The 144179-nt window shown below is 36.9% G+C and overlaps 1 long non-coding RNA gene across 2 annotated transcripts; it reads right to left on the bottom strand.

The window, feature by feature from the left end:
- Positions 1-32711: 32711 nt before the first annotated feature.
- LOC111925006 (uncharacterized) lies at positions 32712-112775 on the bottom strand. 2 transcript variants are annotated; one of them, XR_015288217.1, is made up of 4 exons: positions 112560-112775; positions 110259-110358; positions 35635-41261; positions 32712-35044 (listed from the first exon to the last, which is right to left on the bottom strand). It is a non-coding gene; the product is annotated as an uncharacterized LOC111925006 (long non-coding RNA). The 2 variants fall into 2 exon arrangements; XR_002861991.2 differs by lacking the exon at positions 32712-35044 and having other exon boundaries at positions 35065-41261.
- Positions 112776-144179: the final 31404 nt, after the last annotated feature.

The following is a 144179-nucleotide window of genomic DNA, read 5'->3' as shown; positions in this document are numbered from 1 at the left end:
ACACGTGGAGTAGAGTATAAATTTCCAAAACATATGCAAAACTTCAAGATAATATGTTTCTAATACTTGTGCTTATCAGTCCTCCCATTCACAGCTATGCATAATTCCCAAGGACAATAAAGGGTACTGGATGTGTTTTTACCAAAGGGATATAAAGTAATGCCCAACTACTCTATTGAGCTTTAAAAAATTAAGTCTTGAGTCTTCTGCTCCTGTAAAGCTTAATATACAAATTGAGTTTCAGTACAAAGCAAAAAACATGAGGCTATCATTGGCATATGGCTACTATACACAACCATGGCAATGTGAAAAAAACCACACCACAAGTAAAAATTGTATTATATTTTTTAACTTTAATTTCTCAAGCAAGTTGAAATGTTTTAAATAAATATGATAATTACACTGACAGCTTAACAGACCTATAAATCTACAAGTAGTCACACTTCAGTATCACTTGGATCTTACCTGGCAAGTATCAAACATTGCACTTGGGATACTCTGGGAAGCTGTGCTGAATGCCAAGAAATCAGAGCAAAACATTAAGTGCCAGAAGAAAAATCAACATGCTGCTAATACAACAAGAATTTGGCCTTCTTTACTGTTAATTCCCAGGTTGTTTCATCTTTCCATTTACCTATGAAGTTTAGCATAGATTTACTCCAGTGTATAATTGATATATTTATTACATTAAAAAGTAGTGGCTGCTGTTATAGTTAAAATGGTCTACTCTACTGCAATAATCACAACCCAGTGACAAATACAGAGTATGTAAATGTGCCCATCTTCTGCTCCTTACTTGAGTGGGAAGGGACATGAATGCAATAAAGAAGCATTCATCTATTTTTGGCATAATTCTTTAACATTTCAGAGAGCTGAGAAACCAGGACATACAATGATCTACAGCTCATGGTCAGAGCCAAGACTTGTTGGCCAAAATTGAAATTGAATACAGAAAAGATTAAAAATAACTGGTAACTGCAAAATATTCTTTATTGCTGTATTAATTGGCTTAAGCCAAGGAGCCTGTGTGTTGCAGCAATCTGTCACAGAGAAAAAAACATTACTATATTAGAGAACTTCTTTCTAGTTGAGCCATTGGTGAAACTGTCTACCAACCACAAGCAGGGTAAATATTATGGGACAGTTCAGTCCCAGAAAGCAGAGAAGTTATCCTCATTCTCCATTCCTATCACCCTTAACTACCAGTCTGCCAGGCTTGTGCTGCCCCTGTGAAGACAAGCACCATCACCTCTGCACCTCCTCTTCCAGAGGAACCAGCTGCAGTCAGATGAAGCCTGGAAAGGCACTTGGAGCAGAACTGGAAAGGAAACAAAAGCAATGACTTTCAGACACAAAATTGTAGAAAAATACCAAGCTGAAATGTCTTACCATAAAGAGCATAATTGTCCTTGTGGGACATTTTTTTTTAATAAACTTCCAATGAATTTTTAAAGCTGATCAGTTGTTGGAAGGAATTTGATACAGATATCACTGCTCATAATTAAAGATATTTAATAATAGTAGGTTTTATTTACTTAACAGGTGAACTTACACATGTATGAATTTGCATCTTCTGTTTCCCAAACACAGTTGTCTGTGGCTTCAATCATACACACCTTTTTTATTAATTATGTCTTTTTTCTCAATCAGTAGGTTTTTGTAATATGTGCCAGCCCACAACCAGAGTTAATGAGGATGTTTTTTCTGGGATGAGACTCAAACTGAGTGGATCCTCCTATAAAAACAGAGCATTATATTATATTTGCAGTCTGGAATACACTGATCAAGGACCAATATTCTTCAGGAAACTCCTGCGCAGGTACAAGGTACAGGTAGGGATAAGCTCTTCAAAAGGCTGCAGCAAATATGATAACAAAATTATTACATATTCTTCTTCAACCTTTACAGGAGTAATAATATAATTACACATAATACAATATGTAAAAATATAATTACACTTATGTAATAATATAATTACACATAAATACATTATGAAAATATTATGAAAAAGTAATTCAACTGAGTTAACAGAATTAACATAAAAGAAGAAAACTTCACCCTCTCAGAGAAACTAGGTATTTTATTAATACATTTTTATATTGCATTAAATACATTATACCAAAAGTCTTGTCAATCCAAATAGGTTTAACAATTAAATAAACATGTCCCAGTAATATCTCTAACCTATTATTAATAAGATAGAGACTGCAAATTATTACTTCTTTCTTAGTCTTCTCTCTGGGATCACACCATACACTATAAGTTGTGCATAAAGTTAGTCTTTTACTTATTTTTAGATATCTGCTCTTTCTTTACTTATGAAAACCTCTAAACCTAAAATTATTCTCCTTATCTGGCAAAGAGAACTGAAATATACATTTAACCCACCAAAAAACTAAGTTTTAACAAAGCTTTCAGCATCTGTGGGGTGTCGGAGATAAGGAAAGGAGCTGAGCAAGTGAGTCTAACACTCCTTAGATAAAATGTCATGTCTTTCCACTGATGCAGTGTGAGAGGCACGCTCCCTTCCATCTTCCATCAGGAAGCTAGACAGATGCATAAGTCTAGCAAACCCACAGCAAGTTATAGTAGCAATCATGCACATCCAAGAGCATCTGCTGGATTTTAGCTTTTCCAAGCAAGGCCCTTCCCATCACTTAAGGCTTGCTACAACCCAGTTCCACATTACCTTGTTAAACAAGCTCAATTTTGCCATGGACTAGACCTGGGGTGTACTGAACAAATATGTCACTATACAATACCCTTAAAACTCCCACAAGTGTTTTATTAACCACAAATGCTATTATCAGTCCTATACAATATATTCTATACATTTCTGCTGTGGAGAGAAGTCCCTGAAGATTAAATTTTTTTAAGTATTTTGGCATTTAAGTTACTTTTCAAACATTAAACTATTTCTGAGTTGTCCAGAGACCTTAGTGTTTGCACCCTAATGCAGGTCCTGATGGGAAAACAGCAGTTTGAAAGATGGCACCCAATCAACATTGCTTTTCCTCCAAAAAGGATTCATAATTCCTAGTTCTGCCATTTTCCTAACCTTTGGTGTGTGTATGTGTATGCTTTCAAAATTCTCCTCTACTGCATTTGTTTTTTCAAAAACATGCCTTCACAGGGTATTTCATTGTGATTGTGATTGTGATTATTGTTGCATAATAATAACTTTTGGCTTAAAAATTGCTTCCTTGGGTCAACTCAATAGTGCCAGGCCCAGAGCATATCTGGTGTGTGGGTAGAAACAAATAACCAATAGCATAAGACAGTGAGTACGCACAGAGCGACCCTTAAGATTTCAATGCATTGCCCTGGGAAATTCAAGTTTTGAGACTTTCAGAGTGACAAGTTTCATGTGAAGCTTTCTTCTCAGTGCCCCTCCATACCCATCTCTTTCATGATCTCTCTGACCTCTTTTTGCACCATCCTCTGGTAATGGGTTCTGGGGCTTAATCACACGTACTGTGGAATAGCACTTTTCTCTGGTTTACAGCAGCTGGCTGATCTTTTCATTTTCTACTCTTGCATACTTGTATTGTGAGAAGAAAAAGAATGAGGAGTGATTATTCACTCTTCTATATTGTTCATATTAATGAGGGTATTTATATGAATGTGCATAAAAATAAATGTTAACCATGCCTTCCCATTTTTCACAAACTGAAGAATATTAATCTATTCAATCTCTCCTTTTGTAGAAGCAGCATCACTCCCAGTATCAAGGACCTTTATTCAGTTATGATTTCATTCTCATTGTACTCTTTACTGTATGATTTAACAGTGTATACTCAGTTACAGTTTTACTAGATTCTGGGTGAGCTGGAGAAAAGTATGAATTAGAACGCATGCAGTGTCAAAAACAAAAATGTAACATGGATTAGTTCAATGACACAAGTTTTATTGTTAGTTTTTGTATTTTATTCTCTTTCTTCATATCCCTCCATTTTGCCAATAAAAAGCACATTTTGCTTGTTCAAAAGAAAATGCCTCCTCGTGCAACATACAGGCTTAGGTCCGTCTAAAAAACTCACCAGAAAAATGAGGATAAACTTTATTGCCTCTTTCTCTTCCTTTCTGAGAGGGCTACTTACCTCTCAAGAAAAAAAATCACAAAAATAAAAACAAAATCAAATGAACCAAGCAATTTTCTGCTGATTCCAGGTATAAATTTAACACAGCATGAGGAACTGTATTGATCACAATTTGTTCACAATAGATTCCTTTCATTCAATTATACATAGGTGATGGGTGGAGAAAAATATTTTACCAATAGGAAAGTGTGCATGATTTTCCTCTTGCAAGTTATGTGCCAGCTTGTCATCTGCTAGCTTTCATTACAGAAGAAAATGTGGTTGATCTGAATAAAAGTTCAAAATCTTTTCTGAGTATATCCAGTTACTTTTCCTGACATTAACCTATCTTTGAATTCATCCTCCTCAGAGACTTTCCATAAATTTATATATCACTTCTTCCTTGGTTTCTCTTGCAGAATTTTTCTAAACAAAACACTTAATATTTCAAATGACCATAGCTATGCTGATTTGAGGGTTCCTCTTCAGTATCAAGATACTTGTGTTCTTATAACAGAATATTCCATTTTCTACAAGTAGAGAAACATTTAGAGAAGCTAGGGCCTCTGATCCATGACTTTATGCCTTTGCATATGTGGCACTGAATATATTGGCTTTTATTGCCAGCATGTCACATTGCACCGCATGTCTAATATGTTGCTCTCAGAAGCTCTTCCAATGTTACTGCTTCTGTGGATTTTACCTCATTGATTCACACTGCTCTAGATTGAATGTATTAGTATGCTTTTTGTGAGTAGTGGCTTGCTTTGTTTTATCCTGACACATTTCTCCTAGGGCCTTTGCATTATGTTTCTGTCCTCACTAGTATTTGTGACTCCTCCTAATTCAGTATTCGTGCATTTCATTAACATGCTGTTTATTCTTCCTTCCAGATTGCTAATGAAGATGTTAAATAGGAACAATCCTGAATCTGCACCCTTCATTACCCTACTAGATATTTTTCCCCTAGTCACTCTCATAATCTTTTGTTTATAGTCTTTCAGCCAGTTTTAACCCACATGCTCCTATAAAATCCACTGCAATTCATTCTCCACTTATGACTGTAAAAAACCACTGCAGGGAAAATTTCAAGAACATGTGGATACAACCTTGATCCTCTGAAAGTCATAAGAATTGCTGAAAAAAAAATTCATAGGTAACCAAGGATTTCCTTTATATCACTTATATGTCAAGGAAGAGAAGATTTAAAGAATAAAAATAAGGGTGGTGTTTGGGACTATGTGTATTGATTCTGCTGTATTCCTCCTGTATGTACAGCTATACTCAAAGTTATTATTGATATATTTTCTGACCTGTATGACAAAAGTTCCATCTTTAGTGCAATAGATTTCTTACATATTCACATGCAAAGACATAAAATTAATATTTTCTATTTAAATTTTAGTTATTATCACATACAGTAAGTCAATAGCTAGATATCCATTTGTCAAAAATAGCATTTAGCTTTATTATTGCATAGAAAAATAATGTATTAAAAATTATCTTGTTTGTTTTTTAGCTAATACTTTGCCATTTGGAACCATGTAAGCTAGGTGAGAGAAACAGATGTAGTGTGATTTGAAGCTCTGTGAAGATTTTCATGCAGACTCAGTTCACATCCCAGAGTGAAACAAACTTAATTGTGCTCACTGGGGCAAATTGTTCCATACTTTACAGTGCAGTGACCTCATTGATTTCAAGCTCAATATAACAGCTACATTTAGGCTTGTGTACAAAGCTGGGATGCATATGATCCTTTATGAAAATAGAGTACCTCAAATTTATAAGACATTGATGTTGGACTTGAAAAGGAATGGTTTTGGTGTTTTGATTTTTTTTAATACAGTCTTTTAGCTTTACATGATTGCTTCTGTACAATTAAGCAGTCCATCTTAAAAAAAAAAAAAAAAAAGTCAAGCTTATAATAGCTTTTTTTTGGCACTTCAAAAGGTCATATGTTAAAGAGCTAATTGTTACAGCTTTTAGATGTCAATTGGCTTTTTTTGCTATATTGATTTCTTTTTTTCTTCTGAATATAAGAGAATAATGCTCTTTATTCTGTTACAGTTTTTTTCTGATAGCACCCATTCAGTTGACATAGACAACACTTCACTTAATCTTAGGTGTGAAAGACTTTCCTCAAGACTTTAACTGGTATTTCTTCACATTATTACTTTTCTCTTAGATTGTCATTTAGCCCTTAGAGTCTCTCTGCTGAAGTCACTGTGGCAGATGTGTCACATTAGCAGCTCAGCTACAAATCTAGCTTTGAACTGCAGACAGAGTCAGCAAGAGGAGTGAAATCAGACTTTGCTGATGTCCATGCTGACATGGCTAACCAGTCAGGAGTGAGTACTCAACACAGCTAGCACAGAGGCCCTGAATTTCTGTAAAGCATTTTACAGTCACAGAGGTGCTGAATCCCAGAGAGGAAATCAGGTTTCTGCAGTTGTCAGCCATGTTGCTAAATCATCTGGTGCATCCTAATTTGATTCCTAACTTGGCATTTTACATCCTTGGGCAACTCATGGAAACACAGATAATCATGTATTGTGACATAGTTCTTACTGCTTTCAGGGCTAGAGAGCTTCCTGCATAACTGGACACATATTTCTGTGTCTTTCCAGGTTGCAATCTAAACTCCACAGACACTAGGAAATCCCAAATTTGTGGCAGAGGCGCTGTTTCTCATGCACAATATGAAAGCCTCCTTCTCCAGTCTTGATTCTTACCCCTGCTCAGACTACAAACTGTTCAGTGCAAGGATTGTACTCTGTGTTGCAGCGACTGTTCTCTGTTCTCAGATCTCTTGCCCTTACCATGACACAAATAAATAAGAATACCAAAATACCTTGGTGATCCTTCTTATCAGGTCATCACATGTGAGTGGTAGACTCATCGGAACAATGTCAGAAAAATGAGATATTGTCACCCCAGGAAAGACCATAAATTAATTATCTGTATGTGTTATCAATTTTTTTGTTATTATTACTATTGAGTTTTTTAACAGAGAATTTTACAGAGGCAGCATATTTCTCACACCTGATTCCAAAATAATCCATTTTTGCTCTGATTTCATTTTTTGCACAGACTTTTTCACTCCAAATACTCCAGTTCCCTAGAGAATGCTGGCTCTCCCTCTGATTGTTATCTTCTGTGGAATACAGCAGGACGTACCGCAGTGTCTCATCTCTGTGCTTCCCCCCAGCTGGCAGCTGCAGTGAATTCACAGTGTCTGAAGTTGTCCTCCCGCTGAAGTCCATGGTGCACACCATCCTGTTCTTCACTGCAGGGGTAAGAAGGAAAGCAGCTAGCTGTGCTCTACTGTGCAGTGGGGAACGGGCTGCCTTGTGTTCATTGCCCATCCTTTTTCCACACCAGCTGTTTCCAGCCGGTTCTAGAGGAAGGACGTGCTGCAGTCTTCCAGCAGGTACTGTCACTGTTGCATATGGCCCTTTGTGCCTTTGGAGGCTGAATCCCTTTGGGACTTGCCACAGATGTAAATCCCTTCTGCACCATCTCTTTCGATGTATCGGTTGACACTAAAATGTTACAGTCTAGCTCCAAGTGCAGAAGGCCATGAGGACATACATCTTGGGGAAATACATCTCCAAGTTCATACCAAATACCTTTGCAGAGGAACTTATTTTAATAATATTCTAAATAGATTGTTTTGGGGATTTTTTCAAACACAGAGATTTATTTAAGTCTCAAGAGGGGAACAATGGACTAACCTGGCAATACTCTATCATAGTGGAATGGCTAATTCTACGCTATTATGCGTAGGTGCACATGCAAAGACATGTTATGTATCTATTCACACACCTGCATGTATTTGTGTGTGCATATGTGTATGCAAAATTTGTGATTTAGGTCTCTGCTAGCCCGGGAATCTCCCTGATACATTCCATCTCACAATGCATCCATGAACTATAGAGTCATTCTCTGAAATAATCTGCCTTGGATGCACTACTTCCAGCAATAATTGCCAGGCAGATGGTGGTGGTAAATTAGGCAATAGTATTGGTAATAAAAGTTAGAAGCTTCAGATTTTCTGAATGGCATATTCATGTAAAGACTTTCTGAAACAACATCTTTAATGATCATCCAATTTCATCTTTCCTCCATTTTCTGGAACATTTCACTAGTATTTGTTCTATCTTGTTCTGTCTTTTTCTAGTCATTGCTGTGGTTGTGTTGTTTTTAAATACTACCTACTTCCCAATAACTACTCTGTTTACTTATCACCACCAGCTCTCTCATCAATTGCTATCAATACCTATGCTTTAGAAAGGGAAAGCACATAAAGTTCCAGACTTTAACACAACATAATATAAAAACATTTGCAAAATAATGTAGGCAGAAATGCTTCTGGTTGCTATTACTTCCACTGCAAATAATGCCATCTGCTTATCATTATGCCCCAGTGCATGCTATCTTACATGTGGACAGAACTTGTAATGTGTTTCTGTCTCTGTAGGAAACAGCTTGAAAACTACGCCCTGGAATAATGTCGTGAAGAATACCCTCTTGGCTCTTTCCAATTAATTTCTCAGCAACAATTTACAATAGAAAGCTGTAGTTAAAAGGCAACAAATACTGACTTGACCTTTTAAATTGAAATTCCCATGTTTTAGTTTTTCTGTGAGGAAGAAAGAGAGTTTTCACACAAATAAAGCATGAGCAGTGGCCAGCAATATACCCAGTAGTTTCTTAAAAAAACAGGAAATCTATGGGAAAATGCTAACAAGTTTGCACATTTGATGTTAGTATGAATGCCAGGTCACAAATCTGCAAAAGCGTCGCACATTTAGATGTTGCTTTGTCTGTTAATTGTTCTTTAACTTTACACTGTGAATTAAGTCTCACAAGATTTTGTGTTTCCATGCTTAGGAATATTTCATTCAATTTGTTATTCCAGTTCAATTATTTTTGTATTGTGTAGTATTCAAAATACCTTAAGATACTGTGTGTGTTTTATGTCTCAACAGTCTATAAATTTGGTATGTTTATGGACTTTTGTATCTGTCCTTTCATGTGTTGTGTTCTGGCATTTTAACAGCAGAGCTGTGACTCGTGTATGAAATTCCTATTGCAAAATAGTCAAGAAAAGAGGTTGCATTAAAACATTTTCAGGAGACAGAATGCCTTTAAAATAAATGAAGAGTTAATGGGGTGGTTATGGGGTGGGTTTTTCTCAGTTTTTCATGGGAAAAAAGAAACAGGGTTGAATAAAAAGAAGGGAATAAGAAAAATGACAGTGGACAACTTTCTTAACAATTCACTGTCCTTGTTTCCCAACAATTATATTTCCACGTTTACAGACTCATTGTAAATGAGTCTGTCAGTGGCCATTTCTCATGAAACTGTGAAAAAAAATTACTTTATCTGCTCAGGCAAGATGAAAGGTGTACAAGGAACTTAGATAAAGTACTGAACTCCACAGGTCTGTTTTTGGTTTCTCTGGGAAATTTCTAATTTGATTCCACTTGAGATGAGGGAATGGTCAATGATTCCTGGTGAACATTCATCACTGGCTTCAGAATGATTCAAACATTTCTCATATGGTGTATTTTATATATTTATAACATCAGAAAACAGTCTGGAAGATTTTCTGCAGGCGACAATCAGCCTGCTCTGTATCTCTCTAATTTAGAATCCAAAATATTTGATTTTTATAAGCTCAGTAGTTTCAATATGATGAAAATATGTAAATTGTTTCTTCTTCAATAAAAAAAGCTTCTTCAGTATTGCAGAGTTTCTGACCTATATTGTCTGTTTGCATCTGATGTGCTTTAAACAGTGCAATGGCTTTTTCATGTCTTAACTAGGCACTTAGAAGTGATTTTTTTATTAAACAGTATGATGAGTTTTTTGTCTAGCAGTAAATGCAATGATTCATTACCCCATATTCCTTTCACTCACAATAATTGGGTTTTACTAAATAAAATATTTTTGAATATGTAAATTATCTATTTCTATCAAAATTAAATGAAATTAAAACTGAGCTTAATTAGCTCATATTCTAGAATGTAACAAAATACCTTTTCATTATGTGAAAAAACTCTGAAGGACTCAAATATTTTTATTTTCAAAAATGGGCAGGTTGTAGACAGAATTCATGTCACATCTGGACTAGCTGTTCACACCACAGCTCTACTCACTCAAAATCACCAGGACACCAAATTTAAGTCAGACTTCTCTCTGCGAAGGAACTTCTGCTGTGTTCATTTCTAATACAGTGGACTGCTAAACCATGCCTGTAACTCCTGCTTGCATTCTTTAAAAAGAAAACCCACAAGGATGCAAGCAGCTCTCTCTAACTGATTTGATTTAGGCAAACTAGAATATTTCTCTGCTATCTGAGCTGAGCAGGGTACTGTGGACAGCAACAAAAGGAAAAAATTATCAAATATTTGCAAGTATTTGCACCTGCAGTCTTCCACTGGTCATTCAGTTACTCAAGGGGTGTCTACAGAGACAAGTCAAGAGGTGTGCCTGAGCTGCTCATGCTTGTGGCTGGCTGGAGAGGGCCCAGCTCAGCCTGGAAGCCTCAGAGGTGGTGCAGGACACTGGTTAATGTGACAGAGTAACCTCAGCAGAGGTCATTTCCTAGCTCAGAGCTCTGAGCAACATGCTACCAGCTACAGCTTCCAGGCCACACGTGTCTCACATCCAGTGAGCTCTGAGCAGGGCCATGCTGGACGCCCAGCTGCCCATACCCATCCACTTATGCCACAGGAAGAAGGCACAGACTTCTTGACAATGTAATAAAACGGTGTCATTGTGGGATTAGCCTCTGTCTGTCTTTGAAAATAAGCTCCCTTGACTTTGCTTTCATATTAACACAGCAGCAGGGAGCCATTGCACTGTCACAGGGTTGATAAGCACAATTGCATGCCACAGGCATGACCTACTTACTAAATGGACAATACACAAACACAGGCACTCCCACTTCATTTGCACTTTGTGAAAGCAATTAAGGCAATGTATACAAACGCAGGCTCCAGATTTAGTTACCCTAAATACATAATAAGGATCTGTAACAACCAATACCTTTGAAAAGAAGTGAGGCTCTGCAAAGAATTGATAATATTTTTCAGGGGTCTAAATATATATTAAGGAAACTTACTTTGATGGTACACAGTCATTATCTTTACTTAGCTCTCATTACAAGCAATAAAAGCAGTGCTGAGAAACGAAAGAGAAGTTATTCTCCTCTCCTTTGAGACTGACTGGAAGTTTGGCACAGTGACTGGAAGGGATAAGTCAGAGCCATGTCCCCATCTCCTTCCTACACAGAGCGTAAGCCATGTCTACATGGTTTCCAATGCACCAGAGCCATTATTATTAATCATCTGAAGCATATTAAAGACATGAATACTTCCTAAAGATTTACAGTCCTGAGATGCCTTTCTCATTGACTGATCAAACATCAAAAAAACTGAACATCAAAACAATTTTGAATCTGGAAATACATCATAAGCTTCTTGTAAGAACACAAAAAATGGTATTAATAAAGCCTATTGCAGTGAAGGGCATTAATAAATGCTATAATATGGAAAGAAGCAGTCTGCATTCCACTTCAAAAGTATGTGTCATATGTAGGATAAAATGCAAAGCCAAAAAAATATTTATTTACAAAAACTGTTATATTTCTTTGGTTGAAATGTAAATATCAGAAACAAGAAAAAATTGCCTCTAGCATAATATAGAAGCTTTTCTGATCATGGTCAAGACTATCAAACAGGGTTAGCTCACCCAGCAGAAATAATAAAGATAAATAGGCAGAGTCCATCAAAATGAGAAAATCACTCCTTGTTGTTGTAACAGGAGGCTTTTAGTGATATGGTTGAAAGTGCACTCAGAATAGAAGCTCTCAAATAAAGAAACAGAATTTATGAAGTTTTCAGTGAGAATTTGTCTCATAGGCCTTGTGAGACAGGTCTCTCAAAGGTCTTGTGCATTGCTATTGATTTTGGTGGATTTGAGCTATTATATCATCTGGGGCTTGCTTCAAATAATTTACTTCATCCTACCTGCTTGCCAAATTTCCTATTTCACCTTGTCTTTCAGAACACAAACCAAATGAAACAGGTCCTGTCACATTAATATATTTGTTTAGTACATACTTCCCAAGGGTCCTTTACTGAAAGTCATGTAAACAGCAGTGCTAGGTATGATTTGCATTGCATTTTCCTACACTCACATCTAAGACTATTTCCTAGCAAAGCTGGAACTAAATCACTAAGGCTGCAGAGAAACAATGTATTAATACCTATCCAAACCACAAAAATAAAGAAAAATCATGAATCTGTTGGAGTAAAGGAACTCTGCTTTTCACAAGAAGCACTCTCTCTTAGAGCAAACTGTATTTACCAAGAAAAAAACCCATTGAAGCATTTTCAATGGCAAAATCAACATGAACAAGCTCCAAAAATCCTTAATCTTAATAGAAAATCTGAAGTCCTTAGGCAAAAGTAGTTAAAAAGTTCCTTTGGATAGTGGTGTGCAGGCCTTTAGGGAGCCACTCAGACATAGAGGAAGGTATTTCCAAAACGAACTTTTGCCTAGGGTGGCCACTGTGTTTCCATGGACTCCATCTGCTGCCAACAGAGAAGAGAGAGATGCCCTCAAAATGGCAAACCAGAGCCAGGGCCAGATTTAACCTCTCTGAATTACTCTCCAGGGGGATTTTTTCTCTTCTCAGTGATGATAGAGCTTTTAGAGGCATATTATTAATCTTGGGTAAAGGGAGAATACTCAACTCAACAAGAAGCAATGGGTAATCCCCACCCATTCAGGCAATAAACTTGGAGTTTTGTTTCCCTAATTTGACACCTGTGTTAATTCTGTTAAATAACTTGAGCAGCAAACAAGAGGAGTATCTGCAGTAGATTTTTAATTTTCCATTCTAAAACATGTTCTACTTTCCTCAACCTGTAAAAATTTATTTTTTTTTACATCTGTTGTGGAAATCAGAATTTTAAATATGCCTTTACTTCTTTTGGTATATCAAAATGAATAAGATGATATGATAAAAAAGTATTTAAAAGAATACGACTCTGTACTAGACCCTTAAAACATTAAATGATCTCTTCAAATTTTTTAGCTCATTTCTAGTTCATGAAACAAATCCTAATTTCCTGCAAGTAGCAGCCCAACATGACAAAGTAGACACTGCTTCAGGAATTCCTCTTTTATTTAAGGCACCAGATAGATTAGTCAATTGCAGCTCAGTTTTCCTGACTGAGAAGCCAGACTCACATAAACCAGACTGCCTAAAAAATTTCTGATACACTTTGCAGAGAACAGCAAACAGTAGATATTTTGAACAGCAGATATTTTTTCAGTGTATCTGAGAAAGAACCTCTCAATGAGAATTGTCATTCTGTAGCAAGAAAGCCATTTCTGACCAAACCATTCTTCTTTGCTCTAATAGAATGGCTTAGATTTCCTACATACAAGTTATACTTTAATTATTGATATGCATGGATTCATATGGATAATTCCTAATAAAACTAATGGAAGTTAAATGAGTCAGTCCTTAAGTATTGCTATTAGAACACACCTGACTTGTACCCATGATTAGCATTAACATTGGACTTGCTTCATTGTCCTCAGCAGTCAACTGTTAGTAATTTTAAGTGTCAATAATCATTATTCACCTTCTCTAAAATACAGCTGTTCGGAGACAGGGAGTTTTCATTCCTCAGCAAATCATAAAACAGAGCTAGTCCTGAACACTGTCTCTGCTACAGCTCTTCGAAACATGGGATGTTGTAAGGTTGATGACCAGTTTATCAGAACTATGTGAGCATTTCCAGGGCAATTGGAGGTGGGACTGGAATGTGTGCATCTGATTTGTGGGAAAATTTTCATGGATTAGTAAGAGAAGAGTGTCCAGAAACTTTAAGTTCTTATTAACATTTTAGAAGTGACTAATATTGTGATTTATCTGTTCTCCAGTTAATCACATTGTGTCAATAAATTAATAAGCTGCTTCAAACCTGATTTGATTTAAACTTGTATGACTTGAGAAGGGTTTTTTCTGTAACCATAAATAGTGGATAAATGTACCAAAGTCAATCACAGACTAAGTTAACACCCAGGTCAAATCGCATTGATGCCTGTGAGTACTCAGTTTGTGGTTCATTCTAAGGAAAAAGTGTGTTCAACCTGAGTGAATGTTAACACTGAGAGATAATTTCAGGTCAGAGGTTTCACCACCACATACCCAAAACCTCTCCTTTTCCCCTGCAATTAGGGGGTGCAAATATGACCTCAACAAAGCACCCACTGCTTTTGAAAATGGCCATTTCTTTGAGTCATTAGCCTTTAACATTTCAGTCTCTCACATCTTTCTCGACCTCCTGGCCACACTCTTATGAACCTCAGGATACCATTGGCTCTACTGGCCACAAGGTCACACTTCCAGCTCATGGTCAACTGGTCATCCCTCAAAATGCAGAGCTGCTCTCCAGAAGCTCAGCCCCAGCCTGTGCTGGTACTTGGGGTTATTCCTCCTGCACAGGGCCTTGCTGAACCTCATTAGGTTTCTTCCTGCCCAAAGCTTCAGTGTCTGTTCAATTGTAAAATTTTTTTGCTTCCTTAGAAATTCAAGTATGTGCATCACCTGCTTCTGAGATTTTGCAAAGCATATGACTTCTTTAAAGAAACAAAAACAACTGTGATTAAAAAGGACTTTTTTCTTTAAATAAAATTTGTTAGAAGTTACAAAAGGAAAACTTCATTTTTTATTATTTTTCAGCTGTAGCCCAGAGACAGATTTTTCTCTTCACAAAGTAGAAAATTGAATTATTCTGAGTGCTTTCTCTTTCCTTCTCTTATCCTCTCAACTTTCTACAAGTATTGGAGGAATCATTAAAAAAACATGGAGTCTACAAAGACAAAAAAAAAAGATGTTGTGTAAAGCTAAGAGGAAGATTTAATAAAAACATTGCCTCTACCTTTTCCTTTTCTCTTTTTTTTTTTTTTTCTTTCAATCCAGAGACACTCATCCAGTAATAGAATCTGGAAACAGAACATAAATCCCATCCAAGAGGCAGAAAATGTAATGATGTTAAAGTCTGATGCTTATGACACCTCTCAGTTAGTGAATGGCAGCAGTGGCAACTATACAGCAACAAATATCATTCCAGAAACTATTTTTTAGTGAAGGGCTGCTACAGTGTGTGATTAATAAATATAAATATAAAAAATAAATATAAATAATATATAAATCTAAATAGCCCTCATTTGCAATAAACATTTAAACATTCTATTAAAAAGAAAAAAATAAAAAGAAAAATAAAAGAAACACAAATTGAGGTCCTGTTACCATGATTCGTTTTTTAATAAACTATTATATATCATTAAGCTGGAAAACTGCAAAACTAAGAAAATGTTGCTGGGGCAATTCTGTCCTCTTCTGCTTTTTCTTCTTCTGCTTTTCTATGTAGCAGTGCTTTTTACCAATTGACATTTTCTGTCAGCTGTGATTCTTAGCAAATACATACATAATCCCATGTGAAAAAAGGCATATTAATGCGTAAGAAGCCAGTGATAGAGGGGTGAAATTCTCTATTGTTTAAATCCTCATAACTTAATTTATTTCCACAGAGTTACTTCACTTTGCCCCTGATGAAAATCTGGTCTCACAGTTTTAATAAAGTAGAGGCAGAGCAAAAATTTTCTGAGAAAGGATAAAAAAGTTGTAACAGAGTTCTCCATGTTTGTAGCCTCACCAATAGTTACCTTAACCTTAAACAAAAATTAACTTAATTCTTTCACTTATTGGAAGCTGGAAGTGAGGGAAGAAGGGAGGGGAAGAGAGACAAGGAATGTGCTTTCTGTGTCTATAGGAAGAGTAGTTCAGTGTACAGGCTGACACTGTTATTTCCACAGTACTGGATTCAGCTCTGCTTTGTGCTGCAGAAATGCAGCCTAGTGAGTAAATTTGTGGATCACAGCTAAAATTTAGACTAAATTTACCTCTAGTCTTAGTCACCTACTCCTCTTCTGTCCCTTTGTGTGGGATCTAGCCCCATTCTCTGGCACCCAGCTTCCCTGTGCAGCAGCTGGGCAGAGACAGGATGGCCACCCGAAGCTGCCAAGACAACAACACAACAGCAAACTTGTTCTGGTCTTCTTCTCTGGCCTCCAAAGTCATGCTATTCTGAGCTGTGATCAGAGCATTCAACCCTTCCTAAGCCAGATTTCCTTTTTCCTTATTCTTTTATTTTAAAATGCAGGTAGCAGAAGCAAAATACAACCCCAGCTCCCACAACACACTCACATGAAAGAAATATTTAGTGCATTTCTTTGCATGTCCTGAAACTGAGAGTTTATTTCATTGTATTTGTATTTGTATTTGTATTTGCATTTGTATTTGTATTTGTATTTTTTCTTACCAGTAGATTCAGATATCTATTTTTGAAGATGCAACAGGGCAACAAATCAGAGCTCATGCCCTACAGTTCTTCAGATAAGGATGTGCTAAAGTGCAGAAAGAAAACCTAGTGAGTCACCAGTCTAGAAAATAGAAATAGTGTGAAGAAATAAGTGAAGGAGGACATCAGGATCACAAGATGGGATGTGTTTTTTATCCACTGAGTGTCTAGAGTCATGTAAAATTTGTGCCACCTACAGATACTACAACATATTTTTGACCATTTTGTCAAGTTATCTGCCCTGATAGCTAAATTCTGAGCATTTTTGCACACAACTTTTAAATGAGCCTAAATCAGTTTAAGTGAAAAGACTGAAGAGCTTTTGATCAGTTTGGTATATAAGTTGCAAAGATGACATTAGACTCCTTCCTTCAAAGCCTTAATTTGATATGTTACAGGTACCACAGAGAAATCAGCAATTAAAACCAAGGCTGATACCTTCAATATGAGAGGGGGAGAAACCTAAATACCATCTGAACTGCACTGTTTTTTTGAAAAATTAAAAATAAGACACTATAGGTTTGCTTTCTTTGCTCTTTGATGTTGTGTGCCTTCTTCAAAAAAATTAGAAAAACTCCCATTATCCTCTGAACAAAATTGAGGGCTAGCCTCAAACCCACTTTATTTTCCTGAGAGCAGATATGATTATATGGATAAATCCAGTTGTAAACTTAATAAGGTTTGGCAGAAAAGAGACTGAAGGAAGGTGAGCAATAGAACAAGCCAAGAAAAATACCCAAATTAACCTTCAACCCTTTCAGTGACATCTAAAGATGCTAAAGGAAAGTTTGTGAGTTAATTACACAAGGAAGTAGCTTTCCACTGGTGTAAGCAACAAGTGGGAAATTACAAACTAATATAAAACATATTGTGGAGAGAACATTTTGGGCATTTCAGAGAAGCTCTTTTTGACCTCTCTTTAAGCCGTAGTTTGTAGCTCAGCTTTTTTGTTTGTTATCTACTCAAAGAAGCATATGTTCTGTGGAGGGCATCCCACTGGACTGAAATAAGCAGAGCAAAGTGGGAATCAGCTTGTCCATTCCAAAAAATAATTTTAAGGGGATGTTATTGTGAAAAAATTTGACCTAACCATGTTAACATTCACATTCCTGGAACATTGAGGGACAAAGCCCAAAAGAAGTATATGGTGGAAAACAGGAGAGAAACTAAAATTGCTGCAATTAAAGATTGTATGGCAATGGCATCAAGAAAAATGCAGTCTTTGCTGTGCTTCTCAGAGAAGACTTAATGCCCAGAAATAACTCTGTGGGCCACTGCTGTTCTAATAATAATGCATGTTCTCACTTATAGGATAATCTCATCTATTTTTTCTGATTGAAACTGTAATTAAAAGAGAGATAACCTAAGGTACCTAATTACTTGGTGATACTGCCTATCTCCAATTAGACATGCTCATGTTTGGAAATAGACACTACCATTTACCAGCAGCAATTTGGGGGATATGCATTATAATGTTTCTCACATATACTGTATGAAATCATAGTTAAAATATCCAGGAGAAAAAATATACATTAACTTGGTGAAATAAAATAATAAAAAATAGTGTATTCTGTCTGCTTGCCACCTGCTTTTTTTTGCCAGTGGTACTTGTTTTGAATGCTATAAACAAAATCATCTCACTACTGCAGATAAAAGGATGGAGAAGGCAGAGATCAATGTCATCAGAGCTTACAGTAGGTTTTCCTTTTATGACAACAATAAGTTGGGGAATCACACTTTATCTGAGTAGGTTTAGGGCAAAGGTTTGGGGAAATATCCAGCCATATTGGAAAGCTGTATGTTCAGTATATTCACCTGGAGATAATTCACATTCCCACTAGCAAACCTAGTGGGAGAACTAGAAGATAAAAAACAGGTGAGAAACAAACAACCCTTAAGCAAGTTGCAAAACCTGGGATTGCCATTGCCTGAGGTGCCTGTGCAGGGTGGTTCTGCCCAGCAAGGTTATTCTGCCTCTTTTTGGATTTATGAGTTTGCATGGTTACCTCCTGGTGCAAGGATCAAAGGAGCCCTGGCAGCCTGGGAGCATCACAAGGGAAGAAGAGGAGGAAATAACCAATTCTAGGGATTTACTGTTTTCATTATTCTGAGATGGTAGGGACTGAGGGCATCACCTCTCCAGCCTTTTAGTCAGCAGAGGCTAACATCAGATCTGCCAGACCTGCCATGGAAATCCATGCCATGCATCCAACAGTTCTGGACCACTGGGACACACCGTGCAGTGGAAATCAGATTGTAGAGAATAAGTAGTTTTTAGGCTTTGTTTTCCTTCTCAGGTTTGTGCCAGGCTGCCATGTATGCCAGGTCCCAAACTATTGCAATAATAGACAGGAACTTTGTGAGGATGGCTGAGGTGAAGGTGCAATTGTCCTTTTCCCACAATTCATCCACCTCTATCGGTACTGACTTCTATCCTCTTCCAATGAGCATCTGCAGTGTCAGCAGGTACCTCTGTGATAATGGGCTCCGTTTCCAGTGGCTGTGCCTTTGAACTGCTTGCCTTCTTCTGTGTTAAGGTGATTATTGTTGCCATAGCTACCACAGACTGCTATGAAACCTTTGAAGAAGGTAACCATATGAAGCCAAGGTGTTCCCATCACATCCTCAATATATACAGAGATTCAAGGGGTGTTCCCACAGGGTTTTACTAGCCAGGTTTCTTCCCCAGGGAAGCATAACCCTGGTAAACAAGGGATATATGAGCATGGAGAGAGCTGAGTGTGTGCTTTTCCAAAAATCGTTGGAGTTTCCCCTGCTTCCTTTCTCACAATGTGTGCCAAGGACACATCTGGAGATCCTACAGAAATCTGCATCAGCTGGGTGGTGGACCTGGATTTTCCAGGCATTTACAAGATGTATTCTACTTTTACTAAGCAGTTTGCTTGTGCTGCAATAAATCCTGAGCTTAGGGCCATGTTTTCTCCTTTCTGTTGCAGCTTTGCACCTATCTTCGTTGAGGCTTCTTGGGCGACAGTGACAACAGAACCTTCTTGGAACACTTGATTTGTCAGTGTGTTGAACATTTTGCTCTAATGCCATTGCTGTGTTGTGTGACATGGGCACACAACAAAGAAACAGAGAGGGTTGTAAGTAAATGATCAGTCTGTCCTTGTCCCAGAAAGAAGCAAATAACTCTCAACAAACCGAGTAAAAAACAATCCCTCATGTTATCATCTCTGTCTCTATTACTCATTTGATCCAAATCAGTACCTCTCCAGGGGTTTTACCATATGCTTACAAATGTACTGGAATTTTGTACTAAAAGCTATCATTCTCTATTGACAAAACCATGTAGTAACACAACAAGAAGCTCATGAATTTGTGAAGCTCAGAAATCATCACAACATAAGACACTACTGCATCAATATTTATAAGCACTCAAACCACTCTTGCAAGTATGCTTCCACTCTTACTTGCACCACCTCTTCCCTGGAGCAAGGCAGCTCTTCATTTCTTGCATCAATTTCACAAGCTGTAAATAATGGGAATTACATTCCTTCCCCATCTCTGTAAAGGTCTTAAAGAGCTACAGAGGAAAAAATTTGTATTAATGGAAGCTGTTACTACCATATAAAAATATTAAAAGAAATTGCTTCTTATTTATGTTGGTTCCATTTCTTGTCAAAATCCTAAATATTTGCATCCCACACAATATTGGAAATTATATCTTTCATATTATGTATTTTCCACTGCAGAAGCCATAAACCCTAATTGATTCCTGGCTCCTGTGAATAACATCAGGTTGGGTAAGTGTAGGAAACAATAAGAGTGTAATGTAGGTGAGATCAATACAGCTTGCTTCTGAGCTTCACAACCAACCTCTCTGCTACATACACTGATAAATAGACAGCACTGCCCCTCAGCTACATACCATTAGCTGTGCTTTTCCTCAAAGTGTCAGAAAGTAAGTGGTATACCTAGCATTAGATCAAAAACAACAAGAAGGTTTTGTCATTCTGCTGGGGACACTTGGCTGGCATTTACATTAGCTGCAAATGCTATTAGTAGCTCATTTATCTTGATTATTATTCTTCACACAAGTCAGCAGTGGCTTTGCAAGTATTTGTAAAAGCAGCAACAAGATGAATTTTAAATTTCAAATGTTCCACTCTCAAAAAATAAAACAGCTTGAAAAGAAAATGGGTTTACTGCAAACAAAATAAATATACTAAAGTAACAGCACTGAGCTGAAAGTATTGTAGTATGACATCAAAATCCTGAACTGTGCTTTCAAAAACCTGGTAAAGTATATTTTCAGATGTTAATCTTTTAAAACTACATTGGCATTTTTCCCACCAAAAAAAAAAAAAAGGTGTGAGTGAAATAACCAAGTTACATATACTGTGTTCTTTTTTTAGGTTTGCAAAATCTTCTCAAGGCATCTAAGGCATAGTCATTAGTTTCACAATAAGATAACTGAAAAGAAATTCAGTTCACCTTCATAAAATAAGAAAAAGGGTTCAAAGATCAGAAATGTAATGGCAAGTCCTTCAAAGGACGCATATACAAGGCTGTATATACCAATAGCTTACTAGAAACTCGGCTTCCCCTCCTTTTCCCATTCCCTCTTTGATCTCAAGCTAAACATCAGAACCCAGCTTTTAAAAAGACTTCAAGTGCCTTTCATTTTCTCTCAGCTGCCTGAGGAGCAACAACTCCTGCATCTTACATGAAAGAATTTATTTCTCCCTAAAAATAACTTTAGTTTCAAATGCCCCCCGCAAAGAGGTTGAAATAATTTATCCTCAACTCTGTGAAGACAAAAGAAGGAAATTGCATGGGTAAGCCTTTACCTACAGCAGGGGAAAAGGCAGAGAAGTCATTACAGATCTAGCCGGAGCTGTAATGGAATATTTCCCGCTTGTCACTTCTGTAAGAAGGAAGCACAGTTCAGATGTGGCAACCTTTGGGCCCCTTGCACACAGATCATTAACATCAGCCATGCTGGCTGAGTTGTTATTAGGTATAATCTAGAAATTCTTACCCTTCAGGTGTTTCCTGGGTTTCCCCCTCCCTTGCTTCCTATAAATGCTGAGCGCTCTGGGACTTTTTGCTCATTTAAACTATTAATTTTCTTTGCTTCTTGGCTAACATTGCTCTGGGTCAGATACATAGCATAAGCTTTTGCTTTCAATATTAATATAACAGGCAAGGTCTGGAGGTTCCACTGCTCACAGACAAACTTTTCTTTGCTCATTTTTTTTGTGTCATGTCACAAGTCAGGATAGGGAACACCTACAGGTGATGAACAAACCTCCAAGCCCAAATTCAGATCAATTATCCAGACAAGGTTCATATCCTCATGTGCAATAGAGCTGCTTTTTGGATTTCAGGACTGTAGATGATGAGAGATTTCACCATTGATACTTGGCCCAGGATACTCATATATTCCATTACATCAGCATGTCTGGTGACAAACCCATCAAAAGTGCTAACATCCAAAACATTACGGAGTTTTCAATTCCAGTTTCAGAGGTTTTGGTACGTTTTTCTTCAAAAGATCATTTAGAAATCAATAGGTTTTTGTGCAGAGGCCTGAGTGTCTTGTTGTGAAATTTCTTGCTTACTAGCAAACAATAAGACAGAACCCATGAACAGTTATATGATGAAATTTTAAAATATTTAAAACTGAGGGAGATCCAGATTTTGTCATGATTGATGCAGCAAATATGAGGATATGCAAAATGTTTTGACATTTCTCGCTTAAGCCCCATTACACATCCCGTGTGCTTTCTCTCAGAGGTGCATTTTGGCATGAAAGGTTCTCTTCCCAGCCAGGAACCAGATGGACCACTCCATGAGCCTTCACACTGTAAATAAAGTTTGGCCCTGAAAAGACTAATGATTGTAATGCAGAAACAGATAATATAAAAAGAAAATATAAATGTTTGTTTTAAGCTGTGATTTTATTAGAGGCTTAGGCTGTCCTTTTACTTGCACATGAAAAAAATTTTACATAAACAGGTAATATGGTTTACATGTTCCAGGACCAGATTCTATGTCTGGGGACTTGTTAAACCCTTGTCTGTGTAGCAACACAGAGAGCAGGTTCACATGTGAGAAAAACTCACTTGGAAACTTGCACTAGCTGGCCCTGGCTTGATCTTGGCCTTCTTGTTGCATGAGCCTGAAACATCTGCACTGGCAAAGGAAGCACAAGCTCCAGCACGAGGCACATCCCAGGGTGGAAAGGAAGTGAAACCTTTTAGGCTCTAGATTTTGTGCCAACTGACCTACCTGGCACAGTTTTGAATGTTAACAGTAGACTATGACTGCTTGTCTAAGACTGAGGAGCAGAACAGGTTGGTACCACAGAGAAGTGGGGAGATTAGGAGGACCTCAAGCAACCTTTAAGTAGCATGATCTTGACTGTGATCCATTTACCTACAGGGATCCCACCAGGAGACAGAGGACTATAATTTTCTTCCTTCTACCTCAAATTAAGGACAGTGACTCCAACCCAATCTTAAAAACTCACTTGAGCCTAACAAGAAAGCTGGCACAAATACAGAGTGTTTTCGTTTATCTGTAGCATTTAAGATTCTCAGATTTTATTACTTTCATCTGTAACAGATATATAGAGAGGACAATGGTAAAACTACTACACAATGTAATTTATCCTAAGTAGCTTACTGTTAACATATAGCCTTGATAGAAAAAAAAAAATCAATATTCTTATCATTTATTTTAACCTTTCTGAGGAATTTTTAGGCATGCAGGTCCCACATAAAGAAAAATATAATTTATAATAACTTTTCTTGAGTATAGGGAGACAATCTTTAACAACAAATGTTCCTAATTCACACTTATTACAACTTCACTATTTATCTAGTAATTTTTTTGCAATGTGACCATAAAAGATGACTGTTTGCCATGCTTTCAATAGAAGCATTCTTCATCACCAGACAGGAACTTGCTCGAGAAGGTCTTCATTAGTTACAATTAGTTACATGCAATATGTTTATGATGAATTCCATGTAGCATGGGCATATGCACAGTAGCAAATTGTCTTGATACTTGTTCCTTTGGCAATCATTTTAGCAACATCAGAAAACTCTTTAGAGTACTCAAATGCTGGTTGGTTTTGTTTTTTGGTTTTTTTTCTTTTAATTACTTGAGCTTCCCATTTCTTCCAAAAACAATGGACATTTAAAGCATAAACATAGATGTTTTGATAAGCAGATAACAGACGTCAGTAGCTGATTTGCCCAGGTCCTCCACAAAGGAGGTGAGGAAGAAGAAGAGAAAGGGAGGAAATCTCAGCTCAGGCTGAGCAGCAGCAGGCTGCAGTGAGCACAGTCCTTGCTGCGTTTGATCCTTTTTTCCAAACCCTCTCTAAGCTATAACCTAGAACTGAACACAGAGGCTATGGCCCCTGCAGAGTCCCAGAACTCCAGCCTTTTGGTGTTTGCCAGCTGGTGGACTGTGAGCATTCTGGAGAGTCACAGGGGTTGCTGGAAGGGCCAAACTATGGTCTACTCAGGAAGAATAAGCATCTGCTTTCCTACAGGTCCCTCCCCTGTGCCCTTGCCATCCCCATGTCGTTATGGTACCAAAAACATGTGAGGAGAGAATTTCAAGTCACTGGCGACAATATCATGCCAAACTTGAATACCTGAATAATAAACTCTTCTATTAAGGATTCTGTATTCAATATCACAAGGGTGTTTTCTTCATAGCAACTCCTGGATTTTGAAGAGAGAATTTTCCTGAGTGATTACTTCTGTGTTTGTCATTGGCACCTGAATGAAGCAACATCCAATTTTGTAGAGATGAGGTAGCAGTTTCTTCTGAAGCATCATCTTGTATAGGTAATGATCAATTGAACCTAAGGACTGGTTTCAAACCAATTTCTGACGTATAAAAAGGATGCACAAATCATTTTAGGAGGAGTGGAATGAAAACCAAACTACTTCTCAGGTATCTAGAGGTGCAGTCTAGTGGAGACTTCAAGTGCCAAAGTGACTAAGGCTGCAAACAACATGTCTCAGGAAAAGAAAGGTCTGTTGGAGTGATGAAAGCAAACCTAGAACATTAAATAATTCTGGAAGTAGACCAAAGAAAATACTCTGACCTAGAAAACACTGAAAGAACTGCATTTATTTCTCATTGTAGGATTGGACAGAACCCATTTTTTTTCTGTCATTTTGAAGTGGGAGGGGGAAAATTGCATAGCAGAAAAAAGAAAAAAAAAAAAAAGGCTCTTCCCTATTCATATTTGAAGTTAATTCTGAGAGACAATACTTTCAACTGAAAAAAAAAAAATGTAGCTGGGGGCCTGGTAGATACAATTACTACCTTTCCTGGTAGTTGAATCTTTCTAAGTGGAATAAACATTCTCTTTTGAGGACTGAAAGTTTGCAAACACCAGTGGTATATGTATAAATCCTGCTTCCAGGCTGCACGGGAGCTGTATGTGTTCCAGACACTATTAGCACACATGGTGTGACAAGTTTGTTCTCAAACATGCCCATATATCCATGAATACATGGTGGGTACTAGGAGTAGTGATGTAAACACAAAGAGAAGTCTCTTGTTTTATTGCTTGTTATGGCACAAATCATGTAACACATAATATTTTGTCTTCAGTTCCCCTTCTTCCCATCCCTTTCTTCAAACAACTGCAAGGAATTTAGTATTTCATAAACAAACTCAGCAGTTTTCAAGCTACAACTTCATCTTTATCCTGAAGACATTGCATGTTACATTAACAGCCTTAGCAAACTTTCTTCATGACAGGAAAATTTCAGGAGCTCCTCTGCATACTACATATAGATCAGCTGTCTCTCATTTCTCGGGTAACAAGTAATAGTGACTTAAAGTGGGAGAGGTGGTAACAGCCTCTTTGGGAGCTACTGTGATGTAGTTTTAAGTAATTTTTGTCTCTCTAGTAGTCTGTCTTGAGGACTTTGATAATGCTCTACTTTCTCCTTCTCCTCTTTTAATCTGCCAAGAGAATAATTAGATGGAGCAACTACTTAGGTGTTGGATCACCTTCTTGGATACTTAAGGGGGGAGGAATCCCTTACCAAAAAATTAACCCTACTAGCTGAATTTTGATAAAGCTTTCACTGCTCCCAAAAAAATAACAGCTTTTTCTGTCTGAAGAGATTTAGAATTTTGATGTGCTCTAGCAGTGAAAGACCTTGATTACTGGCATAATTGATCTGGTTTCCACCACCTTTCCCTATGAAATTAGTCTTTGTACAATGTGGGATCCTTGGATAATGTGGGTGAAATATCTGCTCCTAGAACTACAAATTAAATATGTGCTGGTACCAATTGCTAGACAAGGTACAAATACACCTGTTTTTTTATTGAGGGTAGTGCCTTGTAATCATTTTTCAATGTCTGATCTACAAGTGGTTCTTAACTGAGTATTGTCAGCACTATAACATGGTAGTGAATTTGGAATTTTTTTCTCTAGCCACTTAGGAGGATTCCATTGCTTAGTTAAAAGCCTTACATTGCTACAAGGAGGAAAGTATGGTGAGATAAGAGTAGAAGTGCCTCTGGACAAATCTATCACAACTCAGTGACAAGAAGGGGCATAACAGGATATTAAATCCTGTAAAGCAAGGCTGCTGGGATGTTGGCTTTCCAGTTCAGATGATCAACCTTTAAAGTGGAAAAGCAAGTTTCAAGCTGGTAAGGTCCATCCCAAAACCATGCCCAGACCAAATTATTCAACATATCTGAGCAAGAGGATAAACACCACTTGAGGAAGTGACACCTTCCAAGAGCACATTCTTCGCAGGGGACTTTGATTGCTGATCCATCCAAATGATGGACTGCCTAATACAGTAAATTTATTACTGTCCCCAAAACCAACAAGTTCAACTTATTTATTTGCTCTGCATTTCCCTTACATAAGGAGAGTTCCAGGGCATGGATAGTCAATATGTGTATGTATAAAGCAAAGCAAATAATACTATTACGCAAATGCTAGAGCAGCTTCCTGGGCCACAACACCCTATGGCCTTCGGTAGCTGACTGCAGGCAAAAACAGCAAGAAAATTCCAAACATAAGACTGAAATTCTCCAAGAACATAATACCTTGAAAAATTCTAGCCTCATAAATTTATTTTGCGTGAAATTCAGAGGGGTAGGTACAAGAGATTATTTGAAGCCTGCATTGTGAGCTGCATGACTTGTAGTTATGATGAATCATCTCTCTGTGTCATGGCATTTATAAATATACTGTTTCTGTCACTTTCAAACTAATACTAATATTTAATAATTGTTTCTGTGCTTGTAGCCCACAGCAAACATTAAGGAGTTTGTTTAACCCTCTTTTGTTAGAGCCGTGTAAATCTCATTATCTTGTGTATGCCTTGAACGAAAATAAGTACAGGCAGTTAACACCATGGCACAGTCAACATGCAATAGAACTGTGATAGCATGACACTTTGTTTCAGTTCTTCTAGATTAATTGTTTGGAATAAATTGTTGTAAAATGTACTGAAGATCTCTCCAATGAAATAAAATGAAAAAAAGAGAAAATTTCTACTCAGAAAATCACAGAGACAGAAAAAAAGGTATCCTGTTTTTACCAAAAAAATGCAATACTTTGCATATAATCAGCACTAGGAGCTGGTACCTCTTGGAACTTGTGGCTTTGAGCCCCAGGTTGAATTTGAGACAAATGACTGTGCTCACTAAACAGTCACTATACCTAGGTGAACGTCTGCATCCAGTGTGTGCTTGTCCTACTTAAAACTGTCAGTTATAAAGAAGATGGATGATTAGCCTACCCTGTTTATATTTCACCATTAAAGGCACAAAAGGAATACGCATTAATCACTGACCTGATACAAAGTCTGGCATTGCATCCTGAAAGAGAAAATCATTATTTTAATTGGAACTAATGGCTTGTAGCCATGATAACTCATGGCAAGGCACAATATTAATGTCACTTTGTCTGGTGGAAGAATATCTTATGCCCACTTACAGTCTGCCACAGTGTCAGCTCAAGTGTCTGTCTTCAGGCCAGATGCACAAAAAGGCTTTGCTGCTTTTTATCCCTGAAAGAGCAATTTGAAGTTTTTTACCTACTGTCACCTGAAAGTGACAAACCTAAGTACATGCCAGGATTACTCTTGTCAGTGCTTAATCAGGAGTGGTAATTACCTCCATGCATTTATTCCTCTTTTGTATTTTGTTCCAAGTGTGTTAGTAACAAGAATAAGTAGATAGATGGATGTTTCACCCAAGAAAATGTGCCACAAAGAACAAAAAGGGAGGAAGAGATTTTTACTCCTGCCACTGAGTTAAGTGTAATGGGTGGTGTTCTCTAATAAATAACACTAGCATACCCGAAGAGACAAAATACTGATTATACTCAGAGAAAGGCAATCTTCTGAAAAATTTGGAAGTTGTTAGTGTTTATGGATTGGTTTCTCATTGTTTTCAGAACTTACAGAGTTCCAAACCAGAAATTTTTATAACCCTTACCAATTATAATTGTTTATTATACTAAGAACTAGAATCTGAACTGACATCTGATCTGGAATCCTTATTGTCAGCTCCTTGAGACAGGAGAGGGTGATGAATGTGGTAAGTGTTTATCTTCCAGTCTTGAGGGAAGAACTGAGGGTGTGAGGACTAATGCATTGATGGCATAGAAAAAAGTCCATTAATAGTGACGTTGGGTTTGACCTAGTGTCCTTCAGAGCCATGACTTTAAATTCCTCCTACATCAGTTCAGCTGTCATGATGAGAGCACCCAAATCATAATAGTACAGTGCCACATAGCAGTAGTGTATGGGTGAGTCTTCTCCCTAGTGCTGCTTCAACTCCTTCAAGCTCCCTTTTTTCTTATTTTTTTTAAACAAATCAGAGAGCCATATCATAGGCCTAAGATTAAGCAATTGATTTAAAATCCAGTGTTCTACAGGACCCTTTTGTAATTAGTTTCAATTCTCAAAAATTGCACAATTAGTGTATTTATTGTAAAACATAAAATTTTTCTTCAGTTTCTTATCTAAACAATTGCAAAATGTGGAGTTATGCCTGAAAAGATATAAAAAAAATCACAAGATTTCTGAATTGTATCACAATGTAAATATTTTTCCACTAGTGAAAGAAAAGTTTAATCTTAAAGGTAGCACCTCATAAACTTTATCAGCTTTTATTGATAACAGAATTAAAAAAGGATATTTCACATCACAAAATGCTCCTTGATATCACATTCTAAACCAACATTAATATCTCATCATAATCCCAGCAATGTCTCACTTTTTTCTTCAGACTTTTCTATTGATACTTTGAAGTAAATGATCTGTATCTCATCATAATTTACCATATCATATTCTCCTGCATTCACCCTGATCAATGTCAAATAAATCATTACAATTGGCTTTGATTCAAATTTTTCTTTTTTTATTTCAAAATACAATGGCAGTATTTCTCTTGTGCTTTGGAAACAAAATTTCCATGCCCTCTATCCGGGCTGATTTCCAAATGAAATCAGTTTTTCTTCCTTCCTGTCTTGTGAAATCAAATCCAAATATGCATGTTGTATTTGAAACACACATGGCCAATTATTCTAATGGGAACTGAGAATTATATTTAAGATAATGTGAAATAATGTTAAATTTCTGTAATCCTATTCCCAAGTGGTGCTGGGGTTTTTTTTGTTTTGTTTTTTGTGGGCTTTTTTTAGTCTTAAAAATGAAAGGTCCGTCCTAAATTTATTTTCTGGTAGTGAACCAGGACATACAAAATGTGGTCTCTAGCTCAAAGGACACACTGACTTCAGTGAGGCGTGAGTTCTTATTTAAAGATTATCCTCTCTAGAAACTCCTTAGGCTCTAAACGTTCCCAAGGAATACCTTTTCATAGTAGATGTCCAGCTTATTATTCTTAGTACTTCCTGTTCCCAGGTGTCCAACAAAGAATGTACTTCTGAAACTGGATCTCCTTGATCTTATACCATTAGTGTCTTGAACAGCCATATATGACCCAGAAGTATGACCAGGGGCAGTGGAAGAAATTCTGTATATCAAATTCACACAGTAGTGTGAAAAATGACTCCGTAGACTGCTTGCAGCAGAAATTACAATAGATCTTGTAAATATTTCTCTAGTGTATAATTCTCTGCTTAGGCAAGTTTTCACTGTGGATCGAATTGTGGTCCATGAGAGGGCATTATTACTAAACAAAAAATAAACCTTAAGGAGTTATGATGCTTTGTGAAATAGTAGAGACATGGGGGAAGTTATTGACTATTCTAAAATGAATGCAGGAACAGTCTGTGCTATATTCATTCACCTTCCCAGAGATCATTGTTGGATGACAGCTTTGCTAACAGGGCATTTCTAGGCAGAGGCATGGTCTGCCCTAATAGAGCCATTATGAAAATAAATGGTTCTCTTTATCCCCTCTCAACTGAAATAAGAGCTTATGAAGCTGTATTTTGAGATAGTCTGCAGTGGTGCATATGGTCTTCTTCTTGATTTGTTTCAAAGACAAATAACTCTGAGAAGTTCCATTTAAAAAGTAATAAAGATCATACTAGCCTTAAATCTAGTGTATGTTAAGCTAACTGTTTTAAAGAAAAATTATGAGGAAAGTTGGGAGGTTTTTTTTCTGTCCTCTTTTTATAGTTAAATAAATTACAGTGAAGTCTGATTTTTTTAAAAAGCTTGAAAATATTATGTTCCTTAGAAGTCTCATTCATTTTCTTAGTAATGTGAAAGGCAAATACTAGACTCTGAAAGATGTGATAGTCCAGTAATGTTTAATTTCGACAACTGTTTAAAAAACGTAGAATTGGAGAGATTATTCCTATGGAAAAGCTAAATTCAAGAACACATGTCCTTTTTCTCTACTTTATACACTATAATTCATGTATGTGTACATTTCTGTTTGTGCTGTCTGGCAAAAATAGCTGTATCTTCTGGGACTCAAAAACACAGTCTTTAAAATTATGGAAATGTTTAAGAAAAGCCTATAATAAATATTGAGATCACTTAGCCCTAAAGCAGTCAATTGTTTCCTAGCTGCCTGTCATCCAGACGTGACCCTTGTCCTGTAGGTGCATGGTCTGTTCATCCTGCAGTTGCTTTTCAGCTTCAAACTAAGAGAGCTGGACAATATTATTCATTAACATGGCAGAAATGTATATTCCTTGTTTCAGAGAAAGGGCAGCTGCAGTGGGCCAGTCTAAAAATGCATGCTGTTGTAAGTAAGATGTGTATTACTACTCTGCCTTTTAAACTTGTTCTGCTGAACATTGGAGGAATAATAGAGCATAAGTACAGGGGGACAATCCTAATGGAAAAGATTATTTAAATAGCCAAAATATGGGAAGGAGTATCAAGCAAGATTACACAAACCTATCACTATGAGTCACGGTTTGGCACTAGCCCAAGGCCAGATGCCCACAAGAGTCTGCCACGGCTGGGCAGAGAAGGGAAAAGGGAAAAAGTTAACAAAGGGTTCCTGAGTTCAGATAAAGACTGGAAGTAAACACTTTGAGGGCAAAACAGGCTCTGCTTTGGGTTGCAAAGTGAAATTTTTTACTATCAGAATCAAAGAATAATGAAAAGTAAAATAAGTCCTTAAAATACTTTTTCCCCCTAGCCCCTTTCTCATTCCCACCGTCAGCTCAGGGAGATTTGGTGAGTTCGTCACTGAGATTTTCTTACATGGCTCTGGGAGAAGAGTCCTTCCCCTGTGAGGCCATGGGATCCCTGTTCTCCAAGAACTTCCCCAGCACAGCTCCACTCTCACGAGCAGCAGCCAAACTGCACCTGCTGCAAAGTGAACTCCCCCCATGGGCACAAAAATCCTCCAAAACTGCTGTGGTGTGGGTCTCTCTTCCCACTGGGTGCAGCCCTCCATGGACAGGCTGCTCCAGCCTGGAAGCAGGGCCCTCTCTCTCCATTGGGTCTTCCACTGGATCACAGCCTCCTCCAGGCATCCACCTGCTCTGGCATGGGCACTTCCCTCAGGGCTGTGGGTGGATCTCTGCATCCCCCATGGATCCCCACAGGCTGTGGGTGGATCTCTGCATCCCCCATGGATCCCCACAGGCTGGGCATGGATCTCTGCATCCCCCATGGATCCCCACAGGCTGTGGGTGGATCTCTGCATCCCCCATGGATCCCCACAGGCTGTGGGTAGATCTCTGCATCCCCCATGGATCCCCACGGGCTGGGCATGGATCTCTGCATCCCCCATGGATCCCCACAGGCTGGGTATGGATCTCTGCATCCCCCATGGATCCCCACAGGCTGTGGGTGGATCTCTGCATCCCCCATGGATCCCCACAGGCTGTGGGTAGATCTCTGCATCCCCCATGGATCCCCACGGGCTGGGCATGGATCTCTGCATCCCCCATGGATCCCCACAGGCTGGGTATGGATCTCTGCATCCCCCATGGATCCCCACAGGCTGTGGGTGGATCTCTGCATTCCCCATGGATCCCCACAGGCTGTGGGTGGATCTCTGCATCCCCCATGGATCCCCACAGGCTGTGGGTGGATCTCTGCATCCCCCATGGATCCCCACAGGCTGTGGGTGGATCTCTGCATTCTCCATGGATCCCCATGGGCTGTGGGTGGATCTCTGCATCCCCCATGGATCCCCAAGGGCTGTGGGTGGATCTCTGCATCCCCCATGGATCCCCAGGGGCTGTGGGTGGATCTCTGCATCCCCCATGGATCCCCACAGGCTGTGGGTGGATCTCTGCATTCCCCATGGGTCCCCAGGGGCTGCAGGGCACAGCTGCTGCACCACAGCCTCACCACGGCCTGCAGGGTAATCTCGGCTCCAGCACCTGGAGCAGCTCCTGCCCCTCCTTCTCCAGGGACCTTGGTGTCTCCATGTTGTTTCCCTCACATGTTCTCACCTCCTACTCTTCTCAGGCTAGAAGCAAAAACTGTATGATTTTATTTTGATTTTCTTCTTAAATACATCACCAACCTCTCTCATTAGCCCAGCTTTGGCCAGCAGCATGTCCACCTTCAGAGCCATCAGGGGTTGGCTCTGCTGGACGTGGTGGAAGCTTCCAGCAGCTTTTCACAGGAGCCAACTTTGTGGCACCCCTGCTACGAAAAAACAGGCCATGCAAAACCAATACACTATGAAATATTATATATTTCATTATTAAACATGACTTAGATAACTATTTAATTTACTATTTAATGGAGGGCGGTCCTTACTGTCAGGAACATTGATGAGGTGATGACATCAGGATGAAAGGATGCCAGTGAATTTTGGGGGAAAATGTACTGTCACAGATTTGACCAGTACAGTTATGTCAATTTAGAGAAGACTTTACAAGTGACAATTTCACATTTGGTGCAGTTCAGTCACTGGCTAAGCATCTTGACAGGATATGAAATGAGAGACAGTGCTATGCTATTTTGAGAGTATTGTATGGTAAAATGGTCATACCAGCTAGACTGTCATTTGAAAAGCTTGTAAAGAGAAGATATGGGTAGGTCAGAAACAAAACTGATAGTGCCCTAACCTGCTGATTCCCAAATTAAAAATATCCTAGATGCAAAAAGGCAGCTTTAGGACACTGAAACTGCTCTCTCCAATATGATGCTCTCATAAAACAAAGTAATCTTTGAGATCTTAAACTTCTAATTTCATCTATGTTCTGATGATCTGTAGGGTAGACATTAACAGACTTTGCCATTATTATCCCAGATCTCTAAACTGTCTTAATGATTTGGCATCCTAATCAAGACACCAATCCACAGGATTATTGGTTCCTGCTCTTCTAATTCACTAACTTATATACAAAGAAAGGGTACCACATAAACAGAGAAGACAAGTAACTAATTCCTATATAACAGTGTCACAATTTTAAGACCAATGAGGGTGCAATGAGGAAAATAAAAATCTGATTGGTCATATATATGGAAGGTAATTCAAAACTTAGATAATTCCTATTTTGTTTATCTGTTTTTCTTTAATCAATGTGGGGGTTTTTTGGTTTTGTTTTTTTTGGTTTTGTTTTTTTGTTTTGTTTTATGTGAGGGAGAGCAAAGCAGATGAAGACCATAAATACATGCAGTTACCAGGATGAGTTTTCTTTGACAGTTGTTTATAGCAGTTCTGCTACTCCTGGTAACAGAACAATGTTTTCATTTTGGTTCCTCATTTCCTCATTCCAAACAGTTTTGTTTGTTGAGATTTAATGCTACTGATCATTAAACCACCTCTTTATTTTTATAACTGGAATGATTATAGTTAACTCAGATTCTGCCCCCTTCTTTGTTGGAATTAAATTCTTTCATTCAGTCAATTGAACCATATGGTAACAACTGCAAGATGCTGTGACTCTTCTTAGAAGGAGGTTTAGTCTCTTTGGGCCTGGAACCCACAGCAATATTCCAGTAATCTTACTGGGCTACAACCCCAGCAATACAGATTAGGTGCAATAACTTTCCATGAACAAATACTGAGGGAAATGGGAAGTGAACAACATGGATTCACTTACAAATGTTCTCAGCACGTCACAGTAGTGAAGGTAGGCCATTCTGGATACATGTAGCCTGCAAGATCACTCTCTGTTGTATAACAGTGCACTAGCACCCTGTTTGTCACTTGGAACATCTTGATTATTGAACAGAATAATTCATTACAACATGTGGAATGGAAATCACAAATGTCCCAAAATAAGAATATGAAATAGAAGAAAAATTAGATGAAAACATTTTGGAGATGCCTATGAGAAGCCAGAGCAAAGTGTCCGAAATTCAAAAAAATGCAAACCAGAATTACAGGATTGTCATATTAATATCATATTTTGAACTGTAACAAAGTATGCAGCTTGGAGAAATGTAACTGAATTTATTTTGGGCTGTTTAGACATAGTTTAGCTGCTCACTGTGTTTTCTGACTATGAGGAGAAAAAGGGAAGGAGGGAGGGAGAGTGCCCATTATCGATGCCCATTTAAAACTTCCTCAGTAGATAAAATTTAATGCTCTGGGCTGTAAAAGCTGCCTATAGGATAATAAAAGATTAGCTATGGAAATGCAGGAAAACATAGAATTTTCTCTGCATGGTAAACTACTTTTTACTGAATCAAGGGGTTGGATAAAGGATTTCTGATATTGAGAGGAAAATAATGTAAATCATTAATCTGTCTGTTCACAGCTAATCTTAATTAAAAGTTGAACATTTCTTTTATCAATTTCTTATTTCTTTCTCCCACATCTTCAAGTAATGTTATTCTTGGGCTTAGAGTAAAATTTGAAAGTTTCATATAATGTCAAAGACTTTGCCATCACCAAAGATAATGGTTTGTTTGCCTAAGGGGAGAAATGGAATGAACTGCAAGTAATACAAAACATTCTTTCTAATTTCTTTTTTCCCTGCTCTATGGCATTTATTTAACTGTAATCAGATGTAGTTTTAGCCCTATGGGGCTGCAGTTTAACCCCCAGATGCCCCTTCAAAGGTCCTCTTTTGCAGAAACCTTCTCTATATTTGATGTGTTCCTCACAGCTTTCAGCTTCATTTAAACCCTGTGGAAGGGAAGAAAAAAAAAAAATAGCCAAGCTTGTGGCTGGTGCTTCCAAAATTTCTGTTTGACCATGCCAGGATTATCAATATCCATCAGTGAGAGTGGAGATTTATTTTTTTTTAATGACTTTCAAAAGTACTCTTATTTGCTCAAAATAAAACATACATTTCACATAAAATTTAAAAGTTAGAATGCCAGAAAAAATATCATTAATAAAACAACACAGGAAATTAAACAATTATGTCATAAAATACAAACAAGTCTCCAGTTCAAATACTGCTCTTCTAATACTTCATGGCAATTTAGGTTTTTTTTAATATAAGAAAATTAAACAGCCTCCCATAAGACATTTTGTAGTTTAAAAGAATTCTCATTCTTTGCCAGATTTTTGAAGAAGGAGAACAAAGAGTTTGCCATGTCACTGAATGTATATAAGCCTTCTTGCCAGAAATAGAGGAGTGCTAAAGTTTTCAATACCAGCACATGAAATACCATTGAAAAGAGTAGGTTGCTTTTCCAACTCTTATGCTTTCTAAATCTTGCCCCTTTATTTTTCCTCATTACAAAATTATCTAATGTAAATCCGCTGACCTGTTTCATCATTTCAGGCCCATGGATGTTTATTTAGAAGGTTCTAAAGAATAGTGACTGGGGGGAAACCTGTGGAAAAAGAAAATAGATCTCAGCTTATAGACATGTCAGAATCTGCAACCATCAAAACCTTTTCAGGGAACAGGTGGCATCTCCAAAATCACTTTTTTCATAGAAGAACACCAAGACCTTCCACAACTGTCTGTATAGAAAGGCCTGTCTATTTGTTAGGGCCTGTTGCAATAGGACAAAGGATAATGGTTTTAAACTAAGAGAGGGTTGATTCAGGCTAGATATAAGGAAGAAATATTTTTGCATTGAGGTTGATGGAACACTGGAATAGGTTGCTCAAATAAATGAGAAATGCCCAGTTCCTGAAAACATTCAAGGTCAGAGTTCATGTGGCTCTGAGCAACCCAATCCAGTTGAAGAAGTCCCTGCCCACGGCAGGAGGATTGGACCAGATGAATTTTTAAGGTCCCCTCCAACACAAACTATTCTGTGTTTCTGTGATATCAGCTAGAAAAAGAAACAATGCCACAGTTCTAGAGTCCCAGATTTATGAGACAAGCATAAGGCCATGGAAAATGTTAGCTCTTGTTGGTGGCCAGTGAATCCATTGGGGTTTTGCCTTTGGAAGATGTAAGCAAGGCAGAAGAGGAATGAGGAGCGGGGGGCTAGGGGGTGGGTTTCAAGTGAATCAGAGCACAGCTTAATTACTGCTTTTCTATCTTTCTCAAACAGCAGAGTACAAGTTCCTCTTTAGCTTTGAAGATCAACACAGGCTTTGGATATTTAACTTGTTCTCTCGAAAAAATGGGGGTGATTTAATGAGGGTGAGAGATTTGGGAAGCCAGGGATTGAACTCTTGTACTCTTAAGCTGTCAGTTTCACTGAAGAAAACTGAGGAAATATCAGTACTGCCTCAGCAAACCAATTAAGACCCTGAAGTGGGTTGACAAAAGTCCTCAACATATGCAGCCCTTTTAATACACTGTGCATTCATCAATATATGGGGAAGGATGGAGGAAATGGCAGCAAAATGTCAGCCATAGTAACACCTACTAGAGCTCTCACTTCTTGGAACAGCTAAAAATGGAGGAGTCTGGGAAACAGCAATAGTGATGAAAAGGCTTTGAGTGAAAACTTCTAACATACTGTAACATTTTAATGCAACTATAAGCAGAAAATAACATTTTTCTCACTCACCAAAGTAACACCTCTCTTTGTCAATGGAATAGTTGATACATCAGTTAAAATAAAATGTAAATTGAATTTTCCATCTGGCCACTCTTACACCCAATAATTCAAGCCAAATAATGTGTTGCCTTTAAGGAAATCATTCTACTAAACAAAACTGTACAACCTAACTATTTTTTATTTTTCTCATAGCTCAGCTTAAAGCTCAAGATAATGATTAACCTTCTAGAACAAAACTTAAGGCAACTCTGTTTGTAACCACACATTTCCTACATTTGTTTTAGACTCCCTGTGAACATATATGGTTATTTTCTTCTCAGTCTAGGCAGTGATTGGAAATTAAATCAAATAAATATAAATGTGGCTTTTTAGATAAAGTCATTATTCTTTCATTTATAAAAAAATATTGTTATCAAATTCTAAAATTATTCTCAAATAAATTTATGCAAACTTAAAATTGTCTTTAACCAGCTTTTTTCCTGTTTTTCTTGTTTGGTTGGTTTGTGTGTTTTTTCTTTTTCTTTAGTGGTTTGTCGATTTTTTTGTTAGGTTTTTGTGGGTTTTTGGTAAGCAGCTGTTTTTAAATTTGATAAATTCCACATCAACTTTCCTGTATATTTGTGACTCTTACCTGGGTAGTCAGTGAAATTTTCTCCTACTATATTTTGATGGACAAGGCAATCCACTTTGTTGTCTAACCCTGATATCAAAGTGACAGAAGATTCTGCAGTTTAACACCTGAAGAAATTTTCATTACTTCTACAAGATTTAGATAACACTTCCACTAACAATGCTTAGATCAATGTTTCAAAACATACAGTTCTAAAACTTGCCTTTGGCTCCTATGTGTATTTTTAAAGACAAGCATTTCAGATGAATAAATGTAATGTGAACAAGAGCTCACATTTTAGAGAAGGCACTTTTGATGTCTAAACAAGAAATCTGTTAATGATGCAGGAATAACAATTTTCATGTTGTTCATTATACAGAACGTATTTATTTTGTACTCAGGTGATCTGAACAAAAATGTCCTTCCCACCCAGACAAACAAACCTACACAGATGAAATATCATCTTAATGCTAAAAAAATGCAGAAATTCTTTTTGCAGCTTCACTTCAAAAGTGATTGGTAAAGTGTTTTGTCATTTTTAAAAGGCATAGCTAGAAAATAAATTGTATTTTAAATATAATGTGACATACCTTGCTGAGGTGCCAAAATCGAGAAAAATAAACTGAGATTAAATATTTGAGCCTGTCCTAGTGGACTTCAAGTTTTCTCTGAACTGTGGGTATTGTTACAGGAAAAGAGAGAGGGATTGGAGTTTCTGATTTTCAAGAATGCAACACTCCCAAAGGAGACAAAAGAGTTAAAACAAAACACAATCTTATATTTGCTTACCTACCACTCTTCTTAGTGCTCTTTTGTAGCAATCCTCAACATATGACACTAGGGAAGAATACAGCAATACACAGTCTTCCACTGGATTATATGTCTCTATTACTATAAATTTATTACAGAATGGACATTACTGTAAATCTGACTTGGGGAAGAAGGTGTGAAGAGAGAAATGTACAAGGTACCAGTCATCCATCTATTCCCCTTTCAGAAAAATGTGCTAACTGTAATGTGCTACGATGCCTGAGGTTTTTTTCATTATGTGTGGGTGTAATGAGTCTTCATATGCTCAATAAAATGTTTATCTGTCCTGAGCAGAGAATTGATAAACACTCCAACTAAGCCCACCTAGTTTTATTTATTGTTTTATTATAGAACAGAATACACTGTTGCAGAAAAAATCAGATGGTAGACATATTCAGTGATTTAACAAATTTTGCCCTAGGCCATCATACCTAATATTCTGATAAAGTGATTATAACTCTTTTATGTAATAATCTGGGTTGCTAAACTTTCAGTGTGAGGAGAGAAGGAAAGGTTAACTGACACAGTTACATCAGTCTGCTCCAGATAAGTGTAGTGGTGAAAAGCATCCAATTGTGTAACTATTGTTGCAAATGATAAGTAATTAGGCTGATTCTGCTCAGTTCCCAGGTGAGAAGATCTGGAATCTCAAGTCCAAAAATCACTGCTTATACTGACTTCCAGTACTAGCAGTATTAGCAGACAGATGAAAACTCCGTGTCTGATATGAAATCAGCACCTAACATCTGCTATTCAAAGGAGTAGCTTGTTCACGGGAAATATTCCATTATTCCTCAGCTCACCCCTGGTTGACACAGGGATGAAGACAGCAGTCAAACATGAAAGTTTAGCATAATTTTAAGTTTTGCACCTTTCAGCACCAACTGAGTACAAGTAAACCATGAATTTCAGCAATGTCTTCCTAACATGAAACATCTCTAGTAAGTCACAGTATTGAAATTTACTGAAAATTGAATATGACATGAGTCACCAAAAGGCCCTTGATTTTCCATACTTGAATACCAACTAGCACACAGCAGCTTTTGAGCTGAAAATATGGATTGTTAGAGTGCAACCTTGGAACAAAAGGACTGCACAACAGCCTGGACAGAATATTGTTGCATGGTGGGACTCTGCCTTCACTTGATTCAGCAAGTCTAAGCCGTACAGAACTGGTTGAATATTGCTTCAGGGCTTTTCCCCTACCTCAGAAGTTGCTTTCCATTTTCTCATGGGAAAATTCTGTCTTTCTGCCTCTGAGGGCTACCTACCAACCTTCCCCCTGCTCCTTCCTGAAGCCCTTCAGTTTATTTGTATCACAGTGTCTACCTTTAAGTCTTTCTCGTTCTCTTTAGAGAGCAGAATAAAGTTAGTAGAAATCAGGTTTCTGTTTCAGCATGTTTGGTTGTTTTTGTGAGGGGACCTACTTTCTCCCTGGGAGAGTTCCTCCTGGCTCCTGCAGCAAACAGAGCGAGGCAAAAAGGCAATCCTTTCACAGCTCTGTCCTCTCACCGGGCACACGGTACCCACCCATCACCCCGCAGACTGGTGTGGTATCATTTTTATTCACCATTTAATCTTTGCAATTTAAATACATGCCCTTTTCTTGTATCATCTTACTCTCTAGCTGAAAACTTTTCTGTCACACAGAAACATCGGGAATATTTTACCTTCAATCCTTGAGAAGAGAGACAGGATTTAATTTAAAAATTAGTATATGTTGCCCTTTGAGCAGGTTGCAGCAGGAGTAGGTTGAGGCTGCAGGTACATGAGTAATTCAGAAACTTTCAGGTTTGGTACCCACTCTCACAGGGAAACAGTAAGCTATTCTCTTTAGCCATCATCTGTGGGACTTCCCCACTGGTAAATTTAATATAAATAAATGTATACCATATCTCAAATATTAGGCCTTTCTTGTGGGGACGGAAAAGCCTGCCTACAAAACGTAACTCTAAAGTAGACAGTAGGAAGCATCACCACCTTTGATTTTGTTCTGTAATCTAATACCATACAACTAAACAGGTTATGTAGTGCATTGTAAAAGGAGCTAATACTGCCTTAGAATCCCTTGAGTATTTTTTAAGGAACATCAAGTAAAATAATGCTGCTGCAAAGCCCCAGGCATACTATATCATGAGTCTGACACTACTTTAATAATGTATAATACAAACATGGGTTTGGTCCAGGAGGATCAATTGGGGGAGGTATTTTATTAAGTGAGAAAAAGAAGATCTAGAGGAAAGCCAGACTGAGGAAGAAAAGCTATTGAAAAATTCTCATTTTCTAAATTAGGATATGTCCTAACTTTTGTGCTTTATACAATGATTTTGGCTTCACTGTCTTAAAAAGAAAATAAAAATAATAACTTCTGATTATTTTCTTTAAGAAAAATCGGGGAACTTTATTAATTATTGAAATCTGGTAAAGGCTGGATTCTCTGCACTCAGTTATCCTTGAAAATGCTGCCTTTTACTTCAGATACAATATGTCAGTAACCATTGTAAAGAATCAGTTTTAAAAGACCACATATAACCTGCAACAAAAGGATATATAATTTACCTCTTCTTTATGGTATACTTCACTGGTACAGAGGTGCTTTGTAACTAATTAATATCATTTATCTTTCCAACTGAAGACTTAAAATCCTTGATCCCAAAGTTAATATGGCTGCCTTTGCCCTCTGAAACATGACGCAGTATAAGAATCCTACACCAGTTTTCTTCTAGAATTGCTTAAGCATTTCCATTTTAAGATCCTACTCTTTTGGGTTGCCATTGTGGAGGAGATTACTTATGAACAAATCTGTTATAAACAGTGTTTTAAAACTGTTTGTGGAGCTGAGCCCAAGTTCCATCATTGTTGTGACAGAAGTGCGCTGAAGTCAGTGCTGTGTCACTTCCACCTGCTGCAGACACACTCTGAAGTTGACAAGTTCCGTATCTTCGAGCTGAATTTATGCACTATGTATGTCAGATGCAGTGCACTTTAACTTCTTTCAGAAACAAAGCTGCAGGAAAGAGAAATGGTGATGCTTATTTCAAAAGAGTGATCATCCAAGAGAAAGAGAAAGAGAAGAAACAGAGATATACAAGATTCAAATATACTTTGGGCCTTTTAAAGTAAAAAGAAAAAAATTAATTTCACTTATCTATCACTAGCCTCATGTACTATATGGTCAAACACACAAGCTGGATGTGGTAAAATAAAGAGATGGGGGAGTTCTTTTCGAATTTGAGCTTGATATGCTCTCTCAAACCTTCAAACTCTGAAGATTTTGCAAACGTGAGACAGGTCTCTTCGTGGTCCAGTAATGCCATTCCATAAAAACAACACAAAAAATTATCTGCCACTTCATTAATTTGCTTCACTAGCTTCCCTGGAAATCACTTAGCAACAGAACTCCTGAAACACACACATGCATGTCATTAAATAAAGAGAAATGGCTTTCAGCTCTAAGAAGGTCATCAAAATCGTAATTAAAGTAAAATGCATTACTATGTTGAGCTCATTTGTAATTAAAAAACAGATTTATGAAAGATGTAGCTATTCACCTCAAACGTATTTTTTTATAACTCTCATCCCATTTTCATTTATCTCAAAGAAGAGTTGGAAACAAAGAAGCATTAAAGAGTAAAGTAAGCAACTATGAGGAAAACTGCTACATGGAAAAATACAGTTATTAAAATTGTTTCATTCAAAGAAATAACAACAAAAACATACAGTGACATCAATTATATACTGCAAGTTAATAAGGAACATTTCTAATTCTACATTTGAAAGATGCCAGTCTCAAAAGGAGCTTTCACTCATTTACATAACAATGAAAAAACGGCAAGAACTCTATTTGGGAAAAAACTCCAGATTAATAAATATAAAATGTATTATGAATTTGGGGAAGTTGGCTTGGTTTTACTGCCTCCATTCTCCCAATTCTACCTGTGAACACATTATCCAACTTATGCAATTTCAAGTCTCCCATCCAGCAAGACAGAAATAGGGTTTTATCACTGTGTTTCAATACTTTCAATTTTATTCCAACCACTGAAACAGTGCTTTTTCTTATCAATGTTGATTATACTGAAAGTTTAAAAGAAGAAAGCTGACATTTGTCTTTTGAACTTTTGATAATCTAATCATTTGTTTTATATTCAGGAAACACAAGTACAGTTCTGTTTCCTTTCCGTTTTACCTCATGGAATGCATGAGCTGAGCCAGATCCCATCAGATGAAAGTCAGAGTTAAATTTCTGTTCACTGTGGTGATAGGTCTAGCCAAGTGAATATGATTTTCTGCTATTCCTGGTAGAAAGCCACAGGTCTCAGGTCTCATCCAGGCTGGCACAGCCTCAGCTGGGTTTAGCTTGTTACAATTGTGCGGTGCTATCGCTCCAGATGTGGTACCTTAAAAGTATCGTGTGCAGCAATAGTCCCACAGGCCTAGGGAATCAATGCTTGGAAAACAGCAGCTCTTTCTGTCAGAAATAATTTGGGATCAATGGAAAGGAAAATATTCTGGGAAAGTTTTCACAAACAAACAAACCTGAGACAGAAAGGGAAGAAATTCCACCACAAACATTTTGTTCCTTCCTCCAAAATCCTCAGGTTGCTGATGACTTATTATCACTACCAGCCCTGTGGCAGCTGAGAAAAGCTCATCTTGTGACCGTAGGACTCAGCAGGACATCAGAAAGGTGAACATTGCAACTGAGAAATGGGTGGGATAGAAGTTGTTTGTAAAGAAATTTTAACTATTATTAATTACACTTTTCTGTACTGTTTTAGATTATTAGACTGTAAAAACATCATTGTAGCTAAAAATAAATTCTTAGTTCCCTATTTGATACATACTTTCTTGCCCAGAGCAAGATTTAGAGTTAGATCATTATTATCTACTGAATTCTACATAACTTTATTTTGGCTGTATGTATAAAATCATGAAAAGTTTCAGCTCAGATCTATGCAAAAGGGCTTAGAAGCATTCAGGTATTCTTACAAAGAAAATTCTTTTACTTTATTGCAATTAAGTCATAGTATATTTCCCAAATGCATTTTTTTTTCCCTCTGTCAAAGGTATTTCCATCTGTCAGCACTGCTGTACCTGATAAGGACACACAGACTAGTTCAGGAAAACCAAAGAGATGAGTAGTTACTATCTCTTTTGATGAAACACTTGGAGTCATGTAAACCTTCTCTCAACTTCAAAATCAAACTATGGCTTCAGTTAACTGGTTCACTAAGGTAATCTGATTAAACTGGTGAAATCGAATTGTCTCTCTGTGGTGATGTATCTGCATTTTAAGTAAATGTTCTGGAAGTGTGACCTTCATTTTTTCTTAGAAAACTACTTGCTTTGCTCCTTCTATTTACAAATTCATGGTTTTACTTAATTTGGATTAACTGCTTGACAAGTAGCTGTGACTTATTAATTGGAAAATCTTGATCATTAATATTTGCTGTGATGTATCACTCCAGTTTTTCTGAGATCCTCAGCCAAGCAGTTTGTATTTAAGGCATCACTCTGAAACAGTAGGATTTGTACAAAAAAACATTTTTTTTTTGTAGCAAGAAGGAACTGAATTAATGCAGAAGCCACATTATCATAGATTTTTTTTTTTAAAATATTTTTTTTTCATTTAGAAACTACCAGGTAATGTTGTAGTGAGATCAGCAAGTTTGGGCTTCTTTGAATTTTTGCAACTTCCATTATGTAGTCCAAGCTGTTTATTACCTGCACTACAGTCTCTACACTGTAGAAAAAAATCTGATGTCTCTCTTGGACACTTGTTCACCTTCTTTGTGTATTTGAAAGCATTTTATAAGATGTAAGGCCATTAATATACATAGTTTCAGAAAAACATTTTGGACACTTAAAATTAGAATTATCTGAAGTAGATACGAACTGAAGAACTGTAATACTTTTGTAACTGCAGAATAGTAATGCTTATAATGCTCTTGGCTGACAAATATAGATGTGCATGATGACATCTACTCCATAGTATTTTGTATTAATGTCATAATTAATCAACAACCCAAGTAAACTACACCAATATTAAGGAATTGCTCTAATACTAATTTAATCAGATCTTGCTTACTTTCTAATTATTATGAATTCTTATTAGCATGGATAATGCATAAAGGATAATTTAATTATGGCACTTTCAATTGCCCATTTTTTTCCAAAGTACTGAATTTGGGAAGAGATCTTGTCCAAATTATATCATCCAAAAAAGCAGAAGTATTTCTGTACCTACTTACCACACTTTAAAATATTTCTATCACTTATTGTATGATTTAAAAAATAAACAGTTGTTTTATTTAGAGTTTTCTATTATTACTGTAATTTCCCTAACATCATTGTGCAGATTTCTGTTTCATTTTAGCTGAAACCTGCACTTTTTCTATAAGGGTTATGATTCAAAACATCCATTGTGTGATAAATATTACTGTTTTCACAAATAATTTCTGAATTCTCATTCCCATTATGTGGAACACAAGAAGGGAAAACAATCAAGCATTTACTTAAAGAAAAGTTTTACATACCAGTTTTTATAGAAAAATGTGAACTAGCACCTTCTATTCCTAAATGCAGAGTAGAAGTATTAAAGTTCATGTATTTTGTGCAACTTCAATTGCATTGCATTTAGTACACAGTGTTCTGTGTACTAAAAATAAAAGGATTCATTTTTGGAACCTATTAAAATTACAGTTCTAGTCTATAAAGGAACTAACAAAAATAGCATCAGAGGAATACATTTTAGAAGTGTCTAGTAAATCTGAGCTGGAAATCAAAGTTTAAAAGAGTGAGAAGGGGAAGAATCTGATCAATTGACAGACATATTTGTCTCCAGAAATGAATTTATGTGCTCGGTAAAGTATCAGATGTTGTTTACATTTTTTATTTTCATTTCCAAGGACTATTATCCACTCTCTCAACTGACAGTCATCACCTGCCATCCTTTAAATGATCTCTTTTCTTTCAAAGAGACTCGCAGCTTCAGAGCAGCCACATGAATGCACAGTGCCTGGCACAAAGTCTATCTACCATCAAACTACCATCATCAGTTGCTTTCAGCTCAGACAATCCATCTTGTTGCTAGCCACCCAAACTCCATTTTTAGCTGTGATATGTGTCAAGAAGACATAAATGAAGGCATCAGAAGTCAAAAAATGGAAATGTTTTATATATAAGCCTAGGATTTTATATGGTGTTGCTCAAAGTCAGTCAAATTAATCCTTTGTGTTTCATAAAACCTTTTCTCATAATACACACAAACACAGATACACATTTACCTCCACTGGTCTTGACTTTGGCTTTGTTTAATCTCAGTTATGCCTTCTTTAAGTTCAACACAAAGACTGGGAAGTTATAATCTGTTGAAAGTCTTCAAGTTTGACATGGATATCACATTTCTAGGAAGCTTTTTATATATATAAATCTATCAGCCATTTTGATGATACAGCCATGTGCCTTTTATTAGGACTGAGAGATTGATGCACTTGCAGCATGTCTTACTAAACACAAGAAGCTTACAAAATTAAGAGTTCTTTGAGCAGAAATAACTAACAGTGTGTCTGTAATTACATACAGATTTTCAATCTTCCTGAATTTATCTTGATGAGGAATATCTCTAAAGACAATTTTTAATTTCTTTGGGGGAAAAAAGGACTCACCTGAAAAACAAGTGTTAAGTTGTTCCTCTTGAAAATATTGTCCTCAAGTGCTTATACTGCACCTTGGTAATGTTTTCCAATAAAATGTTCTCCTAAATACATTAAACTTCTCTGAAACATCTTCATATCCAATTACACCTCTCTTAGCTCTCCTGATTGGGCATGAGAAACTTTCTGTTGAAAGAAAATGGCCTTTTCAAGCAGGCAAATGACACCTAAAAATCAACTTCAGGTAGTGCTGGAATGACATTTATTTGTATGCAGTGTTTCAGGTTGTTTCTTCTCCTGCCCCCATGGTTTCTAGAGCCCAGCATTCAGAATAACAAAAAAACTTACGTCAATGTTTCTCAACTGAGGACTGTTGACAAGTATGAAAATAGCTGTTCAGTTAGTGCCCCAGTTTTCTTCAGGGAACACAGCTGATAAACCCTGCTGGAACATAATGATTTCTTCAAGGGGCCTCATGGACTGTGGGTAACTAATCTACAGTGGAAGCAGTAATTATAAGCTATTAGATTTCACATAGGAAATTATTGAAGAAGAAGTAAAGTTAAAGGCAGAGTTAGGAGAGGGGCTGCTCAGGTAGTGTCCTCAGGGACCTGAAGATTGTTAAATCCAAATTGCCATGACCACTTCAGAGGAGAAAAATATCTTTGTCTAACAGGGTAGTATCCAATTGCACCTTCCACATCAGTGAATTTGAGAGAAACACAAAATCACTGCTTCTTGGAATTAGATAATGTTAAAGGCAGAGATGATGATGGAAAGACTGAGAGAGCTCTGACTGTTCAGCCTAGAGAAGAGAAGACCCTGTGGGGATTTTATCAATGTACCTGAAGGGAGAGTGGAAGGATGGTGCCAGGGTCTTTTCAGTGGTGCCACCAAAAATTATCTACCTTCTTGTGTAAATAATAGCTCATAAATAATCCACAAAAATTCCATTAGTATCCTTCTGGATGCCCAAGTGAAAATAGACTTTGTACCTACTGCTAGGTTCAGTTGAAAATCATAATTTCATATGATTACACAAGACAAATGAAGGAATGTCTAAATAAAGTATTATCCTTCATAGCAAAATGAGCTCTTAAACACGATGAGATTTTGTTCACCTTCATGCTTCCCACCTATATCCTACTCTTTCTAAAAATGTAACTGATGTTTAGATCCTCGCATGCAAAGTTCTGGTTGCTTCTTTCAGCCTTTTTATTAGGATAACGTGGAAAATAAGTACTATTAGTTTATAAAGAATGTTAGCAGAAAACTATAATTGTATAGTCACATGTATATGGTGATATAAGACAATAATAACATTGCAAAAGAGAGCTCAAAGATAGAAACAATCTGTTAGAGCATTTGATATCATCTCATGAAATTTTCTGCGGCAGATTAAGCCAACTGCCTGTGGATAGAAACACTATCTGAACTGAAAGCTGCATGAAACAGTGATGATTCATTAACAGTGGTGATTAATTAACAGTTGACTGAGTTAGGAGGGCCAGAGGCCTTCAAGCTGCCAGTGAGGTTTGATAAATAAGCTGAAATGCAGGGCAAAGTTCCTGACTATGGACTTGTTTTGGGCTATGAAATTATTAAAATCTTAGATAGTGAATGCAAATATAAAGTAGGAAAAAATTAATTATCTGAAAAATATCATCCAGCTGCCAGTTCCATTACTGTTACTTCTTCGTTTGCGCTCCAGAATAAACTCACATTTTATATAAATTTGGAGTTAAGGTACTAAACAATTTAAAAAATATAACAACTAAATGGACAGCCTGAAGCAAAAAGGAAGATAGAACAGCCTTTTTTGCACAAAGGATTCATCAAGGAATGTAGCAAGGTGGCTAAGGGCAGAGTGGTTGCCACCTGGACTACTTCACCAGGTGAGGATAAGACAGTCTTCACTGTCATTTGCCTGCATAAACAAGTGCAGCTTTAGCAACAAATCAACAACTTTTTCTGTCTGCAGAATGTGACTCCCAGTGTCATTCATACACTGCAGCACTGAAATAGACCACACATGAAGTGTCTGTGACGCAGATTTTTTTTTTTTAATTGTCTTTTATGTCTGGTGACAGGACTACAATTTTCAAATTATTCTTTGGCTTTAGTGCTTTCTTTCCAGGTCACTGTCTTTTGAGATAGCACTTTAAAAATACCATATTATGTTGTATTTCTGTATGCCTGATACTAGTTCATTGTGTTTCTTGACCAAACCCCCCTTTCTTACGTTTAACATGCATTAAACATAATAAAAAATCAGGTGTCAGATTCAAGGAGTTGTTACAGCAGCACTTATACTTGAACTTGTTATGTGTGATACATACCAAGTGCAGGGAGAACAGACTTGCTGCATAGTAATTTTTAGATGATTCCTTGAAAAAATCTTGTTCATGTGGCCCAAATACACTCATGATAAAATAGATGTCTTAGAACACATTAGCAGAGTGTCAGGATATTACATTTAAAATGTCATTGTCTTCAATCACTTTAAAAAAATGTTTAGGCATTCTAAATAACAGGCCTGACTAATGACAGCATCAAAAGAGGTTTCTGCATTTTCTGCTCAGAGTGCTGACTTCTTACAAGACTGCCAGCTAAAATGTGTTTCAAAAAAAGCAATGGTCCCAACTGCACACCATAGAGGAAAGTTTTATTATGGGTGCTCGAGACTTTCTGTGATTGTTAACTTGCTTTTGCTTGGTAGAAGGGTAGAATTCGTAAGAACTAAGGTGGAGACAGAGAGTTTTGTGAATAATTCATAGGTGAAGTGGATATTTGGCCTTTTTTATTTAAAGGCTAGTAACTGCACATTCCTTTTCAACAAGAGTAGAGCTCCAGTTGATCACAAATTTTTATTACAAAACTTTCCAGAGTTTTAGACTCTACCATCCCTGATCCTTCAACACCTTTTCCCAAGGTGGACTGGAAACTAATGAAACCACCCAAGGGCTATCAGGCTTTGGATTTTAAATAAGATATTTTCTATTGCTGTCCTTTGCCAACATTGCACTGGGAGGAGAAATTCATTACGAAGTGACAATTTTAGTTTTTCTCTTAGCAACAAATTTTGTGTAAGATGACAGTCTATGGCATTCAAAATCCAAGTCTTCAGTTGCATCTCTTGAAATTCAACCAGATTATGTCACTGCAGGGTCCTTGCCTTCATTCTGACATATAAGGATTCCTATAAGTGTTCTTAGTATATTTAGTAATCCTTAGCAACTTTTACTCCAAATGTTTTTATTGCATAGTTTAAATTTTAATTTGTTCCTCTTTATGATCATACCTATTTCCCTCAGCAGACTTTACTTCCTGTTTGCTCTGTTTCAAAGAGGAATATCTGTAAAGAGGAGTATCTGTAAAAGCTTTTTGTTCTGCTGATTAGTGATTATGGCTTTTTCTGGTCCTGGTAAAGCCTGTTACTATAGTTGACATGAATATTCTCTGGCTTTCAAAGATGGGATCTTGAAGCCATCTCCACACTTCTAGATTTAGGCAAAGCATTTCAGGATCACCTCAGGATATTGAATCATTGACAGTAAAATGTCTACTGAAATTCGATGGATACTGAGATGATAATATTTGATGTCACAAGATGTTATGGCTATCTGATGCACAAATAGAGTCAAAAGGAAAGTATATTGATTTATAGAACAGACCCATAGGAAAGGTCAATACTTACCAGTTTTAACCTTCATGCATTTCTAATTGCACTCCTGCTTTCTTTCCACTGAGTATTGTTACAATTCTTTGAAATAGCTGAAGTGAAATAAGGTGTCTATATAAACTATTTAAATGAAGAGGACCTGGAAAAATATCACTTGTACTTCATATCATTAGACTGTCAACCATGTCAGGTTTCCTGAATTAGTCATGTAACAAATGTGATTGTGTGTACCATACCATACAGTTTTATTATTCTTTGGCTCTTGTTGGCAATATTTTTTTCCAGCAGTTGCAACAGAGGTCAGGAGAGTGACAAAGAGGACAGTGGAAATCTGCACATAAATGGACTAAGACTTTACAAGGATCCTTCAAGCATGAAATAGCATTTGAGAGAGAAAAATAAATATTTCCTGCAGGGGATATGTTCCTTCATACTGAAGTAGAAACTGTCATGACATGAAATAAAGTCTATAAATATGCCCTTTTTTGCATATTTTCAGTGTGGAAAATAAGTTCCAGGACAATCCCTCCTGTGATTTCTTCTTATGTGTTGCTAGTAGGCAGAGTGAAATACTTGACTGCTGGGTTGCATATGTACCATAAAATTGTCATGTTGTCAGATAATGAGTTACAGACATTCAAGTCTTAGTCTATGCTTTTTGTATTATAATATAATTATACTTGAACACAGGAAGTTTGTATGTCAATTGAAGATAAGAAGATAAAAAGAGTTAAGTATAAAAAGTTTGTATTAATTCACAGAAAGGTATGTACAAGTGCAGTAAGTACAGAACAGTTATAAAGAAGTCTTATTTCTCTGTATGGTGTAAGTTCTATAATCTAAATCAATATTATGAGGTCAAGTTTTGCAGCAGCACCAAAGAACTCAATATTGGAACATGAATATTTGCCAGCATTTGATACTAACTTGGTAGGAATTGTTCCTGTGTTAGTTAATATATCCAAGTTAGGGAGCACTGAACCTCTAACACAACCACCATGAATTATACAAAGATATAAAAATGAAAAAATAATGTGCTTTGCCCCATTCAATACTAATGCCTATTTAAAGTTCCTTAAGGACTCAGAAACATTAAGGAGTTTTTAGCCAGGCTAGTTACAGAAAAAAATCACCAGAGACATCAATATCACACAACAAAACTATGTAGTTTATTTAGTCCTAAACACAGAGTAAGACTCATAACAATCCAATCAGATCTACATTTGTGTAAGCATCCTAAGCTGCCCTTCCTCAGAAATTTGCTGCAGTCTTTGAGCTACACCATTCACCTGTCCAAACATATGTTCATTGCATGGGGTAGGGGGGGAAGAGGTGTGGAATAATAGGAAAAAGCTGAAAAGGTATGAGGATTGAAGTTTCAGAAGCTTTTCTTGAAGAAGACCAGTGTATACTGGTGTGTTAATATGAGAAAGTTTTGTCTTGCTGGAATAACTCTGACGCTAATGGAAAAAAAAATCAGCCTCTGATAGAATAAAGGTACCATCTTTCCCAAGTACTTGCATCAAGGCAAATAAAAAAAACCAAACAAACAAGCAAACAACCAGTACAACAGAGGCAGCAGACCACATCTAAAAGAACTGGAATAAAATCTTGGTTGTGTGGAAGCCAAAGTTGAAGATCCTACTGTCTTCATTGGAACCACCATTTAATCCATGGAGTATTTCAGAACATTCTCTTTTGCTACACTAGAGTTATCGCTCACAGGGTCCTGACACCATCCAAAGATGTGCACATATAATTTGCATCATCTTAAGAAAGAACAGTGTGGATATCTGAGATGTCAGTGCAGGTCTCTATGTGTGGGATTAAAAAGAAAAGCTTAGGTTACAACCCTGAGCCTGAGAGATTTTCTTTGATTTGCTTTCACATTCATGAGCTGATCAAATCTACCACAGCTAACATGGGAAATTTCATGAGCTTCTTTGCAGGAAAAATGTATTTTTCTATATTTAATGTCATTTCCAGCTGCAACATAAAATTGGTGATATGCAGCCAGGAAAGAGAACTCAGTAAAGGTAACCATGGACTTCTTTTTTTGGAGACTGCTCTCTTATGTCTTTCCCATAAAAAAGAATTCTCAGTTCATTATTGGAGGAGGAAAAATAATATGATAGTTATGTGATATATAGTGAGTGTTTATTTGGTTAATTTATTTTTTAAATAAAATTAATAATTTACAACCTGTAGATACTCATTTTTCCTAAACTTGTGTAAATAATCAGGAGGTAATTTAAAAAGAGTGTGCTCTTTGATGATGCACACAGTTATATGTACAAGACTTGTCATTTTAGTTTGAAAATGATAAATTATTCAAATATTTTCTCACTGAGGTCATGTAGTTGTTTTATGTGTCAGTGAGACATTAATTTTTGACTGTATCTCTAAAAGAAGGGTGAGCCTAAAAAATTCAATACATTCAATTTGTGTTATTCATCCTCAGCTCCGGAAAGAGGAGGAAACAAACCCAAAAAATTATAAGGAAAAAGTACTAATCATGTCCTCCTGAAACAAATATACAAAAGACTCCTGGAACTGTAATGCTGATGTTTGTTTTTCAGGTAAGTTATGAGTTTGAGGGAATTTCCCTTTGTATATGACAGGCAATATAAAGTTTATAATACAGTCACAGCTAACTATTATCTCTACTCTCCCTTTTAGATAAAGAAGAAAATGAAAAATCAGTTGTTCTGTAAAAAGTCTGTTATCAGGTTATTAGGCAGTCACAACCTGGTAGCTGATTGATAAAGGTAACTATTGAACTATTTTGATCCCAGCTACTTCAGTGGAAAAATGAGTTGCAGTTCATTTATTTGCATATGTGATAATTTAGGATAATGAGTCCTTACACATGAAATTAGTTACTATAAGGAAAGAGATGCATGTTTGAAAAATTGCAGGGACATATTTATACTTGGAAGAGCTAAAATCTGAATGATGGTTGACTTCATGTCCCTATCTTGCATTTTTTAATAAAGACTGTGCTTTTGGAGGTTTTGGGTAGAATATATATATTATATATATATATGTGTGTCTGTGTATGTGTGTGTATTATTTATATATAGAATATATAATATATCTATTCTATATAAAAATAATACATATATTATATGTATTATTTATATATATTATATATATTATATATATGTAATAATATGTATTATATTAATACATATATTTTTGTGTGTATATGCATGTATCTCGCTCTTTCTCTCTGTGTTAACATCTGATTCTCTGTATACCAATCTTTGAGTGGCATTTGCTGAGCTGGCATTGAAGCTTGTTTGAAAGTTGTAACATTTTATTTACTTTTAAACAGAGGAAATACCTTTTTTCCCCCCCAACAACTAGAGTACCTCCCATTCTGAGTACCTCGCCAGCCACTTCTTACCTTTTCCTGGAACTTGGGAACACTATCAGTTCTCTAAACTTTTCTCTTGTGGCACATTCACTCCATCCTACCTATGTTATGTGCCTTGCCTGCACAGAGGAAACCTTGATGGAACTGCAACATAATAAATTGTACACTATAACAGGAGGACCTTTGGGTACTGTAGTTTATACAGGTTCATGAAATAAAGCAAACTAAACCACCAAGAGCATGTTTAGAATTGTGTAACTATTACCAGAGAAAAACAGCCTGTAGAACAACCAGAACTGCCCTGCCAATTTTTCTTTTTTTTTTTTTTTTTTACTATGTTTGCACATCATACAATGAAATGTTGCAATTTTTTTAGAAAGCATATGGAAATTTCTATGTTATTTATCCAGGAATTCAGTGGCATATCAACTTATGGTACATTAGGTGCAAAGACAGTAAGTTAAATGCTTGTGGGCTATTGATGAAGCAAAGTTTGAATTAGGTGTAGCTAAGGAACTGTTTTTTCCAGTCTTTTACTCTACCTGATACAATCAATAATTTACAGTTTAAGCATCACAGTTCTCAAAGTATATAGTTTCAGAAAAAAGAAAAAAGGAAATAACATATGAGTTTTGGGGAAAGATGAGTGAAAATCAGTACACAAAACAAACAAAAAACATACTTTCAGTTTGCCTTAGCTTAATTTTATTTCCCCTTGATTTAATTTTTTTAAAGATTGAATTTTAAAGCAAAAAGTTTTGCTTTTATTCATTATTTTCCACTTCAGGGCATGGAATATGTAGACTCAATTGTCCTGTTCTTCACAAATGAAGAACTTGAAGTTCAGGTAAAATGTTTTGTATTCAGGGTTAAAGAAAGAGTTTGCAGGAAGCCTCTCAAAGTATAACATATGGAATAAGGTGGGCACTTTGAATGCACAATATTTAGGTTTCTTTACATGTTTCAGTACAAGCAGAAGAAGGATAGCATAATCCATGAAGCAGCTACTGTGCAGCTCAGATATTTACCAAAGTCCAATTAATGAGTGCAGAGAACTGAATACACAAATGCACACTGGAAATGCAGCCTTAAGCACAAACCCCATCATCAGACCATCAGCCCTATTTAGCATTCATGTCCTATAAAGTTTACATAGGGCCATATCCTAAAGTCTCAATCTGGCAAAATTCTCATTGCCGACAAGCCAACAAGAGTTTTTCCAACTTCTTCAGTAGGGAATGATTTCTTTGGCAGGTTTGAAGTGTATCTACCTACATTCTGCAGACAATCCATAAAGATGCTTCATTAAAAAAGATGTTCCTTTTTTCCATGTATTTTTCTTTGTGGACTATATTTATCTCTGATAAATGCTGTATTTTCCTTTGCTGCCATGTGCTATGCATGAAGCATGAAAAAAAGAAGCAACCCAAACCTGAAAGCAGGATATACAAAGGTAAAGAAACCTCTGTTCCGTAACCTAGTTGCATTAAGCCAAAAGAAAACTTGATGTGAAGGATTTCTTCAATTCTCAAAAGATCAACTCAGCGTACCTATTTCAGTCTAAACCAGGAATGTCAGAGAGGTAAGACTTTAAACAGTGATTTATTCTTGCCTTTGACAGATGAAGTACAAGACTATATATTGGGAAATAAAAAAAACTTATGACATTCTGAGGGTTGCACTGATACTTTGTTTACAGGGAGCTGGAGAGAGCACAAGTTTTCCAGGCTCTAGATTTGATGGAAAGCTTTTAAAAATGAAATTACTTTTTTCTGACTCGTTTTCTGTATGTTTTTGATTATACTTGGATTTCTTGCTGATTTATACACATTAGTGCTATATCTTTACTGTACTGGCTGTTGGAGAGTTTCTTTAAGCATCTGCTTGTTTAAAATTTGTATCTGTTAAATGAAACCTTTAAACACATGTTGAAAGGGCCTGTAGTCTCACAGGTTCTACACATCTTTTGAGTTTGTACCCTCCTAATTATTTTTCCATATTTACTGAGGGCCTGTAAGCAAGACCAAAATTAATATACAACCTGCTCTATATCCTAGTCTCCTCTCCTAGCATGTTCAGTGACATTACAGAAAAAGGTAACTTGATGAATGTATAAATCCAAAATGTGGGAAAGGTATTTAACCTAGATAACATATGGAACTGATATTTAAAAGGCAGCTTATGAGTTTCCTAATTTAAGTACAGACTGGCACTTTGAAGTTGAAGACACTGTCAATCTGTCTTCTACAAACTTGGGATTCTGTGGCTGCCCTTATGAAGTATTTCTCATTTGTACTACTGAAAATCCAGGTTGATTTCCTGGATGGTTGGAGAGCCAAGGAACTGCATCTCTGCTTAGGCTCAATGATTTATGGATGATATGCTAGCTCTTTTTCTGCCCACCAACCTAACGTCACAGCAGCTTACAAGCTGCAGTGTCACTAAGACAGTTGTTATTACTCTTTTTTAAGCCCAGCAGTTGCACTTGCTCCCGATTCTTTATAACAGTCAATTGTGACAGTAACTATGATGTATACTTTTCCTTTGTACAGGAGACAGAATTCTGCAGCACTGTTCATCTATCTGGTTCCCTTGTAGGCTTTTCACCTACTGCTGTAATTTATTTTTCAGAAGAATACCTCTTGAGAGTAAACACGGATATAGGAATATTGTATTGTATATGTGCACTTCTGTGTGTGCCCAGTTTTCTTTTTATACAACTTTGCTCCATGCCGGAGGCTTTTTCTTCTATTTATTGCATATATCTGCTCTGTTCCATCACACTTCATTCTATAGGTTAGCCTAAACCAGACACTTCTTAATGACACTCCATTATGACACTTTACAGCACTGCATCGATTGCCAAATCAAAAGGTTAAGATTTCAAAGATCCTTATTATCAAGGAAATCATGTGATATTATCTGATTTTTCCAATCTTTCTTACTCTTTGAACTCTAAGTATATATGAGTTTAAGATGTTTAAACTCTAAGTGTATATATATGAGTTAAAATATTTATCTTCTAGACCCTTCAGCTTTGTTATGGCATTTTTTTTATTGTGACAGCTTGTGAAGAGTGAAAATTTTCAGGGTCATAATTTTGACTCTTTTTGTATTTTTATGAACTGGAAACTTTTGTGTGTAACATTACCAGAAACCAGTAATGGAGAATAAAGATTGATCTAAATAAGATCACAATTATTCAATTTGCATTTAAATGTTTATATATTTCTCTGCTGCCTGATACAGCAAAACTTTTATGGTTACATATTAAGGTGTTGAACAGAAGAAAAAACTGATTAGCACAGTTTGAAAGTATCCAGGGAAAAAAATAGGCTGTTTCCTCTATTCACCTTATCCTGGAGAGCAGGAAGGCATTGCCGATGGAAAGGCAGAAGACCCCTCCCCTCTCTTCTGCTCCAAGTTAATTGCAGGCCTTAGGTAGCAGGACTGCCAACAGGACTGCCAATTGCTCAGTAAGTCAGGGTGGAAGTGAAAAGTCCTGCATTTCTGTGGGAAATTCTGTCTTGAACTTCTCTGGGAATGTTTAGATACTATTTCTCTCTCATTGTGAATTTTAGGTTCAATTTTCTCATTTAGTTTTCCAAATTCATGGTGGTTAGCCTTGGCTAACAGGCCAACTCCCGCCAAGCTTCTCACTCACTCCCTTTCCATGGCAAGACAAAATGAGAAAAAGAAAGCTCATGGGTCAAGACAGGAGGAGCACTTGTTAATTGCTACTGTGAGTGAAACAGACTTGATGTAAGGAAAATTACCATTCATTTATATTCAATTAAACCAGATGCAGATAGTGAGAAATGAAGACAAACATTAATGTCTCTCCTCCTGCTTCCCCCAGGCTCAAGTGCATTATTTCATTCCTGTATCCTTGCCAGCAGTACAGGGAGGATGGGGGGAAGGAGGCTCTGGGGTCAGCACATAATGGTTTCTGCTCTCTCTGCTCCTTCTTCCTTCCATACTTTCCCTCATCTTCAGCATGACTTCCTCAAGGATTGCAGTTCTTCAGGGAAAGCCCATCTTGTCTGGAATGACCCTGTCCAAGGGCCGCAACATCTGCTGTGGAACCTGGAGCACCTCCTCCTCCTCCTCCTCCTCCTCCTCCTCCTCCTCCTCCTCCTCCTCCTCCGACCTTCAGGCTCACACCGCTGTTTCTCTCTGGTTTCACCCCTTCTCCTCAGTGTCAGTGGCATCCTTTGCCTTTCCTCAGGTAAATTTTCTCCAAATCACTTCCACCTTGGCTGCAATGCCCAGCAGTGCCCTGCACTGGGTCTTTTGGACACAGCTGCAGTTGATCATGTTCAGCACAGAGCAGCTCTGGTCTCTCCTCTCAGAACACCCTGCACCTCCCTGGACAGCACCTGGGCAGATGCAGTCTGTGCAGACTCCTCTGCTCTCCTAGAATACCTTCATAATGTGTTTGATATGCAAGCACGCTGCATAAATCAAATAGTAGAAAGCCTACACAAAAACAATTTAAATCCAAAAATAGAAACACTGAGTTTTCCTTATGGAAGCAATAATTCATGTCTGTAACGTAAGTGCCAGGCTGTATGTAGATCCCAACCCCACCCCAGTCCCTGCTGCAAACTAGGGGGACACCAGTTGCTTTGCACCCAAGCTGTGAATTGGTTGATTTGGGATGGAAACTGAAAGAGCTGGGGTGCACTCTGTCCAGGCCCTCTTACCAGGTGATGTGGGAGAGAAGTTCAGTGTGCACAGGCCCGTGCTCCCCATCCTCTCACAAGACAGAGTATCTTTCTTTCAACAGCAGGCAGCAGCTACGTAAGTATCTTAGGATTTCCAGCACTGAAGAAGAATATATTTTGACATGTCAGACTTAAGTTCAACTTCTGAAAGGGATATTTTTTTACTTCTGATTCATGGCATTTTTTAACTTTTCACCTATTTATCTAGAACAGCTTATAGTTCTTGAGCCAGTGGGAAAATTAAGGAGCAGAGTAAAATGGTGAGATAACACAAAGGGAAGAGAAGATAAGAATGCAGTACATGACAGGTCGCCTCACCCTGTTGGAAGTCTACACAGAAACCTAGCCCTTCTCAGTGTCTGGAAAGTCTGCTAGGTAGACTTCTCTGCTCTCCACAGAAGACATCTCCCTTCTCTCTCTGCCGTCCTTCCTGTGCCCCATGAGCCCTGCTCCAAATTACAAAGCCATCCTTCATCTTTTCCACTGATGTCCTTCATCCCAATACTTACCGTGTTCTTCTTAAATGTTAGCTGTACTAAAAAGTTCATTCTGCCCACAAATGGTTTCTTCACAGGATACAATTTGGCAAAGAAAACATCAGGACATGCCTATCATTTAAGAAGTGCTCTTACCTAGCTTACAAAATGTATAGACTTTGAACCTCCTAACAGCTTTCAATTTATAAACTTATTTTTAGAGATGATGTGGAAAATTTCAGCTTTATCACAATTGTATATAGCAACAAATACATGTTTTTTCCAATAACTTCTCTTTCAGAATGTTGCTTTTTTCTTATTTTATATCACAGTGCCCTGAATATTTTTGCTGAAAGCATTTGTGAGACACAGCTGAGTTTCAGTCAGCCTTGCAGCTTTTTCATTTTGGTCATGACAAAGTATTAGTTTCCAGTGGAACTGACTCTGGTACTCTCAGGTTTCTTTGTATCCTTCAAAGTGAAAAACCCAACTTTTTCGCATTTGTTTTGGGTGCTTTTACCTCACAAGCAATTCTTTCTTTTTGAAGTAATGAATGTTTAGTTGCTGCTTTAGGTTTTACCCCCATTCTCAGCAGTTTTCTCATAGCATAAAGTTCTGCATTACGGTAAGGCACTGACTTTGTTTATAACTCTGTGTTAAGCTGTATGTTATTCTCATAGGGAAAACTTTTCTTAGCTTTCCAACAAAATATCACAGAAACATTAATTCATTTGGTTTATACGGAGTTTTTCAGCTTGTCAACCCCTAAAAAAATAATTTGGGTGTTTGTAAAGACAGTGTGATTCACAGAGAATGGCTTTTAAAGTCCATGAAATTCTTTAAATAGCTCAAAGACCTCCTGCAGTTCTTGTTTTATTTGTGAACTGTATGATACATTATGTTCACTTCAACCAAATTTATGTTTGTTTTAGTCAGCAGACACACAGGGCATAAAAACTGATAGCAATTTTTTCTAATATGCTTTACATGAAGACATTGCTTTAAATGTTCTACATGTACTTTATTATGATCTGAGCTTTTTAATTCATGGTGGAATTGCAAATAAAACCAGCAGGAATCATAAACAGGAAAAAAATACCTGTTTTGTGTATTTGTGAAAATAAAAGCTTTTTCTGAGAGTGAAATTGTTTTAGAGCTATGTGCATTTCATTGTAGCTATTCTAATTTCTTTCTTCTATCACTTTTTTTTGTTATTATAATCTTCTCTGTGCAATGTTTGACTTGTAAATCTCCTTTTTGTTTGATTTTTTTCATGCCTTAATCTTGCTTTAAACATTCTACCATCCCTAGCTGGTGTAAAAGGGCCAAAGAAGCAAAGCTATATCTGTGCCACCTGAGAACCTCCTCAGGTATTGTTTTTATTGTTGTACAATTGTGAAATCCTAGATTTTTTATCTTTTCTCTTTTTATCATAGGTAGCTTCCTTTCCTGCTACATGAATTTAGCACATTTTTTAATATTTTGTACCCTATTCTCAATAAATTTTATATTCTCCAAATTGTACCTTTTTAAAATCCAATATTTTTGTTCTCATAGCCTTATGAATATTCTCTTGACTCCCTAAATTTTGATGCTGTTTCTCTACAATCACATGAATCAAATCTTCAACAACTTTTGTCTCATTAATCACATATATTTATTTTCTTGGGGATACATCCAAATACATGTCTGGCCTGCTTGATTGCTCAGCAGATTTGAAAAGAAATAGCTCTATTTTACCTCCAGAAATAACTTTCCATGGTCATTTCACAATTTCTATTCTCATCTATGCCAGGGTAATTGAAGTCTTCATGATTAATGATGTGCCTCTTTAAGAGAAACTGTTATGGATACAAACTTCTCCTGACATGTCTCTTTTCACACTGGTTTGCACATTTTTATCTATTTCCTTATAAAATAGTTTGTACCTTCTCTATCATACATTTCCATCCAGACTGCTCTCATTCTGCTAAGCCATTCTGCATGCAGAATATAACTTCTCTGATCTTAAAGATACATTGTCCTTTACAGCATATACTCTTCTGTTACTATGGTGTTTTCATAACTTTTTCGATTTCTGAGCCAGCTCTCAGTTAACCTACAGTAATTAAGTTATTTTTGTCTAAACACATATGGTTTCAACTTTGCAATCTTCTGTCTTTATATAATCCCAAAGAATTCATGTAAAACAAAGGATTTCTTGGTTTACTTTTTTGAAGAAAGTCTTCTTATCACTTTTGCTTCACTATTTTCAACAGTCTGCACTATGTTACCTTCATTGTGACCTTCCAGAATAATTTGTTTTCCTTTTATTGTAACTGTGAGAAATGAAGTTGTTAGCTCGAGGATGTGCATGCATAGGTTGGGATCATTGTAGCTTCAAGGGACTCACCAGCTTGAAAATCTTACAGAGCGAGGGATTGACAGATGATTAGCATGATCCTTGACTAGAGAGGAGGCATTCAGTATCTGGGAGAGAATTCAAGGAACACAGTCTATATAGAAAACCAAAACATACTGCTGTGGGAAAGACTAATGTTAAATCTTTTTATAGAATAATCATCCAGAGTCAATAGTAGCTTTAGATGATCAGAATCATAAAACAGAATCATTGAATGAGATGGAGGGGACCTTAAAGATCATCTAGATCCAAGTACACCCTACTGTGGATGGGAATACTTTCCATTAGACCAGGTTGCCCAGAGCCCCATACAACCTAGGTTTCCCCTTCCAGGATGGTGAATAATAATTAGAAACCTTAAAACAAAGTGTATTTCAAGTAAAAGGCTTGGGAATTATTTGTTGTTCTTGTTTTGTTCTCTAGCTGATGATTGTGTCCTACTCCCACTCTCACCCCCCTACACCTTCCCCATTCCTTTAGCCTTCTCTTCTTTCAGACAAAAGAAATGAAAGAAGAAAAAAAAGAGTACAAAATGCCTTTTGTTTTTATCTCATTTTTTTCATCACTCACATTTCTTTTTACAGTTCTTAGCAAAAGTCAGGAATAAAAGTGACATTTCTTACACCAAAAAATAAAATGGTGTGATGTCATGCAGACATTAAGGGCATGAGAAGATGACAAGGAGGATAATAGGTAGAGAGAGAGGGACCAAGTTCAAAACCCATGCGTAGCCTCCTGAGGCTGTTATTTTTAATTGCCTGAGCTTTCGGAGTAATCAGTTGCTAATAAGATCTAGTATTTCATCACTAAACCTTGCCTTTAATTTGCAATTAATCTGTGAGTACCTTTGCCCTTTCTTCAGTAACTGTAGAAAATAGTGGTGAAAACATCATTAAAGTCTGTAGGATTTTTCCCACTCTGAATAACTCTTTACAGCTCCAAACTTCCTCTGCCTTGTGCTATAAATAAATTTGCATACACTTGCCTTGAAGGCTTCTAGCCTCAGCCCATAAGTAAATAAATAAATAAACCACTATCCTATTGCCCATGCCCTTTCAACAGAACACACTGTCTATTAAGATGAGCTATTCCTATATCGCTGAATGGCCATATTCACCAGTCCATGAATTTGTAATTTAGCGTGTTTACTGCAGTCTTGGGATGTGTGCTGCTTAAAATGTTCACTGGGGACTTTGTCATTTAGCTGTGTCATATTATTATACTGTGTAATGAAACATAACCACATAATGCATGTAAATAACAAAGTGTCAGCTCCCTGCCAAAATATAAAGGGAATATAAAATGTGCCTTCTATCACAATCCCAGATAAAACAGCACAGCAATCTTCTAGAGAAATGAAAAAGTTGAATTGGTGAAATTATTGCTCTTCCTTTTCAGTTAAATACAAGCAAAAGGAGTAGGCGCTTCATTTTGTAATACTTCTCAATCTTTGTTCCCTGCTATGTTTCTAATTCATGATTTTTATTTTTAATATGTCCTGGCATAACTCTTTCAGCTGTAAAGTACACACTCCTATACATATCCATCTTCTTCCTGGCTTCTTCCCTGTGGCTGTCCTCTTTCTGTCTCCCTTTGCTGCAATCTTGACAACAAATATTCAGTATTTTCTTTCTTTTCTACTTGCCCTTAGCTTGTACTTAGTACTTAGAATGAGGTAGGCTAAAGAAGAAAATCTGCCCCAGATATAGGCATGTGCACTGTAGCAATTCATTTCCTGATGAAATTTCATTTCTCAAAATTCTGAGTTTAAGGAATCCTTCACATTCATTTATCCCCACTTGTTTAGTTACATTTCTTTCTCTCTCTCTCTTTTGTAGGTTGCCTCGTATCACACATGGAAGCTCTCTCCAGTGCTCCTAAATGAACATATACAAAACTGCTGTAAAGCATCATTTCATACACACAAAAATTACAATAATTAAGAGGCAGAATAAAGGTCTATCACATAATCACTTGGACAAACATGCTTAAAAGCCAATATAGAAAACCAAAGCACATGGCAAATATACTGAAAGAAAGTAGAGCAGAACACAAACATGCTTGAAGTGATATTAGACACATTAGAAACAGCAGTAAACACAGTTTTTGAGATAGGGCAGACGAGAAGCACTCTCTAACAAGAAGTTCCAGAAGAACTCTAAGCATTAGGAGAATGCTAATTAAAAAAACTTGAAATGAGAAAAGAGAGAAAAGATAAGCTAATTTCCTGTTATCAAGATTTTTGGGGGAAAAAATAAAAAGGAATAGCATGGTTCTTTCGACTGAAAATGATACTTTTTAAAAATCCATTTTTGTCTTAAGTTTCTTAATGCTTCAAGCACAGGAGAATGAATGCCATATGATATGTTCTGATGCTGGCTCAAATTAAAAAAAGCCATTTTCTTCCTCTTTGTTTATTCCTTTTGTGATTGCCAAGAAAATCTGCATGTCTCTGCTTAAGCTGAGAACAATTTTTTTATGAAATATTCACATCAGAGTGGTCATAAACTGTGCATATTATTTTCCACATTGGGGCATCCTCTTTCCAGGCCTCTCTAGTCTGAAAACCTAAAATAATGGGGTTGTGAGAAAAACAGAGGTTTGACTTTTCCTACTACACATTTAGATTTTGCAGGTGTTAAAAAAAAAATAAGTCTGAAGCCTAAAACCCAGCCATAAAATCCTGCACTGACTGGTTTTAGAAATGATGTGCCATGTAAAATCCTTGCTGTCCAGGCAGAGGATAACTATTTGAATAACAATTTCCGTTCTTTGGTCTCCTCAGTCTGTTCATAAAGGAAACTAAAGCAAAAAAAGTCAAACCCAGATTTCATACATGGAAAAACTGCAACCAGTAGAGGTCCAACTTCACTCAGGTGTGAAATATTCATGTTTTCCTCACAGCATGATCCCTTTAGAAGAGGGCAAAAAAGAGAGAGAAAAAAACCCAGCTCTGAGTAAAATTAAGCAGATAAATTTAAGAATCTTTCCATAGAAAATTGTTGATTTGTTGATTGTCTCCAAAGAGACTAAACTCATTGATAATAATCTGCTCAGGTCTCATCAGAATGACAGTACATCTTTTATGAATTGAATGAATTGTTTAATATGATTAAGTGCCTCAAAAACATTCTGAACAACTGAATAATATTAGTCTGGATGTTTAGTCTAGATGCTGCCCATTTTCTTCTTTCCTGCTTTATCTACTTATAGTCAAGAAAATTCAATCTTTCCAGTAATATAATCTGCTCAATAATCTATCCAATGAATCAAATATTTCTATTTTTATAGCCAGACATATATATTTATATATATTCATATATATTTTACTTTTCTTTCCCTAAAACATACTCCTGATCCCTAAAAACATTTAATAAGTAGTCTGATTAAGTTAGGGATGCAACCCAACATTTAATTATTATTTAGGCTGATAGCAAACAGTACATGTCCCAGCACAGGATTTCAGAGCATAGGAAATACCATTTAACAGCAACCCTGACATTGCAACAGCTACCCAGTCACTGTTCAGTCTGGTGGAATCACCTAAGTCAAATGGAGAGAACTCAGAACTAAATATGGACTATGTTGTATTTTTCATAGATTTTCATACATTTATCATCTACTTTTGCAGCCCTAGCTGGTTCAGCCTTTCACTGGAAGAAATTTGAAAGCTGACCTTTGCCTTTGAGCTGTTTGTGAAAATTGTAACTGAAGTACAACACTGAAGTGTTGCCTCAGAAGCTTTCAGGCAGGAGCAGCTCGGCACACGGATGGTTCTCAGGTGTAGCTGCCTCCTGTGGTCATGAACTCCAGTTATTCCAGCATGCAGCAGGTCACCTGCAAAATGTAGGTCTCTTCCCCCCCCTTTCTCCTTATCAGTCACTGAGTCTGAAGGAGGGAGAGACTTCATTTCTGTCTGGGAAGAGATTGAACTGCTGGGAGAGAACTAGCCAGAAGGATTCTGGGCACTGGCATTCTCACTTTTTCCAAACTGGATGAACAAATACAGCACTGCTCATCCGTGATGGCACCAGCATTTTACAAGGGACCTACACGAATATCGCCCTTGTAGCAGCAAGCACGAGTTCCTCTCACTGTTGTCTGTCCTAAGTACTCTGCTCAGGCTGAAAGACAAATGGCTTCATGCACTTACTTCAGCAGCTGGCTGTTGCAGTTCAGTGGAGTGAAGAAATAAAGACCACAAACACAACACTAGGCCAACCAGCAGATGCTCAGTGTGCCCTTGGTAAACTTTAAAAGTCACTAGGGGATCTTAAAGGAGGTATGCCCTGAGGAATCAGGGTGGAGTAGTTCCTACTGGGGACTCAGATATGATATTTCTTTTTTTCTGCCTTTATTTTCAGATGATTACACAGTATTAACTAACAGATTCTCATCGTTTTGGGGCTCTGAAGACGCCAGAGTGTGGATGTCCACAAATAAACAGGTTTTCTTTTAGAGAGGGTCTAAATGAGGGAAAAATAATTGGGTAACAGGAGTGACAGGGTGGAGCCCAAAAGCCAACACTTTTCTGGCAGGATAAAAGGGGTGGATTTCAGGGACTGGAACTGGAGAGACCCTTGGGAGACCCTCTGGAGCACCTAAGGAAGGGTAGGGTTAGTCCAGGCAGAAACAAGGCGTAGTCGCTGTGTCTGCAGACAGGCAGGCATCCCACTGTGCTCAGGATAGAGATTTGACAATTTTCAATAGAAGAATATGCTACCATCTTCCTCACCAAATTATTTCACTTAGTTTATCCTTCTGTGAGGTCTGCCACAGGCTTGGAGAACATTAGTCTTGATAATACTTGTGACCTGGTTACCCACAGTTGATCTAATCTATTATGGGGCAAAGGCAATTTCAGTTGCTTTGTAATTACAGTTTCAAATTATTTCTTTCTATATGTCCAATATTCACTTTTTCACCTGAAGAGCATTTCTTCCATCAGAGGAGTCCACAATTCCTATTCAAGCCAAATTCTTTTCCAGATAAGTGGAAAAATAAATCTGAGAAATTTCAAAAGATTCTGTAATTGAGATTAAAATTCTGTTTAATAAGCTAAGTTTTGATCAATACTTCCAGTCACTCTGTAAAAATGAAAGTGAACATAAAAAGGGTCATGGATTCATCTGAATTGATTTACATACAGGTAGATGCATATTGACATTAAAAATATTTACAGTACATATCCAGATTTCTGCATTTGTGGGGCTGTAGCAGAACAGATTTATTTACATCACAAAAAATAAAATGCCTTTGCATGGAACACGTATCCCAGTGACTGAAGTGTTCAAAGTTGTGGCAAATGAAGCTTCAAAACCATGTTGTAAAAAAATATGTCTTAAAATACAGTACTGACAAAAATAATCTAAAGCAAAGTCTGATAGCCTGCCACTTCACTTCAAACTGTCCTCATAATGAGCTTTGAAATATAATCAATAGTATTGATTTGGAGGTGATTTTCATAGGCATAAGGGCCAGTTAAATAAAAGTTGGAGGAAAAAAAACTGGTTTTGATTTTCCAGTTCGTTTTGCTAAGAACCTGTTCATATTTTCTAGCTTCAATCTAATAAAAAATTCCTAACTTAGACCATTATTTGCTGGTTGAAAGTAATAGGCCAGAAAAAAATAATAGTTAATAATAATTTTTCTACCCTTCTATAGTCCACAACCTGTGTTAAAACTCCTCACAGTCTGATATTTGCAATAAAGTTCTGAATAAGCATTTTCAGCCCTCAAAGAAATATAGACTGAATTAGGTTCAAGACAAATAATGAGTAAAAGCATAGTTTTGCTTTATCTAAGCCAGGTTTAGCTGTTCTGGTGCCTGAACTCTATTTTTCACTGGGGGATAGATTGTCACAGCCCTTTTTATTATCTCCTGCAGGGTATAACTGCCTGGATGCAATCTGAAGGAAGAAAGTGCACTGCAGAAAGGAAGAGTTTCCCAGATGCACTGGAAATTCCACCCTCAGGCTCAGGGCTAAAATGTCAACTACTGATCTGTTGCCTCTGAAGCATTTTTTCCTGTAATTATCCCACCTATTTCTGATTAAAATAATCCAGGCCACAATCCATACAACGCATAAAAAATATTGCAACTGCAGGTCTAGGAAAAAATTTGAAGAGCAGCTTCTATCTGCTGAACTAGAAAACTGAAGAGTGAGGTGAGCTCTGTTCTCATTTCTTCTAGATCCACTTCAGGCTTGTGTGGATAAGGGTGGAAGGATAATTAAAATGTACCAGCATGGATGGCAAGAAGGCAGGAAGCACAGGTGAGCTACAGCTGCCTCCTGCACTGGTGATGGGACACTGCCACAGTACACGTTCCTTGTAGGGAAAATTATAAATTAATAACTCCTTCTTCGGGGATCCAGTAAAACTATTTGATATTTCCTTCTTTCACTGTCTCTCTAAGCAAACATATAGTGGCTGATAAAAGCAAAATTCTCTGCTTTGCTCTAGTTTCTAATCATGCAGGAAGAGACCTCAGACTGACAGAAACCTTAGTTTGCAGGTGACTTCTTTTTCTGTGGCTCCAGGAAAAAAAAAACAAAAAAAAAAAAAAAAACAAAAAAAAAATCCTTACAATTCCAATTACCTTATATTCTATTTCTGTAAAGAAACCGTGATAAGGGAAACAGAGTTATCAAAAGGCTACATCTAGAGAAGTCCTCCACTTGCAATGGATGCCTACATCTGCTAGTTTTTGTAAACAAAAATAAAAATAGTTGCTTTGGAAACCCAGTTATGAAAACACTTCTGTTCTCTGTCATCTATTTTGGCTTGTCTGGGATTTGTTTTGTTTTTAATTCAGTAGATCCTGACTACATATCCCCACCTGTAGTTCTAATCAGTGGTTACAAATATTGCAATTAGCTGCTGTGGAAATGATTATGTTGTCACAAACAGAGGATTAGAACTTCATATGAGAAAAAAAATCATCAAGAACAGATGAATGCCTGAGAAAAAAAAATTAAGATCTGGGTCTCATGCTAAGATTCTTAATAACAAAATAGAAAACGAATAGTAACAAAGAGGAAACGAGGAAAGTATAACTACTTGCCTTTAATGCAATTTCCCCCCAAAGGTTATTAAAATCCATTGATTGTGAAATGTCTGTTCTCAGGCAAAGATTTAAACTGATTAAAATGCACAGTGTATTGGGGATTAGACCTTTATCCCATGACAAAGTTCCTCTCAATGGAAACATAAATGACTGGATTCTGAAATTCTAAGAAAAGGATTTATGTTGCAAAGTAAAACTGTTTAATTTTATCTACACAAATGCAAGAAATAAATAAGGGGCCAGTCCCGCTCTCACTTATAGTTCTTGGCCAGAAACAATGTAAAAATTTCTCTTCTCCAAAAGCAGTGCTTTCCATATTTTTCTAGATTCAAACCCTGACAGACCTACTTATGGGTGCAAATGGATTCATCCTGTCACGTTCTCAGGATGCAGCAACAGCCTAACTCTGGTGTCATGAGCACTACCTGCTCTATCAATTCTGAAGAAAAAAACAAAAAACATTTTCTTGTCAAAGATAATTTTCAGGGACTCCTAAAAAGAATTGTAATATTATTTTCAGTTAGAAATCATTCTGATTATATGAAATACATTTTCTGAAAGTATTCATTTTCAAGACGGCCCGTTGTTTTATTTGGGTCAATGAAATTCCATTAACACAATAGCAAAATTACAAGAAATTCAGTTGGTTCTGTTATTTAATGCATGCCAGAGAGGCAAAGGTGATTGTTATCCCTGGCAGACACTTAACAGCGAAATAGCTGGTTCAATATAGCATTCTGCATTCTGAGATGTGAAGATGATATTGTGTGAGGCATGGTTTGATAATAGTTCTCATCATTTCCTTTAAGGCCCCCCATTTGTTGTTAATTCTGGACCTCAGTGTACACATATTTGTCTCAGATCAGAAAAGGTACTCTTATCAGATCACAGACAATAGGTGCTTCTACTCTCTTGAGCTATTAAATTTTTGGCAAATGCAGTATAAAAGACCTCTGCTCCTTTGGAAAGCATGCTCATCCAATGCTGATGATCCTTAGAGTACAAAGCTTGCAATATATTTAAAATAAATTCAGACATTTCCTTGAAAAAGGCAAAGTCCCCCAATGTATTGGAGCACAGTGGCATTCTATATTTCTTAGAATAAAGGCAACAGTTTTCACTATGTTGTATCAGTGAAAACTGAGGAGATTCTCATCTACATTTTTTTATTACTTTATTGAGTTTCAGCTCTCTTCTACCAGGTCTTTCAGATTATTTTGACTCAGTGTCTGCTGCCTCATACCTTTGAGACTCTGGGTGGGCATGCTTTTAATTAAAGAGCATATTAATTTCTCTTGATATTAGCATGTTATTTGAATGTGTATCTAATTTACACGTGCATTTAATAACACAACAAACAAACAGAAAATTAATTTGTTTAATCATACCTGTGCTTTTCTCCTGCCAGTCCTGATTGGATGAGTCTAGCAGCACTTTTTTTACTGCCTGCTAATGTTCAGCTTAGAATGAATGAATGCTTCATTGCAACCTTTTCATCTTTTGTGGAAACATTGCCCATTCTGCTATATGAGCTCATCTCACCTCATTCCACTAGGTCTTTGGGTACATTGCACATAATCTGTCACTGCTTAAATATGCCTTTCACCATATCTTAGCACCACTTCCCACTGTTTCAGATTGCAAAACTGGTTTTTCAGCCTCAGTTCTGCACTCAAGGCTTGTATTTTCCTGTATTGGTAAAAAAAAAATAAAAAAAAATGAGAGAGATAAGCCTTCTCATCCATTTAATGTTCGCATAGAATACAGGAAACTTCAAATATTCCTAGCAGTTTTACAGTCAATCTATTCTGCATGAGTTAAGTGGAAGCTATTAAACACATCAAGAGCTTCAGAGCTAGCTATTGTTAGAAAGAAGACTACTTTCTGAAACTGTGCCTTTTCCTGACATCCTTGCTAGCAAAGGCAGAGTGAAGTGCTGTTTAAAACTCTTCTATTTCCAGGGAGTTTCAACTCTCATGCAGCTTTTAACTGCCTGTTTTTCCACTGCAGGTCCCTTCTTTGTTGCTCCTTTTCCTCTGTTATCAGGCAATATCTATTGATCATTCAATGCTCCAGTGCTGTCTTGCACCATAGGTGCTTTTACTGCCTGTGTTCAAAGCAGCCTGGTAAGCCTGGGCAACCCAGGTAGAACCTAAGATGTGAGTTCTTTCCAATTGCATGTCAAAACCATAAGAGTCATCTTTGGTCTGACCAGGTCCTCTAAGCACTGTGTCCATCTCTCAGAGAGAACAAAAGGAAGTTTCTGACAAGAGTATAAGAACAGAGTTACCATATACTTCTCCTTGAAATATCCCCTTTGCCTCCAAACTTTTTTGCAGCTCAAGTAATTCATGATCGTATGTATATATATTTTAGAAGTCTCACAAGGATTTTTTTTCAGTGACTTTTGCCAGCTTTCTCTGTAGTCTTTGTAAGCTTGAATAATTGCAGCAAATTCTAACAACTAAACTATTGCAGACTGTTCAACTCACATATACCTGGGCCACTTTTGACCTTTTCTTCTTTTCGTGTCCAGTCAAGAAAGGTGCAGAAAACAATAATTTCCCATCCCTAACTACCCAAATCTGCTTATACCATGCCTACTCATTTCTTTTTCAAATTCAAACAGAAGGCTTCTCTTTTAATTACTTGTCTTTCACATGGATGTTGATCTTTCATATTCTTTGTTGTCTTTCCTCATACTATTTTCAACTATATGCTCTCTGAGATGGGGAGGACCAGCCCTGCACAACTATTACTGTATGACCAGTGACTGTTCCACTGGGTCACTCCTTGAATTTCTGTTTCCACTTAGGCTGGACAATACTCCCAAGGCACCCAATTCTGACTCTGTCAGAACTGGCCAGCTCATATAGGCACAGTCCCAAAAAACACAATATTGTGCACTCGGTGTCAGTGTTAGATTAGCACCACAATTCTGCTGCCTAAAACCTGTACAAGAAATTTCAGGGAAAAGATAAACAAAGCAAAGAGATTTTTAAATTTGGGGTGTTAAAAGCATTGCCCTACACCTTGCGAGTGTTCTGCTTTTTGTGAGCTTGAACATGCAGAGTTGTAGTTGTAGAAGCCTTCATGCCTGGATAGAAAAAAGGAAAGCACTAGCAACATTCAAAGGGGAGACACTACAACCTCCATCAGTAATATGTACTTGCTCTGAGTCAAGGTTTGGATACTGTACTAATGTGCTGAGATCACCCAAAAGTACAGTGCCTTTTCAGTGGCAGTTCCAGTCTTCTGCCTTTGCCTCTCTCTTTTTTTTTGTGTTTTCACTTGTTTTCTTTTTGCACCTCAAGTATTTTTTGCTGCTTCTTGAAAAATTATTAATGCTTCTGCAAGGCTCAATAAGTTTTGGGATTGTGGGGACCTTTTTCTGACAAGGGAGAATGATAACACTGGACTCCATGATGGACTCAATAATCTCTCTACTGTTATATTTATAATAATAAATATTTATATGCTTTATTAACCTCCTTTTAGAAAGCCCTTGCAAAGAGCAAATATTCCTTTGTGAATAAGACTATTTGAATGCTATCAGCCATTCAAAGATAAATAGTCAATATTTATTGGAATGTTTAGCAGCAACACTAAACTATAACTAGAGCTATAACATGACATGGGAAGCCATCTGAAGCTATTGTTATAGCTATTGTTATAGGGGAATAGAAAATTATTGTTATTACTGTCCACTTTGTTTTAAAATATCAATTTTATTTAGCAAGTTGGCATGACCTCCTTCTATTGATGGCTATATGATGTTAAAATTAAGTTAATTTTCCTGATTTTCATTTTGCGTTTTTCTTTAAAAAAAGTCAACAACCCTATCACTTCACTATTAACAGATAATTCCAAAATTAATCTGCTAGTTTTGGCTGAAGTAGGGCTAATTTTCTTCAGAGTGGATAGTGTAGGGTTATGTTTTGGATTTGTGCTGATACAGAGTTGATAATACAGAGGTGGTTTTTTGTTGCTGCTGAGCAGAGCTTACACAGAGCCAAGACCTTTTCTGCTTTCCATACTGCCAGGCTGGTGAGGAAGCTGAGGGTGTGTGGGAGGCTGGGAGGCGACACAGCCAGGACAGGCGACCCAAACTGACCAAAGGGATATTCCAGACCCTGTGACATCCTGAATTTTGAGGATGTTTTGTGTGACAAGGCAAACCCTTTGGTCTGACTTTCCAAGTCACCATTACATGTGATGGGGCCGTGCTGTCCCAGAGATGGCTGAACACCTGCCTGCCCATGGGAAGTGATGAATTAATTCCTTGCTTTGCTTTGCTTGTGTGTTCAGCTTTTGTTTTCTCTATTAAACTGTCTCTATCTCAACCCATGGGTTTTCCAGCTTTTACCCTTCCAATTCCATCTCTGACACCCCTGGTGGAGAAGTGAGCAAGTGGCTGCATGGGGCTTGGCTGCTGGCTGGGGTTTAGCCACAACAATTTGTATCATTCTTTTAGAGTCATAACACTTCAAGCATGCATCAGGAGGATATGCTTTTGTAAATCCCTTGAATTTCTTTTAGGCTCTGTTGAGGCATCATCTTCCTCATCTGCAGGTTGCCCCAGGATTTCTTTTGACAAAGACTTTTAATTGTGATTTATCCATTGTAATTATATATGCTCTCTCTCTTACCTCTTTTCTGCCATGGCCTGACCTTGCATATCTGAAACTACCCCTAGAAGCACATTCTATAGCACCTTTCTCAGAGATTCCAAAATATTTTGTAAATATTAAATCATAAGCTATTTCCAGACACTTGAAGAAACTGAAGTGTATTTGTGAGCAATTATGTCTCCCAAACTCCACTGCATAAATCAGAAAACCAATATGATGCAGCAGACACCACATGAGAAGAACTTCAAACAGGGACTAAAGCATTCTGCCTCTGAATATAGCTGCAGGAAGAATGTAAATCAACAGTACATTAAAACTTGTATTTTCCCTGATGTATGGTCCTTATGAGACCTTGGGTGATTAAGCAACTTGACTTGAAGCCTTTATTCCAGAAGTCAGTGCTTGTTACAGATATATCAGGTGACAGGCTCAGCGTTGAACAAAGACAGTGGTAACTGCACAGCAGCCAGCGCAGTCACTAGCAGTATTTTGGGTTTCCTTGGAGTTTGCCAGTCAAGCACTCAACCTGCCTACCAGAGCATGTAAAATCTAGAGAGATCAGAGCATGAGATGGTATTGCTGGAGGCTATAAAAAGCAGGCTGTATTTTTGTCATGTCTTTGAAAGGTTTCTCAAGATGCACGTTTGTCACAAACATTGTCCTGCAGGCTGTGGCTATCAAATACAAAATCTGAAAATACAGCTGGGATTGCAGATTTCTATCGTCAAACTATTGATTTCTTTCTTGTATTTTAAAAAAAGCTCACATAAAGGTTCAACATGTGGACCTCTTATCATTCCCATTTCTGTATTATTTTTTAAATTCCTTATAACTCTGGATTTGAATTTAAGGAGAAAAAAGGGTATATAGAAGGCTACTAACAGCCCACTGTCAGGGTCACTATCACACGTTAAGTCCTTTTGGTTGTGTACTATTCCTAGTGGCAGGGCCCACACATGATCTTTCTTTCCTGCCATTAATTAATGCTATTAATACCCTCCTTCCCTGCTGCAGCAGCAGTGGCAGGCTGTGAGACCAAGACACACTTTACTGCCTCCGACCTTTCCTCTTTCTTTAGAGGTTTATCATATTAGAAAAAACAGATTGACAGATGAAGAGCTTAATGGGTCAAACTTCCTTAAGCCCACTACAAGGAAATAGGGGGTTTTTTTGCCATTAAAAATGAAAAAATAGCAACTGTGCTCCTTTGATACCATTCTACCTTCCATCTGATCACCATGCCATGGGAGACAGAGAAGCTAAACACTGCATGAACCTGTCTGCAGTTCACTCCTCTCTGGGCATTCTCAAACTTACTCCAAGGTATCTTTTGGTCAGATTTTGAAAAACAAGAAATACTGTACTGATTTTGATTCAAACATCAAACATCAAACAGAATAAAGGGACCAAAAGCCTGTTTATTGTATAAATAACAAGCCTTTTTGTACAATCTTAATTTATTTTGAAGAAATAACAGACAGCTATGAAAATGGTTGTGTTATAAAAAGCAGAATAGCCACTGAACAACAGCCTGAGAAATTTATGGTTTATTAAGAAAGCATTTGAAACAGCTTTCATTTACATGAAGATCTTCTTACCCTTCCTATATGTGATGGAGAGTTAGGTTTGATACAGTTTCTGTCCTGCCACATGATGCTGAAATCATCACATGCTCACTGCCACTGTCTCTTAATGACAAGGAACAGTTTCAATATGTCACAATAAGTGTGTAAAAATTGAGGTGGCTGCCCAAAATACTTAATTTCTTTAATGTTCCGACTAGCCAAGTAATTTTGACAAAATGGATTTTCTCCCAAAGCTTCTTTCATTTCTTAACTAAGTCTAATTGGAAAGTGGTGTGAAGTCCTCATTGTTTTATTATATACATGCCCACTTCTTTATATAAAGGAGTTATGAGATGCTTAAATAAAATCAAATACAGAGTGCAGTAGAGAATAATCATATGTTACAGGGGTAAAGATGAAAAAGTAGTGATGCTTTATCCTGAAGGAAGTGCTCAGGATGATAGAAATAAGCATTTACTATTTTGATGAAACATTAAGGAAATTATTACGAAAGTCTATGCACCTGGTAAAAAAAGTGTCACTCTAAATTCATGACACAGAGCATAAACAAATAAAAAGGCCGCCTGAGGTTTTCTGTATCATACCTTAACTGAGAGTTGCGAGGTTTAGGATTTTTAAATTTTTCTTTCATTTTTTTTACATTTTTTAATATAGCAGATGAGTCTTGGCCTTCAATACTCCCATTACCTCACTCACATGCAGATAGACCATACTTGTATAATCATGTATACTTTATATGTAGGCCACCTGCACATTTCTCTTCCTCCCGAGACTAATAGGTGAACAGCAGGGTCTGTTTCTCCAAGCAAGTGTAGGGCGAGGTAGGGTTGTTCATTGAAGTTTAAATCTCTACCTGCATTCCCAGACTGCTACATCTCCAGCATTTGGGGATTTTTCAGCTTCACTAGCAGTAATTTGTAGCAGCTCAGTGTATAAACTCTTTCTTTCCTCGATCTATTTTAAAGTGTCCTTTTGCTTCTTTTCCTCTATTCTTCTTGCCCATGGTAGCATGAAAGTATTTGAAGATGATGAAGTGAAATGTTTGATCTTTTTTGCAATGTTTCTGCCTGGACCCAGTGCATTATCTTGTGTGTCACTAGATAATACCTGGGGGGAAGAAAGGCCCTGAAAATATAAAAATAATCATATATGAAAAAGATTTCATTTTCTCCATCGCTTCTGAACAAATTTAAACAGCTGCTGACAGCTCAAGAAAACTTTGAAAAATGTTCTTTTTAGGAACTATTGTAATATATCACATTTTCTGTATATTTCACTTCTCTTATTCTCTCTTTCTCAAGACATTTGCATGAGAATGTGATCCTTCTTTCCAGTATTTTGCTGACTGGCTGCAGTCGTACAGATTTGGTTCAGGCTGTCTGGCAGTGCTTGTGTCTTTTCAACAGTAGCAAAACTTCTGGATAGTCAAAGAGGTCAGGGAGAAGGAAGTTTATGTCTTGTTCTTGCAGTCAGGGAAGTACAGAGCCCATTGCAGTTCCCAGAAGTAGAATAACACTTATGAACTGGACCTGGCTATCTGGACTCCTCTCAGTTTGATGGAGGCAAGCTCCTCCCAAGTCCTTGTGGGGTTCGCTTCTGTAAAGAGCAGCCCCTAAGCCCCCAGGCTAATGCAGCATAGCACTTACTCTCCTAGTTAATTCCTAGTATGCTGATTAGCTCTTGTAGATCTGGGACAAACACACTCTGTTCTCATGCAAGACTGAGCACTGCCTGTAAATAAAATAAAACAAAGTGAATTTTCCGCTGTCAAGTGCTGAAATATCTGATATGCATGGAAAGTTCTACCTTACCTTCATTTGTTTGTGCCTCTCTGTACTTACTGGTTGGTAAGCAAAAGGCCTGAGAAACCTTAAGAAAGGCTGCTCCCTTGTGGTTTTTCTAGCTAGGCAGGAATGAGAACTTCTCATAAAATCTGATACTTTGTAAATTCTTAATTCAAGTCTTTAATCCCAGAAAAAGCATTGAGGATAAATGCATTAGGGAAGTCAGTAGCATTCACATGCTCCCAGGTATTCAAATATTTTAGCAGTTCTCCAAGGATTAAAACTTCGAACAAATGATTAAGTTATCTAAACTTCACAGCATCTGCTCGAGCAAAAAGGAACTTCTGAACCTTCTCACATTTTCCATGTCCAGGGACAAACTTCCCTGTGATTCAGGGGAAGATTCTTAGAAAGCAGCTGCTGCACCCTGGGCCCACAGTCCAGGCCACAGGAAGGGTAAATTCACACAGCTTCCATATTGCTGGCAAAGCCCTCTCCAAAGGCATGCCAGGGCTCCCAGGAACAAGCTGGAGCCTCAAGCTTTATGTGGCTGGGAAGAGAGTCAGGCTGGATAGCACAGCAAAAATGAGGGCAAAAGCATCCACGTAAGGATAGAGATTTGAGCAGAGAGGGACCTGATCAAGTATGACAAAGGGAAGTTTCAGGGTCCTAGAGAGAAATAATCCAGTACACACCAGTACAGATTAGGGGCTGATCTGCTGGAAAGCAGCTCTGCAGTGAAGAATCTGGGGGTCCTGGTGGACAACAAGCTGTCCATGAGCCAGAAGTGGCCGTCGTGGCCAAGAAGGCCAGTGGTATCCTGGGCTGCACAGAGAAGAGCACTGCTAGCACATCACAGGAGGTGATCTGACACCTTCACTTAGCCCTGGTGAAGACAAATCTGGAGTGCTGTGTCCAGTTCTGGGCTCCACAGTACATTAAAGACATGTAGAAAGTCCAGTGGAGGGCTTAAAAGATGATCAGGGAGCTGGGTTAACTCTATTATGAAGAGAGACTGAGGGAGCTGGGGCTGTTTGGCCTGAAGAGATGGTTTATCAATGCACAAGGTGGATATTATCAGTGCATACAGACCTCTTAAGAGCAGGTGTCAAGAGGATGGGGATGGGCTCTTTTCAGTTCAAACCAGCAACAGAACAAAGGGAAATGGGCAAAAACTGAATCACATGGAATTACATGTGATCACATGGAATACAAAGTGAACACTTTGAGGGTGACACAGGATGGGAACAGGCAACCCAGAGGTTGTGGAGTCTCTTGCTCTGGACATATTCATAACCCACCTGGATGTGAACCTGCTCTAGTTGAACCTGCTTTAGAAAAGGTGTGGACTAAATTATATCCAAAGGTCCTTTCCAGCCCCAAGCATTCTGTGATTCTGTGCAACTCTTCCAGAGGTGGAGAATTGAAGCCCCAAGTCTGAACACAAGGAACAACAAAAAGAGGAAAGAAATTGAATGCTCTGAAATTACTACCATTTTTGATTAATGTCCTAGGCCCACGCAAATTAATTCAGAAAAATATGCTTTCCACATGCATTAACAAGTCAATGGCATTTATCCATGCAGATCTACAAACTAAGTTGTGTAGATTGTGTGAATATGTTTAAACGAATAAGCGTACCTGAATTAAATGAACAGTTGGAAACTGCAGGCTTGGGGACTTTGTTATACCATATGGAGTCTTTCAGATGTAAATTACCAGCTGAAATTCAGCCTGGGTCAGTAAAAATCCAAATTGTTGCATTCTAATAATTGTTCAGTGGTCTATATGAAATTAGTTGATTGACATGTCTACAAATTACAAACACAGTTGCCGCTAATAGAGCCTCTCAGAGAGACTGGAAATTTCATGGGCATGGAGAATGAACTGGCAATTCATCCTCAAGGTGAACTCTTCGAGTCAGGAAGAGGCACCTGGGGGAGCTGTTTAGTGCTACTTTTCATGCTCAGACTGTTCTGATTAATTATTATCATTTATTATTTGTACAGTCCTCTATTGCAGTATCACCTTTAAGCGGAAATCTTAGATCATCCACTTTACCAGGAATGACAAACACACAGTTCCAGCTTCAAATCATTTGCACTTAAAAGTCCATCTATAAACTACTCTGAAAATTTAGCTAGATCTCTTAGTACAATGTAAGAGGGCATGACTATAAGATACAGGAAATGAGACTGAGAACTGTCTAAATTTTACAACAAGGTCATATCAAGGAATTAATTTTCTACTGTGGCAGCCTTTTACTTTTCCAGAGCTCTAGTATGCATGCCAGTAAAGTGTAAGATACACTTTATATTACACCTGTGACTTTCAGAAGCTACTTTCTAGTATGGCAAAATTATTTTGGGAAATTTCAGATTTCTAATCTCACATTGGTCTGTAGGAAGGTTTCAAGAAAGTAAGTCCTGTGAGGAACAGCTGAGGGATCTGGGGTTGGTTATCCTGGAGAAGAGGAGGCTCAGGAGTGATCTTTTCACTCTCTACAGCTGCCTGAAATGAGGTTTTAGCAAGGTAGGGGCCTCTTGTCCCAGGTAATAAGTAACAGGACAAAAGGACATGGCTTCAAGCCGTGCCAGGAAAGGTTCAGGCTGGACATCAGCATCAATTTCTTCATAGAAAGAGCTGTGAAGAAAGTATTGGAAGGGACTGCCCAGGGACATGGTGGGGTCACCATTCCTGAAGATGTTTAAGGGAAGAAGGATTGGATGTGGTGCATAGTGGTCCAGTTGATGTGGTGATTGATCAAAAATTGGACTCAATGATCGTGAAGGTCTTTTCCAACTTAATTGATTCTGTCATTCTGAGAAAAACAGCGAAAGAGATTCTCAGTGTGTATGATCACAAATGTACACATTTAGAAAACTTTTGCATATCGGTACACTGAATAACTTATGCTTAAATTGGATTGTGTCAAGAATTTTATTGACATAGTAGATGTGATGGTTTTTAATAGAGATTAAAACATTGCATCAATTATTTCTTTTTCTTTTTTCTCAATTCTGTTGGGGTTTTTTTCCATATTTAACACAAGATTCAAACACTGCTAAGAAATTACTTTTTTCTATAACTCTGTTTTACATATTCTTGGGGACAAAAAAAAGCATCCTGTATTGGCTTCATTCTTATATTGTCATGGCCCTTATAAATCTGCTAAAATATTCACAAACATAACTTAATCCAGTGGGTGATGCAGGGCCAGGATCAGCATCATGGGACAGATGTTACCTCCCTCACTGCAAAACAGTGTGCTTATTGCTTCATCCCAAGCTCTAGCTCCCTCAGCTCTTTTGTCAGATCCACCCCAGGGACCATAGTCATAATGGTACAAAGCAAATCAAGGAAAGAGAAAGAGAGGTTGGTATATAATTTTTTCCTCAGAAATATCACCTCGGTGAGATGCTGTTGAAACACAAATTAGCTTCAGTCTGACAGAGCACTGGGCATTTCTGCAACATTAGATCTACCCGCCTCTTAAGAATACCTTAGGCATCTGACAGAGATGGAAACACTTAGATGAGTGGAAGACAAATGCCCACACTGGGGCTGGCAGCATATGAAAGCCTCTCTTCCCAAGAATTGATGGCATTAACTAAAAGAGAGTCGGGACTCAAGCTTTTCCTCTCAGTGGAGAGACATTGCTTAAACGACGGTGAAATATTGCTGGTCAAAGGAGGCATGATGCCTGCCAAAGCACTCATCTCATATTCTGCTTCACATCAAAGCATAAAGCCCAACCTATTTCCTCTCTGTCTATACCAGGCAGGGTTATTAAATCACTTAAAAGCTTGCAACTCCTTCAAATGCACGTGGCTTCTTTATTGAACACTGCCTTATTTAATAACATTGTGATTTGCTCCAAATATTCCCTTATTTTGTTCACATATGTTTCTGACCAGTCAGCTTTCAATCTTTCATACAGCTTGGAAAAGAGTTACTCCATCGCATGGCTTTAGCAGGTTAATTTAAAGTCTTCATTTCTACTGTCTTGTTTTTTCTTTACTAGCAATTTAACTAGCCTTCTATGTCAAGTTATATAAATTAGAATTTCTTTTGTCAAGGCCCACTATTTGCCAATATATTATATTTATCTGGAATTTAATCACAGTTTAGCTTAAAAAAATTTTAAAACCTCCCCATATACTATTCTAAAATGATCCTATCATTTATGTTTCTAACAGAATTGCTAGGAAAAAATTATAATTAGTGACAAAAAAGATATGTTACTCTGGAGGTATGCTAATCATCCTGAATTTCTGCTGAAAGTAGCACAAACAGAAAAGTAAATGCTGGCTCTAAGACCAAAAAATAACATCTTACATTTATAAAAAACAAAACCAGAAAAATATTCAATACTTTGGCTTATATATGGTGGACTGGGGAGAGATGCCAAAGCCAGGAGCATCAATAAAAGTTGAATGGGTTTTATTCTCGCCATTTCCATAAAACAATATTTAGAGGAAGCAAAACTATTTTTGTCTTTTTAAAAATGGTCACAGACAATGCATTTTTCAATAGGTACTATCTGTCTTATGGCATACGAATGCTTTTAATCGCATTATTCCAAATGCACATTGCACATTTTGCAATAGAAAACTTATCATGAGAGGTATCTATTTAAAAGGACAAATTTGGCTGGGATATGTATGTCCCCATACAGAAAGGTGCACTAGCATACATTGTCAAAGACACTTGTTTAAAGATAGATATAGATATAGATAGATAGATAGATAGATAGATAGATAGATAGATAGATAGATATATATATATATATGCATGTATATATATGTATGTGTGTGTGTGTGTGCATATATATTATATATACATATCTATGATGGTCAATCAAGTCTTGATTTTAGCCCAAGTCTTGATTTTCTGGGTAGTAATTTTAAAAGGTTTTCAATCTGTATCAGGGATTTCCCCAAAAAGTAATATTTCTGGGAAAAATAGGTAGCAAAGGAGTACTGAGATCTAACTCACTACATCCAGTCCATGTTTCCCGTAATGCTTTAAAATAGCATTTCCAAATACAAGTTTTGTGGAAGAAGGTCTGTTACATTCTCTATGGTTTTCTGTGCTCTGGCTTTGAATGCACTGAACTGAACTTAAAGGGCACGTATGGAAGGCACTTTTCTCTAGCTGTACTGAAAAGGAATTTTACCCTCAATAAAATAATGTCAATAATGAAAGTCTTCACAATGACAATAAAGGAATGAATAAATAAATAAATAAATAAATAAAACCCCTCACTTATTTTTCCCCTTTCATTTTCTTTTCTTTTAGATGCCTCCTACCAAAGGCAATTCTTATTAGGTTTCCCTCTGACAAGAGAAAAATATAACATAAAACTGGAAATTTCAGGTTTGATTTTATTATACTCTTATAACTTAGGGCTTCTGCCACATAAGAAGCTGCAATTTTCTATTTATTCCATAAAAGAAATGTATTTGCTTTAAGATGTGTTCTCATATTTTACATTTCCTGGCTCATAAGCCACCTCAAATTCTTGAAGATGAAAACATAAACTGAAGTACTGAACAAGGTCACTCCTCTAGCAGTCTTACCAAATCCAGATCATGTGGAAAAATTATTATATCAAGAGGCATAAAACAATTTTTTAAAAAGTAAATTTTTGCCAATCTTTTCTTAGTAATCTCTCACTTGATTTGTTTCACTGCAATAAGGGCAATGTTGCTTTGGAAATGGAAAAAGACTTCTGGAAAAACGGGTCTGAATTTCACAAAAAAAAATCAAAGCTAATATGATTTGGGGTTTGGGGGTCAGGGGGTGCATTATTATTTTAGGCTCCATTCTTTGCTCTGCTGCTGTTCTATAAAAGTACATTTTGAGGGTGGACCCAGCAAAACTGTGTATTCAGGTTTCTTTATTGTTCCAACTGGCTGGTCTGTACTGATTTGCAGAAATGTTCAGATCAAACACTCTTCTCCATGCAGTGCTACCAAACCAGCCCACGTCTGATGTCAGGAAAGATGTTCAAGCTTTCTTCAGCAAGTAGCCATGGTAAGAGACATTCCTAGGGATGCTTTCAGCTGCAGCAGGAACAGTCTGATTGGAGAGTTTCAAAAGCATGTAAGCTCTTTCATTGATAGATTCCTCTGCCAAAACAGCTTGGAAGGTAAACCTCGTTTGGGTGTTCTGGTGACAACAGCAATAACTTCAGGAAATGGTGGTGAAAACCAGTTCCCTGCTTGGCCTTTAGGACGATGATTAGATCAGAAAGACCCTGATCCTCACAGGGTTGTGAGTGGCTAGCTTTCACTTAAATAGTCATATGTTTCATACTCCTTTGTGGAGCTAAGTCTTTTTATTTTCACGTCTCTAGGTGTGTCTACAACACGGGTTAGAATTAAGACCACTCCAATTAAATTCAATTTAATTTAATTTAATCACTTCCAATTAAAAGGAGCCAAAGCATGTAAGAAACCTGGACACTTCACACCAAACCATATGATGGGTGACAGGATAACTTTCTGGCTCTGCAACTCAAAGTACCTGCACTAGAACCAACCAATTAACTCCACATGGTGTTTCTTGTTAGAGTACAATTAAATCAGCACTAACTTAAGAGTCTTGGAACATGGTCCATATGTATTGTGTTTGTGCGCTTTCCCATCCTTAATATAGATCCAGATTGTCTGTTTCACAAGGCCATTGTGAGGATGAGGTATACTGATAATAGTGAGGCACTGGATGGCTATGATTTTAAGATAAAACTAGTAACTTTCATCAATTTAAAAATTATTATAAATTGAAAGTATTTGACAAGCCCTTCAAAATGAGGTTGTGAAGCTGAATGGTGACAATACTGGCTGACAAAAGAGCTTCAAGATAAGCTTGCTAAAAGGAGAAAATACATCTTTAGAGAAAGTCCTGGTAACTCATTATAATTTTGTTAGATTTATTCCCTTTGCAGACTGTCTCTATTTAGCAGGTTCACCAAGGAGAATACAAAAAATGAAGCTTTCTTTAAATTTACATGGCAGGATGAAAAACCCAGTGCAATAGTCACCCATATCTCCTCTAGGTTTGCTTCTTAGATTAAGTTCTTCAGTCATAAAATCCAAAAGGTAAAATTTGATTAGGACTACTTCCAAACGTATTTGTTGTTTTTGGTACTAAGGCTTTTGCCTTATCCTGGTAAGGGTTTTTGTTTGTTTGTTTGTTTTATTTTTTGGATTTTTTTAAATTAATGTGGAGAGGAATTTGTTTCAAAAGCAGAAATTCTGAATTAATTCAGGAGTGACAGACACTGTGCAATTGGTAGTGTTTAAGGAAGCATGCTGCTGGGCTGAACTCAGGCCTTGACATAGTGCATGCAACAAAGATAATGTAATAATACGCAGGGATTTTCCTCTAAGGATCACAGAGCTTTAATAGAAGTGTCTAAGTTGGTAATAAGATTTCTGGTTTACAGAAGAGGAAATTGGGCCCAAGATATTTGACCTTTTTTTTGTTCACACAGAGCATGGTTTCCTGCAGCTGTTGCCAGAGTCCACTACCTACTGCTCTGAAGTAGACCAGAGCATTGCCTGGAGCTAGAAAATCCATCCTAATGACGAATAACATGTTTCTGACTTTGTTTGAGAAAGTAGAACGTCTTTAGCTTCTGCAACAGACACTATACAAGGATACCCTGGGTTTAAGTTGGGTTTCATGTCAGCTGTATGGCAAGTGGTTTGGGAGCTAATGATTTTCAAAACTGTCACAAATCATGGAAAATCCCTGGCAACCAGTCCCCACTGTCAGTGTGGTGAGTCCCTGGGTGCCAGCTAACTCCTACCCCTGTACTACTCCTACAAGCTGTAGGTTTGTAGTTTTGTGCCTCCACTGTAGAACATAACACTCCCTGGGAATCCTACCTCTAATGTCTTGAAAGAGCACTGAATCTAAATGTCAAGGACATCTTGAGTTCAAGTAACAGGTATTCTACAGCATAACCTTTTTGTAAATTTTCATGTAGTTTTATATCTTTTTTCTCACCCTGACAAATGTTGATCAAAATAACTTAGCACATACATGGATGCTCATAAAATCAATTTGCCAGAAGGATAAGGAAAAGTCTCAATTGAAACCTGAAAGATAGGCACACTGGTTATACCTGCTGACTTCTCCCAAAGATTTGCTGATTCGTTCAGTCTTTATCAAAGAATCAGCCAAGTGTTTTTAAAATGTTTGATTAGCAAGTGCTCTTAGTGTGGAGACAATTAGACACTGCTCTATCTGTTAAAATAATGAGACGTGATGAGAAAAGTTAAGATAATTCTACCACAGCAGAGGGCTATAACAATTACTTTTTGAAGAGATAAGATTATTTCAGGAGAGGGTTGTCTGAATTTTATGGAAGATACACAAAAGGGAGACTTATGCGGTAAGTTTCATTCTGCACTAAAGATATTTTCCAAGGAAAATTATTGTGGAAAAAAGCAGCTTCACTTTCTGACTGCAATTTATGCCTTGCAAAGTCTGTGAACCACTTAAACCAATTCCTGGGATTAAGTAAAATGCTTTATAAAGCCTGTATATAATTATGAGAAGCTCCTGACATATCTGTATTCTTTATATATTCTGCATGCTGCTAAGATCCCAGGCTGGGATTTTCTAGGCAGTCTAAAGGAATTATACTCCACACTGTTTTAATAATCCTAGCATCAGGTGAATGTACTAAAATTGCCTATTCATTCTACTGGCAAATATACAACATTGTAAAATAGCTCAGTTCTGTTGCAATATGAATTATTTCTATGGTCTTTTGGCAAACTAAAGAAAATTACAAAGGAACCAAACAAAAGTGTCTGTGAGCAGTGTGTAACCGTAATGAAAAGAACATTGCCTGACAACTTTGAAAGATGACAGAGGTTTAAGTGACTTGTATTTACACCTCTGCCATCAGACTGCAAAGGGCCATCAAGTCCCTGTAGAACTGGACAAAAAAGGAAAATAGAGTGCCTCTGCAACCCCTGTGATAAAAGGGAGAAAGAAAGATTGGCTTTTAAATCCTCTTTCATTGTTCCCTTATAATATAGGAAATCCTTGCTGATACACAGAGTCAACTTTGTTTTCTAGTTTCGTTGCATTATATGTTCAGACAAGGAAATAGCAATAATATTTCTATCCTGAGCAGTCTTTTCTTTAGACTTGTTCCTGTCTATCAGAACTTTGTCTCTACCTGATTAAACAGGATCAGGACCTGCAGTTCACATCTTCTTTTTACACAGAGTTCTCCTGTCTGCTTTACTTTCCCCATTTTTCTGAAAGAGAATCATTATAATTCTCTACTTAACAAAGATTATTTCTTGTATAAAAGGAAGGTAATATTTTACCTTATCTACCTATTTGCAGCTTTTGATAATTCAAGGAGATGATCTCAGGTTTAGAGTATATCACACCAGAGACTGAAAAATTTCTATTGTATGGGGAATAAACTCCTTAAGAATTAGTTTAATGTTTGAGATGTGTGCTTTGGCACAGCAATGCTGTCACAAAATTGATCTGTAAAGCACAGACACAAAAATCGCTATTGTGGACTCTACCTCAGTAACCAACATTCTGTTATTTAACCAGCCTGCAATAACATGTTCACTCAGACAACACCAATTCCTAATTTATCACAGATTTAGGACTAGAGATTACATTTCAATCCCCAAACTCCAACTGCAAGCAGTTTTTCTTCTTGCTGTTTCCTCTACACAGAGTTTCAAAGCAAAGGCAGAATATCAACAGCTGGCAGCAGTTTCCTGCCTCATCCTGCTGGAAGTGATGAACAAGCAATTAGATTGTCCAGCTCACAAATGATGTACAGCACTAAGCTACATGCAATGGTACATTGAATCCCCTTCCTGTAAATTGCATGTCACAAAATGTATCAGTCTCTAAACTATATTGCCCACACATATACACACTTGAGAACACAAACTCATTTTGAATATAGAAATCCCTTTGAAGTACACCTCGAGTCATTTTAAATGTGATTGTTTAGCAAAATAAATCCTGTGGTAAGTTAAAGTTTCTATATTTCTGAGTTTTCTTTAGTATGACATAGCCTTATAGCTTAAAATATATATACCAAACACATGTTGTATGCTGGTAGCAATCAGATTTCTGTCACACATGGGCACCCATACAGCTTCTTCCCTGTTTGTATAGTCACAATATTTAAAGGCACCTTTTGATTAGAAATAAGGAATATCTTGTTAACAGTCAGCTTTCCCTGTGACATTTCTCAGAAGCTGAAGTGCAGTTTACAGCATCATTCTTTGCAGGGCATGGAAGAAAAATCAAATGCTCATACATTGGCTGCATGACAAATTTACCATGTTTTAATATTTGTAAAAGATATCACCTACACAAATATTTAGCACCTTTAGAAATGTTACAACTCCTTCTGTATATGCATAAAAAATGGTCAGTTTAGACATGATGGGATTGATTTAAGAAGAAAGAATGTGTTGGCTTTTCTTGTGCATAGTGCGTACGAAGTGGCTGATGGAGGGTTTTATCAAGATGCTCCACCATGCTCATAACCCAGACTGGTAACAAAGGCCTCTCTTGTACGAGACAGTATAGCCTTAGAAATATAATAATGTGCTGAAATAGCTACTGCTTGGTTGTCCAAATAATATAGCCTTCCTTTCAGAGATTTGTGAGTCAGAGCAAGCAAAAAACCTTTGGCTGGAGTCAAAGATATGTCAAAATTATGGACCTGATACTCTGGCCTCAACAGAGCCTTGTGTAATCAACAGAAACAGTAAACAAAGTGTCACAAAAGCACTTGCAGCAGCACAGACACAGATCAGCAACACCCACATGACAAATTAATCTCGATCATCAGATGGACAACTTGATTCAATTTCTTTGTATGATGGACACACCAGACCATGGGTGTGCATTGTGTAACCTAGCTCTCTGGATAGGGGCAAAAATAGTGTTAATAGTTGAGTTTAAAATAGATGCATACAATGAACTGCCAAAACTATTTTGATGAAGAAAGCTAACTATAAATAGCACTCAATCTGAAATAAATTAAGGCATCATATTTTTTTCCATTTTCACCAACTTTTGATTCCCTCAAAGGTGTTTCCATAGATGGGTATTATAGTGTGCCTTGATTTAGGAATGGCATTCCCCAATTTACCGTTCCCACTGGAACACACCCGCCTGTGTGCTGCTCTCTCATTTCCTCCCCACACCCCTTCCCTTGCAGCGAGCTGGAGAGAAGAACTGGAGGCACAAAATAGATCGTGGGTTGTGATAGGAACAATTTACTAGAAACAGGAATGAAATAAGAAAATGAGCAGTAACAACAGTATTAATAACAGAGTGTAAAAGGCAGACAAAGAACTCACACACAAATGCTCCTCATGGGGAACATGTCACCATAGAACCACACACTTTGCCACCAGCCCACACTGGAAGGGACACAACCCTTCTCTGCCCATTCTGCATGGCATGAAGAGGTACAGAATAACCACAGGGTCCTGGCCATGCCCCTCCTGACTGCTGCAAAAATCAACCCTGTCCTGGCCAGAACAAGGACATAGTACCTGCTGATGATTTACCACTATTCAAATATGCTTCATCTAGTGCACCTGATGCTCTGAGAATATTGAGGGAGGGGAAATATCTAGGAGTTGCATTAACTTTCCTTAAAAAAGGGGAATAGGCAAATACAAGCTATGCAGAGTTCAAACTGTATTTTATGTAGTTTTGCAGCATCTTTCAGATGTATTTCTCTGCACTTGTGTCTTAACTTGTTCTCTGACTTGTTTTCTGCTCTCTTCCCCTTCATTTGGTTCCTAATTCAACCTTGTCTGCTATCTACTGGTAGATACTAGATGTTTAGCTTTTGATAATCTTGGAGTTGCTAGATATTTGACTTTTGCTTATCTCTTGTCAGCTACTCAATTGGACAGCACTCTTCATCTTTGTTTCTCTGAGGCAGGAGGATGATTTTAGGTCATCAAACTCTTTCTTGTCTTTAATATAATTTCTGCCACCTAAAGAAGGGAAATTTCATTCCCATTGTAATGCAGTTATAGAATTGCAGATAAAAGTATATTAATAACTTTTATTTTTGCAGAGTCTGAAAATTATGTAATATGGAATTAGACACTGCTGTTGTTGAATATAAATATGTTTTTAATTGATATAGATACAGATTTATTGATTGATATAGATATGTTGATGAGAACAATGTTGCTTCCTGTTTCTACTTGATGTTAAGGAAGGTGTTCTTGCATTAACTATGATTACAACCCTGGAAAAATACTGAACTTCACCAGACAGATGCTGAACACAGAAGATTGCTTTCATGTGCTCTACAGAACATTCTAGAACAAAAAACAATGGGCCCAGTTACTCTTAACTGCCCTTTTGGAAAGGGAAGCAAAAAGTCTGTGCCAAACAAGGCAAGCAGAACATAAACAAAGGTTAGCTTCTGGTTGCTGCTTGCTTACCACTCTCATGAAAGGATCACAAGGGCTGGTGAGTCTTGACTTCTTACAACCATGTTTTACCATGAGAGTCTGTCAGGACATCTGTTGGAAATGGCAAAGAGGAATCTAAATCTTTTTTCTTTTATTTTGTGGAACTTCAGTAATTATTCAGAACAGAATTTTGATAAAATAAAGACTACTGGGGCAAATTCTTTTCTAACTTTGGAGGAGATGGGAGTATTTTATCACTTTACTTTCACTTTATTTTCCTGCAGAGGGAGAAACATTCCTGAGAAACAGCTAAACATGTGAAATTATGTTTGAAATTATCAATCATAACAAGTATGAGATTGAACTGAAAAGCAGCTGGGATAGTCAATGAATGATCTTTAATGTCAAAGATATGATAAATGCATAGCCATATGTTCTTACTAGTTTTCAAATACAGCCTTTGTTTTTCTTTTTCCACAGACATATACTTCTTCAGAGAAACTAAGGTGCATACACATGGTATTCAGTCATACTTTCAAAATCTTGTTCTCTGCAAAAAAAGGCCATAACTTAAAAGTTATGTATATAAATATATATATTTATATATTTAATATATATATTTTAAAAATTTAAAAGCCATAACTTATATGCAGAGTCAAAATGTATTATTAGTTTAACTGAAGTCTTAGCAGCCTAATCAAACACAATAAACAGTTATTATTCCAGTTGTAATTAAACTAAAAGTCATAGTCTGAATGACCTAATTAATACTGGAAAAAGTCCTTTATCATACTGCTATACATTTTGAACATGTAAGTACCTTTCCTCCGTGTTCACTTTCTGGTGCCCCACTGGCTTACTCCAAAAGAGTCAGGGAGAGACCTGCCATGATTCTGCAGCATGGCAACCTCTGACAGGATGATTGTGGAAACAATCCACAATTATGGATTTGGTTTACCTCTGTTGTCAATTTTACATCCACTTCTCACTAAGTTCTTTCCATTATCTACTAGAATGCGCTCTGTCTCACTTTCTTCCTTGGTTCTGAATTCCCCACTATACTTGCTCTCCTGCCCTTTTTGCTAACTCTAGGACTGATTTACCTGTCTCTCAGGGTTGCATCCCTTTAATAAGCAGTGACTGAATGTGAGGATTTGTGGGTTTTCACAGTCTAAAACCTCTGTATCCTGCCTATGCTGCCTTACAGCCCGTTTTTATTCCAGGGTCATAAAGAATTCAGTCTGCGTAGAATTACTAGTTATATACTACTCTCTATTAAATCACATTATGCACTGTGCTGTGCAAAAGTAAAAAAAATAAGCTAAGGCAACTTTAGGCAGTAGGCACCTGACTGGTAGACAATTGCTTTGATACCTAAAGCAAGCTGAAAATAAGCTCAGGCTAAAGGAAGCCCCAACAAGTCCTGAAGCACTGCACTATTAGGTCAGTACAAAACTTGTGTCCTCTTACAGGTAATGCCACAAGTGTATTTGTTGGGCTGCAGCACTGAGCTAGAGACAAATTGTCAAATCATCTACCTTTCCTTTAAACCCCCAGGCCAGAGAACTCAAAAGTCTTTATGTGTCTGACATTATAGATCCTTGCAAAACCTGAACCTGTGGCTGAGAGGAAGTTTATAAAACTTCTGTTGGCCTGGAAAAATTATTTCTATCTCAGTCAGTACCTTTGTGCTGCTCTGCCATGGTATTTAAAAGTAATTGCAAGTAAGAAACAAAGATGATTTTTGCTATTTCTTATTCTTGCTTTCATTTTACGTATTTAAACATTGAAGCTGATGAGGAACTGCATTGAATGCAGCAGTAGCGTTTATGGCGAGGTTTGGTAAAGACACAAAGTAGCTGCAAAAATGGCTTCATGGGATGGGGATGGACAGGACAGGTGGTATTTTCTGTGAACTACAAGTTTCCCAAGGTGAAGATTTTCTATTAAAACTCTGAAAGCTATGTTTTCCAGACATGACTTTCTTGACTACTTTTGGCCTCTTGACAATGTAACATTATCCTGGGATTCATTTCTGTCTTAACAACCTTGGTGAAAGTCATTTATCTATATTTGTTACATATCTGTATGACCTACATTTATTAAGTATAGAATTCCAAGAGATCATGCAGACAATCTGAAGGGAGAAAGATTTTTTTTAATCTATTAATTTGTAGCTATAGATAATGAATGATCCTTTTTTTTTTAATAGTCCTGAATCAAAGATTTTAATCAGTTTCAAAGGCTCAAAAAAGCAGTGCAGTTGTTTCCTGAGACAAAATTTGTCTTTCAGGTTCCTCTGTATGGACAAGCCTGCAGAGCTGGCTCCACAAAACAATAATCCCTTCCTTCTGTATGGCAAGATGCCCTGGTCTGCAGCCCTCTAATTTATTGTTAGATGAAAAGTGCAATCAGACTGCTCCTCTGATGTTCCTTTGGTGATGCCCTCTGATCCCATTCCCTAGTCAGATACTGCTAACACCTCTGGTGTTATTGTGGCCATCTGACACACTGGCCTAATCAATAACCAAGATGTAGAAAAAAGGGAGAGCTCTATGGTGAGTCTCTGCAGCCTCCTTTGTGAGGAAACATCTAATTATAAGTGACACTGCCCACACTGCCCTCTTGAAACACTGGCCTGAGGCATGTGAAAAAAAAATTGTTCAATTTTCTAGCGTAGCTACGTCTCACCTTCATGGGCGTACACCAAAGAGGAGCAGAAAATACACAGCACGTAATTTTGCATTTTTATTATAAGGTTGAAACTAAACACTAGGAAACCTTGTCAGTGCCTGCTAAGCCGATTCCAATTAAAGCTTCTGGCAGAGTTCCAGCTGTTTTACTACCTCAAATAGCATTGAACATAACAGGGTTTATGAAGCATTCAAAAGTCAAATACCCTATTAACATAAACATGTAGTGAAATCAACTCTTCTACAATTTTCAGCTTGCTTTCTTTCTTTCATTTACGTTGGACTAATCTAAGATGATGTCTGTTTTCTTTGTTGCATCTCCCTTTTTTTCTGCTTGCTGGAATGCAAAACAAGATTTATTATTTGAATGGTGCCTGATTTGCCTTGAGAACTTACTCCCTTTGGCAATTTTATTACAACATTTTCAATCCCACTCTCTTTTGTTAGAAACATGCTGAAGGTTTGTTTCCTAGTCTGGTTTTAACTCCAAAATAGCAAGTGGTATATTCTGTTCTGGACTGTTTGGGAAGGTTTCTGAAAACCTGGATTCTAATGCCAACACTTAAAGGATATCAAAATTATAAAGGATATCAAATTGCTTGGTTCAATTCACTTAAAATTAATAAGCATGAATAAAAATAAAGTATTTGAGTATTATGCTACTCAAAAAAATTTCTTGATACAATTTTGTCATTGTTAAGTATTAAGTCGTTCCCATTTAAACTGAATGAAAATTAAACATATCCTTCCCTGCATCTTCAGTAAGGTGAATGTGTGCTGTGCTCAAAAACATTTAGTGCTTTTTTCCAGGATGCTGATTAAAGCAGTGAATAGAGAATAATGAACAGAATGTAATTGAATAATGCTGAATTCCTTATAAACAGATATATATATATTTATAACAATTATAGGCATCTGAAAGTAGAATGCACTCGATTGTATGCAACCCATCAAGAAAACCCATTTATAATCATATTGCCAGCAAAGAACTTTTGAATAAGCAGAAATAGAAATTTGCAATCATCATAAATCTGGTATTGGCCTCTATCTTACACTTCATTAATATGGTGACTTAAGATAAAGCTTCATGATGTCATTTGTTAAGTCCCACCTTTTTATTTATTTTGTGGTTCAGCATCTGATAAGTCACCTTCACATTCTCAACATGTAAATTAAATTCTGTCCATACATCATATTGCTGCTATTGCAGATCTGCAAGACGTACAGGATGTTCAAAAAAAAATAAATTTATTGGAGCCAGAAGAATTTTTTTCCTTGACCCAAAGACCATGCCAGTTTACTAAATAGCTGATTTCCACAAACTCTAGATCAGATCCATAATGGATTAGATGCAAATGATTTTTCTTTTGTTTTAGCTGAAATAAGCATTTTTAAACAAGAATAGTCTCCTAATACATAATAAAAACCAGCTTAGAACCTGTTTTTTAAATAGGAAAATTGATCCACTACTCTAAAGACAGACGAACTGTTTTCTTTTACTTTTCAGTTATGTATTTTAAGGAAGTTTTATTTTAGGAATTTCTGAACTACTTGTCATGTAATGTGTCATCATCAACTCAGTCCTTAACAAGCTGAAATCTAAATAAGTCCAGAAGAGCCTCAAAAGATTTCAAATTTCTGTTAGTTTGAGAAGGATATTTCTGTAAATTGTGTGTTATCCTTAAATTTTCAAAATGCTGTATTCTTTTAATATTCTTTTTCCACCACAATGTTTGGTTTTTTTAGGGAAAGCCTGGTTGCAAACTAGAAAATAGAATAATATTTAATGGTCATTTTGGCTTTTAAACCAGTTCAAAAGCCTGAAGATTGAGGAAGAAAAGTCTTGCGAATATTTGAAATCAAGATCTAATTCTTAGTACCTCTTAATATTCTTCAGTACCATGACACACAAATCTTAAGTTTCTTTGTATTGTATGACCCTGGGAAAAAAAATTAAATTATTATTTTGATTAAACAATATAATTCAGGTTTTAGCTTAGTAAGAAGTGTCCCGCTTGAAATTCATTATGATCCTCTTTGATACAGATAAGTGGGTTCTAAAAATCCTAATCTCTCACTTTTTGATATATTTAATCTCTTTTTAAGGTTTAATATTACCCTAAAATGTGTTGGTATAAAGTGTGGCATATTATTCTGAGAGGAAAATTGTCATTCAAAGTAAATATTATAATAGACTGTTTCAAGATTCAAAAAGCACTGAGACCCTGAGTTTTCTTTAACTATTGGAGTCATTTGTACCGATATTATAGTCCACTGTGCAAGAGTTTCCCTGCTGCCTTCTCTTTTCTCCCTTTTCCTTGATGGCAGCCTTCAAGGTGATTTCTTTTTTAAGGTGATATTCAATGCAAGCCACTCTCGTTTGCATTCAGGATATAAGAAATAAAAGCTTGTCAAATCCTACTGGGAAGCTCTATAGTACAACAGGTTACTGCAAACCTACCCACTCTTCCTTTTTGAGACTACCACACAGTTTCACACAAAGGGCTTAATCACTAAAAAAAAACCTTGTTATTTAAGAACCTTGACTGTAGAAGGACTGCATCAGTTAGGAGAGGCAATGTTTCAGCTACAGTTCCAAGTAAATGCCAAAACAAACTCAAACATATTGTTTAAAATTTGGATTAAAATATCTTGTCTTTAAAAATGTTCCCCACCAGTCTTTTAAGAATATATTGTTCTTCTCCACAAGTGTAAGTTCCCCTTTGATGTGCACCCTCGTTTTGTACGGGTTGCAAATTCTTTCTTAATTTGATCTAAATTTGTTAATGTACCATTTTAGATTCATTCCATGCTCCTAAACACTGCATTATTATTGATTTTTATTCACATCTGCTTAGCTGTTCAGCCTACCAACCTAATGCTTGCCTCATTTCCAGACACCAGGATGGATATGGAAAAAAAACAAAGATTGTCAGAAGAGAGCAGCAGGACATTTGTTAATTTTGAGTTCTGTGTATGAAGCCTGATTAGCCATGACTAGCTCGGAGTTAAATGTTGCTTATTTACAGAGGAACACAGGGAGAACAATATTCTCAACTTTTTTTTATTTTTTGAATGATAAAGATGCATTATTTTTTCTCAAAAGGCTCCTTTCAGGTTTTGCTGGTTTTGTTGGGTGTGTTTCTCAGTGAGACTACTAATAAGGTGAGGTGTGTCATTTTAAGATTAATAGGCACAGGATGCATGAGATGCAACATTCAGAGCATGAAGAATCATTAACTAGCAACGATGTCTGAAGGATGTTCCTGCATTTCAAATGCTTCACTGCTTCATTGAGTAGTGAACACAGCAGCTCACTCTGAGGCAGATGTTATGCCTGCACACATTGCAAATGCAAACAATTATCTCCAAAGCTTGCAGAGAAAAATCAGACAAACTATGTAATATTTTTGAAGGAAGGGAAAAAGTGAGAAAAAAAAAAATAAAACCGCCCCAAAAACTCCCAACCTACTTGGAACTGGAAACTTTGTAATTGTTACATTATATAATCATGTGTTTGAAAAACAAGACATTCAAACTCAGAATCAGTATTTGGCCAAGAAATTGTCTTCTGGTTTGAAGGATTTCAGGATAACATAAATTTTTTGGCTGAATCTACAGCTAATTTGTGAATTGCTGATTATGGCAAGAATGTTATATATGTGACTCCATTGCTCTCTAATTATCTGTTGGTCACCACTGAAAATATCCTGAACTACTTGACATAGGTATAGAGGAATATTGGAATAAATAGATTAGTTATTTCAACTGGCATGGAAGTTCATAAGCTAGGGACATCACAATGTACCCCATGAGCCAGAAGTTCCCAAATATTAAATACAAAAATCCCCAGTGCTGATAAAGAGAAATACGAGGAGGAAGGATAATACAAGGATAATTTTTTGTGGGAGGGAGGAGGGAAGTCAGACAGGAGTTTGGTTTTCTTTTGTCTTCCCAAACCCAACACTACATTCGGAGTGCTAAGTGACACAGTGCTACAAGCTCTGCAATTATTAATACTACTGACAATAAAACAAGGAGATCAGGAGCTAAGAGCAAGTTAGTGTGTGTGCTGCAGTGCATCTTGATTGTATAACCATTTTTATCCAGGAGAGTATGAATATCTACTTCAAATTTTGTTCCTGTGATGCTCAAAGACATTGTCTGTAGGTTGAACAGGAAAAAACCCCATATTCTAGGGTCAAGCTGTGTAATCAAGATAAGAGACACAGTGCCAGACTATTGTAGTTACAAATGTAAGGGTTTAAATTTCATGCCAGTATGACATCTTGGATGTTTGCACCACCTTAAACAATCTCAGAGGGAGTACAAAGGAATCTCTTCACCCAACATGAAATTGCAGTGACTTCAGCGGGTGAGACAGTATGTTTTTATAATGTATCCTGAGAGTCAGTAAAGGAGAGAAATTAAGCAAGTGGAACAGGTAAGGGAATGAAACATTATCTTCTCACCCAGAAGAAAAAAAAGTGCTTTGCTTCTGCAGCACACTGGATCTACACACCAAGAGGATTCCCTGGTTTGCCTCTACAGCCCAGTCCTGGTACACTGCTCTTACTACAGCCATGGAAGTTAATTTCCAGGGAAGGAGACAGGAATGGAGGGGAAAAGAACAACTCATGAATTAGAAAAGACAGCTCTGAAAGCATTTAGAGAAACAAAAGCTTTGCTCTGTTATTAAGGGAAAACCCAGACCTGAAAATAATATTAAAACAAAAGTGAAGGGGAAGATGTTCTGACCTCAGAGCTCACCTTTTCTCTCTAGACGTCTGTTGTGCCTCTGATCATTTTTCTAATACTGAATATATGTCAGACATGTTAAAGTAAGGAATTCCACATGTAAAATGTAAAATCTTCAGTGCTGTCAACAGGTACCACTGAGTAGTGGGCTGGAAATTCCTGCTCTCAGTACCTTCAGTCCCACAGAAATACATTGCATTATTTAATGAAAATTCAGACTTCGTCTTTCCTGGTTCTGACAATCAAAGATATTTCCTGTAAAGGTCCAAGCTCTCTGTGATTCTCATGACATGGCAAAAAGCTGGGATGTATGCTACAGCTCAGGAAAAATGAGCTTAGCATTTGTTTTAAACCACTAATTTTTTTCATTTTGAGTCTACCAAGGCAGACTAAACAGTCCTTGGTAGCGCCTCAAGAAAAAAAGGGCCTTCAGGCTTGCAGAAACTCCACTAGATTCAGTCTACTGTTAAATAAGGTATGGCATTTCTAGATATACCTCCAGTGAAGTCTTTTTTATCCCAAGTTTACCAAGTAGGAACTGCCTGTGGCTACTTACTCCTGCCCAAACCAGCAGCTAAGTATTCTTCTCAGACTGCTTCTTTAATTGCTGCTACACACTCTCAGGACAGAGGCTACACTTAACCTTGAAAATGGTTGTTTACTTTCACAAATTAATTTCAAATGTGGCATCTCAGAACGAGGCCCCCCAGAACACTGGGGACGGCTCTCAAACACCTGTGCAGAGTAATCTCCCTTTTCCTATGGAAACCCTGGATCACTGAACTTTAGTATTCAGCTCTGTCTGAAATGTTCAGAACTCTAATAAAGGTTATCTCCATTTCTCTGGGTCTTATCCTGTTGTTATGATTTTATCAGTAGAGGCATTGTATTGGACTTGCATTGGTAATGGAGGGGCTACAGGAGTGACTTCTGTGACAAGCTACCAGAAACTTCCTCAAAATCCAGCAGAGCCAATTCCAGGCAGCTCCAAGATGGATGGGCTGGCCAGTGCTAGGCCAATTAGAAATGGTGGTAACAGCTCTGTGATAACATGTTTAAGAAAAAGTAATAATTGCACAGATGTAATGGCAGCCAAGGAAGAGCAGAGTGAGAATGTGTGAGAGGAACAGCCCTGCAGACACCAGGGTCAGTGGAGAAGGAGGGGAGGAGGGGAGGAGGTGCTCCAGGTGCCAGAGCTGAGATTCCCTGCAGTCCATGGTGCAGCCCATGCCCCTGCAGCCCATGGAGAACCACAGGGATGAAGAGATCCACCTGTAGCCCGTGGAGCAGGCTCACACTGGAGCAGGTGAGAGGAGGCTGTGACCTGTGGAAGGCCTGTGCTGGATCAGTCTCCTGGCAGGGACCTGCCGAGCCATGACGAGAGGATCCCATGCTGGAGCAGGTTTCCTGGTGGGACTTGTGACCCTGTGGAGAATGCATACTGGAGCAAGCTGTGCCTGAAGGGCTGCCCCCATGGAAGAGTGACAATCTCACACTGTGGAGAGCTGTTGCTCATGGGATGGACTCGTGCTGGAGACATTTGTGGAGAACAGTCTCCCATGGGAGAGGCCCCATGCTGGAGCAGGGGAACTCCTCTCCCTGAGCAGTAACAGGAGCAACCTGTGATGAACTGGACATAACCCTCATTTCCTGTCTCCCTGCACCACTGGAGGAGGAGGTAGAGCTGGGAAGCAGGGAGAGGTGGGGGGAAGTGTTTTTAGATTTAGTTTACTTCCCATCATCCTGCTTTGATTTTGTTAGCAATAAATTCAATTAATATCCCTGACTTGAGTCTGTTTTGCCAGAGGCAGTATTTGATGAGAGATCTCTCCCAGTCTGTATCTCAGCCCATAAACCTTTTGCTCCATTTTCTCTCCTGCATTCACTTCTGGAGCAAAATGACAGAGCAGTTTTGGTGGGTGCCTGGCGTTCAGCCAAGATCAGCCTGCAACTCTACTAGACTAAATGGAAATATGCTTACTTCTTTATAAAATCCTGGGTCAAAAATACGGTTGAAAAATGTTTAAAGACACAAATATCTGAAAAGAAACAAAATCACTTTTAATACAAGATACAACTCTGGTTTTCCTTCTTCCCAAGCATTTGGCAAGCTATAGATGCTTATCTGAGCCATATAACCAAAGCCCTACAGATTCTGTATATTGTTAGTGTGACTTTCCTGAAAAACAAACCAGATATTATTGATCCAGACCTTGTTCAGTAAGCAGGTATTTTCTTGCTTCTCTTAGACTGTTCACTGTCCTCTCCATTTTAAAGATGTTGATGCTCTTTTGTCAGAGAAAATACTATCTCCTGTACTTGATCATTGGACTACTAAGTGATAAAATATCTTTTCAGATCTGGGGGGAAACATGCCAATTTCAGTATGGAACCTTATGAAATAACAAATCATATTTTTCCCACTCATACATTACAGAAATATATTTTTATATAGACAATCATTTATCATAAGATTTAAATTTTTTTAATCCTATGTGTATGGGTTCAATTAATTAATAAATTGATAAATAGAGATCCAGTCTGGCAGTAAAAGCACCATGGGTGAGTTACCAGTTCAGAGGACAGATACAACTCAGAAACTGTGATCCAAGTTCTGTAAATAAATGCTGTGAGCTAATCTAGGTGATCCATCTTGTGCTGTATGCCTGAGGGTTTTTTCCCTTGGAAACACTTGTAAAAGACTCACTCTTATTGCAATATAACAGATTTTCAATCCTCAAATTCTGTAAAATAAAATTGTTATTGAGGTTTAGGTAATTCTTGTTGGTGAATACCAGCAATGCAAAATGTTATTACTGTTTAGTATTAGCTAAGTCATAAGGCTGAGACCTGTAGAAGCTCAGGTTTACAGTTATCATGCAGAATCACTCTTCTATGTATGTTAAAGCATTGTGGGGCTCAATACTATGCAACAGTAAGCTTTGACACCATGACACATGCACTGAAACCCAAAGTTCAGAATTTTCAGTACAGCAGTATCTTTGAATCTTTTGTAGCACAGCTGTCCTGTGAATTTCTTTTTCATGTTTTAATAGGGTGAAATCGTGTTTTGCAATGTTTTAGTCAAATTGCACAGGACCTCAGTGGCATTGTTTCAGTGGCATCTGGCATTATGAACAGCACCGTAAAGGAAATATGTTGGCACACAGAGATTCTACACAACCCTGGCTACTTACTGTCAATACTTAACCATGGATAATACCAAATATAACAGATTTAGATGGCTTTTAAATTAAAATTTTTGGAAAACACTTCTAGGTGACTCAAAACTAGTTGAAGAGGTGCGTCTGAATTTCTGAAGCGTTGTTTCTAGAGCAATTGCATCAGAACTGAGAAATCTTACTTTTTGATTATGGGAAGCTTGGAAAAGACCAAAATTCTGATGGTTGTCCCTTTGACAAGAAGTGTGAGCACATCTTCTCCCTTTCACTGCATAACTCTGCAGGAATAACATGTTTTGCTCACAAATGGCACTTGAGGAAAATATCCTACCAAGTTAATGCATAGAAGACGTTTGTAACCGGCAATTTCATTTCTTTTTCAAGAGGTTTTAGGTGATGTTTAGGTGCATGTGAGGGTGTGAGGAAGGGAGGTGTGGAACTAAGGAAGTGTGAAATAGAGAAACATACATGTACACATGCACATGATGTTTTGGTCATATCCACAGGAGTGGCAGAACACTCCTGGAATTCATCCTCTAATCATCCCAGAGAAAAAACTGTCTGGTGAGACCTTCTGCATAAGCAAGATATACAGAAACCATTGCAAAATTAATAAAAAATCTCTAATAAACTGTTGTAATTGTCTTCTATTGATTCCATATTTTCTTTGGTAAGAGAGAAAAGTCAGGTTACTTAGTTTAATTTGTTCACTTCTCTCTGGAGAACTGATCTAAAATCTCTGAAGGGAAAGAATTAATCTACCCTACAAAATCAGATACCTGTAAAAACAATTATATAATTATAATTCTATTTCATACTGCTTTTCACTGTGGGTAAGAAATACCTAATATTATATAAAATATTTTTAGGTGAGATTAGCAATACCTGCATGATTTTATAATTTGAATGTCTTGCTCGGGTTAGGACTCCTTTCTCTTTTAAAACCGAAACAAATAATATCTAGCCCAGAAAATATGTACCTGCAGATAATATTGATAACAGGAAGTTATTTTTTTAATTTAATCCTTCATGTCATATTTCACAAGTTATATTAGTCAAAAAAATACTCATACATCTTGGCATCTATTTTCTTTCATAAATCTTTCTGGATCATGTAGTATCACTTATTATGTGAAGGGCAATAATGGTGAAAGGTGAAAGAAATTAGTCCTTAAAACTCCTATCACTTCAAAAAGATGACAGAAAGTAACACTAAAAATCTGCCATATAGATAAAAAGACAGTAATTGTAGGAATTTGCCTCCCGAGAAGGAGAGACTGCAAGTTTCATCCTAACATCACAGCATGTTTTAACATCAGTTGGCCTCAATATATAGACTGTTATCACCTGCTTATGAGGTTCAAGTTTGCCTTCCATACCAGAGAAGGCAAAATTGTAAATGTACTGCTTTAAGTAAAGCATTCCTTGTGTATTTGAATGAAAATGCTGGAAGCAGGTTTAACTAAGAATTACTAGAAATAACTCTATGTTTTGGATGTTGTTTCTCCTTCAGACGTGTACTTCTATATTTGCAATGTGTTTGCCTGTTTTTTCTCAATCCATGAGGAGAAAAAAGGATTGTAAATGTAAATTGGTTTGTAAATCAGAGAGAATTGCAGTCATGTGTCCAACATGTAAATATCACATTTTCATGCATATTATATTACTAAAATTAATTCATTGGATTAATTTACTTCTATACAATTTGTCCTGTCCATCAATTTTACCTTAAAACATCAAGAAGTTGTTCAAATGCAAGGTAGAACCTTCTGGTGTCAATAGGAATAATTTATTAATAATTTATTTTCACAGAATTTTAAGATAATTTTTTTCAGATAGCACTGAAACCACAACTGTAATGTTCAAGATTAAACATGCTGCAAGAAAATTTTAGGCCTGGTAATACTCTTAGTGAAAGGACATATATGTGTCAAGTAGCCCCTCTGAAGTTCATTAGTATAAGAAAAAGAATTAATAAAGAAGACCTGAAACGCAAGAAACTTAGGAAGTGAGCTGAGTAAATGTATGCTAATTGTGTTTTCCATAGCCCAATTCAAATAATAAGCTAATTCATAATTCAGAACAAGTTGACTGATGCTGGATTACCACCTGAGTAAAACACCTCTACATTCTGAAAGAGAACATGATTCTGTGTCCCTGGTGTATTTCTTCATTTATAAGCTGTCTGAATTGAAAAGGCAGATGTTTTATTCTGGGAATTGACTGCAAGGGTGATTGCTTTCAGGTGAAACACTTAATAAATTAAAATTTAGGGAGCAAGATAACCCTCCTTAGGGAGAAGAGGCGAAATAAGTAACCGTGAAAAGGAAAAAAAAAGCCTGGTGGTTTGTGTTATGTTTCTGTGCCTAATTAGATAATTAGAAGGTGGGGACTAGAGGGCCTAATATTGATTATTTTTCTGAAAACATCTTTGCTGAGAACAAAGACACAAATAGAAACAGAAAGCATTTTGGTGTGCAATCTATAATGGTCACCTTTAAGAGCTTTACGGTTGCTTTAGATAACAAAACAATGTTCTCTCTGAATTTGCAGTGCACTTTAGAGATTTGCACAAATACAGAATCGACTGTAGTTATATACCACTCAAAATGAAAAGTTTTTTAGGATGATCCTTGGTGAAGCAGCAGCAATTCAGCAGATGTTATTTTTCTTAAACATAAGCAAAGCCTACAAAAGGGAATATTAAAAACTGACCCTCAGGCAGTCAATTGAGCCAAGTGTTTTATAGTGAATTCAAATAAGAAACACATAAATATTTTTCAGTCTTGGCTCAGTTTACTCAGGTAAACTTCACACCCATATTCCTTGTTGAGGTGTTCAGGGGTTTTCCTGGAGTTGGCAAAAGAGGTTTTTGCACAGATATTTGAGAACATTCATTCACAGATGTCTCTATATGTGTTTTAGATCAAATAAACATTTGGAAGTTAAGTAAATTCTCATTTCAGGACACAAAACCATAATTTGCCATGATCCAGAACAAATTAGGCAACTGAGGAGAGCTGGTGCTTCATCCTGCATGAGGAGAGGGTGCTGTGATTCTTCTGAACATTCTCCTGAACCAGAAATTTCAGAAGAGCTGAACTGTAAATTTCAGCAATCAAAATGTCTGTATACATTAATTAGATTTTAAATTATGTACCAAGGTACAGTCATACAGTCCAAGTAGTGTTTCAAGGGATCTGGTGTTGGCTACTGTAAAAAAGAATGTAACACCCGAGCATAAGGATACAGACACTTTTATCACTGACGTGCCAGAGTAAGAAAGTGGAAAAAAAGAGAGCTTTTAGTAAACTCATAATAACAAAATAAGACCATTCTCCTCGCAATTTTCTGGTTTTTTACCATGTTCTTTTTCAAAATCACTGGAATTTACAGTTATCTTCTCTGGATACAATTGCTCATCTTTCTAAGCTGGTTTTGGGGTTTTTATTCCCAGTACTCTAAAAAGACATAAAAGCTGCATAAAGTCATATTTTTACTGATACAGGAACACATTATACATATGTTTTCTATGTTCATTTAAAAAACTGACTATTAATCTTGAGCATTCCTGTAATCAGATTCCATAATCAATAGTTTTATAAATCATTTGGTGATGATTGGTGGTGATGGTATTGTTGTTGTTGTAGTTATTATTTTATGTCTACAAAATTGTATAGCCTTCCTTTTTGTCAAACTACCTTGGAAATACCAAATGGGACAGAGTGGAAGGCTAAATTTGAGTGACAAAACTACCCATGCTTTTTTTAGTTAGAAATAAGTCTATGAAAAATTCATACAAGAAAAAAGGCTACTCTGGTACTTGGAAGCATATTTCTTTTCCTCAATTTTTTCCTGTTGTAGATAGAAGCTATTTGTAGATTGACAGGCTTCCTTCATCTTGAAAAGCTAATACTATTGTAGAATTCAATTTGGAATTGCAGCCTTCAAATATTTCTCTAGTTTAACTTTAATAAACCCACAGGGACTGTTTTACTTGAAGGACTTAAAGCAAAAATTCCTGCTTAATTTTTAACTTCCACTGAACCGTAGACCTCTAGAAGATTAAAAGCTACTTAATTTTGTCAAAATTAATCATCTTTCTATGCAACTCTTCTGCTTTGAAGGAATAGATACCATAACTGGAGACAATTAAAATAAGTCTCCTTCCAAAACATTATCTACTTTTTCCAGTTTTGATTGCCTAAAACACCTTTCTTGAGGTGTTTAAGGCAATAGAAATTTCCTTCTAGTGCGTCTAGGAAAGGCATCACTGGGTATAGATTTCCCATCAAATTTTGTCATAGAAGAGATTTTATGTGAAAAAAGCTTGAGAGATTCAGAAATAGAGAGCTCACAAATTACAGATCTCCTCAAAAATTATATGTATGAAATGGTGATTTAGGAAAGCTTTTTCTCCTCTAATTTACAATAAAACAACTATTAGATACTAAAATTTATTGACCTCATATTACATTTTCCTACCAAAATTCTTCCATTCCAGTCCACCACCCTCCCCCCCTCTCCAAATTTTTCTGGTATGCTAAATGAAAAATAACCTTTTTTTGATGTTTTGGTTTGGTCTGGTCTGGTTTTGTTTTCCAGGAAAGTGACAAGACATCTTTGCCTGTCGAGAGAAACAATCTCCCTCAATTCAATAATTCCCTCTCATCTTGAGTTACACACAGGAAGAGTTCCCATGATTTTACAGGAATATCACCCTGGAAATGCAACAGCCTGACTGGTGAGGAATGGAACAACCTGTAGCCTACGTACCACAGACCTAATACATTAAATAAGATCACAGGGTTCATCTGAAGGTTCTCTGGTCCAGCTCCCAATTCAAAGCAGGGGTAAATATGAAACGAGAAATACATTTCAAAAGCTTGATTCAACATTAAATTTATAAAACCCCCCACAATTTTTAAACAGACAAAAGAGAATGCATTCCATTGCATTCTCCAGAACTAATAGAGTGTTAAGCTTGCTCTTCTGCCTTTCATATATTTCACTGATGACTCCTAGAAGCCCTCCTTAATGTGGCTGGTGACAATATGCATTTATCAATTTTAATATGATCAGTTTAAAAAGATGAGGTTTAGTGTTTTTAGCATTTTTGTATATCTTCAGTATTTTTGCTCTATGCCTTATATTATTTACCATCAAAAAATTACATCTTCTTTGATTTCAACTTTAAAATGTCATTTTCTTTCCACTTTGATACACTTTCAGCATAAGTCTTAACAATAATTCAACATTTGTTCTTCACAAACCACTTTCCATTAAACTACTGACTTTAAAATTAAGTTAAAATAAAGACAATACTGAAACTGTTTCACTGGAGACTTAATCAGTTTTCTGTGTACAAGTGGGATCACACAGACTAGTAAATAAAGTTTATGATGCTTATACCAGTCATAAATCATGTCCAGTTAAATAAAATTTACTTAGGACACTCTGACTCTCAGATAAAAATTATTTCTTTAAATTACTAGCAATGTATTGTTCATGACCTTTTACTAAGCTACTGTTTCAAAAACTAACTAAAGTCTATTCTTGAGTGATTTTAAATATATGAAGGAAAATTTAAATAATCGATAATATTATATAATGTGTTTCTTTTATTTCTTGCACAAGTCAGTGTGAAGTTCCTATAATTTTAAGTAAATGGTACTCTTGGAATGAATGAATATGTTATTAATCTTAACTCACATAAAAATCCATAAAAATTTTTGGCTTCCTTTCATTCCAGCTCATAACCATATGCAAAATTAAATTACTACAATGTGATAAATTTAATAATTTCGTAATGATGTAATCAATTTAAACTGCTCGGTATGCTGATAAAACTTGTGGATGAGATCAAGCCTGAAGTACCTGAATTTTGAATTACAAAGTCAGATATTGAAATAAGTCTTCATGAAAGAATGGTCTGGTGTCTGATGGACTTTGATGAAAGTGGTAACACACAAATGTGATCAGTAGAGGGGAAATCAGATAAATATCAAAAGACTACCAACCTATGAAAAAAAGTACATAGCTCTAGAGTAGATCCCAGAATTAACAAAGATCAACCATGTGACTCTGCTGTAAGACAGTAGAGGCAAACATAAGTTGCAGATGTTTCCTATCAGCTAAACAGCCTAGACAAGGAAATGAATTAACATTTTGCATATCTAGAAATAGATATGTTTTTAATTAGCCAATACCAATGCCAGTGTAAGGACTTCAGCTTGAATAGTCTGTACAAAAAAAAAAAAAAAAAGGTGTCAGGGTATAATAGTTCTTTAGCCCTTTGGCCTTTTATGAATTAGTACCAAAAGAAAATGCATTTGCCACTTATTCCTATATATGGGCAGAGAGGAACTAAATGCCCTCTTTTAATCTTTTTTAAAAAATCTTTTCAGACACCCAGTCTCATATCCACCTACAATATTCCTACAGCTCTCCCAGGGCAGAACTATGTGATACTTAACAATTGGAAAGCAGAGGTCACTTTATAGACAGCAGCCTTCCTGTAAGTCCATTCAGCTTTTTCACTGTTCTAAAACCACAGGCGTTTGCAACGTCTGTGAAATGTGAATGTGAAATCTTCCAGAAGTCTCTCTGGTATGGGTAACTCGAACTCAGCTTGAGCAATATCCTAAGTCATTTACCATGGCTGTCTTTATCACAACTGATCTTAAGTATATGATTTTGGAAGTCCTCCTGAAAATTATTTGCCATTTTCCTAACAATTTCTTTAAAAGCTATTTTGCCTAAGGTTTCATTAAAGGCTACTAATGCAAGACACTGGGATCATTTTAAATTCACAGCCTTCCCATGAAAGAGAGACTCAATTAAACCACAGTCTCTGTATGTTAAATGGAATTTCTTGAATCCCCTAATCAATTATTTAAATTATAACCTTATGCCCTTCTTTGCTTCTATTTACTCCTATTTAATGTTTTTTTCTTACTTTATCGTTTCGTTCTGTTACTAAGTGTTGTGTGTGTGACATTTATCTCACATTTATTCACAAAGTGCTTAAAGTTCATTATTGACCATGCATAATCAATGTATGCTAATTCTCTTTGCTTCTGTTTCTGTCATTACTGCATTTTAAATTACACAAACAAGAGCTCAGCATCTACAAACTAAGGCTTTAGGAAAATACATCATCTTGGAAAAAAGTTAGGCCTTCTAAATGTATGCTCTTTCCTCAGGAAATAAAAAATGGAAACAAGCTGGAGCATTTGTTAAAGACAACATTATTCTTTCAGATCTACATGGCTGATCTTAACTCCATTACCCTGCTCACCTTTTCTGCACAGATCTCTGAGCATGAAAGATATACAGAACACACTATCAAAGGTGAGATCTGCTTGGTAGGATCTGAAAAAAATATTGCTTTAAACTGACTGTCCAAAGCTTCAAGATCCGAACATGAAATAAAGCTCCGTTTTAAGTAAGCTAAGAAAACAGTTCCTACTTACAGCTTACCAAAACCAAACACTGACACATTCTTCATCATTCTGAGCAAGTGGAAAATTCTTCAATATTCCTAAAGAGCACATAGGCCTTTTTCTTTTCCAATACTTAAGTTTTGCCACCCAAAGCTAAATTGACCAGCTGTGAAGTTTTTTGCTATCAGAACTAATTCTAAATAAAGGCCAAGAATAACCAACTGCTGCTTCAAATCATTACCTTGTATCTGTCTCACCAGATACAAATGGTAGAATCATCACAGACACTCATCACAGCATCTTAAAATCTCAAGTGTAAGATTCAGAAGTCCTGTAGTTGCTGCAACACCACCATTCAACATCTTCTGAAATTTCAGCATGCCATTATCCCTTTTGCACCCATATGCAGAAGAAAAATCTAAACATGTGACTCTCATGCATGATAGAGAGGGAGAGCAGCTGTAGGCAGAGAAGTCTGATCAGTCACGATGCTGTGACATCTCCCTACAGTGCTGAATGAGGAACTGAAGGGTCAGAATATGGACAGCGAAGCAAAGACTTCCTATCACTACAAATTGTTATGTTTTCACTGAAGAGATCTAAGTTCAGAAATGCCCAGATGATGATGATGTATGTCACACATCACACTTACTGGCTAAGAATTCAATTGTATGGCTCATATGGGACCAATAATACAAAGGAAGACCTTGAAAAGAGACATCTCCCCTCAGAAATGCCAGTGTCTACAGCTCCTGTTTCAATACGCATAAAATGCTGAAACCTTGGCAGTTTTTCGTGAGCTTCAATAGATCTTCTACATGTCTATTGCCTTAAAATAAGTCAAAAAGCAATTAGTCCTCTATTTAGGCTTGGAATTTTAGGAGCCACTGCTTAAGTACTTGATACCAGCTTTTAACTGTGGTGGAAAAGTAGATAAATAAGAATTCATAGTACTCCCACAATGTGTTGATTTTAAGACCTTGGGCTTTGGTCTGTAAACTGAAAGTACTCCTTTTTCCTCCACTCATCTGCATTACCAGTACAAATAGGAAAAATTATTTTAACAGTATCATCAGCCATACTCATCACAGCATCTTAAAATCTCAAGTGTAAGATTCAGAAGTCCTGTAGTTGCTGCAACACCACCATTCAACATCTTCTGAAATTTCAGCGTGCCATTATCCCTTTTGCACCCATATGCAGAAGAAAAATCTAAACATGTGACATCAATTACTTTCTCAGTATTACTCACAGGTACCATTAAAACACATTTTCAAAGGAGAATGGGACAGCAAACTGGGACATTGCAGAAACTATAAGTCTGATGAATGCTTACCCCAGAATTAATGGAATTCATGGAAAAGTAATTTGGAATCTTTATTAGTTATGCAAGGAAAGGGAAAACTTTTAGGTATGATTTTTTTTATTTTTTTTCAAAATGTTATTGACAGAACTAATTTTAAAGTCTCTCTTCTGGGGAGTGGTTTCCACTGAAAAATGAAAATCCATGTCTCCAAGGACTGTAGAGATATTACACTTTGAAAAACTAACCTAGTGCCTTCCAAAAAATGGAACGAGTGAAAAAGATCTCATCAGATCAGATGCTGTTACCTTGTGAATATACAAAAAAAGGCATAAAAATTGTAAATATAGAACTCAGTGTTACCAACATACTGGCCATGCTGTTTCTGCCAATCCCATACTAGAAGAACAGATGCGGCAGCATATAAGAAACAAAATATGTTCCACAAAATAAAATGTCATAATCATATGCAGGTCTCAAAATTTACTGCTTTTTCATGTCAGCTTCAGTTGTCAATGTCTTCTGACATTACCTTTGAGACAATTGTTTTAAACCAACAGAAAAAAAAGCACAGTTTTATGTTCTCGAAAGAATGTGTCACAATACTTAATTCTGATATTGGAGTTGGCTTGAATAAAGCATTTGAATTTAAAAGTATAAAGTGGAAGCAAAATAAAGAGTCAAAACTACCTCTCCATTACTAATTGTATTGTGTTTGTATATAATACAATCTAATTTATAAAGTCCCTTGTCACAGAAGCTTATCAAGGCACTTCACACCCTGAAAGGAATTATACATAAGCTCAGTAAAAAGCCATCTTTAAAAGAGTCTTTAATCTTATTTTGAAACATTTAACAAGGGAATGAAATAAATGGTTTTTAATGCACTCAGACCCAGAAGTCTTGTATATATTTGTCTTTTGAATACAGAATTCTCAATAAGGGTGAATGCAGTAGAGCAACTTCAGTATCACAGTATTTGTTCAAGGTCTCTGCTGAATATCATGAATTAGTCCTTCTTTCCTTTCTGTTGACCTTCTCTTCATTTATGGCTACATAAGGTCAAAGACTGACATCCCAGAGCAGACTAAAGCCCTTTTAGTTCTTCCTGGAGTAAATCCCATGTCTGTCATCATCGCTGTCTGCATCCTCCAAGCTCCATCAACCTTATTTCAGGAGGGTCAACCTAACGTGCAAAGTGGACTGTGGGCAATCCTATGTTCAAGATGCAATTAGTCATTAGTCCTTGCTAGGCTACTGAACAGTTTGCCAGTCATGCCACTTGTTTTTGTTGAGGCTTATTACCTGGGAATCAAACAGACCGCACAGGTAAAATCTTGGCTCAAGTGGAATCCATCTCTTTTGCCTGAGTGCTGCTGCTGCTCTGAGTGAGTCTCACTACTGATATTCTGCTTTTTATAATGCATGTTTATTTGGCAGTGCAATGTAAGATTCCCACACCATTTTGGAGGCAAGCACAGTCCAGCCACAGTGCTCCACCTGTACCAGCTGAGTCAACAATGCCCCACTGCACTTCCTGTGAGGAAAGGGGTTGATGCTCTGTTCCACACTGCCATGGCTAAAACCTGGGTATGTGAATGAGCCTGTCTGAGGTGATTTGCAGTAGCACTGCACCATACTGCAGTCTGCCAAGCTGATAAGCCCACAGTCTTGACTGCCATCCACCCACACATCTTTGCCTTCCTCCTGTTGGGGAGTAAATAGTAATATAGACTGTTGTGAAGTGTCCATCAAAATCACTTTAAAAAAACTGGTTCCATATGTTCCATTCTCTTTTTATGGCTAACTGAGACATTCTTTCTTGCAAGGACCTAAAAGTAAGAGTAGTGAAATTCTACGTTAAGACAAAAAGCTAAGTTATGCTAAAGAGATCTGAACTCATGCTTCTGAGAACCTAAAGAAACTGGGTACTGGAGCAATGTTCAGGTACATGTGCAAGCTCCTAATGCCCTTGCAGAAGATTTACATCCTCTGAGAAGTGCTAGATCACATAGGTAATTCTGTCTCTGGCCATGCAACACATTGCAGTACCAGTTCTTTCCTGATAGCTGGAAAAGCAGGGACATTACAGAGCACACAGCACTAGGGTGGAGGTGTTAGACTGGGCCCATACATCATCTGTAGTATAACTACCTCACCAGTGCAGTGCTGTGCACAGTCTGTGAGCCAGCATTGAAGCACCCTTCCCAGCTTTATAACAAAATTTTTAACATGGTAGTGACCCATGTGCCTTAGACAGCTAGAAGCTGGCATAAGACCAGTTTCTGTGTGTCTGTGCCTTTGTTACATGTCAGCTTTTCATGATAAATTTCAGGGATGCAGCAACTCTTGCAGGAATGAGCCTTCTGAATCCAGAGATGACGGACATTTCAAATTCTGTAACAGTTCTCAAACACTTTCCTCCTCTGCACACAGACAAAACTTCATCAAATTGGTTTTTCTCTCTTATGCAAATCCCATCCTGTCAGGACCAAACCCTTCTAATAGCACATGAAAACAACTCATGAGCAACTGCCTCCTGACAGCACAGGGAGGAAATAAGTGAGTATCAGTTATCTGTAGTAGGCACTCACTATTTAGCATCTCTGTTCCCATCACAACGATCCCAGCGAGCCGCATTTTAAAATTTCTTGTATTTTAAATTTCTTTTCCTCTGTTACTATCTAACCTTTTCATCCAGTTCTTTTGCTTAGCTTTTTATTCTTTTCTCTGTTTGGTTTATATTTGCTGTATCTCTTTCATACTCACCCCTTTTTGTTTCCTCGCTTCAACTTATTCTGCATTTCCTTGCATTTTTTAGGTCTTTCTGTTGTCAATGTCTGTAGAGCTGCTGATGCTCAGCTTTTCCCTTAATTTGAGATGAACAGAGGAAAATTAATTACGTTCGATGTTGAACATATGCACACAATAAACACCCAACTTTTAAAAGATGTCATGGAAGCATCTGCTATGTTATATTTTTATGATGGGTATAAAACTGAAATAATTGGTATTTACTTTTTATTTTCATCTTCAGATGTCATTTCTGCCCACCCCCTCTATTTCCACTTAAAAACATAGCACTACATTAAAGTTAAATTGACATTTAAAAAGTCAATTTTAAATCTTTTTTTTTTTTAACTCCTGAAATTAAAACATTCCCAAGGTAAAAATAATCTTAACTACTACTAAGTTTTATGCCCTCTCTTGAACTCTACACTCACTACTGACTACAGTTTAAAATCTATGATCATAAAGGTCTTTACTACCTGTTGGTGTGTATGTAAGTGGAAGGCTTTTGTGCCTGACTACTTAAACTGAACTGACATACCTAATAAAACAGGCATTGAAAACTCAGTAAAGGGTTTCTTGGCACCCCAAGAAGTGAGTGGGATCATAACATAATTAAAATACATAGAAGGCAACTCTGAGTCAGCAAGGCAGCTACACTACTTGGTCACCGTCACTTGATTACTCTTGAAAGCTGATAGAAATCAGAAACAGTGATTGCCCACCCCAGGCATGAGATATCTGGCTGCTCTAGGAACATAATCACTGTGTTGCAGGAGGTGTAATCAACAGCTACCTATAATCTCTGTGATAGCTGTAAAAAAGTGTTAATGAAATATTCATGCAGATAACTGTCATAGGCATAAAACATCATAACTAACTCCTTTTTAGTAATGAATACTTTATTGGACCACCCTGTTCCAACTTATTTTCCTACAAAAGCAATTTTGGTTCAGTTGCTGATTCTTCCTAGACACTGTGAGCAACAACCCAATGAAAGTATCACTGTTGAGTCAAACTCCTAAGGAAGTAAGGATCAGATGTTGGAGCCTGCTGAACCCTGGAGAAGATGGCAGAATTTAGTGCCCTGAATACAATTCACATTTTAGAGATAGTTCCTTTTGTTTATAATATATTGGCAAAGTTTTCATTCTGGAAAGGCAAGAAATTAGATATATAGGTGGTTCATTCTCACTCCTACTTTAATGCCTCAGAAAAATATCAGAGAGGAAGGATTTTGCTTAGCAAGGGCATTAGGCTGACCTAACAACTACCTCTAAGTCTTAGGAAGTTTAATCTCTCTCTGCATCGCACTTCAGAACAATAAGAAATGCAATAATTCATTTCTGCTTTACTTACAGACTGAATTAACATTCATTAACATGAGGCACATTTGTATATATATTTTGCAAGGTACATCAAGTATTTGTGAAACATATACATAAATATAAATGTAAATGTAATGTAAATATAAAAGTTTATAATTATAAACATAAATATAGTTATATATATATAATTTTTAGATATATACATAAATTTAAGCAACATGGTAGTGTCTAATTCTGAGACTTCAACTGGAATGACAGCAGACAAAAAGTATAAAAACCTCCAGATTTTTACTAAGGATCAAGAATCCAACCCAATCCAATCAATGGAAGATTCCTAAAAGAGGTAAGAAACTCAGAAAATTATGCTGCTATTTTGCCCACAATCAGTTTAACTAGGATCGAGATTATTTTGTATAGAACAATCAAGAGCTTTGCTTATATAGCATTGCATATGAACCTTTATGAAATTTTCCTTTGATTAGAACATTAAACTTATTATCTTTAAAGCCTGTAGTCCTCACTGCCTTGATAGAAAGTATTTAATTTTCAACTGCTTTTTGAATTTCATTCACCAATTCAGTTATATTAAAACTTTTGCTGTATTAAATGAGCAAATATGGAAAATATTTTTAAAAACAGGAGTATTCTGGATAATATGTCCAATGATTATATCAGGTACCGTTTCAAATATACCTCTTGACTCATGATTTAGCCACCCACAGTTCTACTGTCATTTCAATAGCTTTACCAGAATAGCAGGAGATTCATCTGTTACCCAAAAGAAAATCTAAGATTCCCTTAGAGCATCTTAAAATATAAAATACCAACTTAGCTGAGAAGAAGTAAAAGACAGATCCATAAAATAAATTCAAAGGCTCCAAGCAACCTTGCTCAAAACACCCTGCTCAGCTACTGCCTGCTCTAGAGACACTTACACCTGATAGATACTCACCATTAAAAGTTATCAGGCTACCTAGAGGCACCTAGAGCTGTGCCCAGGAGTGTTTCAAGTCACTGCATCCATAAATCACGAGCTCCCAGTCCAGGAGGTGGCTGGCAGCCAGGATGCAGTAGATCTCTGCTAGCCACGTCAGAGCTACTGCAAATGCACCAGAGAGGAGCTCCCCAGAGCTAGACTCGTTAAACATATGCAGAGCAGACTAGGATGAACCTGAGATCACGAGCAGGACCTCGCTCTACATCAGGGTCACAGGCGGAGCAGAGTGGTTGCAGCGATGACACAGAGCTGCTGCAGACACTCATGCAGGGAGCCCAGGCACCCCGACACTCCCCTGACTCTGCCACGCTTCAGCAGTAGCTGTGCTGGGGAACTCAGAGCAAGTCTCACACTCCATATTTCAGGATTCACAGATGAAGTAGCAATGAACTCCTCTTCTGCTCAGGAATCTGCTTGATGTGATGAGCCTGCTCTGAAAATATTTACCACAGTTTATCGAGTCAGCATCATATACAACATAGAAAACAGGCACAGGTGGCACTTCAGCTCTTCACCATAAGCTAGTGTTTTGTGCCGTAGTGAGGAATGGGTTGGTAAAATTCTTTTTTCCAAATCATCTGTCTTCCCTTCCTGGTGAATTCCTAAAAGCTAGATATATAGCTTTAGGTTTAGGTTTATTGATATACTTACTTCAATTGCTCCCCTTTCTCTTTCAGAGGACTCTGAAATATTAGTGTGCCAAAACATAACTCCATGAGGAGAAGCTGGTCTTATCCACATCCAAAACAGCTGCCAGAATAGAAGCTGTACGCTTCCCAAGGATTTGTGGGCTTGACTGTCCTCAGGCAAATAAGGAGTATCAATTTTCCATATTCTATTTGAGTAATGTAAATAGTTGGCACACCAGCTAATAAAAGAGCCTTCGCTGTTATAATTACCTCTTTGGGCACGTATGCCAACCAATTAAAAAAAAATTTATAAAGATGAAAAACGAGTTACAGACTAAATCCCAAGAGCTGTAATTCAGAAGATCCCTGCTGGCCTGCCAATAGTTTTAGCTTATATTCTGAAAGCCCCTGTTTGTCAGAAGATGTGGATTAACAGGCAAAGCTGCATCATCCAAGGACACTGAAAATGCCAGGTTTTTCTCTTGGTGTCCTGAAACAAACACAGATAAATTCAGATGCCTGTGCACTTACCTCTGTTCAAAAGCAGACATATCTCCTGCCTCTAGTCTTCAATCCTGACCTGTATTTATACCAGAAGCTGGTTTGGTCAATTTAAAAAAGGTCTTTGGCCAATTAGCTCTTTTTTAATATACTTAATCTTTTGAAAAAATAATCTGGAGTCAGAATACTCAATACTGTCCAGAAAAAAAATAATCTCAATATTAGTCCACTACCATTAGTACCATTAGTCTGGTAATATGATAATATGAATAAAATAATCACCATGTTTACACTTTCAACAAAGCACCATACGAGAGTCAACTAATTATTGTTAATTAAAAAATCATCTTCAACCTGCCTCTTCTCTGGATGTGTGAGAACCCATCATCTGATTTTATAATGATTAAATTATAGAAGTGTTTTTGAAGAATAAATGCAGTAACAGGGCATAAAATACTGAAAGCAATGTAAGAGCAGTTAATTATGTTGTGCAATATATTATGTGGTTGTAAAGCAGTCAGCACCAAGGGATAACGTGAATGGAGATTCAGTATTTTATTACCTTCAAAACCCTTCTGTTTACACTGTCAGCACAGTAGCCTGAAAAGACTCAGTTTGCAGAGGCAATTTTGTGTCATGATAATCATGGATTGTGGACAGTAACCTCTGTCCATAGCATGAATTGGGGATGCAGAACTATGCTGTTTGTGCAACATTGGCTCTAAAAATTTTCTTTTTAGCACTTTTTAGAACTGAGTAATCATTATTTCACAATTCTCTGGGCAGTCGAGGAGCTTAGGACATCTGACACACAGCTTGTGTGTACTGTCACAAGTCATTATGAGATGAATAATAGATTTTATGTATTTGAGATTAGATATGTGGCAAGTGTGGAAACGTTATTTTTCTGATATGTCTCGGTAGAATTAAACTAGTTGCCAGTCAAGTCTCAAATATCTTTTTTGCTTAAATCAAAATAACATATTTCAAATAAATACAAATATAAATATAAACATTGAAGCAGACAACAACAAAAGAAAAGCGGGGGGTTGTGTTTGCTTCATCTATTCTAAAATGCATTCTGGATGTTTTCATAAATGACTATTTTGGAAAAAATAAATAACCATGCAAGACACAAAAATGAATATGGGATAATTTTTCAGCAGATCCAAAGAATATTTAATATAAGGATATTTTTTTGTAGATACTTTGGAGGTATTAAATTTGGGGGGGAGCGGGCAGGGTGGGAGCCCTCTGAGCTATTCAAGTACCTGTGAAGTGTTTTCATTCAAGCTGAAAGGGTTCTGTGAGCATCCATTTGTCTTGTAAGAGGCATTTAATGGAAGAGGTTCAAGAAAGGGAAAGATCTAGATATATCTATAGGCAACAGATTTCTCCCTGATTGCCTGCTTAGAAACAAAGCTCATAGCAAAAGGAAAGTGGGGAGCACCAAAAGAAATGCCAATATGTTTGCCAACATGCCAATGTTTGCTTACTGCCAACATGACATATGCTTTTTGTGATTTGTACTTATTTTCCTCCTTAAAAGCAGCCTCTCCTGATTCAAAACTACTAGACTAGGTTTCACTGAAAATTATTGTTGCAATATGCTTTTCCACTGTGCTCCTGGTCAGTATCAAATAAGATTTTACTTTATTTAAAAATGTTGAAATATATTTATAATATATTGGTGCTAGAGTAGTGTAGCAACACAATGTTGTTGCTTGTAAACCTTAACCCTCCCTTCCAAGCTGTTTCTAAAATTAGTTTATGCAGTCTCTAAAACAGCATGAGTCTTCTGCTTGCTCTGCCACAGTTTGCAGGATAGCTAAAAACAACACAGCAGGATGCTGCCGCCTTTGTGGAGTCATCACGACAAGCTTCAGGCGCCAAGAAAAAGATGATACAGCACCAGAGATTTAGGCTACATGAACATGCATAAATCTCTGCATTTATCTCCTCACACCTTTGGGACATTCCTTTATCAAAAGGGAGACATAACCCACCCTCAGCATCCCGGAATGGGCTAGGTTTTATTCGAGAAGTTTATCAGGCCTGCAGTTAGGTTTGGATCTTGGTTTTGAAAGTATGTATGCTGGAAATGTACAAGAGGAGATAAGGCTTTCTGCTCTTTCTGTTTCTTACACAGACATCATCTGACACTTGGATAATATAAATAGATGTGACTGTGAGTAGGAAAGGAAGTAGCTCTGGTTTCATTGCTCTCAATTCACCTGTTTCTCTCTGATTTAATCAAACGCCTTTACCCTTTTCATGCTCTAAAAGTCAAAGAGTAAGCACAAAATTATGAATAGTCCAAGGAGGAAAGTGACAGAAAAATATTGACCATTTTACAAGTCTTAGGTTGAGCAGGCAAGCAGTAATCCCATGGGAATTCCCATCCCCAAAGTGATACCTCAGGCAGAGTAAATTGCTGGCTGACACCTGCTTTCTCAGAGCAGGTCAGTTTAACGACAGCTCTATATGGTCATTACCACATACCCTCTGGTTGTCATAAGGGTTTCCAAAGCACTACTTCCACAGGTCATTACTCCTTGTATTTTCTCTGCTAATAGCCTTGGCAAATCAGGTGAAATTAAATCAGTGACAGCAAAAAAATGGCAGAAAATTAATTGGTGAATTCACCTAAGGACATTACCAGGTTTCAGCTTATCCTGGAGGAGCATCCTTTGTTAGAAAAGAAAAAAAAGAAAAACAAGGAAAAAAAAAAAGAAACAAAAATAAGCATGTTTCTTGTTTCTGCTGGAATTGTCTTTGCTGTAACATTAGTGGACACCCTGGTAATGCACATTTCCTTCAGCTGAGACAAAAGAAGACCACGCATTAACCAGCAATTTGTCATGCACTGATATTTGCCAAAATTTTGACATCACTTCACCTGTTATCGTGGAGATGGCTTCTGACAAACAACATGTATGTGACCTGCATGTCTGTCTGGTTTCTGTCCTTAAACATTTTGATCATCTACTGAATGTTAGCATCCATAGAATTCAGTTGTTACCTTTTTCTCTCTTGCAGTTAATGAACTTTGTTACTTAAGGCGTACTTCAATTTTCTGTGCATGACACAGCAGTTTGGTATCATAAAAAATATCTGTCTCTCTGGAACCCCTCGGCAGAGTTGGATTTTAACGCTCTGCAACCATGGTTACACTCACTGTGCTCTCCAGAATTTCACATAATTGAGGAACTGGCTTAACAGTGTTGCAGCAAGAAAGGCTATTCAATTTCCCTTGATCCTTCTGTGTGGTAGTCCTTTCTTCTAGCTGTTTGTTCAAAACAGCTCGAACCATGAATCAGATTGAGAACATTTCTATGATTATGGAAGATATATTTTCTTTAATTATAATTAGAGGGAAATGAAAGTTCATTCCTAAGTGTGCATTTCTGTTTGGGGCTAATTTAAGTTTAATTTCTGTGATACTTTTGCATTATATCTGTAGTAGAAAAATATTTTTTCCTGTATTGCCTGGTTCATATAACATAAGAATGTACATATTGAACAGGAAATATCATAATAATTCATCAAGGAAAGCAGAAAAAGAAACCAAGAGGTTTCTTTTTGTCCACACTTAACCCCCAGTCAGAAACTGGTTGCAAACCTTCCATTTGCTTTTAAGGCTCGTAAAGCAGTAACAGGCCAGAGGGAGAAATGGAAAATTATAGGCACAGATGGTCTGGGGCTGAGAGAGGTAAAGGTAACTAAGGAAACTCTTTTCAGAAACTGAAACAATATCATTTATGTTCTGGCTTTGCTTGGCTCTGGGCAGTTAAGCACAGCTGACACTGAAAACTGCGGCTTGTTTTGGAATTGTGTGTGCTAAGAGCAGATTTACCTTTACAGTATTTTGTCCTTGCAATTATTAATTATAACTCATTATTTTCAGCTGCATTATCATCACAACTAAATTTTGAGCTTGAAGTGCTGAGTATCTTTTTCAGACATTTTTACTTTTTATTAACAAAGGATAATTGTGCATTGTCATATTAATTCCTGAACAATGTATGGAGAGTTTTCAGAAATGATGATATTTTGGCAAGTAAAATAGAGAATACTAAATACATAAGTCAATACATAATATGCTTAAGAGTTGAAGAAGATACAATTATTGCTAAGTGGTAGCAGCACATTCTAAAAAAAGTTGAAGGATTTAAAAAAAAAAAATGCATAGGGTAGAGTTGTCTTAATAGGAATTTTCATATGACAAAAGTCTTTGGATGTGTATCAAAGCCCCCAGTACTAAACAGGTATATATATAATGTATATACTGGAATGTGGGGTGCTTCTCTGCCCACATAAGCAAGCAGCTATCTCAAGTTGTAATTATGACTTGAAAGACCTGACACTCAATCCCAATTGTTGGAAAAAGCAGATGTGCACCGGTGTGTATGGTCATGACATGAACACACTTGTATCCACACCTCTTAGACAAGGTAGGGATAAAGAGTGGATATAGATAAAGAGGATAAAAAGAGTATCTTTGCATACTTCCATACCCAAAATCTTGTTATGGGTAAGTGGCAACAAATCCTACTGTATGAAAACAAGCATTTATTATTTCCCTGAATTAAATATGAACAACCTAATTAAAAGGTTATAAACAATTATTAGTTCAGTTACAATGTCAACATAGCCATGTCCAAATTAATAAAAAAATAAATAACCACAAAAAAATCTCATTGGTAATAGATTTTAAATGGTTTTTAAAAGAACATTCACCATTCCCTCCTCCTTTTCTCAGCTGTGATGCTTATCCTTCCAGGATTCTTTTGGGTAACAAGGTTGATGGCTCAGTCTTTCCCAAAAAGTCTAGGAAGAGGGATTTGCTGCAAGTTTGTCAGCATCCTAGAATTTTTGCTGGAGGCTGACAGTGTCTGTGATGGAGTTTTCTCCATCCCCAGTCTTGGGATCTCCTTGGATTTACTTTCAAATTATTTTTTTTTTCATGTGTAATCCCAGCTTCCCTCTGAGGCCAGAAAGTGGTAAAATTGCCTGCCCCAGCCTTAGATGCCCTCAAGGGCTGCTGTTTCATCCACTGACTTCCTGTCTTTGTCAGAATGATGCCATATCAAGGATCTCAAGGTGAAGCTAAAACAGAAGAGCCCACAGCCACTGCCCCTCTTATCAACTTCCAAACCAGGCTGAACATAGCTTTGGACATGGCAAACCTGGATAAGCCTTGGGTCCCTGCACTGATGGAGCAGTACAGAGCCTGTGACCTGTTACAACTCACCACAAAACTGTATTTCCTGGCGTACAATAACAATGATGGTGCAATTAGAGGCAGGTGCTGCTAGAGAATACGTTATCAGATACCACCACTTCTCCAAGGTGCTCAACCACATATAAATGCTCTTCTCAATGCCAATATAACAGCAGCAGGGGGTGAGCCAAGCCACATTTCAGGAAACTAACAAGTCCCCAGCTGGAGGAACTGGCAAAGGAAATCAAACAGGATATTGCTGGGAGAAGCAACTTAGCAGGGACAAGGGCTACAATAAAAGCAATCTTAAATGGAGGGTCCAGATTTATATCTGGGGAGATGGGGATGAGGCTTTAATAAGACTGTAGACCCTTCATTAAATTCTTTTCACAGTATCACAGAATATGCTGAGTTGAAAAGGACCCACAAGGATCATTGAGTCCATCTCCTGGCCCTGCACACGACTCCCCAAGAGTCCCATCATGTGCCTGAGAGCATTGTCCAAATGCTCCTTGAGCTCTGTCAGTGTTGGTATTGTTATCACCTCCCTGGGGACCCTGTTCCAGTTCCCAACCACCCTCTCAGTGAAAGAACAATTTATAATATCCAACCTAAACCTCCCCTGACACAGCTTCAGGCCATTCCCTCAGGTCCTGTCACTGGTCCAGAGAGAAGAGATCAGTGCCTGCCCCTGCTCTTCCCCTCATGAGGAAGTTGTAACTGCAGTAAGGTCTGTCCTCAGTCTCCTCCAAGCTGAACAGAACAAGTGACCTCAGTCACTCCTCATACAGCTTCCCCTCAAGGCCTTTCACCCTTTTGTTGCCATCCTCTGGACACTCTCAAACAGTTTAATGTCTTTTTATTGTGGTGTCCAAAACTGCAGACAGTGCAATGATGTTCATCACAGGGTAACACCAAATGAGTTGTTCTGAGTATTGACCACTGAAGCCTGTGCAGCCCTAGTGACTGTCTAATTTGTACTATGATTCACAGAATAATATTATCATCATGATTTTGGCTTCAGAATGTTTCTATCACCTTAATGAAAAGGAAAATCTGAAAAAAATTGTTCAGTGTTTATTAGATTGTAACTCATAAAATGATATGAAGAAACTTTGGTCTTTGAATGCTACATTAAAGTGAAAGCATGTAATGCTACTATTTCATAGATGATGCCTTTTTTTAAAAGGCTTGTGTCCATTTACCATACAAAATGTTATAAAACTGTTTCTGTTAATGAGATTTTGAGTGTTGATGCTTTCAGATACTTCATCTGTCACAGAAAGAGAGATGCAACACTTAGCCATGTAAAACAATTTGGGAACTAACCAGAAATCAAGTCACTAAAATAATGAGTGCATCTGCTCAACATCTGTTGTTTAACTTAATTTACTAGACCTGTGTACAGGAAAAAACAGTGTTCTCATTACTGGTTCATTGACAAATAAAGTAATGAGAAATTGATTGAAATTATTAACAACTCCATTTCAGTCTAGTGCATGAGCCTATAATTTTAGTCTGGCGTGAATACTTTTTAATTCTGAATTTGATCATAAAAATTACTACTTTTCAGCTACTTCTGCTATCACCACTTTGTATACAAGAAGCAAATAAGAAAATGTTAAACACGTTTGAAATAAACAATAGTTCTTTTTTTAACTTTGTTACCATTCTATCTATTTAAGTTCAGGATGAAATATTTTATTTTTATTTCTCACATGATTCTGTGGAAATGAATGCAACACCACGGAACTCAGACCTGTGCTAAAATTGCCATTTCATCTAACTTACAGTTTTAAGGATATTTATAAAAATCTGAAATAACTTTTTAAATCCATTTTATCCACTGTAATTTAATTTTTTGAAGTATGCAAGCAACATATTATCTCCCTTAACAAATTAAAAGTAAACCATATAAAATATAAGATTAAATTATACCTCTGCTCCAGTTGTGTAAATATTTATAAGCTTTACATGAAACAGAGCAGTTGTTGCTAATGTAGTTATTGATTAGTAAATCTCAAGTGAAAAAGTTTGCATTAGTCTTACATTAAAATACTCTGAAATGGACCTTGTATCACATTTTATCACTTTTATTTTTCTCTAATGGGAGTGTTTTGGAATTTAAATTTAAATTCATAACTAATCTCTCAAAGTTTTTTAATCACTTACTTTTCTGCTATGGAAATAATTCAAAACTGAATCATATTTACTGGGAAATAATTGATTCTTCCTACTAGAAAAGAACAGTTTTAGCTTAAGTCCTTCACAGGGGCCCACATCCAAAGGAAACCTCTCATTCTACTGAGGCTTTTGTTCACTTGAGTAGAAGCATCATTTATGGGGCAGGAGGAAGTTTGGATATCAGGAATGCAGCCAGTGAGTAATCCTGAAAGTGCCTCCTTTTCCCTAACAAGAGTTCCCACGTACTTGCTGAGGAATTTTACAATCTTCTGAGGACATATTAGACCTCACACTAACGATGGAAACAGCTAATTTCATTTAACTGTGTCATTTAGGGAGCCTGATGAAAAGTAGAGGAAATCCAACAAGTTCCAGCTCAAGAATGTGTGGGAAAAGCAAACAGCTTTGTATCACATCTCATCCATCTAATGGGGGAACTTCAATGGATTCCACAAAGTTCGGTATACAACAGAATACAAGCTCAGTACAAAACAGAGATAGTATTGCACTTTTTGCAAAAAAAAATTGTAAAATTTTTAAAATATGTAAAATTGCATATTTTACAGATGAGCCCAAACACACAGTCATCATGTGTCAGCAGATTTCCCGGTATTTCTTATGTGTATGGGTTTTTTTTTTTTCCTATTTCATTAAAAACTATTCTAAGTCAAATTGCCAAGAATGGACATGGGTTGAGCACATTCAATCCAGCAAGTGCTACCTGAAAAACTTGCAATGCTGTTGTAACTCGGTTTTGTATTTCCGGCCGCTTCACAGTGTTCTTGACATACCAGCACACAAAATGAGCCAGATCAGTTTAGCTGGATATTTTGCAGGCAGGCAGAGCATTAGCTCCCATCTGTTTCCCGTTCACAGTGTTACTCTTCTCTGGCAGTCTGACCCAGCACGCCAGGCACAGAGGAACAGGAGGAACTGCTGTGCCACACTAGGCATGTGAGTGGAGTCAGCTCCAGGACATCAAGGAAAGGAGGGGTAGCCCCAGGCTTTCTCCTTGCCTTGTGCCTGGACTAGGGAGGCACCATATGACTTGTGAAGGGGCACGCACACCCCTGCCATATGGCCTGGCACAGGACATAGAGAGACATCAGGGCTTCTGTTCAGCCCAGGACTGCACCTATCTCTGGATTTTCCTCTCAATAAATTCTGAATGGGAAAAAGAAAGGAAGGACATGGGTCTTCAGGTTCTGGAAGCTGTGAGAAAAGTGTTCATCGAGTTATGTGTAATTAAGGTTCAATCTAAACACAGAAACAAGACTCTACAGCACCTGCTGCATGTTATGCCTGGCTCCAGGTTCATGCAATAATTCACATACTCTACCAAAAACTTGTAAAATGAAGGAGTAAAATTCATACAAAAAAGATGAAATTTTTCAAACCATCACCTACAAAAAATAGTTTGATCTGCTTTTACAAAAGCAGCAAGACTTTATTCCCACACCTGCTTGTAATACTGATTCCTGACATAACCACGGTGAATTTCTACATTTCAGATTATTTTTGGTTTCTCTGAGGCAGATGGAGTTTGCCTTTCACATGACGTCCTGGGGGTGAAGGTTCAGTAAGAATGAACTATGCAATCTGCTTCACTCTAACACATGACATACTGCTGATCAAAGAAGAACGTGTTAGGGACCAGATGTTGCAAGTAGTAATAACATGTCCCAAGCCTTGCTTTCACCTAATTCATGGCATGGTAGACCTCAAAGTACCTGTAAGATGTAATCAATAGGGAAAAACATAAGTGAATACCACAGAAGAAATACCTCAGTTAATTTTCTTCTTGTTATTAATTCTCCCCTTCCCTATTTTAACATTCTGCTGTAATTTCCCTCTTGTGTTTAATTTTCTTCATCATATTTTTACCCCATTGGGATATTTAAATTAAAATTGGATTGATAACTGCCTTTAATTTATTCTTCTCTTTTAAAATGCATGGGTCTACTTTTTCCCCAAGGGGTACAACACTACTGAGGATTATTCCAAATCCTAAGGGAATGAAGAATGTTGCAATTAGTCAAACTCCATCCCTTGGTCTCAGTATGGTTGTTTAATTTTATTTATTCTGCAGATTTTTATATAATGTACAATAGCCATTCAAACAGTTATGCTGCTATGTTTCAAATCTGTTGAGGGAGTCAAGGGTTTAAGAGATAGAAAGAGAAAATGGATAATTGTTTCATTTGTGTATTTGACATGGGTTTCTTACGTGATGTGGTATAATTTGGTCTTGTGTGGTCACACTTTTCCATCTTCCAAATGAATTAGTATGGAAGATCAGCAGAATATGACTTAACAATGTCATGCTTTTTTACAAGAAAGGACTTTCCATCTATACTGGAAGGACATTCTGTTTGCAAGATGTCTTAGACAAGCCCCTGACTTCTTTTTTTTCTTGTGCTCTTTCTTTTCTTGTGCCCTGTCAAGAAAAGTCCAGGAAATAAGAATAATCTTAAAAATAAACAAACAAGCAAAAAAAAAAACTCAGAAAGATGATCTCTGAGGAAAGCTATGAGGATTGTTTAGACTAAAGAAGAAAAGGCTAATGGGAGAGTACATTGACAAGAGGGTGTATTAATCTTTTCTCCATATCACTACTGAATAGAATAAGAGGTAGTGGATTTATATTTCAGCAAGAAAGATGGGGGTTATTCATTAAAAAAAAGACTCTAATAAAAAGCACAAGAAATACTGGATTATTGTGGAGCCTTTAAGTTCAATTATAGACAAATGTCTGTCATAGATATTAACACTTTGGAGGACAGATTTATGGCCAAGCTGATCTATTGACTTCTCCACTTGCCAGACACATTTTTTTAAAAGTTCTTTCTTTTCCTGAATCTTTTCTTCTCCTGTCTTATCTGTAAGAGGACAAAGTGACTGTTTCTGAGGAAGCACTGTGCCTTACAGAAAAACACAGGTGGGACTATGTATGTATCTGTATGTATGTATGTATGTATGTATGCCACTGAAATGCAACTAATTTATGTATTACATACTTTTACAGATATTTTATTGCAAGTTCTTACCTCATACTTGCTAACATTGAAAAAATATATTAAAAAAGACCATGTCTTAAGAAATCTGTTCATCAAATCATTGCATTTGTCTGGACTATAATACAAACTTTCTTTATGCTGGTTTATTCAAACCAGAGTGTCATCTCATATTTTATGGTCACAATCTGTCAACAGACTCTTCTATCTCATTAGGGATTCAGTATGATTGAGAATACTTTTCTTTATTCTTTCTCTGATTCTTTTTTCTATAATGTAGAAGAGCATCTTGGCCTTTGAGATGGAGCACAGTTTGACTTTCTTGTTTTCACACAATCTGTTTGCACACTTCACGTGCAACTGAAAGAGTACCTACAGTCTTCCCCCTCAACACCAGACCACAGCTGTCCTCTCTGACATCTAGGCTGCAAGGCAAACTTGTTCCTAGGCTCTAACAGGTTATGCTTGCAAATAATTCAAATTTTTAAGAGGACAATTTAAAATGCTGTAGCAAGAAACACTTCCACCTATTCACTGTGAAATTTTAAGGGCATATACAGATTCAGAGGTGAAGCTGGATTCTGGAAACTGGAATAGAGTAAAAACCCTAACAGCTGACAATTACGGTGTGCACAGCAGTTGAAATACACTATTTCCTTGGTGAGTGACACTGGGAAGAGAGGAATTAGCTGAGCAACATCTTTTGCCAGTGTAGCTATGGGGACTATTGGCTTTTGAGAGTTGAGTCATTCATTATACAGAGCTTGCTGAACTCATTCTCAGTGGGGGTTACTGCTTGCAAACTGCTTTGGAGAACCTAAGTAAATCAGATAACATGTTAATGAGTGTGGTATAAATAGATAAATAGATTTGGCTGCTGAACATCTTTGTAATTTGTGAGAAGTAATGGTGTTCTGAAGCTTTTGAGGTTAATGAAAATAAATAGTGTGTGCTTAACGTATCATTGAAGAAGGTAGCTCATATTAGTATCAACATTTATTTCAAAACATATTTGTCCAGGAAAAATAAGAAAGGTATACCATATGGACATTTTCTGAACTCAGTAGGGGAAAGCACTTGAAGGGTTTAACCCCTTTACCTTGGCATATTTATATAAAGCTAAAATAAGCTTCCCAGTAGAGCTTTGATAAAACTGGAATACTTGTACCTCAGAGAAATAATACTGCAATCCATCACCTACTTTCCTTCCAATTAATTCATGTAAGTAGTTGACTCTTTTTTAGTTTAGTGACATAATAATATGGTATCTGTTATTCTGGCTTTATTGGTCTGAGAAACAACATTTAATATTTGAATTTATTTTCTGTTCCACTGTCCCTGTTGAGGTTTGTAATAAAGAGGAATTTATCCTCTGCTTCTGCACAGCCTCAGTTCTGACATCTCACACATAGTTCTAAAAAGAATTCTTCCTCATCTGTCAGTTTCACAGTCTAAGTTCACTCTTTTAATGAGCTTGATAATACTAATTCACCTGTTTAAACCATAACAACTGTCATTATGGCCCCCATCGCATAAAAATCAGGCAGAAAGAGTAGGATGGTAACTTACTCAGAGACATTAGCAGAAATCAATCTTGTTTACTGGTTTAGATCTCAGTAGTTCATTGTCCCCCTGTTCCTCAGACAGCTAGTATGAATACACAGAATGAAGTAGCTTTTTTTCTGCAAATTTTCCACCATCTACATCATTTCAGTACCTCATTGCACTTGGTAGCAGAAAGTTTTCCATTATTCTCCACATGAAACTTTCCCCCTGTAAGTTAAGCTTCTTACACACTAACCTATTCATTAGGTTGTCTTGCAGTTCAACAACATATCTAGCTAGAAAATTTCCATTAAAACCCAATTTTGCCCACAAGATTAGAAAATTGATCATCAACATTTTTCAAATAAATTTTAGCTATCAGCATACTCTAGGACCATTTTCAGAAGCCTGTGAAAATGTTTAATATCTAACTGACATTAAACAATATGCAAAAATATCTTAATAATCTAGCATTGCATTTAATTGAATATTTTAATAAAAACTTAATTAAGGTTCCCACATTTGTACTTGGGGGCTATCCTGAACTCAATACCATTCAAATCCCATTAGTGTTAATGGCTTAATGCCATATGTGGAGAATATAAAACACATAAAATTTACTTTTAATAAGTCATTCATCCTACATTAAATATAAAACTATTATTAAAAACACATTAAAGAGGATTAACTGCTAGTATTACAAGGAATGTTTTTAATAATCAGTTGATATTTATTTAGTTTATAGTACTGTCTAATCATTACACAATTATGGTTTCATAATTCCCTTCTAAATCTTAAGCAAATGAAATGTCTATCTGGAAACATTAATTTAAAGTTACTGAAAATCGTATTTTAATGTCATTGGCTCGATTTTTAAATTTTCTTGTTTTTTCTTCTTTTTTTTCTTTTTAAGGGAGAGAGAGATGAAAGTTTTATTTTAAGAGCATTTAAGAAAAGAAATCTTAATTTAGAGGAACACGATAGCAAGTACACACCAGATGATCAGAAGAACACTGTATCTCAAAGCAGGTAATTTTTTTAATGCAAAAAAACCCTATATTTAAATTAAAAGAGTCTATATTCTTAACATAAAATTTTAACAAATAAAGACTAATTAACAGATAGCTAGACCAAAGGGAAAGGAGATGGCAAATTGGATAGAATGCAGGCAGGGGATGTGTCAGACAGCTGGGTTTTGGACAAGGAAAACCTTTCAAGTCCTCAAAAACAAAATGGAAATATTGAATTTAGAATGTTTCTGTCTATTTAAGGTCTCTGAAAGGATTGTGGAAAAACAGAAAAATAAGAGTATTGTTAGAGAAGAGGGACTTACCATGGACCTTCTGTGGAGCATTTCTTTCCATTTGTCACACTTCTGTTCTAAAACCTTATTAGGGTGTCTTCTAATCACCTCTTTAACTTCTTCACATTGTTTTACACAAAACTGCATATTGCCATATATTTCCTCTTGATAGACACAACTGAACTTACTTACTCTTAATAATTAAAACAGCTTATCTGGTGAAGGCCAAATGAGCAATGAATAGCGGCTGCTAAAAGGTCCAAATGAAAAAATGAAGAAAAAATTTAGTTTAAAGTGTCATAAAACACATCCCCATATTTTGGGGATCTTGAATGTTTTGATTAGTGATACATGAGATAATAGACATAGGGAACCATGTCTATATATATAGACATATAACTCAGCCCCAAACCCACCATAGAATATGCTACTGCACACAGGACTAGGCAGAGTTAATGGAAACACCTATACATTGCTTTATAATTATCTTTGAAAATCCACACACACTAAGTGATGGGAAAGCTCTGAGAATAGCTTGGAGATATGTCTTCAAACAGTTTATATAGTATGCAGACTCTGACCTTAAGTCTAATGAAGCCAAAGCTCAGCTCATCATTGACATGGGAAGGGTATGAGTCACAAATAATGCCATATGCCTGGAGTGTATTAATCTCTTTAATGAGCTAGGGTTGTACTTAAAAGAAGAAAAAAAAAAAAATCAAAGATGAAAGAGAAGGTCATCTCTGACTTTGCAGTGCTTTGATTTCGCCATTTTCTGTCCTAATATTTAAGTTATTTAAACATTTTAATTGCTTACATTGCAAACACATAAGACCTTGAAATACAGAATATTAATGAGATTTCCCACTATTTGGCCACAGCATCATGTGAAATCTATGTGATCTAACTGCATTTGGAGAGAAATTATCTCTAAAGTTTCAAGAGAATTCAAAGTTGCTCCTTTTACTTGTTTTATTTATGTGAAATTCTAGACACTGCCTCAAAAAAGATAAAAAGACACATTTTCAATCCAAGAATTATACCTGAATAATAAATCATTAAACATAACTTAATTTCACTTTGAAATGTGTATATTACTTCAACTACATTGTATTCTTTTTAAATAATAAATATTCAGAGATTGTTGTGTTCTTTTATTCGACAATCCATATCATTTTTCTCATGCTGCTTTTTTGTTTTCATGGTACCACCTTACTCTTCATGGTGGTCAGACGCTCATGGAGCTCTTCGTACAATTAACTATTAAAAAGACACTGCATCAAAATTTCACTTGATTTCAGGTTATTTTTCTGCTGAAGGATCCAACACAGCTGAGTGCTAAATGAGTTCATGGAAGAAATTATGTATACTAATAGCTGAGCATGACATTTTATGTGCGATTCAGCAAATTGTGGACAATTCATAAATAATTTAAAAATAAAAACTAGACATTGGAATATCTTGTGTATGAGTGGTAGACACAGGAAAAGGAAGCAGGTGCAGTGTTCAGGAAGGCATGCAAAGTTAGTTGTTATCTCTATCCTTTTATGAAGCAGCAACTCAGATGCCCTCATTCAATAATGCCCAGTCACGAGATCCTCTACTTGATTCTAAGAGACTTTTCTCATTTTCTTCTGGTCGGTGTCGATCCACTGTGACTCAGAAGAGATGGAAATCCTTTGACACGTAAAACAAAGTTCAAAAAAGATTACAGAAGTCAAAATGTTTAATGCCTGTTAGTGGTCGTCTTTGTTAAAAAATTTTCATTTGAACGTAATCAACTACCAGCAAAGGATAAAATATAATAACAATAATTAAAAAAAAAAAAATCTTTCGGAATACTATGTTAAATGTTTTCCAATCAACTGTGTCTGCTAAAATTTACTCCTAAGTAGTTAAAAAAATGTGCCTGACACAATCCCAAAACCCTTACTATGGTTTTTAGAACTAGGGCAAGGAATGTGAGAGCTGTCAAGTAAATGCCAGTCTTTAAAGATAGCAAAAGAGAGCATCACACTGTGAGGACCAGCGGCTCTGTGGAGGGTCCATGGGGACTATCCATAGGTCCATCCCACCTTCCCAGGTAGCAGCAGGGAAGAGAGAGCACGGGGGCAGCCCCAGCCCTGGGCACTCAGCCTGTCCCTGGGGAGAGGAGCAGGCGGGCGGCAGGGACCTGGCAATGCAGGCTGGCCTAAGCCAGCAGAGCCCACGGCCAGGCAGGGCAGGGCTGAGGGAGCTGGATGTGTGCAGTCCTGGGGTGTCACTGGGACAGAGGCTGGTGGCCAGGGGCGCTGAAATGGGGTCCTGAGCCCTGAGCAAGATGAGGGAGTCTCACCGCTGAGCAGGGCAAAGCAGGGCTGGAGTAGCCTCAAGGGTACAGCACATGCAATAGCCTCTTCAAGGAGACCCAGATACCAATTTGCAAACCACTTTCTTAAGAAAGTCAGGCAAAACCAGCCAAGCCTGAACAGTTTGAGCATGTATGCCAAAAGAGTTGAATAAAAATATTGAGGACACAATTATCAGTTGTTCAAGAGCTCTTTCAGGAGAATAATCGGAATGTTTTCCTAGCACATGAGACCATAAAATAGAAAATACACTGATTAAATATGGAGAAGAGAGTATAGAGGAATGTATTCAAATATAACAGAAGTGATCTTCACAAACATATTGGAATATACAGGTCATATTGAAAAATAATATTTTCAGTGTACAGCACTGAAACAACAATGTTCTTTCTTGCTACTGCAAAACATAGATAAACATCATTCTAGCCTCCATAAAATGTATTTTAGTCCACTAGACACCTCAAATTATTGCTTATGTCACATTCAGAATATACTATGTTCACTGGAGTTATACATTTAGTTTAGGTAGAGCCTTCCAGACCAACCAAGGAAATCACAGATCAAAGCAATTTTCTCTTTGATTTTAGGAGTCTGGCATTCACTAAAGAAACCCTAATTTTTCCCCGAAGTAGCAATTCTGTATTCTGATCACTTGCAGTCCTGTTGTAGATTCACAGAGTCACTGTAGGACATGAGTTTTGTAGAAGCATTTCAGCCTGTAGAAGTTGGTAAAAGTCTGGAAATGTGCATTTAACACTGGGCATGAGGGAGAGGGTGAAGGACAAAATTCAATATGGTGAATAAAGTGCATGTCACCCCAATACATTGTAAACCCACTAAGTTATCAGAAGAAGCAAATAAAAACAGCTTTCTTCATGGGTAAGAAGTGGCACAATTTATCTCCCAAAGACCAGTCTGACAGTCCAATTGTGAAACCTTATGTAGATTTATGTAGAAACCTTAAGTATGCATGTCTACTCTGACCCATGAAGAACTGGGCTGAAGATGATCTATTGCAATTCTAGAAGAGCTACAGTAATGTAATGAAAGATGGAGAATATGATTAAAAAAAATCACGAGTTCAGTTTTTGCATGCATCATACCATTTCACTATTTTATTCAGTTATCTTTCTTATAAGACCTGACATGTTCCCTCTGCTTAGAGAGTCACATTTCCTATTGACATAGCTGGATTTTTGTGGGAGAACTGGGGAGACAAAACTACTGCAAATTGGAAGATAAAAGATAGTAAATATTCATTATTGCTTGTTATTTGATAGACACACGAGGAGGATGTTAAAAAAGATGGCTTGCAAATACAAGTATTTTGTTGGGTTTTGGCACAAATGTTCTGGCTGCTAACTGTTGAAAGATGTTATTCTGCTGCCACTCAGATGGCTCTGCCAATACTAAGGGTCTTGCTGATGAGCTGGAACAAGGCTGTAGTGGTTTGTCTGCCACATGCTGGCTTCCCCTCTTCATGATTTTTAAATTCTCTCTTATTTGGCCCTGATATTATATGTAAGTCTAATGAACTTCCAGATCTCTACAGAATGTGAGCAGGTCTGACAGCTTTATACCGCTTGTGTGGATAAAAAAACTACTAAACATGAAGACAAATTGAAATATTATGAACATAAACAAAGAGTTTGCCAGCTACTAGCTAGAAGAACTAGTCATGGTTGAGAATTATAATTTAGAACCAGGCACAGAAAGCAAAAGTCTTTAGGAGAAAAGTGTGCCGAAAAATCCTGTATAAAATCAAGGAAGTTTTACCTTTGAACATGCCAAGTAACTAATTAAAATAGAAATTGCAGGCCAACAGTGGAATGAGTCTGAAAAGAAAGTTAATATGGGAAAATAAGATTATTTTTGAATATTATATATGAGAGGCAAATATCTGGGTTGAATACTGTTTCTAACAAAAAAGATGGATCTATTTTTCATTTCATAACTCCGTTAATGTTGTTTAATAAAACTTCTTTATAGAATCAAAATTAGTTAAACTAGTTGGATTTTATAAAAAGATAAAATTCTATGACATTTCATTTTATTTTTAATGAATTGACAACAATTGATAAATAAATACAAATTGGCATCTATAGAAAGATAAAAGATGAAATTGTTTAGAATTTCCTGGTAATTATTTTAGTGCATTTCATATTCTAAATGATAGAATTCTCCTGAGCTGTTCACAAAAAAAAAGTGGAGTTGTATGAATATGTATTTTCTGTGTAATGTTCACTCATGGATTCTAACTTTAAAATAGAAAAGTTCTGGACTGTATTTGCAGTGACCAGATTTGATAAGAATCTATTTAATCAAGACTTTTGAGGATCCTAGTGTTTTCTTAGCATCTCCATTTATCTTCTTTACTTCTCCAAAAAGAGAAACAAGAAAGTATCATGAAAAAGGTTGTGCTCAAAACTTTTCTGTTTGTAGTCCCAGGAACAAACAATTGACTTTCCTTATTGTCTGGAACTAACGGAATTTCCATATCTTGCTTTATTAAAAGCTTTTGCCACGCTCAGTTACAATAAAGTGGCTTTCATTTGAGTGAAATTTCATCATCTCACACTGTATCTCTCACATGAATTATTTTGGGTGTCCTATAACAGCAGTGAAAAAGGGGGCTGACCCTCGAGCCCCTGGGTAAAGGGAGACTGCTGAAATGTGAAATATAAATTTCAAGTTCCTGCTCTGCCTTCTCCCAGACAGGAACTAGACCCATTCTTTCCCCCATCTCACAGGAATATCTTACCCACCAGGCTTTCAGCTATGTTTGATGTAGTTTGCTCTCAAAATAACATAAAATGGCTGTTTTAAGGATACACTTTTTTATAGTGAAAAATTATTCCTACAGAGGTGTTTTATGTAGAGAAATTAATGTGAAGAGGAATTCTAGCCCCTCATTCAGCTGTTGTCTTGTTGATAGCATCAACATTATGCTTCTGCTGGATAGAGAGTAGATTATTAATTCATCTGTCAGAAAATATAAACCATCCTCCTGCTTTTTTTAGCACTTGTTCTGTGGGGCGAGGAAGGCTTGGTCCCTTTAAACCACAAATGCATAAACTACATGAAATCCAGACGTTTGTTCATCATCCATCTCCCTGCTCCACCCAGCCCCCCCTTGCTGTTGAATACCTGGTTATCCCAGTTTCCAGTGCTGGGTCACAGCAGTAGCCTCCACGCAGCCCTTCCAAGTGCTGTGCAGAGATAAATGTCTGCCAGCATTGCTGTCCACTTGTTGGTGCTACGTGTTCGCTGCCAGTGAGTTTAAAAAGTGAGCTACCTTCCCTGCCATCTGATTCCATGGCAACCACTCCTCTGCTTTCTACCACTGAGCATCTGTTAGTGTTTTCATTGTAAACTCATGTTTTCAAGAATTTAGGGATTGGCATAAATTGTTATTGTATCAGAAAAATAAAATATCTGGATCTTTCTCATTTCAGCTGCTCAAAAGAAAATAGCAAAGTCCTCCAACATTCAATGCAAAATGAAGCAAAAACAATTAAAATTATTAGAGGTTGCCATGGAAGTCTGAATGGCACTTCAGCTCCAGTTCCTACTCTTCTGATATCTCAAGAAGAGAAAATTAGGTACACGAGTGATTTAGTGACAGGATACAGCAGTTCAGATGCTGACCTCATTCCTACTTTTATCTGATGCTGTGGCAGCAGATAAAAATTGCACTTCTGAAATGTAGAAAGCTGTGCACACTGGCGAATGAGAGAGGTAATCAAAGTAACTGGTGATGGACTAAGATGGAAGTGGGAAATGGATGAAGAAGAAGAAGGTGTCATATGTTAGCTATAAAGATAGCAAGGCAGGAGAGCTGAACCAGAGGGAAGAGACTATAGATGAAGATAGTTACCAGTAAGAAGGAAGAAAGGATATTGTCAGTAGTGACAGAAAATCGTGTTAAAAGAGGTTCATGGAATACATTACCAGAATTTCATTTTTGGCCATGATAGTTGGACGTTTTCCTCAGGGACACAAGTTAGAGGCGAGGAACGATGCCTTGGAGTCAATGAAAAGAAGTCGGGATTAGTAAAGTAGCTTTTACCATCACTGAAACAGGGCTATTTTTATTATTTTCTTCACACTGCAATCCTAAAAACAAGGTGAGTTTGAGGATAAGAAATTTTAGAAAGGACACTGTGAAGGCCATACTATCCTACTATGTAAATCAAGGAGGTTTTCACTGTTAACTTGAACAGAATAGGAAGGACTAGGAAAACAACTAGTTTTGAAAAACGACTAGCACTTTTGAAAATCAGATTAGTCCAATAAACTGAAGGATTTTATATCTGAGATTATGTGAAATGGCTTCTCCAGTAGTTTCTAGACATCCCTACCTCCCCTCATTTTTATCACACAGAATAAACAGATTCCAACCTTATTTATTTGCCTGTGAATAACTCTTTGGCTCAGAAAATGCAGGATGTCCAACCAAACTGAGGCACACTATCCCTCTCTATTCTGCTTTTAGGGCTTGGGCCAAAGCTGGCGCTTTGTCAAGATCAATGTCTCACATCTTCCAGGGATATCTGACCTCAGTTCCATCACTGTCAATCACCAGTCTTCAATTGCAGCATAGCAAGTATCAAGAGAACTGTCTATATTCATGATAAAACAGCTTTGTGGTGAAAAGAACAAGGCTGTGAGAAGTCTCACATCATGCCTTAGGGGCACACTAAGACCATAACAGCAGAGATGGTCACAGGGTTCAGCTTTAACTATGCCAAAAAAGATGGTTCAACAAGAAAAATACCTGATTGTACAGCAAGACAAATAAAAATACATAAAAATCTGAAGGGAGATTGAAAGATGGAGGCAGGCTCTTTTTCATGATACCCAATGGCAGGGAAGATGCAATGGGAACAACCTGAAAGATAGGAGGCTGCCTCTGAATATGAGTAAACAATTTTTTAGGGTGATTAAGCAGTGGCATAGTTTGTCTGGGGATATTGCAGAGTCCCCAGCATGCATGTGTTCAAAAGGTATCTGAACATGGTACTGGTCAACCAGCTAAGAGTGCCCCAGATTGAAAAGTCTTTGAACATGATGACCTCCAGAAGTCCCTTTAAAATTCAGCTGTTATGTAATTATGTGATTCTGTAACAAAATAATGAGGTTTTTTGTGTTAGGTTTGAAAAGTAACCTAAAATTCTTGTGACAAGATGTTCATTAGTCCTAAATGGAGAGCTATTGGCAAGGTCCCTAAATACTGTAGAGTTTCACAGTAACTCTAAAGACGTCAGAAGCCAGACTAAACTATGAACAAACGAATCATCTCCATCTTCAGGCACTGGTTCCCATCTTTGCCACCTTCTCTCCCTTGTGTCACCACGAAATATTCATGGAGCTCTTCAGTCAGGAAGGGCCTGGAAATACTTTTAGGAAAAAATTATTCTTATGGTAGCAGTAGTTTCCAGCACAAAATAAGAGTTCTGAGAAAGTTTACGACAGAATTAAGGGCAGAAAAATATCTTTCTGCTTTCAGTGTGAAGTCATTTCTAAGTCATTCCGCAATTACCTTCAAGAGTTCGGATCAGCTTACAAATCAGTACCTGCCGGCAGCGCCCCATTGTAGCTGTTAATTCATGCTTTCGCATCTGTTACATTAGCATGCCAAAAGAACTTACAACCTCCTTGAAATTTCCTTCAGCATAGTTTGAGCATAATTGAATATTAAGAGATCAAAATTTAATTTTTGTATTTTCTTAACCAAATCTATTCAAATATGACCTATGCACTAGCCCCCTTGGAGTATTAGGTGTAGATCAAGGTCAGAACTTTTACAACCAAACATTTCTGAGTGACATATAAACAAAGAAAGGTTGGAACCTTTTATTTCTTTTAAAACATGAAAAGCCCAAATGTTTCTAAGCAATTTAACATCCACTGGGCCATGCTGCCACCTGTCAGTCTAGTAAGCCCTTCTTAGATTTATAAGGACACCCAAAGAATAGTTGAGTTAAAAATATCCTTCATCTAACTATATTACATTCTAATTAAAAACATGTAGTCTAAACTTTGTTAAAGAGGAGGAAAAAAACTCTTAGAATAAGAGCCTGAATAGACAGCAAGGCTGCCTGTGCTGTCTAGGTGCACATTTATAAGCGCTTTCATTATGTGGGGATCAAATCCTTTCGTTAAATATTCACATTTAAAACCAATTTGCATAAATAAGGGCTCATTTCTCAAAGAGCGCACTCATTCAAAGAAAATTAGATTTCACTTGGAAACACACACAACTCCAAATTTCTCATCATGTTCTCGGGCTCTGCAAAAAAGAATAATTTCCCAATGAGTCTTATAGCAGCTCTGAACTATGTTTTTCCCATTCTCTCTTCAATCCAACAAATCTGCACCAGAGCCTTTCTGAGCACATCAGAAGGTGCTTCCATTTCCTGTATCAAAGCAAGACCTTGTCAGGGACCTACCTCTGCCTTGCTTTGATTTCAAAGGAAGGATGCACATTTTCTGTCCAGAGGGAAACTGTGAAATGCTCCAGTCATGTCCCTCGTGATGAAGCTATCTGAATTTCCAGGTTTTCTGATACATGTGCTCCATCTCAGTGTGCACAGAGGCAGTGCCAAGGAAAGCCTACATCTTCACCCAGTTTGAAACTGTCATTTTAGGGATGGACAGAGTCCCTCTGTTTCCTTTCTCACTTTTATACATCAGCTTCTGCCCAAACTCCCCAAGCTGTGTATTGGAAAGCTGTTCTGTTCACCTTCTTAGCTTTCCTAATTGCTCTCCTAGCTGTTTTAAGGACACCATGGGCTATCAGTGAAGACTTTACCTGGAGTTTTTGGCATCAGGGGTAAATAATAAGCAAATTATTTGAAAGATTTTTTTGTTTACTTATATTTGTTCCATTCTGATATTTTTAAGTTCCTAAAGCTTACCTGTCTCTCCTTAACAGGAGCCAGGTTCTGTCACTGACACTTCCCAAAACAGTTTCTTCCAGGCTTAATAATGGCCATTACAGCCAGGGTAATTCAGAGGCACTCCCTGAGGGCAACAAGGGGCTGAGATTGCATTTTTGCATTTTTGCATTTGACCACAATGATAATGTGGATTGCAACTCCTTGAAAGAGGCCGGGGGAAGTCACAGATTTCCCAGCTGCAACTGCTACTGTATTAAACAAGGAACCCCATAACCAAATCAGTATTATAGGCAACATTTAGAGCACCACTTAAAGTCTAACACTTTATAATGGCTTTACTTGCATTGGATAAATTTTTCAGGAGTAGGCATCAGCTTCAGATGAATTTCTGGTTGGTTTTAATATTTGTTTTGCTTTTGAGCTGAAACCATTCAGCTCCTGCTTCAAGTATACAAATTAAAGATAACATTTTGATCAATTTTTTCAATGAGTGGTTACAACAATTTATTTTGAAGAACTCCAAGACTTCTGTGATTTGAAAAGCTTCATGTTTGTCAAGAAATTCATTGTAGAAAAATTCACATAGATTTGGACAGTTTACTAGCTGGCAGATTAGTATCTCTTTAGGTACAATACTAAATGACCAAGTTTTGGCAGCTGAATTCTCTTAAGGTTTCACTTTCATGGCACATCCTCTGTCCTTCCCTGCCTCCTACATGCCGCTTTTATAATGACTAAAATATCTGTGTAATGACTATACCATCTCTGTAATGGACATAAATGTATTTTGGGCAGTATTTGCGCTAAGATTTTTTCTTAAACCACAGTGTAGTTTTGGAAATTAAGTGTTATCAAACTTTGAAACCATGAACATATAAACTTTTTCTCATGTTGGCATAACTCTTCCTTGCTAACACATCTAGTTTTTCAGAATGTTGGGAAGGTTCCAACAAAATTTTCTTCTAGTGTTGATTTCCATTTTATGTTTTGACAAAACTTTAAATGCATGATATGAAACATATCAAATGGTCTGGATAGCTGGTTTATTGGATGAAGGGATTTGTTTGTTTGTTTAAATTTAGATATACAACATGGCCCAGGCTTGTGAAATTTGGTGACAAGGGTTCATAGGTTCAGTTACATTTCTTATTGAGCATGAAATTCATATTAGGAGAAACATGGGAACTCTATCATCTATTAAATTTACTTTGTATACTATGATTAAAATATATTCATGAGAAACACTATGATATCAGCTATGTAATCTATATAACTACAGTTACAATCTTCTTAAACAATGTTTTCCACTTCATGAGATGTTTGATATAATCTAAGTTTGCAATTATGCCATTAAAATTACTTTCTTATCTATATCTCATGACATATTAGCCATAATAGCAATATATGTTGTAAACTTACATCTGATTTAAAATGTTTTATTTGCAGTGATTTTCATTGAGTGCAATTCTTGCCATGCTTTTCCTTAACTAATTTGCTTGCTTCTGTTTACTAACTGAATAATTGTCAGAGTATAATTAACACAGATGTCGTATGGGTTTAGTTTTCAGGTTCAGGTTAAATTTATACTACTGCATATGGAAGTGTCTAATTAGATTGCCAGCTGAAATGGTGAAGGAGTTACTATATTTTGAGTAAAATCTTTTCCACAGACTTCTATCTTATTCAGTGGTACTATAATGCTTTCATTCATTGGCAGCTTCAAAAACAAGACTTTTGCTTTAAGCATATCAGATTATTCACATCAGTGTTGACTGAGACAGGAATATTTATAAATTTGACACTAAGCCCCTCAGTTATTCCAAGACATTCTGAGTTGTTTAAGCTGAATTTTAATACTGGACCGATAGTTTCCAAGATCCTAAATATTCCAACACTCTGTGGTTCTGAAATCCAAATTTATTTCTTATTCCAGCGATTTAATTTCCAGTGTTTTCCTTTCCGTTTACTCCTTTGTCTTTAGATGATACTTGCAGACCTGGAAGTACTGAAACCTAGGATTAAAAGACTTGGCAACAAGATGGAGTTGTTTGTTAGCAATAATCTTGAAAGATTTATGTGTCTGTATACTACTGTGAAAAACAAACGTGTACCAAGTGTGACTTTGATACTTTGTTTCAAACCAGTTATGATGAATTAGGTATGGTTCTAGTGATAACCTTCAACTGTGATATTTTACATTGATGCCAACAAAGTGGATCGTGTGGAAAAGGGAACATAAAATGGTGGCAAAGTCAGTTAGCTCTTTGTTATATGAAAGATGTCATTGTGCACATCTTTAACAAGAAATTATCCAAAGAGTGAGAATGAAAGTCATACTGATAAGTTTTGGTATAGAATACTAATGAAAGAATATGTATTTATCGTAGCAGAAAATAAAAAGTTAGTGGGTCAGGGCAATTACTAATGCTTTTGCTTAATATAGGTTGATAATGCACCCCTTCCCTCTTCGTGCCTTTTTCATTATTGAGTAATTCCAATAAATGATTAAAGTGCTGATTAGATTCTGTAATCCAAATTACTAAATGTGAGCTAAAGAGCCATTCACAGATCTAGTCTACCAAGAAATGTTTTAATTTTAAATTGGCACTTCAAATTTATAAGCAGAGATATTAAGTATGTCGTTCACATTAATTCTGATTTATAATCTGATGTAATAACTAAATCACAGAAATTGATTGTTTTATATACTTTTTTATTGAAGAAAAACTCCACCATATGTTGCTGAGAACAACTGACATTACAATAACGTCAATGTTGCAATTGAGTCTTCAAGCTCTATTGTCTTTCCCTGCCAACATTTCCCTACAGAATAACAAGTATCAGGTACTTTACTCAAGTAAAACATACACTGAAATAATAGCATTGTTTTGATTGAGATTCCAAACCAAATAAACTGTCTCTCTATCACAGTTCTTCAGTAAGTGAATAGCTGGTGTCACACATTTAAGAAAAAGAGATTCTTTATACATGACTAGGGAATTAGTGGAGCAGCTAATTACCTACATCCAAACAAACAAGACAAAACTCCTCAGTACAGTCTCAGTACTCAAAACCATCCATTTAAAGCCCACATTAACTTTTCTACATAGTGAATTCTATGTATGGAAATCCATCATTACTCTAAAACTGTGCAAAAGGAATATTTCCTTTATTATTTATGATAAGTGGCTTTCAAATGCAACTATATCTCAGAAATTTAGATCCTCTTTCAAAACAAACATACAAACCAATGCAATTTATTGAACAAGTGGGCATGTGTTCTGTTACATCATCCTCATCCAATATGTTTGGTGTTTTCCTTTTCAGTATGTTTCACTGATGCTTCTTTTGATTATTTTGCTATGATTACTGTCACTTATCAGTGTAGTAATGGTTCTTGACTTACCAAGAATGAGCCTCTTAAAAGCAGAATCAACTGGGGGTCTGTTTGTATTCTTTACTTAAAGGGCAAAATGCTTCAAGAAAGGCTTTATGGCCAGTTAGATCAGGTGCACCATCTGGATTTTTCTTTTGAAATTTTCTGTCTGGAGATCTCAGTGTATCTCAGGGCAACATAGTCATGTAAGTAAATGTTATTTAAAGGATTGTACCAGTAATCTCTGTGAACATGATGTTGAGTCAAAGAAGATTGGTATTTTTGACCCCACTTCCTTTTGCTAAATGTCTAAACTTCTAGGGAGTGAACATGAAAAGGCAATTGTAATTTAACTGTTTTTCTCAGCAGGGCTTGTTTGGTGACAAAACATTCCCTTTTTAGTAGCTCAATGTACTTATCTCACTACACTATTATTCAGTGGTCAGAAGCTTTAGTTGAGAAGAAATTAAACAAGGAAGAGACATAGGAATATTTATAATGCCTACATTTGTACAGTGCCATTGCTGTCTATAAAAAAACACCAGTACAGAACTGATTTGTGCTCTCACCAACTCCCATAAAGTATCTATAACAGGTAATGTACATCTGTTAAACCCTCTTCAGAGAAATGCAAGACTTTTCATGAGTTTCTTCCTCAAAATTTTTGATTCCTGGAAGTCTTGTCTTGTACCTTCTGTGTGTGCTGAGCATCTACATTTCTGCCTCCACGCCACTTGTTTTATCCAGTTCTATTGACTTGTTCCCATTCACAGAGGTGTCACAATTCTTACATTTGCTTTGTAAAGAGCAGCAATAGAAATGGGAAAAAAGCATCTATCACGCCTGTCATTTTTTTCCTTGATACTGATTAATTAGACAGAACCAGAGAGTGCAGAAGAAATGTTTAGAACAGAAGATATCAAAATGATCTCATCAGTGGAAAGCTGGATCTTTTGGTTAGTAGTTTCTAATTTACACTGCAGCAGATGGATGGTGTTGAAGGTCACAATTACTGTGTAAGGCCAGCTTGTCTGTAGAGTTTGAACTCCACATAGATAATGCTCATTGATAGAGAATGCTTGTAGTAAAAACCTTTTGTTCTTCTTTTAAATCTCTGTTTCATGTTGGTAAATTACATAAACCAGATTTCAGGCTATCCTCCATTCTTCATATTGGTTCTGGAGCCATCTAATTAGACTGAAGATTTTTTGTAAAAATCAAAGAGAAAGAGATTTGTTACTAATAAATTGTAAGAAAAATCTCAACTGAGAAATTTTTATATATTCAGCCTAATAAAAATGAAAACAGAATACAATTTCATATTTAACTAATAGATGAAAATTTTTTCTTTTAAGGAAATAAGAAGATCAATTAACTTTTAAAATAGAACAAGAGAATTTTCAGAAATGTGCAACTCACTAAAGTGACAAGAGCAAAATTTGTTAAAAATCGCTGAAATCAGTGCTTGCTGCAGAGGGGCCCTTTAGCAAAAATTGTGGGTGTTATGTTTCCACAGAATCATCAATGGAGAACAACTGTTGTTTCGTGATCTTTTTGAAAACTAAATTGTAAGGTAGAATACTCTACATTCAGCAAGAGATTAATTGCTTTGTGTATTGAGGGATAAAAGCATGCAGATGTGTATATATATCACATAGCACTTAATAAAAAAATATACAGATCAACTTCCTTTGCATTAATTTTTTTTGTAGTTATATTCTATTTCTCATGAGACAGATTCCTGAATTAAAACACTTAAAAAACTAAAACCAGCCCCAACCAAAAACAAACAAACAAAAAATAACCCTCTCAAAACCCGTTAATCTGAAAATTCAGGACCAATTTGCTTGGGCAATGTTTTGTGCAATTAGTGACTTCAAAGTGACATTAAGCTGGGAGCATCAACAAATGAGCTACAGAATTTTCTGCTGTGGTCTTTCCAGTTTAACTTGGGCTATGAAGATGGCAGAAAATGTTTCTGTCTGAAGGATACTCAATGTTTATTTGTTTTTATTTAAAGAAAATAGCTTCATTTTCTAGCAAACACCAATGTATATAATGGTCCATGCCCCACTACAGAGCTTGAAATTAAATTGCCTCCTGAATATTCATGTCCTTTTATTGCTACCTTTCTAGGTCTGATTATCTCTTTTAAGCTAACTGCTCTCTTGAAGTCTAGAAAACTCTAGAGCTATACTACTGATAGAGACAAAATAATTAATTCTGGGAGCCTTTCAACAAGCTAAGTGCAATCAGCCAAAAAGTAGACTTTGGGAACAAGTACAAATATTTAAAGTGGTGCAACTGAACCCTTACCAGCATTTGGAAAAAAAATAACCTGCAAAGATTGCTGCATGCTTTTTTGATCAAATATAGTCACTTAAAAAGGCTGAGACTTGATTCTCTGAAAAATCCTTTTATTTCTTAGGCATTGACATTGATCAAGGCAGTATTAAACAAGCTCATATTTTTTCAACAGTCTGTTATTTTGTAGTGCATTGCTAAGTTTTTTGCAATAATGTCATGTATTTGCAGATGTCACTAAGCCACAGTGAGGCAGAGAATGTGGCACTGTGGGGAATAATTCTCAACCACTTGTCTCACATCTTAAATGTATGGAAGAGGGGTATATACATGTAGGTTTAAGAAGCTGGAACTGCCCATTGAAACATATACACATAATTAAGACAGTGAAGGCAAAGACAGAAACACATGCTCCATTCCTTGTGACAGCTAAGTGTGACACGTTTGATATGTCACCATCAGATTTGATGTGCCCTGTGTTAGCGTGTAGTACCCAATCACCTGGGAGATGTTATTATGTCTAATCCATTCAGAACTATCTGTGAATGATGATCCTTTTTCCTTGTTTGTTTTCCTCATTATCTGTGTCCTCTGCAAGTCTTGTTTGAGCAGCCTGCAGCTTCCTTCGTGGCTTCCTCCCACATGTCCTGTAGCATCGCAGAAATGGTCTGCCTGCTTCTTCTCTGCTTGAGCCCTGCACGCCAGCACAGAATTAACCCTGAGCGTGACACCATGGCTCATCCAGCTCCTGCTTAGACACAACACGTTTGGCTAGACATTCCTTTCTTACACCACAGATTTTTTGCCTTTATTACATCTTTAGCAGTGTCAACCATGTTAAAACTAATTCCATCTTTCTTCATATGATCCAATGAAGTAATTAGTGATGGTACAGTGACAATAAATAAAAAGCCGTTTTTCATTTATGTGAGTGCAGTTCAACTTCTAATTTTTATTGTCCACATTAGTGGGGTTTTTTTTCCATTTCTTTGTGATTAGCATGGGGTATTCTAAGTATAACTTGTCCCAAAGCTAGAATATATCTGTTTTAGGGTACACATGGTGACATTTTAAGGAAAGAAGCTTGACTCATCTGTGCAATTTGTGTAACTGCATGTGCATGCATTTTCTAAAGATTAATGCAAATTACCAACGATATGTAACAATTTAAGGAACAAATATTAGGAGCTAATACTGGATTTGTGTTTGTAACTGTGACAGTGGCCTAGACAGCTTGCAAATTTGATCAGAAAAAAAAATGTAGGCATAAGCTGACATCTGCTCTTTAACTATGAGAATTTTATTCAGATATATTGCTCAAAAAAAATACAACAAAAAAAAAATAAAATTACTGCAACAGAACCCAAACTGGAACACTGCAGTTGGCAAAACTTTTATACATATCTGTGCTAATTAAATATGTTGCATATTTGTCGTGAATGTGAATTCACAAATAAGTAACTGAACTTTCTCATTATGAATACTGGATGTAAAAGATAGATTTCAGATTGGGATCTGGGAGATATATTCCATGACTATGTGAAACCACAGTGTGCACTGGATTTTCACCCAAAGATTTGTGAGAATACACAGGTCTGTCGGCCAGAATATAACTGAGGCAGGTCCCTTTATCCAGGCAATCAGACAGTGACAGGGACAGCAACTCATACTGTAAAGTATTTCTGTCCCACTATACCTTTATCCAGGCAATCAGACAGTGACAGGGACAGCAACTCATACTGTAAAGTATTTCTGTCCCACTATATACGGAGAACCATATGAGGTACCTTTCTGATGTTATCCCACGTCTATATGTTGTGGAAGTGGTAAAATCTTATCTATCCTGCGCCATATAAAGTTTTGCAAACAGTTTCCAAGCCTTTCTTCGTGGAAAATTCTGAGGTGGTTAATATGGCCCACAGGCAGTAAATTCCACAGTTACCTAAATAATTATGGGAACTCACTTTGTCAGATGCTTTTGATAAAATGAGCTATAAAACGAGCCACATAATCAATACATGGATTTAACACATTCAGCTATGGACTTCATGAGGAAAAAAAACCACACCACCAAACTATCATATCTTTATATTTGTTGCAGAGAAGTTTATGTATAATCAAAATCCTAATGCAGGAATGGAACTCTTCCAGGATGTTCTCTGCATTCTTTTAGTGCTACTGGGAAGGCAAGGAACAATGTTCTCAGGAGCTTTGGTTCTCCATCATGCCGGCCAGGTTCCAGAGT

This window comes from Cyanistes caeruleus, chromosome 1, assembly GCF_971803275.1.
Source record: "Cyanistes caeruleus chromosome 1, bCyaCae1.hap1.1, whole genome shotgun sequence".
Classification (NCBI taxonomy): Eukaryota; Metazoa; Chordata; class Aves; order Passeriformes; family Paridae; genus Cyanistes; species Cyanistes caeruleus.
This window is presented reverse-complemented; position numbering and strand designations above follow the sequence as displayed.